Genomic DNA, 144,179 nt, shown 5'->3' with positions numbered 1-144,179 from the left:
CTATCTATTTTTTTTTCAAAACATTTAGAGGGCTATTCGTGGGATTAATTAGATGAATATTTCTGTTTGCATGTGCAAATTTCTCTCCCTTTATTATACTAAAAATATGATAATATTTTGATTTTAGTGCATCAGATTTAAAAATAAATGTTAAGTAGGGATTTTAGTCAGTTCTTAAGTAGATTAGACAATGAATATTTCTTATACTAATAATACAAAGTAGGATACCAGAGTTAGGTTTCTGAAAATGAACAATTTCAGGCTGCACACAGCAGTTATGGGATAAAAAGATAAGCAAGCAGAAATAAAGAAACAGGTACAAAATATACTAAGAAAACTGCCCAAAATACAGAAGAATCAGTTCCAAAGCCCAACAGTGTGGGAAATGCCATTACATAAGCAGAGGCTCCAGATTACAAGATAGGAAAGAAACACCAGTTACAAAAATTCTGGTGAGGCAGTAAGTTAAAGACATAGAAGTGAGGAGGGGAAGAAGACATGGTCATCCGGGGGCTGGAAGGTAATACTGCAGGTTTCCAGCTCATTAGCTGGTGTCTTCTTTAGGTAAATAACAAGCTTAGTACCTGAATTCCAAGAAATTGTTACAGCAGCGGAGCAGTTGGGTAAATCATGTGCTGTCCTAATCCTCTATTTAACCCCCAGGGCATACTTAGCAAGATGCCTACCCTGTAGGTAGTGCTTTATAGGCACCTGTTGAATAAGCCACAAGCCATAGACTTCCTGATACCAGAGTCTGTTTTTATATACAGCTGTATTATTCAAAGCTTCCAGCCCCGTGCTTGTCACAGCTCAGTGGATATTTACTGAAGTGATCAGAGTGATGGCAGTCTTCAAATATTGTCATGAAAGATTAATTCTGCAAGGTTTTCAGGGTGTCAATCTGTCCCTATTCAGCTCTGAAATTATCTGCAAGATTTTACACTCTACCTACTCTGAGAGTTTTCAATTCTTAGTCTATTTTAAAACCGATTGTCCAATATATATTTCTCATGGACCCTTTCCCACTTAAGCTTGTTAGTCATATTGTTTACCACATAATAAAATTAAAAATTAGAATAGCTGTTTTCTCCCAGAAAACTTTATTCTCTAATTCTTCTATAATTGCTAATACTTAGAGTTTTGGAGTTATATAGTTATATTGACTGCAAATTATATAATTGATTGAAAAATAATGTCACTCAGAAAATTAGACCCAGAGCCATATTCAGCACCCTAGCCCTATGGCCACAGGAGTGCTAAAAAGCTACGACTAAGAATCACATGATAATGTGTCATTTTAAGCAGTTAGACACATTCTAGTCCTCAACCTAGGCATCTATTCAACAATACACACTCTTTGTATTAGAGTATAGATGGCTTAAAATATAGAGTGTTGATGACAAGAGAAAAACCCAATCTCACTACTGGAAAAAATTTAAGTTGATTCCCTATTGATGTTAGAGCAATGACTTCATTTAAATAAATAAAGCATTTAATACATCAAATGTATTAAAAAAACACTTCATGTTTCCACTAAAAGCATCTATTTATTAATAGATCATGGTATCTTATGAAATAAAATAGGACTCTAAAGACTGACAAAATGATAAATTCAAACATTTTCTAAATAAGTAAATACTGCTACAAATGTTTTCAGTAAATAAGAAGCATACTCTTTTTATATTAAGAAACTGAAAACCCTTGAATGTTATTTGACAGAACTTTTTCTAGGCATTATTTGTTGTTATTGCCACTTTATGTTCTCTGAAACAATCTATTTGCCAGCTAAAGAATCACTTACCTGTTTTTCTCTTTTAATACTCTAATGTTCTCCTAATTTCATATTCAACTCACATGTATGATCATATCCTGCCAAAAGTCTCTAATTATGATGCTCAACATAATTCCACTTTCATTATCCATTAATTCTGAATATCATTTGATTATTTTCCCTGTCAGGACCTGTGAGAAGATCTGACAGTACGATAGTGAAGCCAAGGTGGGCTGCGTGTATGTGGGCTTGTCCATTCTGCAGCATCCTTCACCAATGAAGCATGCTTTGGTGAGCATTGGACAATCGCTTGTCAAACATTACTTTCAGTGTGCAATGAGGCACAGCTGAGCTATTTTGTAATACGAAAACAAATGATTCATTGGCAAATAAGTGCAGAAAATCAAATAAACCTAACCTGGCAGTATAGTATAAGTGCCTGAGGTAGAAAAGACAGCATGACATGTGATACTAATTGATTTTAATTAGCAGTGATTTTAACAGTGAACTGAAAAGAAACAAAAGGAGAGACCCTTTCAACTGTCATGACAAATATATTTTATAAACCAAGGTGCTGGTACAGAGATTGGTGAAGACGGGCCCAATTTTGAGGCCTATATCTAGGGTACAAAACTTAGTTTTCTTGCTTCTTTTCTCTGTTTGTGGTCCTGGGGATTGAACATAGAGCTGCACACATGCTAAGCAAGTTCTCTATAACAAGTTCCCGCCTTCCTTCTCTCTGCCTCCCCATCTCTTTAACCCTCTTTCCTTTTCTTCTTTAAATACCATTTGGCTAATTTGAGGACGGAGTGATGGGCTTGGGCATGGGGACTTGGGAGAGATGGATTGTACAGTGCATCTGATGCACAGATATTGGGTTTGAATTATGCACCCCACCTAAATTCATCCTGACCTCTGATATTTTGGAATGTGATGGCATTTGGAGATAAGGTCTTTGAAGAGGTGATCAAGTTTAAGTGAATTCATGACGTTGGCCTAATCCAATATGACCAATGTGCTTACAAAAAGGCAAAATTTGGAAGTGAACTGATACAGAGGAAAGACAATGAGAAGACAGTCATACAAGCCAAATATAAAAGGCTGCCCTCAAAAGAAATCAAGCCTGTTGATACCTTAGTTTTAGACTTTCAGTATCCATAACATGAGAAAATAAATTTCTGTTGTTTAAGTTACCCAGTCTGTGGTACCTTATTATAGTAGCCCTAGAGAATTAATAAATGGATAGTTAATTTATAAGGGGGTTATGTCCCTATAAACCCACTATAATTTAAAAATATCTAAGTTAAAAAAGGAATGTAGCATGATGTTCAGGATTTAACATGATATAATATGATGTTCACCTAATGCACATCATATTTGAGCAACACAGTGCCCTATAGAGTACTAGTTATTTACCTTCATGATCACAAGGCTGACTGGGAGCTGTGGTTTGCTTCTACTGCCCAGCATCACAAGAGAGGACTGTACCACGTATCATTAGCCAGGAAAAGAACAAAATCTGAAATTCAAAGTTATGGTTTCTACTGAATAAATTGGTTTTCACACCATCATAAATTTTAATGACTGTAAGTTGAACTGTCATGACTCATGGACCATCTTTTTTGGGTTTCCCTAGGACTGTCTTTATTCCTTGTCAGCGAGGTTCTATAGCTTTTCCAGGTGAGACAGTGTCTACTTGGTGGTCAAAGCCTGAATTTCTGTATTTACTTATTTAGAAAATGTTTTAATTTATCATTTTGTCAGTCTTTAGAGTCCTGTTTTATATCTAGTCTCAGCAGTTTTCATCAACTAAACATATTAACTACCATTAACAATGTACTTAATAATATTGCAAAAGTTAATATCAATTTAGTGAAAAGACTAAATTACTAAGACCATTCTTTCAGTAATTCTCATATTTTAAAAAGTGTTTAAAAAGTCAATATTCGATCTACCAAGATCTTCACCTTTGTGCACGGCACCTTATTGGCTATACTCACATTTCAATATCTACTTATTACTTGTTTAACTTTTTATGTGGGATTATTTCAAAGACAAGCATGCTGATTATTCTAATAATGTGGAAATTATGTCTTTGCACACTATGTAAATTTGATAAGGTACAGTACAAACCACATAGTACTCCTAGAAACACTGATTTAATGGAAATTAGTAAACTGTTAATATAAGACCCAGTTGTACCAGGTGTTATTGAATGGGGAAGAACTGCTTCATTTGTTTAAAGCTGACCTCCAGAGGCAGTCAGCCATGTGCAACCAGAGATGATGTGTACCACTGCTGCCTGGAACTCTGCCGATACATACGGTACTGTGATGTGAGGCAGTGGGGACTTCTGCACAGACAGACTAAAATTACTTCCACATTATAGTGAACACAAAGGAAGAAAACCTTATTAAACACAGATTATGTTCATTATTATATAAATCCCTCCTTGGAAATGAAGTTAATCCTATGTACCAAAATATTAAACATAACACTGATATTACAGTACAGAGAGATAATACCCTCCTCTTTATCTTGGCTCACCTCTGTCATATTAATGAGGCAAGCATGTAATAGCTGTGGTTAGTGCCTGTAAATAAGAGGGGCTGCCAGCTAGATCTGGAGTCAGATTCCACTGTGTAGTTAGCTACCCCATCTTTCCCACAAAATCTTTTCAGACTGATCTTCACTCAAAAGGCCTGCAGTGCAAGCTAATCTGGGGTTTCGCATTGCAAAGGTCTTGGATGGCAAACATTATGTTTGTGTTCTTCAGTAATTATATTTGACTGAAAACACATTTGCAACTGGCTCTGCTCTCAGAGTGGGAATCCCCAGGGCCAGAGTCAACACCCCAGTGAGGCCACTGAATTCTCACAGGGTTGGAAAGTAGTTTGGATTTATGCACATTTGCCTGTTTACAATTCAGTGCATTTTTTTTTTATGGCTACAACAGAATATTTTCTATCTTTAGAGATGTTATGCATTTGGGCTTTTATTAAATGCCTTTTTTTCCCTATTAGAGTGTTTTGTGTGAATGTTTCATATCAAGAGCTGTCCACTAAAATTTAGGACAAATTCAAACCTGGGTCAGTTCCCAGAGAAAATTTAAAATTGAAACAATATAATTCAAATACCATTTAGCCACTACTTCTATCACTTATACAGAAAAAAGCTTTTATTGATATTTTATATAACTGGAGAAGAGGAATGAGACATTAAAAACAACCAGGAGACAGAGAAAGAGAATTAAAAGAGAATTTAAAAATCAGAAGAAAATAAGGAGAGAATTGATGAGTAAGGGCTAGAAAACTAAGATGCTCTTAGAATTTAACTATGCTCATTTTCTCCTTGTCAGCTTCCTCATTACTGCCAAACATTTTCTCCATCTGATTTTCTCCATTAAGTATAATTGGTAAAAGAACACAATAGGAGGACCAGGACAGATGAGGCCAATTTTTTCCCTTACCTAAATTCATCTTCGGTGTTCTACAGAGGGGCTTATACACATCAATCAAACTAAAAATGGATTCCTAAACACTTTCATTTATTTTCAGACCTGGGATGAAAAACAGCTTGCTAGGAACCATATTGAACACAACAAATGTTGGAGCAGCACAAAGATTCCAAATGACTTTAGTAATGTTACCTCCTCATCCATAAACTGATATAGATGCAAAAGTAAAGTCTCATTACCATGATTTGTTAACTTTGTGTTGCTGTGGCCAAAGTGCCTGGCAAGCATGAGTTAGAGGAAGAAAGTTTGTTTAGGATTCACAGCTTCAGATGTTCAACCCATGGTCTGCCAACTCCACTGCTTAGGGCTCACGGTGAGGCAGACATGGCAGAAGACCATAGTAGAGGAAACCACTCAGCTCATGGAAGGCAGAAGCAGAGAGAAAGGGAAAAAGGGTCCAGGGAAAAGATACAATTTCCAAGGGCATACCCCTAGTGACATACTTCCTCCAGGCACACCGCACCTGCCTGTAGTTACCACCCAGTAGTCCGTTCAAATTAATCCATTTAATGGATAAATTCACTAATGATTTTAGGTTAAATGATGTCCTCTACTTTTGGTATCTGTTTAGAGGGAAGTTGGCTTGGGTAACAACTTCCAGCTGTCTTGCCGGTCACAAGCAAAGAATGCAGGACCTTTATTTCCCTTCATGGACTAATTACCACATGGCATTATTGCACATTTTCCTATCTGTGGGTTATAAAAACTTTAGATAAATGAGAGTGAAAAAAGTGAGCAGTAGAAGGACCTTGGGTATGTATAGTCAGTAATAATGCACACAAAAAAGTAGCCTTTCCTACCTACCTACCTTCCTCTTTTCAGCTATTCTCAGCACATAACATTTTTAAATTAACCTTCAAGAACTATCTTGAACTTCTAATTATAAAGCCAGAAATAATTTCTCCTTTTCAATTATTATAGCACAGTGTATAACTATCATTTTCAAACTTTTAAAAATTCTTAAATATTTCAAATGATATACCAAAAACAATTTAAAAGAAATTAAAATTTTAGAGAAAATGAAATCTAGAAACCAGCAATCAATAAATTTATGTGTATAAAGATAGACAACTCCTTTCTGGGAAATGTATTGCCACATATATGACACATCACTGTATATTTTTTTTAATTTAAAAATTACTAAGAAGTTGAATTAGCCAATACGTCTGCCAGACAAAAAAATTATTATAGTAAATGAAATATGTGAATATACTTATTTTTACTTATATGGAAAGGACATAACTCAAAATGATCTGTTGCTTTCACTCATTATATAGATAAAAACTAAAAGTTGATAATATGCCATAAAGTGATATGCAGTGGTGTTCCAGAGCCCAGCTCCTAGAGCTGGACTGAGTGAGCTCATACTCCAGCTCCATTATTTGTTAGCCACATGACTGAGGCTAAGGGTTGTACCACTCTTCCATGCCTTAGTTCTTTATCTATAAAATATGGGTAGTGCCAGGTGTGTTGCTATATACCTGTAATCCCAGGGGCTATGGAGGCTGAGGAAGGAGAATCACAAGTTTGAGGCCAGCCTTATCAACTTAGCGAGGTCCTAAACATGTCTCAAAATAAAAAATATAAAGGACTGGGCATGTGGTTCAGTGGTTAAGCCCTATTGGGTTCAACCCCCATTACAAATATATATATATATAATGATAAATCACTAGTTCATAGGGTCAGTATGAGGATTAAGTGAGGTAATGCATGTTAAATACAGCTCATACTAAGTGCCTGGCACAAAGTACTCTGAAAGATTAGCTATTACTGTGCACTTCAGGGGGGAAATTGGTGCAACATAGATATCAAAAAATTTAGCAATATTGTCAAAACTATAAATGCTAACACCTTTAACTCACAACTAAACATAAAAATTTACCATTTTGATTTGGTGGGACAAAAATTATATATATATATATATATATTCATACAGATAGGTAATGACAGCAGCTTTCTTAGTATACAATGTAAATCAAGTATTATAATAAACAAATGGGAAGACAAGTTTCATTAAATAAGAAATGTTAATATAAGGAAATATTTGCAGAAAAAAGTTCAAAAATGTCATGCAAGCATCAAGTGGAATAATCAGACAGGAGGTGTGCTTGGTCTCTGTGTAAATGAAAGGACATTTATAGTTAGTGAGTTGTACCTATTTTTATTCAGAAAAATAAGAGAATTAACTCTGGTTATCTCTGTAGATAAAGATTAAGGAGTTGAGAGAGATTTTCTTTTCATCCATAAAATTTACTCCTTTCTTAATTTTTTAATTTCTAACATTAGGAATGGTTTTATATGCTAATGTTGAAGTAACCAGAGATTATGTTGTAGATGAGATTGTAGGCTACTTCTCTTTTATTCGAAATTTTCTATATTAAAACTATATTTTGAAGTGAATGGAAACCCACCTAAAGAAGTAATCATAAATTTTAAAAATTTGTTCTATGAGAGTATTACATTTATTATTTTTTTATAACACACTGCAATCTTTTCAGTTTAAATTTTCATATACTAAAAGTAATTATGTGATATCATGTAAAAAGCAGTATATGAAATTCCACGTACACTCTGATTACAACTAACATATCCATTTTAGGTGATAACAGAGGAATATATGTAAAGAAAAAAATATTACATTGGTGTAGTATTATGTTTCTTAATAATTGTTACTGTGAAAATATAAAAAATGGTGTTTGAGAGATCATGTGATTTTGGGCTGGGGATGTAACTCAATTGGTAGAGTGCTTGCCTCACATGCACGAGGCCCTGGGTTCAATGTGATTTTATTAGTATATCTATATTTAAACCAATTCCCAATTAGAAATCAATGAGAAGAATGAAACTGCTTTGATGATCACAAGAATTGGAATCAGACATTATTGGATGATGGACAGGATCTCATGCTTAGCATTTATTAAATTTAAACCAAACATTTGCAGTTTAAACGATACTTTGAATTACCTTCATGGAATTCTTGTTATTTCATGAAATGAACTTTGAAAATACTTAGCTTCTGCTCTACAGAGAGACTTTGAGTCAATTGTTGGGACATCTGCATGTTCACTTCTCCTGCTGCCCCAGGAACTCCAGGAAGAAGGCCACACAGCCACTCAAGCTCTTGGGAGCCACAGTCACATCTGAATATTGCCTCTTCATTTTCTGGAAGTGATGTGACCAAGATTAGTTGTTTAACCTCTCCTAATCTTTCAGCCTCAAGGGAAAATGAGATGTCAGACATTAAACTTTTCTAACAAGGACTTTTAAAGAATTAATACAGCGGCAAAAAAGTAATTAGGCCAAAATATAGTGTATAACCAAACATATCAAAATGTTTTACTTTTAAATATGTCGACACTATCCCAAAGTCATACTCAATTTGTTAAGCATAATAGGTATTTAATTCATATTTGCCACATGATAGAATTAGGGGATTCTGGAGAACTTCTATCTCCTCTCTACTCAAGAAGCATAAAGAATTATCTGAAATCAAAGGAAAATGATAAAGTAAGTCTCCAGAAAAATCTTATTTCAATAATTGCTCACCAATTTGATAAAACTGTTGAAATTTGAATGAGAAAGAGAATATAAACTTTCAATAAACTTGAATTCCGGAAACTCTAATTCAGTGTAATAGCTGGCAATGAATTTACTCTTAATACCCAAGCTTTACCATGCATGTCATAAATCAAAAAGTGAATTTTTTTTCTTCTTGAAAGAAATTGGCTATGGATCTTGTACTGCTGTTGACAGATTTCTGAGACTCTGACAAAAGCAATGCCGAGTTGAGGGGAGGTAAAGAAGCTGTAGACGCAAGGAGTGTCAGTGGTGAGAGCCACAACTGCCTTAGCAGTAGAACTCAATTCCAGGCTTATGAAAGCTGAAGCCAAGGAGTATGTGGGGTGGGGAAGCATAGTACACATGTCACCCATGCCCTGCATACTTTTTGTATTATAATATAAAGCTGCTCCCCCCGTCCTTTCCGCTGCAGCCATTTCCCTGCCTCCCAACTTCTTGTCAGTCTCTGAACATCCTAGCTAGCTATTGGTTCATCAGTAAGCTTGCAAGTGTCCTTCTCCATTATTGGTCCCATTCACCTGTGGAATTTGACTGCTTAAGGATAGCTCTCTGCCATTTTCTCTCTCCTCTTCTCCTCACATTCATGCTTTCTCTCTCTTCTCACTTTTCACACTCTCTCTTGCACATGATCTCTCTTTTCCTCTCATTTTCTCTCTTACCCTGCAGGGACACACTCTGTCTATGTGCTTAATAAACTCCCTTATGTGAATTCCCATGTCCGGAGTAGTTTCTGGGTTTTTACATTGGTGCCATGACTCGAATGGGCTCTTCCACTGTCTCTTAAGCAAGTGGAACCCCATCTGATGCCCCAGCACCCCTGGACACGGCCTCACCTTCCATTCACCCAGATGCTCTGCTCTGTTCTGCTCTGCCGACCTGAGAAGTGACCATTGAGTGTCTGGGACCCTTGAGGCGGTTGAGGGGTGAGGATACCTCAGCCAAGACTTTTATAGTTACGGGTGGGTTCCTGATTTTATGGTGGAGATTCCCTCTCAGGGTTGAGGTCCCTCTTCACTCTCACACTCACTCTCGAAAACCATGCGGTCAGATTCTCAACTCTCTCTGCTTTTGCCTAGCCCACATTGATGCTTGTGTGATGACACCATTGATGTGCTGCCTCCTTGTCTCCAGTCGACTACTCCATTCGACTACTCTGGCCTTGGGATGCCGTGGCTACAGACTCAGCTGTATCAGTCTCCACCATGGGATCTGGGTCCTCCATTCTGGCAGATTCACCCCTGGGATGTCTATTAGACAATTTTAGAATCCTTCGCCTGACCCCTGGCTTAAAGCCATCAAAACTTAATGATATTTGGCCACAGTACCCTTTAGATCATCAATCCAAAATGGCCATGTAATGGCACACAGCTTCTGTGAGCAAGCGGGCAGATGGAAAGGGATTCCTTATCTTCAAGTTTCTTCTTTCTTGCTTTTTGGCTCTTCCTGCAAACTTGAACACCTCCTTTTGGCTTCTTCTCCCCCTCTTAATCCCTCCTCCTCCTCTGACTTTGACTCAGCTAACAAACCACTCTAATACTGGTCTGCTGTGACAGAGGCCCCTCCGGCCCCTGCTCCTCCATCTCCTTTACCCTGTTCTATTTCTGCTTCCATTTCCCTGCCCAGCCCACCTAGTCCTCCTGCCACGAGGTCCTGCATACATATTTTAGTCCCCCCTACCAGAGGTGGCCAGTGTGGAGGGAGTAACCAGCCCAACAGTCAGTTGGCATGTCCCAGTAAGGAGTATGATATAGCAGCCCCATTCCTCAAAAGTAGTGGGAGATAATGTTTCACAATTTTCTGCATCCAAACCTTAATTGATTACTAACTAGGAAAAGGGGTGAAAATGCCCTAGGCATCAAGTTTCTCCTAGAACTGTTATCTCAGCTCCTTTCAGATCTCAGTCAAGGCTTACATTGAAATATAAATGGAGGAAGCCAGAAGGTGCAGTGGGAGACCAGTCTCAAACCCAAGGGAAAAAAAAAGTGTCCATTTTAAATTTCTCCTGGGCTGCAACACAGAACACTTTATCCCTCCCACTACCTCTTCTCTCTACCCTTCTCCTTATCACTCTCTCATGCTATAATTAATGGCCATTATCATTTTTCTTTTAGGACTCTTATTTTTCTTAAATGCTGTATTTTTTGAGCTCACAATTTCGATCTTACATACCTAGGTTAATAATTTTTGATCAGTTCTTTTTATCCAACTCCAGAGTTGTTTTTGAACATCTGTTGCATTGCAATGGAGATAAACATTACTTTTTGCTTTTGTGTTAAATATAAATTTTAAGTTAACATTTAAAAAAATGAATCCAAATTCAGATTCTGCAACATTTATCTTGTACTAATCTCATTTCAGTACTCATGTCCTTTTGTTCTTCTCTCATAGAAGCACCCACCCCCAGATGCCTTTACAATCTGCTCTTCCTCAACCAGACTTCTACCATGGACCCCTTGATTGACCCAATTTCTAAAAAGGGAACTCCAAATTGCTTGCCCCACACTGCCTCCTTCCAGCTCGAAGAAGCCAGAGTGGTCGTTGCCCCCCTTCCCTACAGCAGTAAGGAGTTCCTAAAATTAGAGGGGGGATGAAGCCAGAATTGGGGACAGGCAGTTAGTGTAAAAATAGGGGATCAGTCAAATCAAGGAAATGAAGTCCATAAAAGTCATCTGCCTCTGGAAGTCTGGAAGTTGAAGACTGCTCCTGGGAGAATAGACTTTTTACATCTCACCTGCAAAACCAGGCCTAGTCACATAGGCAGGAAGGAGAGATAAGGGGGGAAAGAAATGGAGAACAAAAGATCTTATAAAAACAGAAATGGGGGAATGTAATATAATATTAAGCTGCTTTCCCGCCCTTTGTGCTGCAGTCATTTCCCCACCATCCAACGTCTTGTCAGTCTGTGAACATCCTAGCTAGCTATTGATTCATCAGTCAGCTTGCAAGTATCCTTCTCCATTATTGGTCCTGTTAGCCAGCAGAATTTGACTGCTTAAGAATAGCTCCCCACCATTTTCTCTCTCCTCTTCTCCTCACATTCAAGCTTTCTCTCTCTTCTCCTCACTTTTATGCTTCTTTCTCTCTCCTCCTCACTTTTCACACTCTCTCTTGCACACGTTCTCTCTCTTTTCCTCTCATTTTCTCTCTTACCCTGCAGGGAGATACTCTGTTTGCTTAATAAACCCTCTTATGTGAGTTCTCATGTCCGGAGTGTTTTCTGGGTTCTTATACTTTTCCTTTATTGATTATTTTCTCAAAAAATTCTCAGCTTTTGGTAGTTTTTATAGTAATGAAGGAAGTTAAAGAATGCTAATGAACTTATACCACATACACACACACACACACACACAGAAAAGGAATAGAAAAGGAAAAAAAATGTAGTTCAGAGAACAGATACATGTGATTCCAAATAGAAGAAATTCTAAAGTTATGAATGCTGGGTAATTCAAAGCCTGCTATTCTCTCCTTCTTCAATTTTGGGAACACGAGCACCATTTTTTCTGAAAGGAGCTCAGTAGGGGCCAGTCCAACTCCATAAAGATGTAAAACCAATCTCCTCCTCAGTACTCAGAAGTGTTCTTCAATAAATTTGGACAGAGCCACAGAGTTAGTTCAAATGCTTCTTTCAAGCAGAAAATTGTTAAGGAAGTTTTTAAAAGAGGGACTTTTAAGGAATATTGCAGAATTTGTTTTCATAGCTCTAAGCATGAAGGAACCAAGCAGAATCCTCACATGATATCTTTGGAGATCCTTGAAAAGAAAATGCCAAATGAATTACCATTTCTTGCCTCTAGAGTGTCACTAATTTTCTTAGTTGCTCCATTCACATAACTATGGGATGGGGATTGGCCAGTCAAAAAAAAAAAAAAAAAAAAAAGAATGGATAGTATCTGGTCAAATTATATCAATGGAAATTTTCCCAAATATTAAACAAAAAAGAACAACTAGGTAAAAGAGATAAGAAACACCAGCATCCAATTGAAGAAAATTTGGAAATGTGCTTGTTTGCTTCCATACAACATAAATATGTTTCTGGATAGATAAACTTGGAAAAACTGCAATTAAAAGGGTGCCTAAAAATATAATTTTCATTGTAAACTAGCCTGTCAATATAGAAGAGTTAGTTATCAAAATTTAATTCATGCAAGTAAAGCTTTAAAACAATAAAACAAATAGTTAAAGATATCTCCCTGGGATCCTTTGATACAAATCCTATATCAATATCTCCCTCTCATATAGTAAAAAGTGTTCTTTTTAAAAATTATTAAATAAACTTCTTTTTGTTAGGCAAAGTTGTGGCATCTGAAAGTTCCTTACTGTTTTTTTTTTTCTTGGAAGAGTTTTTTTCAAACTGGGGTTAGGATATTATGGTATATTAAGATTAACTTGCTGAGAATTTAAGAATATATGCTTGGTATTACCAAGATCCAAGTACCAGATACACAATATCTAAATTTTTGAAATTTTAGGTGGGTCCAGTGCTTTCAAGAGATTATAGTAGAGTAGCAAGTCTGACATGTAAATGACAAGGGCAGTGAACTGTCCTGTCAGAAAGGGTCCAATGAACCTTGATGTCTTCCAAGTAGAGAACAGCATAATATATCTGTTTCTTAACTTCACTCAGTTCAAATTTCCCCAATTATAAAATGAGGTCAGTCATTTTATAACTTATGTCAGTGCTGTAATCTTGGGTTACTCTATTATCTATTACTTAATGACAAAGTGTTTCCCACTTTACATAAAGTCAGCCTAAATCCAAGCTGGCTCCTTATGTAACATCAGATGTGCTCCTGTGAGGACTTGTTTTTCAACAGGATGAATCAGAAGCCTGGTATTATCCTCTTTAAAGTCAATGCTCCATATACAGCTCTATGGCTTCCTTTATTATGGCAGGCTCCCGTAGACAAGATCACAAGCATCTTCTCCATCCTGAAGATAGTCAGTTCATACCACACATAGACCTTTCATTGTCAGCTAACTGACTTAACGATGTATGCCACTGGTATACAAATGACCTCACAGGAAAGGGTAGATGGGGTAATGTCACTCTCTCATTACGGGCAAAAACATTCTAAGCCACTTCTTTGCCTCTAGGCACTCGGAAAGATCTCCCTGGATTGTTTGTTCTCCCATTGTATGCAAAAGTGGCCCAAGAAACAAACCTTTGGTGCACATAATTCTCATGACTTTGTTTACACTAGGAATTTCTGCCAGAAATTATACTAAAGAAATTCCATGTCTCTCCTATGAACACTAAAAGCAGTTTTATGAACTACAGAGAATATTCATAGTCTAGGCAAAAATCTCTTTTTATTTTTCTCTCCTGAATTGTTCATTTATTCTATATATATTTGTTGCTAAAAGCATTCATGATGCGTGTCTGGGGACACAGCAATGAGTAAAAAGTGTGTGGGCTCTCACGGAGCTTTCAGACTCATCCAGTCCTCCTGCTTCCCACCCTCAGTCTCCTACCTCTGTGTAATAAGGACTATGTTTTCTATTTCAATCTTCAAGACATGCCTGCTCTCTCAAAGTTCTCACTTATCATTATGTTCAATTACTGCCTTGGCCTGAAGGAAAATGGACCCTCCTATGGAGACGGCAGGAGAAGTTATTTGATGTTACTGTTAGAAAGATAATACATGAACTTTGTTTCAAGCAATATCAAGTTAGTAAGGATAAACTTTTCTTGGGCTACAAGCAAAAGAATAAACTCTTCTCAGGCTACAAGCAAAAGGGAAGACTAGCAAAAAATAATAAATAATAAAATAAAATAATAATAATAAAAGATAATCTGAATTTTCAGAAATTTTAGGAAATCTTCAAATGCTAAAAGAGAAGCAGAACTTCACTGCTTAGGGAAACCTGCCATTCATTCAGAAAGAGAAGAGCTCTCAATGGCACTTGTTCATGATCTGTGACTGGGACTCAGGAACACAGCCATCATTTCAGAGCTGCTTAGGCCAGAAAAGAAATTTCACAATGCAATCCCAAAGAAACATTTTCTTTCAAGAAAATCGTGTAGAATTTAGAAGATAGAACTCCAAATATTTAATATTAGAAGTTATCATTTCTTTATATGGTGGGTGTCAAACCAAGAGGCTCATTCATGCTAAATGAGCATTTTACCACTGAATTACACCCCAGCCCCAAGTTGTCATTATTAAAATCTATATATTTTTAAGAAACTCAAATGATTAACTACCCTTCTCATAGTTTTGATCTTTGTTTCATTACAAATATTGCATACATAGACAATTTCTTTTTGCCTTTTCTTTCTTCTCTTTTTTTTTTTTTTTTTTTTTTTGGCAGTTGGTCATGATTATATTTTTACATTGAGTGCAAAAGGCACATAATAGTTCATTCAAATTCTTTGGAGCTCAATCTTATACTTTTTGTTTCTATTGTTGTTAAAGTCAGTGTTTTTTTTTTTTTTTTTCAAAAAGGCAAGAAATTTCATAATGAAATCACATTAATGTGATTTTAAAAGTTTTGCATGTCTTCATGATTTTTCTCATATGTGCAACTATTTAAACATAGGTAATAGCATCATATCTACTCTCTTATAGCATTATTTTTCCTAATGTTATATTGCAAGCAATTCAGTTCTTAATGGTCTTCAAAAGAATCATTTGGAATCCATGCATTTTTGTGTTGTTTGTTTATGCATTTCTATATATTTCTTATAGATTGCTATTTGTATGCAGGTAGCTTAGATTTTTGTCTTTTGGTGAACAATTATCTTTAGATGAATTTTGAGCACACCCCTATTAGGCCAAAACCTGTGTGTGTGTGTGTGTGTGTGTGTGTGTGTGTGTGTGTGTGTATGTGTGTGTTTACTGTTTGGTTATCTTATAAAGGATTAAATTTTTATCTTCTAATGTTCTTTCTTTGTTATTTCATCCAAAATCAGGACTAAAAATATATCACTTTAGATAAAGTAAAAATACAGTGAAATATTTGGCAGATTTAAAAATATCTACCTCATAAAAAGAAAACTCCACTCTGTTGATAAATCCACATAGTATTATTAAACTTATTCAGTCTCAGTTTAAGAATAACAATGTTAGAATACTTGAAAATAATAATGTCAGAACACTTGAAAATCAGAAATGTAGTGAGCTCATATATCAGAAAACAGAACTGTCATTCTAAAAATTAAGCAGGAAAATATAATTTTAAAACAAAAAAATGGAAACCATCAAACATTCTTTTCTGTAAAAATCGCTCACTATATTCTGTATAAGTGCCCTGTACTGACTATGTCCCTGGTGCTCCCTGCTCCTCACATTCTAGTGAATAAAAGGAGATGAGACACCTGTGAACAAATCTTAGTTATCATAATAGCATAATTTATTTCTAAAAGTGTCATGTAAACTTACTAGAATCAATCTCAATCTAATGAAATGATTACATTTTTAGATCTTCAAAATATAAAATCTCAATATATTCCTTTCTAAAATACTCTTGAAAATGGAACACTCAAGTATATAGGTACAGGAAAAAAATCTGTTTATTCTTTCCTTTCCTATTTGGCATTTCCAGTTTGTTTTCCCCAAAGTCCTATATTTGCTGGTAACTTCCTAGCTCCTACAAATGTTATCACAGAGGACTTTATAGGCTCACCACTATATATCATTTCAAAAGAGACATATCTAGAAAAGTTTTTACATCTGGTAACACTTTCACTTTCCAATACCAGTACACGTCCTAGTTTTTATTACAGATATATGGGTAAGAGTCCTTTTCTATTATCAAATTCATGGGCATATGATTCTTATCAGGATTTCTTAGGTTTGTAAAAACTTTCTTCCATTGAATTTAATAAAAACATTTTTTGTTTACATTCTCAAATTTTGACATTAATGGTAGAATGATTTTGAAAAAAATAAACTTGAGGAATTTTTTAATATTCAACAAATAGGTAAGTTTTGAACTTCTATTGTATTTCAGGTCTGTGCTACATACATACTTAGAATGTAGAGAAAATTAAGCCATGTCTCTGGCCATTAATACATTGAGGGCAAGGGAGAAGAAATTTTACACAAATAATAACAAGGTCATGTCTTTAGTGCCACAATAGAAATCCACTGAAGGAAGAAAGAAACAATGTTTCCTGTGAGGACACACTTCCCATTATAGTCTCTCTAAATGAGTTATTATTATAAAAAGAAATAAGTGAATCAGTAAACCATTGGCTGAATTAATGAAGGGAATATAAGAAAGTACCCAAATACAAAATTAGGAATAAAAAGATGAACTATCTATAGACACTTGTAAAATTGATGTAGTGTTTTTAGCTGTTTGCTGCTAAATTTTAAAAGGAAAACATATGCACAGACACACACATACCATGAGGCACAGTGGATGATTTCTTTAGGAAAATTCTAGAGTTCCATTTAAGTGATTTAAATATTCAATAAGTAGATAAATAAATAGCTTAAGGATTGCAAAGCAGGCAACTCCATTTCATAGATGAAAATGTCTAAATCTTTGGGGACAAAGGATTAAGATACTACTTTTTATTTCTGATCATGCAGCAAAAATGTAGTTTTTATACTTATGTTCAAAACTATTCCATCATTTAGTATCAAAATCTGGTAAAGATCACAGTAAACATGCCTATGTACACACCAAAGTCACATCCACCTCTTTATCTTAAATTTGAAATAAAGTATACTGGTAATAAAAGTATAGTTTTGAGATGTATAATTCATCAAAAGAATGTCAAAATACTAACACCAACTGATTATTTTAATATATACTAAGAAGATATTGGATAAAATACATAGTGATTCCTGATTAAGGAAACAAACCCTTTAGAAAGTAGGAGAAAGGTACATTTGCCACTTTTGCTCATAAATATAGCAGATTTTGGATCTGCCCTAAATTCTGGACTTAAAAGTTAAGGTGAGGAGATGAACTCAAATATGTAGGTAAGCAAAAAGTGAGAGTGGAAATAACTACAAATGAAATAATTTTTTTTTAAATTTTTAAATGAGAAGATGCAACGGTATGCTTGACTTAATAAAAGAGAGGATCCTTAAAGTTAAGTGCCAGAGAAGGGTAGGAATGACATTAGGGTAGGTTTTTTTTTTTTTATTGTTTGTTATATTTAGTTATATATGACAGCAGAATGTATTTTGAATCATTGTACACAAATGAAGTATGACTTTTAATTTTCCTGGTTGTACATGTACATGTTTGTCTCATTTCACTATCTTTCCTTCCCCCAGCCTCCTCCCCTCCTCTCATTTCCCTCTACACAATTCAACATTTCTCCATACTCCCCTTAACCCTCCCTTCCCAGTAATGTATCAGCATCCACTTATCAGAGAAAACATTCAATCTTTGGTTTGGGGGTATTGGTTTATTTCACTTAGCATAATAGTCTCCAATTCCATCCATTTACCTGCAAATGCCATAATTTAATTCTTCTTTATGGCTGAGTAATATTCCATTGTGTATACATACCAAAGTTTCTTTATCCATTCATCTCTTGAAGGGTATCTAGGTTGGTTCCACAATCTAGTTATTGTGAATTGAGCTGTTATAAACACTGATGTGTCTGTGTCACTGTAGGATGCTGATTTTAAGTCCTTTGGATATAGGCCAAGGAATGAGATAGCTGGGTCAAGTGGTGGTTCTATTCCAAATTTTCTGAGAAAACTCCACACTGCTTTCTAAAGTGCACCAATATGCAGTTCTACCAACAATAGATTGAGTGTACCTTTTCCCCACATCCTTACCTCACAGGATTGCAGAATGCCTTACTTAGTACCACAAGGAACCCTGAAATACAGGGTTGGGATGTTTGCTAATGGAGCTCGTAGAAATCCAAGCCCCTATGTCATCCCAACCAGGCACAGACACACTATTCCTACTTTTGCAACAGAGCAAATATTTGTGTTTTATGAAAATTGGAGCAAAGATACTCTGAACTCTAGACAAAGTAAAGATGGGCTGCACATTGAAACGCTAATTCCAAAAAAGGATGCTACATGTAACAGCACAAATTTGATTATTCCATGTCTAAGGAAAACATCTAGATAATTTGTTTTGTATGAGAATTAAATGGCCCCAGAGAGAATATGCATAGATATTGACATTTGGAGTCTCCCAAGAAAAGTGGCTGCTCACTACTCATGTGCCAAATCAATAAACCCTTACTTTCCAGGAGTCTTGCCTTCACAGAGTTTCCAATCATCTTTTTGTACTTTTTGTTAGAAAAGGGCTTACAGAAAAGGTTGTTGAACATTACAAAGTTTGAAATTCTGAGATAGTGAAAAAATGAGACAGAAATGGAAACAGAGACCTGGTCATATGAGGAACAGAAAAATCCCTTAATATAACTAGTATCATCATGTGATCATTATTATAATTTGAATGTGTCCTCCAGAAAGCTTGTGTGGGAAGCTTAATTCCCAGTGCAACAGTGTGGGAGTTTGAACCTCATGACAGGTGATTAGACCAGGAGGGTCTGCCTTCATGATGTAGTTCCATTACCCTGGCAGTGCGTTTCTTGTGAAAAGACAGGTTTGGTTCCCTTTGACTTTCTTTCCTGTCCTCCCTTTGTTGTTTTATCATGAAATGATAACAGCAAGAAGGCCCTCACCTGGTGACAGTCTTGGTACTTGTTTTCCCAACTTCCAAAACCCTAATTTATACTAAATTAGAAATTGAAAGTAAAGTAGAATTGAAAGTAAATTAATAATTGAAAGTAAAGTAGAATTGAAAGTTCTCATCAAAATATAGAGTTCATTGCAGATTTTGGTGTTCTGTTATAACAGCACTACAACATGGACTAATACAATTATTCCTTATGTAACAACTTTGTAATGCAACTAGTGTTCTGTTATAACAGCACTACAACATGGACTAATACAATTATTCCTTATGTAACAACTTTGTAATGCAACTAGTGTTCTGTTATAACAGCACTACAACATGGACTAATACAATTATTCCTTATGTAACAACTTTGTAATGCAACTAGTATAGGATAAATATTTGATATTATAAAGTAAGAATAAAATGCTTTAAAACAGAAAATTTAAATAATACAGTTGGATTTTTTGAAGTTAGAAAGTATGTCAGCTGATATATTAACAAGTTTTGTAGATTAATTTAGGAAATGAAGTCTAAAATATATACAAAAAGATGTATAATAAAAAGATTAGGAAACTACAGGATAAATTCAGTAAGGTCAATGGACAACAATTAACATGTATAAATAGAATACAGAAAGTTGAGAAAGGAAATTTTCAAAATATAGGAAAAATTCCTCAAAGATACTATTTTCAGTCCGAAATAACCGATAATGTTCTGCACATGAGGTAAATAAAGCAGTACCCCAAGACATACTGATATTCTCAGGTATAAGAGTGAAAGACAGGATTCTTAGGACATTCAGAGAAAAAATAAAACCACATAAATGAAGCTTAAATATGTTAATATAAGACTTCTCAACAGAAATACTTGAAGACAACAGGAAAAAAGTTAAAATGCCCTTAAAATGATAAGAATCAATTATTTTAAACAGAATTCTTTAGTAAAATTACTGTCAGACTAGTAGTCAGAGGTATATAAGAATGAAAATGAAAATACTTGTCAGTTTACAATATTTCTCCAATATAACAAATATTTTGACAACAAAAATGTAATTATGATAGCCACATTGAAAGGATGTGTAAAAAGTAGTATTATATGATGTCAAAATATGATCTTAAGAATTCCTAAGTTGAATATAACAAGATAGACATTATTTAGTTATCTAGAGATAAATATCATAAAATACTTAAACAATTGAAATGTGTTTGATTTATGGAATGGAGGTAGGGCTAAAGTAAAATAGAGGAATGAACTTCTGTATTTTAATTAGAACCCTCAATTCTATTTTACTTTTAATTATGTGTTCTCATTTAACACAATTTATATACATATTCATGCACAGCCACCATATAATGTGAAATGATGAAAATTGAATTGGAATGATAAAGCTAGAAAATAAGAAAAGGCTTGCTATCCCATAGAAAATCACAGATGCTAATTCATTCCAAATAAGAAAAAGAAAAGAAATTGGGAAATGAAAGGTAATCCTGTGGAAATCATTTTAGGACAGATACTTACAAAAAAAAAAAAAAAAAAAAGACAGATAAGAATATCTGAGGTATACTTATAAGTTACTAGGTTTCAAGTACTATAACTTATGCTCTAAGAAGGGGAAAAACAGTTTTTTCATTGTTATTTAATATAGTTCTCAGAACACCAATGAATAAACATAAAATCAAGATTCAGGGAGTAAATAATCAGGGAAGTCTCTAAATTTCTGAAGAACTTTGTGAATTCTCACCCTACAGTCTCATTTTTACCTTGGCTCAAGAACTAACATAAACCTGTCATGCAAAAGACAGTCAAAGAGAGTGAGCAATATAATCATCACAACTTCTTACTCTCTGCTTCACAATTAACCTCCAGAATTTTATCAAAATCTCCATTAATGTTTTTCTATTAATAGATGTCTCCAGAATCAGCTTCTACTATAACTCTGGATGTATCTGTTTCTCCAGAATCTTGAGGAGATTGCCTTGAAACCTCAGCTCTTCAATGAGTTCAAGAAAACTTGAACTTTTGGGAAAACCTTTGACAAATTTTGTAAATGACATAACTTATTGTCTTTTTTAATATTGGAAATAAACCACTCTATCAATATTTAAAATGTATTAAAGAGTTGGGTATATAGCAGGCACTCTGATAGGTGACATGTTAGGAATAATTACTATTATAATTTTAGTACCACCCTTTGGAAAACACTTTGATAACCACTTTTATGTGATTATTTTGTTTATTAGTGGTATTCCATATTTTCTCTGAAAACTTTTTTGTTCCCTTTAATGTCCTACTCTAAAAGAAGAAGGTAGGATATTTCATGACATTATGAAGCCACCTTGTTAGACATGACTTATTCCATTGAACTAAGTAAGTAAATTAAAAGCCCCTGTTTGCTTGCTTAAGTCACAGTTTATCATACAACAACAAAAACATGCATTCGAATACACTCCCTAACTGATACAATAAGGATTGCATTTTTTCAGTCTGCTAACATTGAAGATTTTTTCTCCTCTTTATCCTGGATGGTTGTAGTTTGCCACAAGGTGTCATTTTATTTATTCCATTTGATTCTCAGAGTCATGTTTTGATAGAGTCCTCTCTTTACCTTGGCTCATGAACTAACAATTTGTCTTGTGAAAGACAGCAGAAGAAAGAAGACAAAAGGAGCAACAGCAAAAAAAATCACTCAAACCTTCTTTAAATCCTTATCAAAACAAACAGAATGTAAAGAAGTATTTTTAAAGTGAGAAAAATTTAATGTCATCTACTATTAGTTTGTACCAATAAATTATTTTTAATTTTATGAGACAAATAATAGCAGTGCAAGTCATAATAGAAAATATTTTATCCTTTGGAAATATCTACTGGATGATATATAAATGAAATGTCAAGGTACCTGATATGTTTTTAAAAACTTCATCCCAAAAGCAGGGGACAGGCGGGGAGTTGGGGAGGGATTCACTTTTAAAAATATACGGGAAAACGAATTATTGAAAGTAGGTGTTAGTCAACTTCTTTGCCTCTGTGACTGAAAAACCTGACCAGCACAGTTGTAGAAGAGGAAAAATTTATTCAGGTACTCACAGTTTCAGAGGTTTTAGTCCATAGAAGGTCGGCTCCATTCCTTGGGGCTCAAGGTGAGACATTACATCATGGCCCAAGAGTATGGCAGAGGGAAGTAGCTCACAGGACCATCAGGAAGGAGGGAGAGGGAGAGGGAGAGGGAGAGGGAGAGGGAGAGGGAGAGGGAGAGGGAGAGGGGGAGGGGGGGAGGGGGGAGGGGGGGAGGGGGGGGAGGGGGGAGGGGGGAGGGGGGGAGGGGGGAGAGAGAGAGAGAGAGAGAGAGAGAGAGAGAGAGAGAGAGAGAGAGAGAGAGAGAGAGAGAAAGCCCTACTTGCCAGATGCAAAATATATACCCCAAATCCACGCCCTCCATTAACCACTTCCTCCAGCCACACCCCACCTTTCTCCAGCTACCACTCAGTTAATCCCAGCAGGAACTAATTAACTGATTTTAGATTAAGGCTATTACCCAATCATTTCTCCTCCAAACTTTCTTGCATTGGCTCACAATGAACTTTTGGAGACACCTCACATCCAAACCATAAATGTAGGTGAAATGTATGCAGGTACTTGTTTCGCTATTTATCTATTTTTGTGTATTTGAAATTATTCATAATGAAGTATTTTTAAAATATCACTGAAAATAAGCCCCAGATACAAATGCATAATACAGAAAGGTGTCAAGTGCTACTAATAAAGAAGGCAAGGTAAGTAAAATATTCTGAAGCCTAGAGTTGGTAGGAAAACATTAATGGTAATTATGATAAACTTCTGGAGGCCGATGGTGGAGCAGACTGAGTAAGAAGTTCTGAGGAACTTTATCTTTTGAGTTATCAACACTTCTATGGGCTTACCTCTAGAAACCTCACTGGATTCTCTTAGACTCAACATCATATGTTGTGGCTATGGCAAGGTGAGGGAATGATGAATTAATATAAGATGCACAAATAGCCTTTTTTTTTAAAAAAAACAAAGACTTACTCTCCCAAGGAAAAAGACTCTTCCAGAATCTTACCTAAGTTGAGAAAGACATTAATCTCAAGGCAGCCTTCTTGTGCTTTTCTGTATCACTTAAGGAAAAACAAAACAAAACAACAATAGAACTTAGTCAATAGGGATTAGGGCTTCCTGGAAGTGCATTAAGAATATTGCAGCCAGGGAAGAATGTAAGGCAAAAGGGAACCTAAAGTTTTAGAACACTAGGGAACACTCACGATGGAGACAGCTCCAAGACATAAGGGCCACCTAAGACAGATCCAACCAGAAGATGACAAAACACTCACCTGCCACCCGGCCTCGCTTCTTATCTTACCATCACACTCTCTGAGTTCCAATGGGTCCTAGTTGAACGCTTCCAGGCACAGGCTTTGGGTGTACTACTCTTTTGTAAACACCAAGGTAATCACTTTATGCAATAATTTGATCTATTAATGGTGCTTCCCATTTTCTGAGAAAATTCCTCTCCCTTCCATTTAAGGGCCTATTCAAGGAGAGGAGGCTGGATAGTTCATGGCATTGTGAAAAGGCTATGGTTAGACCCAAACTGGGTACTAAACTTAGGGTACTAAGACTTTGCTAGCTTATGGTAGAGAGTACCGGTTCTTGCCTACCATCCTTCTGTTGTCAGTGACTGCACTTATCCACGTGTATAGTCACCTAATACACTATTAATTCCTGGTTCAAGTAGTTATCTTTTAGACCAATTAAGAATAACACATCTTTTCAAATTTTAATTTATTCCTTCTCAGATGTTTTTCTTCATTGTAGATCTAATTTTCTAACCTATACCATTGAAAGAACTTTTCAGTATTTCTTTTTTTTTTATTATTTCTTTTTTTAATTGTCTGTTCTATTTAGTTACTAAATGCTAACAGAAGGAATTTTGATTCATCGTATACAAATGGGGTACTTTTCATTTCTCTGGTTGTACACCATGTAGATTCATACCATTTGTGTAATCATACATGTACACAGGGTAATGATGTTTGTTTCATTCCACCATCTTTCCTCCCCCCGGCCCTCACTCCTCCCCAGTAATTTTTTTCAGAGCAAAACTTTAAACATTGCACTTTACTGTTTTATTTTTGCTCACATGGTTTCTGATGAGAAGTCTGCTATAATTCTTATCCTTGTTTTTCAATGTGCATGATGTTCCCCACTTCCTCTCTGCCTTCTTTCAAGATATTCTCCTTGTCTTGAATTGTTTGCTGTTTGAGAATTATACATTTAGGTAGTATTTTGATATTTTTGTCTTGGTTTTTCTTGATTTTTAAATACCATTTGGTGTTTTCTAATCTTCTTGGATCCATGGTTTTGTGTCTGTCATTACTTGAAAGTTATGAGCCCTTATCACTGAAATATTCCTTCTGTTCTATCTTCTGGTTCTTTGCTCAGCTGTGTTGAGCCTACTGATATGTTCATCAGGGGCTCATAGTGTTTTTTGTTCTTATGGTATTTTAGCCTCTGAATTTTTTTTTATTCTTTTTTAGAGTATCCATGTTCCTAATTGCAGTGCTCATATATTTTTACATTATGCCTTCTTTTTCCATTAGTGTTCTTACCATGTAAGTCACAGTTATTTTTTATTTATTTATTTATTTATTTATTTATTTATGTATTTATTTATTTATACGTACCAAGGATTGAACCCAGGGGTACTCAACCACTGTGCACATCCTCAGCCCTGTTTTATATTTTATTTAGAGACAGGTTCTCACTGTTGCTTAGAGCTCACATCTTAGACTGGTTAGTATGTCTGCTTTGTCTTCAGGCTATATTTTCCCCTTGACTTTTGGCATGCCTTGTAATTTTTTATTGAAAACAGGACATTCTGTATCAGATAATAGAAACTGAGTTAGGTAGGACATGTCAGTCTTGTTACCAATTAAACTGTGTTTGATATTTGCTGTAGTTGTAGGTGCCAGAGACTTTAAATTAATTACTGTCTTTGTTTCTTCTTGCCCTCTGACTTATTTTACCTGCGGACTCTTTCTAATATACAGCATGTGTTTTTAAACTCTTGGCTATAATCCACAATTATTATCTGGTACCCTGTGAGTGTTCTGATTATCAATATCAGATTATGAAAGAGGTATTTTTACTACTGACTTCATCATGGTGAAATAATATCAAAGGTATACTATGAAAAACTCTATAATCATGATTTTGATAATTTAGATTAAAAGGATTAGTAACTTCAAAGACACTAGGAGAAACAGAGAACCTGAAACATTGAACATCTATTAAGTTTATAATAATTGGATAAATGATTACCAGTCTTCTAGGAAAAAAAACACCACATCCAAATTATTTCAGGAGTGAAGTCTATCAAATACTTAAGAAAGAAATTCATATACAGGTATATATACATGGGTCATTAAAGCATATATACATACAGGGCTTCATTCTATCAGCTGTTGGACATAGATATAACAACACCCTGGAAACAGTGAGCACTCTTAGCTCTCTGATCTTGTTTTTCAATTGAATTATTTAATAAAAAGCACAAGGAATTCTTGAAGAAATGCTGGTTCCAAGATGGAAAAAATCACATAAATGATGAGCCTGGAGCATCTTCTGGTACTGGAAGACTAGGAGATATTCAATATGAAGAATTTCTAATTGCCAAAACTGAATGAATCTGAGCAATGAAAGGAACAAAATAAATAAAGTAGTACAAAATATACATTCGTGAGTTCACACTGACAAAAGCAAATGATTCAATTAATAAATATATGAGGGGAAAGACATAAAACCTCCTCTAGATACCTTTGAATAGATTATGTAGAGCCTCTGCTTGCATGGAGGTGGAGCATGACTCCTTAATCAGATGCACATGGTGCCTTTCTTCCAGAGATAAAGAATGGAAACGAAAGGGGAAGCCTGATTTTACACTGGAGAACTGATAAGCATTACATCAGCCAAGAGACCAACATGAGCCTCAGCAATGACCAGTAATGTTCATGGCATGTAACTTCTCTGCAATATGACAAGAATGGCGCTTTACTTCTGTAGTTTCCTTTCCCAAAACTTAGAACCCCACTCTAATCATGAGGGAAACATTAAGTCAACCATGGCTGAGGGCCAGTCTACAAAAGGCATGACTGACATTCCTCACATTGTCAAGTTCATCAAAATCGAGGAACATCTGAAGAACTGTTGAGAGGAGCCTCAATTTCACGTGGCATTCTGACCGGCATCCTTAAGCAGAAGGACTACAGCCAAAAGCTAAGAAAACCTCACGTATGGACTTCAGTCAGTAAGGTATCAGTAACTGTTCTTTTGGAAGACATCTAAGATACTAATAATGAGGAACACTGTTCATAGGGGCTGTAGGAACTCTGCACTGTCATTGCAAACTCTTCCCACATTCAAAAGTTTATTATAAAAACACCAAGTGTACAAAATATACTTTAAGGTTATATTTAAATTATGCAATGTGTTTGAAAAGTGAAGGAAAATTATGTCTAAAACTAACAATTCTCACATGGGAATGTATTTAAATGTGAAAACATCCTAATTGACTTTTTATGCTAATAGTTACTTTCTAATTTATTGCAATTTAATGGTATTATGTCTGTATAAATGAGATTTAGCAGATAGAATACTGAATTTTTTTTATCATACAATTTAACCTGGACAGTATTGATCAGATTTCCTCAAATTATTGAAATAAAAATCTTCAGCATGAATTGGAATGCAAGTAATTGTTTCATCACTTGCGTATTTTAAGATATAAAACACAATGTCATCACTTGCTGACATTAAAGAGAATTATTTCTGTTTACTTCAAATAGAAGTGCTTTCCCTCAACCTGCTTAAAGGTCCTGTGAAGAGAGGACTGTCAGAAATAAGTCCACGTCAAGCATTGATGATTGTGACAAAATAAAATTGATTTAAATAAGCCTTTCTGGGAATACATAACTATAAAAAAAGTCTATATGATTTGCTTCACCTAGGAATGTATTGAGCCAGATAATTAAATTTCTTCAAGACTTAAACTTTAAAATTTGATATTAAACAGTGATAAATTATTATTAATTATTCTAATTTTAGGGAGTCATTACAGTTATGGAAGAATATGTAATTTTTAAAAAGAAGTTAAAACTTTACTGCAAGACTTATGCTTTAAATTTTATTTTGGAAAGATGAAGAAAAATGTTCATTATAAGCAAATGTAGACTTCTGAAAACAATTTCCAGGAATACATCTACCTACTTTCAGTGAAACATAAGGACTAAGTCAAATTATTGTATGATATTTTGAATAGATTAACTCATGAAAGTATTCACAGTATCACAGAGCCTATCAGCATCAGAAATGAGATGGGAATCCAGGTAGTCTGACTCCAGAGTCCGTGCTCCCAACTACACTGCTCTCCTTCCTCCAGGACACTAGGCAATTAAAAGTCTTATTGTTTGAATGATGGTAAACACAAGAAGGGGAGAAATACAAAGATTGTTTTTAGGGTTGCTTCTGGATGTGCCCCAGGGTTGATATTCATAATTGAGGCAATCATACATTCTTCCGTTGGAAGTCATTTTCAGCAGAAGATTTCTGAGGAAATTATGTTGCAATGTTCCTTGAAATGGTTCTTAGAATTTGAAGGAGATTAAAGGATATTCAATCAAGGTGAAAACCAGGACATTCCAGAGCCAGATAGAAAAATGAAAACACTAATGATTATGAATAATCAGAGTGAATGGTCGCACAAGACACATAAAATATACATGAAGAGTGCACCTGCTGTCATCCCCTGTGTGTTAGTCAGCTTTGCATCGCTGTGACCAAAATACCTGACAAGACCAACTTAGAGGAGAAAGATTTATTTTGACTGGTAGTTTCAGCGGATTTGGTCGATGGTCTCTGGCTCCAGGACAGAAATACCATGGCAAAAAGGGCATGTTGGAGGAAAATTCTTCAGCGCATGGTAGCTGGGAAACAGAGGAGGGGGACAGGAAGGGGCCTGAGTCAGACATAGTCCCCAAGATCAAGGGTCTACTCCCTCCAGCCTTGTCCCAATGCCCAGTAGTTTTCATCTCTTCCCAATAAGTCCATTCAAATTATTAATTCATCAAATGAATTAATCCATGGATGAGGTCAGATCCTTCATGATCCAGCCTTTTTACCTCTGAACATTATTGCCTTCATTGCCCGGCACTTAAGTTTTGGGGGACTTTCCACATCTAAACCATGACAACTTTCACTCTCATTTGCTTTGCAAAAGAAAATAATGAACCCTTTGCTAACATTAGATATACTCCTTTCTCTTTTGTTATCAAGTTGCAAGGGGAAATTTTGAGATACCTATAGTATTTATCAGCTAACTTTTTGAAAACGTGAAGAAAAATCTCAGGGCTACATTGGTTAACACTGAAATTTCCATCAATTCTAATCCTCTTATATTTCCTTGATGCTATAGATTGAATGTTAGCGTTCCCCCAAAATTAATATGTTGATATTCAAACCCAAGCTGATGGAATTAGGAAGTGGGATTTGGGGAAATGATTAAATTATGAGAATTCAGTCTTCAAGATTGAAATTAGTACCCCCACACAAAACAGACTCCTGCGAGCTAGGCAGCCCCTTACACCATATGGGAACAACCATGAAAGAACCAAGAAGTAGTTCCTCACCAGACACCAAATCTGTCAGCATTTTGAATTTGGATTTGCAAATTCCAGAACCAAAAGAAAACAATTTCTATTGTTCATAAGCCAGCCATTTAAGATATTTTACTGTAACAACTGGAATAGACTAAGAAATCTTATGTTTATGGTGACCTCTCTGCTATTTCAGTCACATGAGAGCATAAAGCTGGCTTCCTCCCCTTGCCTTGATACTGGATGAAATGGAAGTTGGAGTATTCTTTCTATAGTGAGTGAAATAAATTTTCCCAGTTCATTTGAGGCAAGGTTGAGGTTTTTCTTTTAAATAAACAATTGAACAAGAGGCAAAAAAGAAACCTAAAAACTCACAGTGACGTTACAAACTACCATTTCTTAATTACACTCAGACACTCTTCAATACACCAAACCCTGCTCCCGATTCTTATTCAAACCTTACCTGGAATGAATGCTGGGGAAACGATGCCACCTTTTCCTAATCAATTCTCTGGGTTTCTGATGAGTAGGCCCTAATGACACCCTACATATAACTCTGTCCCAACTACTGTTATTTATCCCTGCCCCTGTCCACTCTACTCCAGATTGCTCCCTAGGACTGGGGACATAAAACTCATTGCTGCATGTAGTACCAGAAACTATCATTCCTTAATTTTATTCAGTTGCCAGAGACTGCTCATTCTTCCTTCATCCTTCTCCGTGATATTCCAGAGTGCTGGTCCTCAAGAATACTTTAAGCCAGCTCCACTTCAGCCTGCTCTGTTCTGATTTTCTCAGGCATCTTTATAAGCCATTCCCTATACTTTTTAAATCTGTGGTTCTAGGATAATGTTTTAGTTTCATAGGGTTCCTATAACAAAGTATCATACCATGGCTGGCATAAATTAACGGAAATATACTTCCTCATTGTGTTGGAGTTAAAACATCCAAAAGCAATGTGTTGGTAAGTTCACGTACTCTCTGAAGTCCTTGGAGAGGATTTTTCATGGCTTAAAATCTTTGGAGTTTCATATCATGTAGCTGAATCCCTCCAAAGTCTGCCTCTGAACTTGCATGCCCTTGTTCCTTCTCTGTGTGTTTCTGTGTTCAAATTTCCCTCTTCTTGAAAAGACATTAGTCATTGGATTATGTCTACCCTAATCCAGTATGACATCATGTTAACTTGATTACTTATACAAAGAATATTTCTAAATAAGGTCACATTCTGAGGCTCAGACAGACATGAATTTTGAGGTGATATTATTGAGTTCAGTACAGGTAGTATATACAACTTGCATGGTTACCTGGTATCCTTGATCAGCTACTTTCAGGCTGGGGTTGTGGCTCCTGATAAAGTGTTTGCACCTCACATATTAGGCCCTGGGTTCAATCCTCAGCACCACATAAAAAATAAATTAGTAAAATAAAATTATTAAGAAAAAAGAAGACTGATTTCTGGCTGCCAACCAATTGTATTGTATCAGACCTCCAACAGTGGCTATCCACAGGCTCATAACCCTTTTGGTAGACTTTTCTAAATAGAAATCTCTTTATTATATTGTATCACTTCAGGTTTACACTAATCTAGATATCTGAAATTAGTGAAAATAACATGTTTTACACATAAATAACATGCACTAATCAGTTATAACATTTTACATTTTAAAGGTATAAGAACATTTCATGGATTATTTGTGAACATACAAATTTCATATAAAATACATTTTTTTCTACAGAGATAAAACTCCAGAAAAGTGAGGTTAACAAACTCTGCTTTTGCTTCAGATGGTTAGACAATAAAGCAATTTAACATGTTGTGTTGTAACCAGAAGTGAAAACTTTTAAAAGTCCTAATGATGAAACTAATGTTCCATGGAAGGTAATATTCTATTATTTTGTAGAGGAAAATTATCATTTCCCCAAAAGAAGAAATATAAAATTTCCAAAAACAAGTGAAAAAATCTGCAATTCAAAGTAATTTTAAGTAATAAAAGATAGTAATTCAGAATTCATATAAATTTACATATGGAAATTACTGCCAAGAAATGTATAAAAATAGAAAATGGTGTTAGAGTAGACACTTAGAGAACAAAAGGAAAGTAGCAACTTCTGTAGTTTTCTCAAGACATTTGAATCATTCTGACTTTCTGCCTTCTTGCATTAAAATGTGTTTTTTGTCACTAACTTATTTATCAACTAATACTACATGGGAAAAATCTTATTTTCTAACTCTGAGAATATTATGGAAGACATGGTCCCTACCATCAAAGAGAAAGTGTTATTATGGGTGACAAAGGGGGTGGACAATGTGGTTGGTGCTGAGGTAAGGGCAATATGGACCAAACAGCAGCACACATGGAACATGGGTGTCTGTTTTAGTCAGCTTTTCTTGCTGCTGTGACTAACAGGACCCAACCAGAGCAATTGTAGAGGAGGAAAAGTTTATTAGAGGGCTCATGATTTCAAAGGTCTTGGTCCATAAAAGGTCGACTGCATTCCTTGGGGTTTAAGGTGAGGCTGGACATATGGAGAAAAAGTGTGGCAGAAGGAACCAGCTCACATGATGATCAGAAAGCAGAGAGAGAGAGAGGTCTCCACTTGACAGATACAAATATATACCCTGAATCCACACCCCCAATTCCCACCTCCTCCAGCCACACTCTATCACTTCAGTTACCACTCAGTTAATCCCTCTCAGGGGATTAATTCACTGATTGGGTTAGGACTCTCACAACCCAATCATTTCTCCTCTAAACCATCTTGCATTGTCTCATATGTGAGGTTTTGGGGGATACCTCATATCCAAACCATAACAGGTATCTACAAAATACCAAGATATGGTAGATTCTAGACAAAGGAGTAAATGGAGCAATGTTTACAAAGTCCCAGAAACAGAAGAACATGGTACTTGCCAGTGGGTGATGCAGACAGCAATGGAAAATGAGAAAAGATGAATCTGCAAAAGAAAATAATGATTATATCTGATATGAACATATAAAACAGATTAAATTTAAACTTATTATCAGGGAAAATATCACTACAATTTTGAGGAATTTTTAAAAGGAAAAATGCATATTGACTTGCATAATTAAGTCAATTTCACAGTATAGATTTGTTCAGAAAAATATTGTACCAGATATGACATATATCCTATGTATAGCATGTATATCCTTATGTATGTGTGTATGTATATATGTGTGTGGGTGGATTACATATATATATATATATATATATATACCATATATCTCTAAATGAAACACCTGTAAGAGTCCAGTACAAAAAAAATAAATAACTTGAACGATAAATGTGTTTCTCTTCACTCACATAACAAAGTAATTAACATTGATACACAGTCCCCTCTTGATTATTTTATCAGTTATTAAGTAGGGCCTTATGTCATTTGGCATTTCTTGTATGCATAATGTCCTATGACATGTGTAACTAATATAAAGGAAGAATTGATGAGCAGAAAGTTCATCTCTGTAAGGCAGTTAGAATGTTATGCAAAGTTTTTGCTTTGCTTTTCCTTTCTGACCTCATTCCCCATGCATTCTCATGTTCCGCAGTCAGGGCCAGTCTTCTGATGATGAGGCATACTGTGCACTGGGATCCAAGCTGAGTACCAGAGACAAAACAAGAAATGCGACTTACTTCACACCTTCCAGTCTAACTAAGTAAAATATAAACTAGTTCGTTTTTGCTAATTTTTACAAGCAGGATTAAGGGAGACAAAAGAAGTTTAAAATAGAGTGACTAATTCAAGGTCTGAGGATTTTCTGTGGACTTCAGTTTTCCAATTTGCCTCCGTTCTCTCACATGAGAACTGGCTGCACCAAAATACAATTAAGAATTCTTCCATTATTCAGATCTGTACAGAGTCATTCCCTTTGTGTCTGAAGGAGATTCACAGCTGGAATATAAGATATCACTTGTCAACAAGGATTTTTTTGTATTTCCTAGAAAGTTCAGCTCAGTGATTGGCACATAAGTAGATCTTAACAAAAGTCTGTCTATCAATAAAATGAAGTAAACTCTAAAATGACGTTTTATCATTCCTGAGATTATACCCAAATAGCTATTAAAAATGAATTACTAAAAAGTAACACATAGAATAAGACAAACAATTCTTTGGTTTGCATGAAAAGACATTCTAGCTGGATTTTCTTTAAACCAAGTTCTTATTCTGGTGTTGAGATTATAAGTAAATATTGATTATCACCACCACAATTGCATTCTGGACTTAGCTAGTATCCATTTGACAGTTCATCTCCCCAGCATTCTGATAAAGAGTTAAATAGCCAAAAGAGTTAATCCTGACAGTTATAGCCAAAGCACATCAGTATCTGTGCCTGACAGAAAGGCACACTACCAAACTAGATCACAAACAAACCAAAAGACTTTGGCTCCTATACTTTCCACAAATTTACTCTTAATCTTATTAGCAGTTTAATAATTTTTCTCTGCCAAAATGGCTTAGATAATTACCCATGATTCTGCTGTTAGTCCCATTTCTACAAATGTCATTCTCATTTGCCATTTGTTTATCTTTTCTTTGATGGAAAGAATTTAAATTCCCTTTGGGAAGGGTATAACATTGTCAGCAAGGATAACAATATTGAAAAATAATTATTACAACTGAAAACACATAAATACTAAGAATATGGGTAAAAAATATATTGAAATAAAACAATAACATTTTAGCATAATCTAATCAATGCAGGTCTTTCTATGAACCTTGGAAAGTAATGACTGTTTCCAAGAGTAAATACGTAGTCAGGCAACAGGAGGGAACACGATGACATGTACTTAGATGGAAACCAGCTGACAAACTCCATAGAGGAGACGTGAAAGGCCCTTCTACCTAAATCAACCCTCCATTCAACACTTGTCTTGGGACCTATTAACTGCTTCCTCAGTGCTATGGAGACTTCCCCTCATAGTCAACAAGACAGTGGAAATGTCTTCGACAGTTCACTGGTTAGTGAATAATAACACTGCTCCCAGGGGCACCAGTAACAAAACACAGGTAAGGGAACTCCAGATGATGGACTATTGGGACTGTCCAACAGAAACACAATGCAAGCCTCACATATAATTTTGAGTTTTCTAGTAGTCATATTAAAGATGTACACACAAGTAAAATCAATATTTAATTAATTACTTTTTTGTGGTCCTGGGGATTAAATCCAGGGATGCTTTACCATTGAGCTACATTCCCAGCACTTTTTATTTTTTATTATGAAAGAGGGACTTGCTAAATTGCTGAGGTTCATGTCCAACATGGGATTTGCCCACCTTAGCTTCTAAAGCCATGGAGATTTAGAAATGTGTGCTACTGTACATGGCAGTTAAATTAATTTTAAAAATAAAAAAATCCAAAATATTCAAGAGATTATTTTATCAACATGTTATTAATACAAAAATTATTGATAAGATACTATCCTTCTTTTTTCCATAGAGTGTTCGAAATTGTGTTTCTGTTCCAATTAGCCCTGCATTCCTACTCAAGTTAATCACATTTCAAGTATTTGTCATTCTCATATGTCCACATTAGAAAGTGCAAATCTAACTTGCATTTGTCCAAGTTACTATTAGCTTGTTGAACTTGTGTAAATTGTTTAAAGTTATACTTCATTTCCAGGGAAGTAAAATGGAAATGATTTCTGAATGAGGGGCTGGGAGAGCAGTTCCATGATTGAATACTTAACATGTCAGAGACACTGGGTTCAATTCCCAGTACCAATGCTACTACTGCTAATAATAACAATCTCAGTGGACAATTTATTTTTAAATAATATTTCCTTTAGACTAATAGCTAATATCAGAGGGGGAAAAGATTGAAAAAGTGAATGATATAATATACCTAAAAAAACAGTAAATTTTGAAAGTGTGAAATCATGCAAACAACATTTAAAATACAAACAACATAAAATGATTTTGTAATATTTTGAACTAACCAATAAAAGTATATGACTCACTTAGTATAAACAAATAATACATTTTTACTCTTAATAAATATTAACACATAAGACAAAATTAAGGAAAGCTAAAGTTCCTTAAATTCTTGCAACTTCTGCATGTTGGGGCATACATTATTATTGCTGAATTATGTTTACTATCAGGAGATACTTCATCTAGCTCCTCTCTACAAAGTTTCAATATATTACTGAAAGGAAAGCACAACCTTATTTACCACAGGAAAAAAATGGTTATGCCCTTATACCCCATTGTAAAGATGGCTTTTGTTTGTCATAGCTACTTTTCATAACTTGGTGTCAATAGTCTATGTGTCAATAGACAGATGCCTATGTACAGAAATGGAATTTACACGTGAATACATACTTAGTGTCATTTTTTAAAGCCTTTTAGTTTAGTTGTTTCAGAAAGTGTTTGCTTTGGGTTCAATGTTGTAGGTCACAGACAATAGATGTCTATAGCTGAATTTACAGATTAGAAGTCTGCAATTATATCTATGAAGAGAGTCTCTAGATTTTACCACTTACAAACTTCATTGATATTGATATTGATATTCCATTTATATTTCCATTAATGTAACACAGAACACAGAACGGCAAATGAACAGATTTTTTTTTTGTAAGGCATAACTTGGAAAAATTTTGAGATCCCCTTAATAAAAACAATTAATAACAAAGAAAAGGGTCATTATTTGGAGTAACTTGTTAATAAACTGCAGAAAATAATTTTTTGACAAAGAAGGCAAAATATACCATTATAGATGAAATATTTGATTGACATCATTATAGTTGAACTTATTAAATGTCACAACAATGTATAACCAAAGTACTTATGTATGTGTATAAAGAAATTTCTTAAAATTAATATAGTTATGAATTGATGCCCAATTTTTGGACAGTAGAAATAATAATTTATCCTCTTCAATTAATAAATGGTTCTATAAATATTTATGGATATTAATCTGTATTAACTCATTAATAAATTGTATCTTTAATTAACTCATTAATTAAATTGTATCTTTGTTTTCTTGCACTTATGCACATCAGTTACATTTATAATTTAATTAGCGTTAAGTCTACTGTTCCAGTGATTAATATGTGACAACTCAAAAATGAGATCCTCTGGAGAATAGGGTGGTGGGTACTGGGGATTGAACTCGGGGACACTCAAACACTAAGCAACATTCCCAGTCCTAGTTTGTATTTTATTTAAAGATAGTGTCTCACTGAGTTCCTTAGCACCTTGCTTTTGTTGAGGCTAGGTTCAAACTCGCAATCCTCTTGCTTCAGCCTCCTGAGCCTCTGGGATTAAAGGTGTGCACCACTGTGCCCAGCCACTGAAGGATATTTTGCTCTATATGATAGTTTCTACATGGCATGAACATGGGTGTGAGGGAGCACCTTTCATCACAGTGCTATTATCAGGGTCAGAAACTGAACTCACCTCAAATTTTATGAATTCCATAGAACTACAGTTTCCTAGGGCTTATCTTCAAAATAGCAAAAGAAATAGTCATTGATAGTGTAAACATGTCTTCTAGACTAAACCGTTCTAGGTAGATATGAGAGAAAAGACACTTTGTCTTGCCTAGGAAAATTCAGCCTCACTGTCTTCAGACATAGGTTCTAGAGTGTTCCTTCTATAAAGAAGAAAATCTGACCTGTTAGAGGAAGTTGGCGATGGAATGCTGAAAATAAGATAAACCATTTCAGGAAATAGAACCATGCATGGAATTTCCTGCTTCCTCCTTATCAGCACCCAAGGAAAGAATAGGGATATGTGAGCAAAGTCTTGTACATTCTTTAAGTACTTGTGGGAGGAAAGTAAATGTTAATATAAGGGCTGCAACACATTTAATAATTACTATAATTATATTCACTCATGTATCTCAGCTGTAAAAATACTAAAATAAAATGAAAACTACTCAGAAGTTGAAGGTTTCCCATTGAATTTATTATAGTGAAATTTCAGCAATAACAGTAAGAGTTCCTTGCCATAGCAAAGAATTTGACTTATACATACTTGGATCATCACACTTTATTTTCCTTGGCTCTTATTGGAAAATTTTACTAATATTTGCAAACACCAATTTCCTACAGATATATGCAAATAAAATACAACCACCTAAAAGTCTACAGTTATTTAGGAAACTATCATAAAATGAAGCTATATTTACTTACTCATCTGAGAGTTGAAAGGTGTTTCTCAAGAAAGACTATGTAATTTATTGCAATAGGGCAAGAAAAGAATTATTTTCCCAAGTGTATTTACCAACTTCAGCTGTACCTTAGTACGTCGTAAGTTGAAGATTCAATCAGTGTTTATCACAATAGAATGGGGTCAAATCGAAGACTAGTATGGTCAACTTTTCTTTTCAGTATCCACTCAACTGCCATATTTTTAGTTACATTGATAAACAATGTTCCTCCATTCTTCTCTCACTCCCCACCCTCCAGCCCCCATTATGTATCATCTTGCACTTATCAGGGAAAACATTAGGCCTTTGGGTTTGGGGGATTGGCTTATTTCACTTAGCATGATATTCTCTAATTCCATTCATTTATCTGCAAATATCATAATATTATTATTTTTTATGGCTGAATAATATTCCATTGTGTATACACACCACAGTTTCCTCATTCATTCATCTGTTGAAGTGTATCTAGGTTGGTTCCATAATCTAGTTATTGTGAATTGAGCTGCTATAAACATTGATGTAGCAATTTATCCATAAAAAAGAACAAAAATTTGACATTCACAACAACAAATAGATGGAATATATGTCATTATGTTCAGCAAAAAAAAACTAGGGACAGAAAGTTTGTGTATTAGTTAGATTTTGCATCACTGTCATGAGAATACCTGACAAGAACAACTCAGAGAAGGAAAAGTTTATTTGGGGCTTATGGTTTCAGTCCATAGATGTCCAATACATTGTTCTGGGTCCAAGATAAAGTAGCATAGCATGGAGGAAAACCCCAGCAGAAGTAAAATGCTCAGTTCATGGTGGGGTTAGGAAGCAGAAAGCAAGAGAGAGTGAAGAGGCAAAAGGGAAGATTTGTCCTTCTAAGTTACATCCTTAGTGACCCACCTCCTCCAGTCATGCCCCACCTGCCTACAGTTAACACACAGTCAGTTAATTCAAATAGGATAGATAGATTAGGTTACAACTCTCATAATCTACTCTTTTTACCTCTGAATATTCTTGCATTAATGGTAGGTTTGGGGGTGTAACTCATATTCAAAATCATAATATTCTTTCCCCGCCCCAAAAGCACATGTCCTTGTCAGAATGAAAAACAAAATGCATTTAGTTCATTTCCAAGAGTCCCATGTTTTAAACAGTTTTAGAGGTCACAGCTCTCAGCTCTCATAATTAATAATTTTCCTCTGAATATTCTTGCTTTGCTTTGCTCCTCCTCCTCCCTCCTCCTCCTCCTTCTTCTTCTTTCTTCTTCTTTTTCTCCTTCTTCTTCTTCTTTTTGGAGGACATAGTGGGGATTGAACCCAGGGGAGATTTGGGGTTACACTGCATATTCAATGTCTGGTTTCACAGACATTGAGAGTAAAATGGTGGTTACCAGAGGCTGGCAGTACTGGGGAGGAGGGTCACTAAGTCAAGGTTAGATCGGAGCAAGAAGTTCAAGTGTGCTATTCAACAGTAATATGGCTGTAGGCCATGCATTGTACATCTCAAAAAACTAGAAGATAACATAAAGAAATGAAAATGAAGGAGACAGTTTCTTCTAACCTGATTTAAATATTTCACAATATATATCAGTGTCAAAATACCAAATCTTACCCCAGAAATATGTAAAATGTTTATGTTTTTATGTATTGGTTATGCAAATATAAAAAGAGTTCAAATAAAAGTAATAACTTTTATGGGTTTAAAACATAGTTCATACATTAACAAATTTGGACAGGCAATGACTAAAGATACTGAGATTTACAGCCATAAATAAAGCATATTTATTTCATATGTTTCAAAGCTTAGAGTATTTAAAGAAATTGAAAAAACAGAAAGTAGTTCAAATTAATTTTGTTTGTTTGTTTGGTAGCAGGGATTGATCCCAGGGTGCTTAACCACTGAACCACAAGCCCAGCCCTTTCTTATATTTTATTTAGAGACAGGGTCTCACTAAGTTGCTTAGGGCCTCACTAAGTCACTGAGGCTGGCTTTGAACTCATGATCCTCCTACTTCAGTCTCCCACACTCCTGGGATTACAAGCATGTGCCATTGTGCTGGCGAGTATTTTATTTTAAAACCTTGAAAAATTAGGTCAGGGGCTAGATTTGTAGCTCAGTAGTAAAGAGCTTGCCTTGCACATGTGAGGTCCTGGATTCAATCCTCAGCACGACATAAAAAATAAATAAATAAAATAAAAGTATTGTGTCCATCTACTATATATATGTGTGTGTGTGTGTGTGTGTGTGTGTGTGTGTATTTAAAAATTAGGTCAAAGAAGGTTTCTGATGAAACTTGTCACCAGTTATAGAAACTGAATATATCCAGCCTAGATCATAGGTATATGAGTACTCAATGCATAAACCATTAAACTTCTGAATGATTGCGAATTATCATGGTAAAATGCTGAGTAAAAAACAAACAAGTCCACATTTTATTTTATTTACCATTACTTGTCATGTCCAATGTGACCGAATTCTTGGTCTGGTGAGGGGCAAAGGGGGATTGGAAAATAAAGATTCATAGATACAGATTTTGAAGATTAAGCTGGGATCAGGTGGAGCTCTGCTCTCTGATGGAGATGCAGATCTAAAGAGTTACGCCAACAATCTTTATTTATATATGTCTTATTATCAGGTTAAAGACTATATAGCTATTATTCTTTGTATTTAGGAAAGTTACAATAACTAGGGCATCCTATTTATCTTTTCCACAGTTGGAATCCACAGTTGCAAAGTGCAGTGTTAGGAGATTTGTGTTGCTCTCAGGAAAGTCCATTGTTAAAAGTTACTATGAGGCAGGTAATGTTATGGGGCGCAAATTAAGAACAGACTGATCACCAACGAGAAGTCCAAATTTGAGAGTCTTTATTAAGTCGGCCGGCTGACTATCTCACACAATGCCCCAAAAAATGGCTATTGGGAGAACAGCCCCAACCATAGGGTTATAGGTGTTCTTATACCAAAAATCACATCAGTCATAAGTGTCTGTTGCTATGATTCAAAATCACAAACTAACATCATGAGATCATCAACAGAGGGAGAAGTGGGTCAAAATGACCCTAACCTAGGTACAAACTAAGGAATGGTTACTAACATCCACACAATCACTGTTCACATGGTACATTGTTTAGGAGCAATAGGAATCAAAAGAGAGCAATTTTTCTTTATATAGGACTTGTCATTCTGTATTGTTAAACATATCACACTAAGTAACTAATGATGGGCACAGAGGTGGAGTGTTCCCATGGGAGAAGCTTATTTCCTACATAACATGGAGTCTCAGAGCAAAATGGAGTCTGTTTAGTCATTTCCCTTAGAGTCTGGCCTATAACATTCTCATGGAGTCAGATCTGTCAGCCCATCACAGTAGGAACTGGAGAAGCAGAGCTGGTGAAACATTGTGGTTGTCTATCACAAGAATTCCTTCCTTCTAGGGAGCTGTGTGCCTGAGATCAAGGTCAGAGCTGATAGGACTCTTGCACAGAGCCTCCTCATGCAGGGCATTTCCATAGCAGCTAGGCATCCTGTGCCCTTGAACAGAAACATTCCCAGGCATGGGCATGCCATAGCCATGAGGTCATCAGAGACCCCAATCTCAGTCACTGCTCTCCCATTCTTTGTCACCATTCTCCACAATTACTGATCAACACAAAGCTAAGGACAGGGAAGCACTGAGGGTTGACATGAAGAAAATTATGCAATATGCATTTATATATGTCAAAATGAATCCCACTATTAAATAACTACAATGTACTAAAGAGGAAAGGAAAGAATAAAGGAAGGAAGGAAGCATGCAAGTTCTGGTCAGGACCTTGCATCTGGGCATATTTGTTACCTGGGCTCCCTGAAGTTGCAGGTCCATAGGCTGTGTTCTGTAGTTAGTTGGGGTTACTGGGTAAACCCCCTGCCTGAGCAGGGTGAAGGGTTATGCTCCATGACTTTCTGGACCACTAGCTGGGGAGTCTAGCTAGGTAGACTGCTGGCTATTCTCCCTAGTGAGACCAGGCTACTGGGTCAACCCCAGGGTGGGCAGAGCCACTGGCTGTGCTTACAGGAATGTGATGCCTCTGCCAAAATCTGTGTACTTTTTACCGAGAACTCTGCCTCATCTCTTGGTTACTAGATGACCCCAAGTGGCCTAGCTCTGTTAATTTCCCCAGTGTTCAATGTGAGATAGACAGAAATGAACCCTCTTGGACATACTCCAGAACACTGGGGAAACTGGATGTCTTCCTTGGGGTTCTCTTTTCCACACTAGAGAATGGAAACCCTCTTGGCATGGTACTTTTGGGGGAAAGGACATGTGGTCAAAGTGAAATCATGTCTCTTAACCTTCTAATGTGGCTTTTTAGGTCTTTACTGACTCTCCTGGATTCTTTAGGCTTACCCTGGGATTTCGGAATTTTCACAGAAGCATTCTTGCCTGTGGATAGCTGCCAGCTGGTGTTTCTGTGAAGGGATGTATAGGCAGGACCACTACCATACTGTCTTGCTGATATTACTCTTCAGTGGTTGCTTCTTAAAAAAGTGACTGTTTAAGCATTTGATAGAATAATAATCCAAGGACATTTTGAGGATATATTAATCACATGCTTCTATTTTTAAAAATAAATCCACATAAACATTTAAATTGCACTTAATTTTTAAATATGACAAATTGAGAACAATTAGTGCAGAATTATTGGCAGAATTATGCCATGTGAATATTAAGTAAGACAAAGTGTACTGACCAGATCCTGCTCACAGAGAAATGGAAATAATTATGAGCCATTCAGTCTTTAGCCCTGACTCAAGCTTGAAATTGGGCAAGATGAGATTCAGTACCAGGGATGGAACACCAAATATTATTACCAGAATTATCTTGTGAGTAGGGCTAATGCCTTTAATATAGTTTTTTCTGAGTCTTAAATGGCCATCTGGTGGGATTTATTAATCCATACTTTGCATCTGACAATAATTAAAAATCACCAAGAGATATAAGTAGAAATTCAACTCTTATAAAGAGGAATAAGAGAAAGAGGAAGGAAATTGAAGTTATTTAAAGAAAGAAAAAAAAAACATTTTAAAAGTCTAATTCTTCCAGAAGAATTTTAAATCTCAGAATTTGACTTTTTTTTTTTTCTTTAATGCAGAAGTGAAAGTATAGTCCCAAGTAATTGAAGGAGTTTAAGAACACAAGCTGCCCAACCCAGGCTATTGGTTAGGTGGGTCAGTAACTTGTACTGTAAATTAGAAAACCTCATGCATTTTGGAAATTGGAATTATAATGTCTAGAGAGAAAAAAATTCTGATGAGTAAAATGGGACCTCTACTAAGAAGAGAGAGAGAAAAAGAGAGAGAGAGAGAGAGTAAGCACAGACACAGGAAAGGAAAGGAAAGGAAAGGAAAGGAAAGGAAAGGAAAGGAAAGGAAGAGAGAAAGAGGTTACATAATTGATTTTTTACACTTCATTTGGTATTTTAGTTTTTCAGCAATATTGAAAGTTATGTATTTAGCTTCTTTTACTGGGAAGAAAACAGAAACTCAAAAAGTTAAGTTACCTTCCCAAAGCTACAGTCTCTCTTCCCAATGCTAAATTCAATGCTGTTATGTGAATGTATTATACAGTAAAAATATAAAGGCTTATTCCAGACAGAAAGGAAAGCATTACATTTATAGAGGTTGGAATAAGGAAGAACTGTCTTAGATTCAATAAGTGAAAAGAATTAATATCAAGCTTCTGCCATTTTCCATTACTGCTCAAAAAATATAACTATTCAGCAGAGCACCTTCATTGGTTTGGAACAATAGAAAAATAAATTCTGAGCTACACATGGATGAGATGAGGAAGTATATGACAACTCTTGAAAGAAAGTGAAAGAAAGAAGCAAAGGAAATGAGATTCAAGAGCTTAGAAGAGGGATTTCTGGAGAGAACATAAAGTATCTGAAGAAAATGGAAGTAAAAGTCAGAGCCTGAAGCATTTGAGAGTAGTAACATTTAATATTTTGTTTTTTATTGTTGCTAAAAGTCCCTTCTGTTACTCCAAACTCACCTCCAGTAAAAGTCCATAGAAAATGCTTTTGTGATAGTGAAACTTTGTGGGAAATGAAAGAATGTGAAGAGTATTCAGGCAGATTTGACAAAAGTCACTGAACAATCAGCATCTTAAAGGAAAGAAGTGAAAGGAAGTGGGGAGCAGGTGGAACTAGATGTACGGGCTGACATGATTGCGTGGAATCTCCTGAAATGTTAGACGGACTTCCCATATTAGGCAGCAAGAGCATCTGAGACAACATCGGAAAACTCTAAAGCAAAGAATGCATCAGAAACCTGGAGGATATTGATTTGTGAGCCACACAAGAAAAAGATACATCCTAAGATCATTCTCAAACAGTGCTGGAAGTGAATTTTTGAAACATAGGATTGATTTTGCCTCATTTGGGACAGCAGTCCTGTTTCTGATGGAGCCTCACTTACTAGTTGGCAGAAGCAAGATCAATCTTGAAAGAGTACTTCTACTGCAAATATCACATCTCATACAGTTAAATATTTTCAGTCCGAAATCCATAAATATTCCATAAAGTTTTCACAACTCATCATTTCAGAATGGATGCAGAAGTGGCAACACAGATATGAAGTTGTATTTCTCCTTTGGCCAGAAAAACAAATTCTTAAAAATTCTATCTATGAATACTTCTCAGTATTACTCATGGAAACCTGGAGGAAAATGAATCTGGGTCTAGAAATTAGAAATTCTTCAGTAATATTTTTTCCAAAAGTTATGACTGTTAAATAAACAGGACAAAATATATAAAAATAAAAAGATTATTGAGCAAGACAGTGGGTGTTTTTTACTGATGAAATCTGTCATTTTGGAACACACCCAGGGCAAATAAACTTCTGATTATATTAATGATTCATCCAATAAAATTAATATACTCCTGTAAGACACATGAAACATGGAGCCAAAGAACAGATGGTGGAGTATAACTGTGTAACCACTCTGACAAAATACAGATAAAGACCTAACGAAAACTGTTAAAAAAATTCACATATGAGTCAAACATCTGCTTTTATATAACTAGTACAATAAGTACCAGAACAGAAATGGAATTAATTTGTTCCCAAAATAGTCATTGCACTATTTAAATTTGTACATTTCCCAGATACGTAAAGAACATCTCATATTTTTAAAGACTATTCTTTATTTAGAAATATTAAATAAATTAATAAGAACAAAAAGTGGCATGTAATTTTTCTCCTATGTGTATTTCCCAGGTATTCACAATACTATATTCTATTCACATTACCCACAGAATTAGAATTTCGTCTTAATATCACCTTAAAAGATTTCACCTCTCAGAATGGATGTTACCATTTTTCATGTCATCAATTTAAAGGCATCTCTGTCTTTTTGTGAATATCAAGTTTGGTTCATTTGATCAAAAATAAGCAACATATTGTTTAAAAGTTCTAAATGAATTCAAGAGAAAAGAGATTTGTTTTCAAGAGAAAGATAGAAATTTAGAAAGATCATGTTTACTCAATCTTACCTCTTCTCCCAAATTTTTTAAATGCTTGTTAATTTATTTATATGAATTTATAAGTATGAAAATAAATTCTCATTAAAATCATTGTTTACCATTGTTTACCATTTGCAAATCAAATATGGAATTTGTATCCAAAAGTACTACCATTTTCTTTGATAAGTCACAAATTTAGGAAGAAAGAAATCAGAGTATATTAGGGATATTTGTGACATAGTTCGTTATTTTGTTTGTTACATTAGGTACATTAATCTGGCCCTGTGACACACAGAATCACTAATCTATCAAAATTTGAGGGTCAGATATTAAATAACATTAGGGGCTGGGGGTGTGTCTCTGTGGTAAAGCACTTGCCTAACATGCTCAAGGGCCTGGGTTAGATCCCCAGCATCCCACACACAAAAAGAAAGAAACTCTTTCAAGGCTGCACACCTATAATCCCAGTGACTTGAGATGCTGAGACAGAAGGATCCCAATTTTGAGTCCCTAAGCAATTTAAGGAGACCCTGTCTCAAAAAAAAAAAAAAGAAAAAAAAAAAAAAAGGGCTGGGGATGTAGTCCAGTGGCAGAGCTCTCCTGGGTTGGTTCAATGCCAGACCAAAGTGGGGAAAAAGATATTAAACTACAATTCAACATCTTCTAGTACAGTTCAAGTCAGTTAGGATAATCCTTTGAGCTTATCAAATGTTTTTACATTTTACTAATGACTAAAATTTAGCTTTTCTCCACATTGGTAATAATTGAAAATAACAATAAATATATTTACCTATTAACCCAATTAAATACAATGTTTATATTAAAAACACTTGTTTCCCAATGTGTTCAGTTCTGTTCAATATTTTTCTTTAACCTATCTCCAATTAACTAGGGTTAATTTTATACATAATATTTTGGAAATAGAACATTGAGAGAGGTATAAATAATTTAAAAATCACAGCTAATGACCTGGATTGTATAGGCAATTGTTTCTTTAAATTTGTGTGCCTTAGTATACTCGGAATCACAAATTTTAAGGAGTAACTTTGATGAGGAACTATCTATCTCATTCTATTGGTTGACTTTTTAAATTTCATACTACAAATTTTGCACAAATACTATGAGGACCACATCATAATAAATAAATCAAGGGAACAGGAAGAGTGACTTTCTTATCCCACTCCATTCAAACATATTTTCCTCAGAAATGGGAGGAGGAAAACCAAACAGTTTGTTTCTGTGTAAACTGAATGCTTAAATAATTTAAAAATTCAATTATTTGTATTCTGTTAATAATTTTTTAAAGGTGCTTTAGTTTTTTTTCTGGATTTTTAAAGAGAGAATAAAATATGTTTAGAATAACTATAGTTATATTACTATATTCCTTTTTAATTCAAATTAGGGATCTTAGTATGATGAGGCTAATTTTGAAAAGCAATCATTTGATTAAAAAATTACCATATTCTCTAAAATTTGGGGGGCAAATATGGATTTTGTATTTAACAACAACTTCCAAAATATGTTTTCCATAGATTACTTAATATGGAAATGTTAAATAATTTAACATTAATACTATTAAAATACTATTCCAAACTGCAGAGACTTTGAAAATGGCTTGCATTTAAATATCCAATCACTATAATAATCTGGAGAAATCTAATAAATATAAAGAATATATATTTAAATAATACTAATTCTAAACAGAAGGCACACTTTTGGTGATTCAGTCATTTATAAAAAGGAAGCCCAGGTGTTCAGAACTGTAAATAATGCTTCAGTTTCTCATTGCTAATGTGTCTGACTAATCAATATGCCAGTCATGAATAAAGCAAAGCATTAGTAAGTGAATGCACTGAGGTATTGTGAGGTACTTATGAGGTAATGCAGGTGGAAGTACTTAGGAAACTGAAGCAGTGTAAGGTGTTAATCATTATCATGAGCTTCTACCTGTGCCAGAAGAATGGCATCCAATCCCATTGTAAGGCAACAGAAGACAAGGAGCATAATACCCTAAAGCTTACTCTAACTCTTTTGTATTTTAAACAATGAGCAAAATAAGCAATGGAGAACACACACACACACACACACACACACACACACACACACTAATAGTTCTAAAAAGAAATCTCAAACATCTCAGAACATTTCTCATTGAAAAGAACATATGCCTTCATTTTGTCCTAGTATAATGGAAAATTTTTTGTTTGTAAAAATAAAAGAAAAAATTTTTTAAACATTTAGATATTTTCATAAAGTTAAAAAAAAGAATCCAAGCTAAGAAGTCGGAAATATGAATTCTCACCCTGATTTTACTTCTGGTTTACCACATGAATTTAAGGATGTCACCTCTCCAACCTGTCTTTGCATCATAAATGTGTCTAAACTTTATTTCAAAAGGTTTGACATAATAAAACATTTGACACAATAAACCATTAATCCTGGTATGAAATATGTTTAAATATTCATATTAATTAAACGTATTCTTTAAAAATAAAAAATATTTTAAGTTGCCCTTATTCTTATCTTAGGAATCAATGATACCTGAGCAATCACTCCCCAATTTTGTTGGCTTATCATCTTCCGATTTGCTCACACAGGACATGACCCCTACAGTGCCTCTCCTGCTTCTGGAGCTCCTCCTGGGCATCTTGATTAGCAGTATTGTGGGCAGATCTGAAACACTACAAGCTCCCAGTAACCAGGCATTTTTCTTATTCTGGTCAGGGTACTCTTCTGTACTTACAGCTTTTTTTCCAAGCTTTTAATGATTCCCTTAGGTCCTTCAATATTTGTAGTTTTACAAACATTAATCTTTTTCCTTGATTTTTGTCAACATTTTCTTTTTAATTAACATATAGTAATTATACATATATGTGGGGTACAGTGTGATATTTCAATACACTCATATCAGGGTAAAAAGCAGTTCCATCTCCTTGATCTTCAAGTTCTTCTCTTCTAGCTCTTCATAAAATATATAATAGCTTATTATGAATTATAGTGACTCCACTTTACTGTAGAATACTTGAACATGTTCCCCCTATTTGTGTTTGGCACCCTAATCCAAACTCTCTTTATCCTTCCTCTCATACACAACACCTAGGCTCTAGTAATTTGTATCCTATTTTCTACTTTGAGATCAATTTTTTAGCTTCCACATATAAGAACAAATGTAATATTTGTCCTTCTGTAACTGGCATATTCGACTTAATATAATGTTCACTAGTTCCATTCATTTTGCTACAAATGATAGAATTTTCTTCCTTTGATGGATGAATAATACTCCATTTTTTTGTCCATTCATTCTTTCATGGACACTTAAGTTGATTTTGTACCTTGACTAATGTGAATAATGCTGCAATAAACATGTGAGCATATGGATGTCTTTGATATAATGGTTTCCACTTCCTTTAGATAAACACACAGTAGTGAAATAACTGGATCATGGGGTAGATTTATATTTGTAATTTTTTTGAGGACCTTCATGCTGTTCTGCATTAGTCAGTGTATAAGAGTTTCCTTTTCCTAACATCGCTGGGATTTGTTATTGTTTGTTTTTTATAATGACTCTTAACTTAGCTAAAAATGACATTATATTTTTTATTTGTTTCTCTGATGCAAGTGATGTTGAGAATGTTTTTATATACTTGTTGGCCATTCATGTTTCTTATTTTTGCATAGAGTGAGATATAGGGGTCAAGTCTCATTCCTCTGCATATGCATATACAGTTTCCCAACACCAGTTATTAAAGAGACCATCCTTTTACTCCAATATTTATTTGTTAATTTATTTTGTCTGGATGATCTTTCCATTGGTGAAAGTGGGGTGTAGAATCTCCTGTATTATTGTATTAGCTGCTATCTCTCCCTTTAGGTCTAATAATGTTTGATTCATAAAAATCAGGTATTTCAGTGTTAGGTGCATAAATACTAAAATTATTGTATCTTCTTGTTGAATTGATCTTTGATAATTACACCAGTGACATTCTTGGTCTCTTTTTACAGTTTTGACTTGAAGTTTATTTCACCTGAAATAAGCATAGCTTCTCCTTCTCACTTTGGGTTCTATCTGCATGCAACGTCCTTTTTTTCATATATTGTGTTTTTACAGACAAGTAAGTTTCTGAAGGCAGCATATTTTGGGGTGTTGTTTTGTTTATTTCCTTCAGCTAGTCTGTAGCTTTTTAATTGGCAAATTTAATCTGTTTGTATCTAATCAGTTTACTATTGACATATAAAGGCTTACATCATTATGTTAATTTTCTTCTTATGGTTTTGAATATTGTTTGTTCTCTTCTCTGTGGTTTGATGATTTTATCTATTCATAAGGTTTGATTCTTCTCTTTTTTCTCTTTTGTATATCTGCTTTTCTAGTGGGTTTATATTTTCATGATAGTTGTTACCCTTTTCATTTCTAGATGTATTTTTCTCTTGAGCATTTTTTGGTAAAGTCATTCTTGTGGCAATGAATTCTCTCAGTCTTCACTTGTCTTGGAAAGTCTTTATTTTTCTTCATTTCTGAAGAATATCTTTTCTGAGTGTAGTATTCTTAGTTGATACCTTTTTTCTTTCAGAACTTTGAATATATCATCCTATTCCCTTCTAGCCTGTAAGGTTTCTGCTGAGAAATCTGCTGTCAGTCTAATGGAGGATTTCTTAAATGAATTGGTACTTTATGCTTTCTATTTTTAGAATTTTCTCTTTGTCTTGACTTTTAACAGTGTGACTATAATACACTATGTAGATTGCATTTTTTGTTAAATTTATTTGGGTTCATTTGGCCTAAGGGGCCTTGGGTATCCATGGTTTTTTTTTTTTCCCCAAGGAAGGTAAGAGAATTTTCAGTTATTATTTCATTGAAAAGATTTTCTAAAACTTTTCCCTTCTTTTTGCCTTCTAGAACTTTAAATTAGAAAATGTGTTCAATTAATGGTGCCCCTAATTCTTAAAGGATTTCTTCATAATTTTTTCGTATTTATTTTTTTTCTGATGGGATCATATCAAAAGACATATCTTCAAGTTCAGAAAGTTTTTTTTTTTTCTGCTTAACATAATCTGTTGTGAGTCTTTCTATTATATTTATTTATATGTTTATTAGTAATTCTGGGAATCGGACTCAGTGCCTAAGGCATGCTAGACATGTGCTCCTCCACTGAGCTTTGTCCCTAGCCCTCCACTAGTGGAGGGCTATTATTTTTATTTACTTATTAGCCTTTGTAGTTCCAAGATTTCTGTTTGAGTATTTGTCAGATCTTTATCTCTTTACTGAATTTATCATTTATATCTGGATTGATTTCCTAATTACATAGAATTATCTATATATTTTTATATCTCTTTGAGTTTCCTTAGGACCATCCTCTGGAACTCATTCCCTTTTGTTGGAGTTTCTTGCTTGTTATTGTCCTTCTTTGGAGGCATCATGCTACTTTGCTTCTTCATGCTTCTTGTAGCCTCATGTTGATATTTGTCCATCAGTTTTTCTCCACCAATTCAATAGGGCGACATTTGTAGTAAAGGCTTTATTCTAAAATTGCATCAGTTTGGTAGGCAATATTGGCTTTGGTGCCTGTTGGGATAATCTCCCAATAGCTTCTTCAGCTATAACCATGCCTTTGGGGTACAGTGCAAGCAGCAAGCACCAATGAAGTCATAGAGCTCATTTATCAATCAGAGATCAGTTAGGGGTGGAGACATTCAAATGGTCTAGGTTTGTATGGTGCACACACTGGCGGATTTGGGATGCTCACTGTGTGACCACTCCAGGCTAGTGCAGTACAGTGAACATGTTCAGCAGTAGGAGTACACATGCCAGTCCTGTGGGCTGCACAAGGGTGGGACCACTCTAAACATATTGAGGCACATATGGTAAAGTACATGTGTCAGCAGCATCAGGGAAATAGTTAGTCTCTGTGGACGTGACAAGGGTGAGACTACTAAAGCAGACCCAGTGTAGTTATTGTTCACCTTCATGCAGTGGGTTCAGGGCACATCTGCAGCATGGGACACACATGCAAGTCTCTATGGACTGTGTGGGGCTGGTGCCACTCTAGCATGACTAGGCCATGTGACACAGCTTGGGCAATGCACACCTGTCAGTTTCTGCCAAGTCATACAAAGTGGAGCCACTCCAGAAACCCAGCAGACTGAGTTTCATGGCAGTGGGACAAGGAATGATTGGTTTGATCTCAAATTATACCTTGAAGCAGTTGCTTAGGTGAGCACAGGTACTGTGTGACTGGGCTTTCCCTCTGGAGCTGTGCAGTGGTGTGCACTGCTCAACAACTCTCTAGCTGGCTTCCACGGCCCATCAGGGCTGCAGGATTTAACAGAAGCCAAAACCTCAGATGTTCACAGTGTTAGTGTGGGTCATCGGGGATTCCCACTTACCTTTTCTTCATCATGGGAGGGCTTTCCCAGGTTCAAACTGGAATGGCGAGGGGTGATGGGGCACGTGATGTGAAGTACTTTTGTTCTCCTCCTTTAACCAGACCACCCAGTCTCCATTGTTCCAGTGTCTTCATTTCACTTCCACCTACTTCAGCACTCTCCCACAAATATTCTAACCGAATAGTAAATAGCCATTCTGCTTTTTTGGTCCTTCTTTGTAGGTGGGAATTGTGTTCAATGCTTGATTTCTTCTTGTTTGCTTTTCCTTTAGATTTGTTATGGTTTCCTATTTGTTATTATATTACTAAAGTTTTGGCATGTATGTTACATTAAAATATCATTAACGTTTAGGCTCAGGAACAGAAGACAAACATTATTTTTGACTCTTTTTTTTTCACTCCTTTCTTGTAACTTATCAAAATGAACTGCCTAGTCAAACTTCAAAGTGCACCCCAAGTTTTACAACTTTTTGCTACTTCCACTATCCAATGCACTGTATCTCATCTGAATTACCAAAATGATCTCCTTATTTTCATTAATGCTTTCCTCAATCTACTCTCAGTCCAGTAGCCAGAAAGTTCTTTTTAAACATTCATTCCTGTGTTAAAAGCTTTCAGTGGTTTCTCATATCACTTTAAATAAAATTAAATTTTTTGCAAGTAGTCTTCAATCCCCTGCTCTGCCCCACTCATACGCACACAAACACAAACCTTATGATGTCCACATTGCTGTGAACATATATAATACTTTATGTAAGTCCACATGTAATAACCACTCTGCCCTCCTTCCCCCAAGACACATGCACTCTGCTCTAAACACCTTATCCTTTTTGCTTTTCTGCAAACAAGTCAAGTTCCTGCCTGCCTTTCTATTTATTATTTGCTCTGTCTGGAGCTCCCCATTCACAGGTTCATATAGGGATCCTCTTTGCTTTGTTCAGTCTTCTCTCCATCACATGTAAACGTATTATTCTCATGTCATTCTTCCAAACTCTTACTTCATTTTATTTCCCCAGAAGTATTTGTTGTTATCTGAAAATAATAACAAAATACATTATTTCTCCCTTGTGTATCATCTGTATTTTTTAATATTGCAAGATTCTTCGGGTGGATACATTTTCTGTCTCTCTCTTTATCCGTGGCACCCAAGCACAACTTATATGTGTTATTTTGAATGGGTGCTAAGTAAATCTACCTAAAGTATTATGTGAGATAGGATGTTGTCATTGTTCTCATTATATAACCATAGAATCCAAACTGAGAAAGAAACATGCCTGGTGTTAGGTTTCTAGTTAATGGTGAGAGGAAGAGTAGAATCTGGCACTTTGGCTATAGAGATGGTTCTGTTCCTCAGAGTGGAATACTCCCTTCCAGTCCCTGACAAACATTGTAAAAGTTTGTTTTTTTTTTTCTCTCTTTTTTTTTTTTTTTTTTTTTGGTGGCATGGAGTTCATTTCCATCTGTATTATTAAAATTAAAGGACTTATTTCTAACCCCTATGACAGCCCATTAAGATACTGTGCATGATGAATATAGTCTCTTTCTTAGTCTCAATATTGTACTGAACATTTTTTCAATATACTTGTCTCTAAAGAATTACAGAATGTGTTCTAGATATGATTAACTCATTAATCTTCACAAAACCTAGGCAAGGTTAGTAAAATTAAGTGTCTTTGCTTTATACCCAAAGAACTCAGAACCACAGAGATGATTAGCATGATCAAGGTCATGCAGCATGTTTGAATAAGAACTCACAGAGTTCTGTTTCCTCTTCCTGCAAGATAGTCCTACATTTTTATTAATGGATTTTTCATTCTACTTGATCACAACAATTTAAACCAGTGACAACTATTTCATTTATAAATAAATACCATGGATGGTATTAAAAATCAAATTCAAGCTTAAGTCACATTATCCATTCATTTGATTCATCTTACAAAAGAGCTATGAAGGTGGGACCTGATATTTTCTAGTTTCTTTAATTTTTTTCCCCAGGATTAGTATAAGTACTTTACTAGTTATTAGTATTTTAGTGATAGTTGAGTGATTTCTTTATTTTTATTTCTAAATGTAGTTTCAATAAAATAATAGAAGGATATTGATGTGAAGTCTTATGACAGCACAATGCCATTGGTGAGGTAATAGAGTATGGGATTTGCAGTCACACAATCCTAGGTTGATATTCCAGCTCTATCACTTATTAGCTTTGTGTCCCTTCATGAGTTTTTAAAATCTAATGTTTTTTCTAAAATCTGAAAAATATATGAAATAATAGTGTCTATCAAAAATTTTCCTATTATTGAATTGTGTATTTCAGGACCTGGCATTCAGTCAACTCCTAGTAATATAATGACGCTTACTATGATACTTTAATTAAATCATTTTTATTGTGGTTATTAGAGTAAAAAGCTGTGGTTATTTGACACACTGAATATAAATTTTCATTTCACCATTTGCTGAAAATGTTTGGAAAGTAATGATTACAATACGGGGTAAATATGTGGAAAATAAGGATTCTGGTTCCCAGTGAGCAAACTGCTTTTGATGATTTTATATTAAGTGGAGTATCCACTCACTTTCAATTGCATGTGTGTATAAGACTTGAATCTCTTAATGTTGCCAGACAGGATTTACTATTGATAACAATAGTCAGCAATTTGCTTCATAAACCACACTCCTACCAAAGTGCAAAACTAATTTTTATTATAATATAATTATTTTTTAATTATAAGGGAATTTTTCCATTCAGTTTTGAACTTATAGAGTTTGCACCTTGGGATCAAATTTGGTCTTAGGAATATTTCAATAGATACAACCCAAGTCAGATTTGAATAAGAGTGGGGAAATCTCAAGGGACTCCTCAGAAGGTCATATGAGATCTCTCAGGAATGAGGAACTGCAGGAGCTACTTTCTCACAACACCTGGCAGCTTGTGCCTACCTTCCATGTACATGGATGTGCACACTTGTATCTGGTGGGTCCCATCATCTTTGTAAATCCAGCATTTCAGAAAGCCCTCAGTTTTGTGTCTCCCCATCACTGTACTTCTTGAGTGGAATTCTGCTCCCAGGTCATCTAATCTGACCTGACCTCACCGTGATTTTATCCCCAGTACCAAATACCATGTAACTTGGAAAACTTTGGAGGTTACTTTCAAATTTCTTGGATACTACTGTCACCTGAATGCTTATGTTTCCCCAGAATTCATTACTGGAGCCTTAATGCCAAGTGTGATGGTATTAGAAGGTGATACTTTTGGATTTAGATACTTTGGCATTTAGTTATGCTTGGATGATGTCCATGCAGGCACAGCCCCCTGTGATTACAGAGTGTCCTTATAAGGACTTGGAAGAGACCAGAGCATGCTCATTTTTTCCTCGGCAATCCATGTGAGAATAATGAGAATGCAACTGCCTGGGAACTGAGAAGAGAACCCCTCACAAGAAACTAACCACATTGGTAGCCTAATCTAGAATTTTAGCCTCTGAAACCATGAGAAATAAATGTTTAATCCACCCAGTCTATGGTATTCTGTTATAGCAACCTAACTAAGACATAGACATAATCTCATTGCATAAATGCTTGGTTTGTCTCCATGGTGTGACTCAGCATTCAGAATGTGGCATCACCTCCTAAATGGATCTTTATCCCGAATGTGTTACAATCTCTAAAACGAGTGGTGAAGCAGTGAACAGATAATGATTAGCACTACTAGTAGTGTACAAAATAAGTGTCACAAATGAACTTGAGTTTTTATTTACCTGGTTGGTTTGTACCTATGACTTACAAGACTACTATTTACTTCTTTCATAAATGTCTGGTCTCTCCAGTTTTCTGCAGTTCTATTAAAAAAAAAAAAGATTTATTTGATAGCTTGGTATCAAGAGCAAAACCATGAGGGTCAATAGGGACATCGTCATGCAATTTCATCACATTCTGCATGGTATATTCCAGAATGGGTATACAAAATAGTACTAATAATCTAGTCTGCATAGAAAACTAGAGCCATATGAAATATAAATAAATGATTTATAAGTCAGATTTTTTTTTAACCATGGAGTTACTGTTTTCATTGAATCACTGAAAAAGTCAAGATTACTCAAATAATTAATGAAAGTTAGTTGTCTTAAATGAAAACCACCAAATGCAATAGATATTTTGCAGAAGATTGAAACTGTGCCCCCAAAAAGACATGTTCAAGTCCTAATCCTAACTTATTGAAATACATTTTTTTTTGACGAATGTAATTAAGATCTTGATCTAAAATCTTTCTGACGTAGGTAGACCTTAAATTCAGTGTCTGTATTTAATTTTTTTAATTAGAGAAAGGAGAGAGAAAGTTTGAGACCCTGAGTGACACATAGGGAGAAGAAGAAGTATAAAGGACTAAGGCAGAATTGGAATTATGTAGCCACAAAGCAAATAACCACCAGAAACCACCAGAAGTTGGTAGACACAAAGAAAGATTCCCTCCCAAACACATTGGGGGTGGTGATGTGTGTCTCTGTTGGTTGATGCCTTGATATTGAGCTTATGACCTCCAGAACCATGAGAGATGAATTTCTACTACATTAAGGCAACAGTTTTATAATAATTTGTTAAGACTGCTACAGGAATCTAACATAATGCTCCACTGATCCACACTCATAATATTCCCCTATTGTGGTAAGAAAATACTCAGTATGTAATGGCTAATTTGAATCATCACTTGATTGGATTAAGGGATGCTGATTATTACAGGGCTTCTGAGTGTGTCAATAAGGGTGTGTCTAGGAATGATTGCAATGTGGGATAGTGAACTGAAGTGGAGCCATCCCTAAGTGTGGGCAGAACCATCCAATAGGATAGAATAAAAATTAGAAGAATGAGGAAGCAGATGGAACAAGAAATCTTGACTCTTCTTGAATAGGTTCCTGATTGCTACTTCAATCATCTGAGGATATCAGACTCTTGCTTCTTCACTCTTCCAAAGCAGAATTGCCAGTGAGTCTCCAGGTAGTTTCTAGAAGCTGTGGTCTCAGACTAGGGTAACACTGTTGATCTGTCTTATTCTGGGGTTTCTACCTCTTGGACTGTGCCAGCTACTGCTTCTTCCAGCTCACTCTGCACTGCAGATGGTCATTGTGGACTATCCAGTTTCTGGCATGTAAGCCAATTTAATAAATTCCTTTTTTATAGTCATACTTCCTATTGATTCTATTCCTTTAGAGAACCTAATTCAGAAATTGGTACCAAGAGTGAGGTGGCTCTGGAGATACGAATTGTAAGGACGAATCTCCTTAGTTGGTTTTATGGGTTTTGTAGTTGGCTATCTAAAGTGGTTAGACCTAAAGATATTAAAGTCTTTCCTACTGGTACTACTATGGAGAGTACTATGGAGTAAACTGTTTAAAGAGAATCGTAAAGTAAATGCATTTGATGTTCCCAATTTATCAATTATAAAAAGCAAGGCATTTAGTTACTCTATACATGCTGTTCTGGAAAAAATAAGAAATATGATGATGTTGGTTGTTGCTTCTGACTCATAGAACAAAGTAACAAAGCAGAATGATGAGCTCAGAAATCTAGTTTCTCAGCTGCAGATGTGCATAATTGATCTGAAAGCTGCTAAGTGTGTTCTGAAGGAGACTCTTCTCTCTTGTAGACATAGGGCTGAGGTTGCTGAAAACCAAACACAAACCCTCATCTTGCAACTGGGTGAATTAAGACAAAGTTAACTCTCAGCCTTGGAAGGTATCTGCCATTAAAGTGACGAGAACTGCTTGGGAAAGAATGGGATCTTTCACGTTGGGATGGTGATGTATGGGAGGAGCCTAAGGGGCTGGGGACTTTGAACACCCATATTTTAATGAGTTTATTTTGCTACAAGTTGTTAAGTCCCCACCCTAGCCATGGACTGAGGCATCCCTATCCATACCCTCTGTGGCATTGTTTTCTCACACCCTCCCTGGAAGGAACTAATCCTACTTTGCTTATGGAAACAGTAAAAACTTCTGTGATTCAAGCTACCTCAGCATTTAATGTTGATACTCCTCAGGACCCCACTCTCACTACCCACTTTTACCTACAGGTCTATAAACTAGATCCAAATCTAAGCAGGTCCCTAGAGATGAGGTGGCAGAGTGTGACCCACAAGGAGATACGCTACACTCTGAAGGAACTTCTTGAGTTTTCTAATTCATATAAGCAGAGGGTCTGGGGAACATGTTGAGGAAATGGATTTTAAGGGTGGTGGGATAATGGTGGAAGGAACATAAACTTAGATTTGGTTGAATTTATTGATATTGGCCCATTAAGCAGAAATTCTAGATTTGATGTAATAGCTCACAGTATTAAAAAAAAGGTACTAATAGTTTGACTGGTTGACCAAAGTATGGGTCCAAAGATGGCCTATTATAAATGAACTGGAAATGCCTTGACATCCCTTGGTTTACTATTGATGAGGGATTTCAGAGGCTCAGAGAGACTGGAATGCTGGAGTGGGTTTGTCAGTATGACTTTCTCCTCCATACTTGGGGGGTTCAAGAAGATGTAGGCTTCAACAAAACTATAAGAAACGAATTTGTGAGGGGAGCACCAGCATCCTTGAAGAGTTTCTGTTATTGCTCCTCTTCATATTCCAGACCTTCCCGTGGGAGCTGTGGTCAATCAATTGGAAGACAAATGCAATGAGAATGATTGATCTTGGGGAGGAAGAGGCCAAGTGACAGCCCTCAATTGCCAAAGACAGGGTGGCCATAGTCACCATAATGTACATCAAAGGGGAAGAAATGGACACAATGTTCTGACTCATGTAGATCTCTGGTGTTGGCTAATTAATCATGGTGTTTCTAGAAGCCAAATAGATGGGAAACCCATCAAATTCTTATTTGACTTATATAAGCAAAAATATTCCAGGGTAAATGTACAGAAGTTAGCCTGAGATCATAGAGCAGAAATTCATAGACCCCTCAACCACTTTACAGATTTTAGTCAATTTACCAATCCAGACAACCTCAAATGAAGGGGAGGCTAGGTCCTCTTGAGGAAGGACCCTGATATAGTACCCAAAATCTTTACTGTCAATCTTTTCCCCATTTTTCCTCAAAGGGGACCTGGGGTCTTTTACCAGGGTGACTGTGCATTGGGGAAAAGGCAATGATCAGAACTTTTGGGGACTACTAGACACAGACTCTGAATTGACATTGATTCTGGGACACCCAAAACATCATTGTGGCCCTTCCAGTAAAAGTAGGGACTTATGGAGGTCAGGTGATCAATGGAGTTTTGGCCAAGGTCAGACTTATAGGTGGGTCCAGGGGGTCCCTGAATTATATCCCCAGTCCCCAGAATTATAATCAGGACAGATTTTTTTAGCACTTGAAAAAACTCCCCACATTGGTTCCCTAATCTGTGGAGTGAGGGATATCATGGTGGGGAAAGGCAAAATGGAAGCCTCTGGAGTTACCTATACCTGGGAAAACAGTGAATCAAAAGCAATACTGTATTCTTGGAGGGATTGCAGAGATTAGTGGTACCTAAATAACTTGAAGGATGCAGGAGTAGTGATTCCCACAACATCCACATTTAACTCTCCTATTTGGCCTGTGCAGAAGACAGATGTGTCTTGGAGAATGATAGTTGATATCATAAGCTTAATCAGGTGGTGACTCCAATTGTAGCTGCCTGTACCATTTGTGGTTTCTTTGCTTGAACAGATTAATACATCTCCTGGTACCTGGTATGTGGCTATTGATTTGGCAAATGCTTTCTTTCTCCATCCTGGTTCATAAGGACCACCAGAAAACAATTTTCCTTCAGCTGGCAAGGCCAGCAGTATACCTTCACTGTCCTTCCTCAGCTTTATGTCAACTCTCCAGCACTGTGTCACAGCTTACTTCATAGAAATATTGATTGTCTTTCTCTCCCATGAGGTTTTATACTGGTCCTTTATATTGATGACATTATGTTGATTGGGCTAACTGAGCAGGAGGTAGCAACCACTTTGAACTTGCTAGTGGAGCATTTGTGTGTCAGAGGATGGAAAATAAATCCTAATAAAATTCAGGAAACCTCAATATCAGTAAAGTTTTTAGGAGTCCAGTGGTGTGGCACCTTAGATATCCTTCTAAGGTAAGAATAAATTGTTGCATCTGGCCCCTCCTACAAATAAGAAAGAAGCACAATGGGTGGTAGGCCTATGGATTTTGGAGGCAGCACATTCCTCACTTGGATGTGTTACTTCAGCCCATCTACTGAGTGACTAGAAAAGCTTCTTGTTTTGAATGGGGTCCAGAAGAGGAGAAGGCTCTGCAACAGGTTCAGGCTGCTGTGCAGGCTGCTCTGCCACTTGGGTATATGACCTAGCAGACCCAATCGTACTTGCAGCATCTGGAAGATAGGGATGCTGTCTGGAGTCTTGGCAGGCCCCCATAGGTGAATTCACACAGGAAGTCATTGGGATTTTTGGAGCAAGGCCCTGCCATCATCTTCAGAAAACTACTCTCCCTTTGCGAAACAGCTCCTGTCCTGTTACTGAGCCTTAGTGGAATATGAATGCTTGACCATGGGTCACAAGGTTACTATGTGACCTGAGCTGTCCATCATGAACTGGGTGTTATCTTACCCATTAAGCCATAAAGTTGGATGTGCCCAACAGAACTCCATCATTAAGAGGAAGTGGCACATACCTGATTAGGCATGAGTGGGACCCAAATGCACAAGTAGGTTGCATGAAGAAGTGGCCCAATGTGCATGGTTCCTACTCCAGCTGCTAGTACCTTCTGTCCCTTCTGAACCTATGGTTTCATGGGGTGTACCTTATGGTCAATTAACAGAGGAAGAAAAAAACTAGGGCCTGTTTCATGAATGGTTCTGCACGATATGCAGGTACTACCTGGAAGTGGACAGCTGCAGCTCTGCCGCCCCTTTCTGGAATGACCCTGAAGGACAGTGGTGAAGGGAAATCTTCACAATGGGTAGAACTTCAGGCAGTGCATCTGTTGTACATTTGCCTGGAAGGAAAATGGCCAGATGTGCAACTGTACACCTACTCATGGGCCATAGTCAATGGTTTTGGCTAGCTGGTCAGGGAACTGGAAAGAACATCATTGGAAAATTGATAACAAGGACATTTGGGGAAGAGGTATGTGGATAGACCTCTCTGAATGGGCAAGGATTGTGAAGATATTTGTGTCTCATTTAAATACCACCAAAAGGTGACCTCAGCAGAGGAGGATTTTAATAATCAGGTAGATAGGATGACTTGATCTATGGATAGTAGTCAGCTTCTTTTCCCAGCTACCCCTGTCATTACCCAAATGGGCTCATGAACAAAGTGGCCATGGTGACAGGGATGCATGTACTCACCAAGGCTGAGTTTGACTACAGCCATTGCTGAGTGCCCAATTTGCCAGCAACAGGACTGACACTAAGCCCCCTGATATGGAATCATTTCCCAGGGAACTCAGCCAGCAACCTTGTGGCAGGTTGATTATATTGAACTGCTTCCATCATGGAAGGGGCAGCAGTTTGTCCTTACTGGAATAGACACTTTTTTCTGGGTATGGATTTACCATCCCCTGCATTGTAGTTCTTCAGCCAAATGACCTCCTTGGTCATTAAAGAATGCCGTATCCATCATCACATTATTCCACACAGCATTGCTTCAGACCAAGGAACTCACTTCACAGCCAAAGAAGTGAGGCAATGGGCCCATGCTCATGGAAATTCACTGGCCTTACCTTGTTCCCCACCATCCTGAAGCAGTGGTTTGATAGAACAATGGAACCGAATCTTGAAGAAACAGTTACAACACCAGTTAGGTGGCCAAAACCTTGCAGGGCTGGGGCAAGGTTCTTCAGATGGCTGTTTATACTCTGAATCAGCGTACACTTTGTGGTACTGTCCTCCTATTGCTAGAATTCATGGGTTCAGAAATCAAGGGGGTGGAACAGGAATGGTGCCACTCACCATTACCCCTAGTAACCCACTATGAAAGTTTTTGCTTCCTGTTCCTGCAATCTTATGCTCTGCCAGGCGTAGAAGTCTTAGTTCCAGAAGGAAGAATGTTTCAGCTGGAGATTTAACAATGATTTAATTAAACTGGAAGTTAAGACTCCCCCTGGTCACTTTGGGCTCCTCATCGCCTCTGAGTCAACAGGCTATGAAGGGAGGTACAGTATTGCAGGGTTGATTTGACCCAGATTACCAAGGGGACATTGGACTGTTACTCCACAATGGAGGTAAGGAAGCATATTCCTGGAGTGCAGGAGATATCTTAGGGTTTCTCTCTTGGTATTACCTGTCCTGTTATAAGGTCAATGGGAAACTACAACAACCCAATCCTGGCAAGAGGACAAATGTCTCAGATCCCTCAGGAATGAAGGTGTGGATCAACCTCCATGTAAAGAGCTAAGACCTGCTGAGGTACTTGCTGAAGATAGAGGGAATACAGAATGGATAGTAGAAGAAGGTAGTCATAAATACCAACTATGGCCACGTGACCAATTACAGAAATGAGAATTGTAATTGCCATGAATATTTCTTCTCTATTCTGTTAATAATATGTTTATGCATACTTACGCATTAGAGGAAATGTTTATTACTCTCTTGTTATTCATAATGTAATGTAGTATTGATTGACTTAACTTCAGTAATGTTCCTGTTTTTTCTTCTATTCTGGGGAGAGAACTAGTATGTTTTCAGTTGTACGAAGAATAGTTATGTTAGGTGGAATTATGAATGCTAATGTGTTGATTTGGAGGTTAAGTATGATGTGAAGAGTCATGTTGGGATATCAAGTTGACAAGGGGTGGACTTGTAATGGTTAATTTGCATTGTCAACTTAAGTGGCTTAAGATATGCCATGATTAAGATGCTTCTGGGAGTGTCAATGAAGGTGTGTCTAGAAATGATTTGGAATGTGGGGTAGTGAATGACGTGGAGATCCTCCCTAAGCATGGGCAGCACTGCCAATAGGATGGTGGCTTGGATGTAATAAAAGTTGGAAAGAACAAACAAAGTTGGAAGAACAAGAGCAGCAGATGCAGATGCAAGCTTGACTTTTCTTGAAAGGGTTGTTGAATGCTGCTTCAATCTGAAGATGTCGGACTCTTGCTTCTTCACTCTTCCAAAGTGGACTCTGCCAATGATTCTCCAGGTAGTTCCAGAAGCCTTGGTATCAGACTAGGACAGCACTTTTATCCTTCTTGTTCTGGGCTTCTACCTGTTGGACTAAGCAGCTACTGATTCTTCAACTCTCTAGCCTGCAGAGGCCACTGTGTACTATCCAGCTTCTGGTCATGTAAGCCAACCTAATAAATCCCCTTTTTATAGTCATACTTCCTCTTGATTCTGTTCCTCTAGAGAACCCTAATACATAGTGAGATAAATACACCTGAAGTATGTGCAAAGTATTATATAATTTTAAATATTTATACATGTAGTTACAGTTACATTTAGTTACAGTTATAGTCATACAAAATTATATACATGCAGCATTCAATGACTGATAATTTTTTAATAGCTAATAAGTAAAAATGCCTGAATGTTTGGAGCATCAATATCATGTATATCGTGTCTCACAATCCCAAATAAATACAGTTGGTTACATGTCTTTCTGAAAATACAAATTCTCTGGGTCCCAGCAAGAGTCACTAAACAAGATTTTCTATGGATTGAATTTAGGCTTAGGTACTTTTATTTCCATAGATAAGAACTAAAAGCATGCTTGAGATACTATAACAAAGTTTTTAAAATGAAAGTAGCATTATTCATGTGTATTTTATAAAATGCATAAATTTTTTGAACCAAAAGATTAACTTTAATGAAAGCAATTTGCGACAATGAGTTTTCAGATAAAACCTACAGAGTGAGCTATATTTCTACATTTTATTTAATTAATTAATTAATTGATTGATTAATTTTTGAGGTACTAAGAACTAAACCCTGGGTGTTCTACCACTAATATATACCCCAATCCTTTTATTTTTTAAATTTGACACAGGTCTTCACTAAGCTATGCAAGTTCATCTCGAACCCATTATCCTCCTGCCTCCTCATCCCTAGTCACTGGTATTACAGGTATGTGCCTCCCTTTCTGGCCAGATTGGGCTGTATTTTAAAGACTTGACTTATGAAAAATACTAAATGCTTCAGATTGTGTATTATGAAGAAAAAAAAAGTCACAGAAAACCACCAACAAATAACTTGTTAAAGAACTGACTTGAATTATAGGTCAGATTATACTCTCCAGAGAAAGAAGAATTTTTTGTTTTATGTCTGCCAGATTAAATATTATCCAGAGTACCTCCCTCTATTCCTATTTAAAGAGGAGTGCCCTTCTCAAAGTAAAGTCTCTGATTCTTATCCTTTCAAACTTCTTCATCCAAGTCAACCAAATTAAAAAAAAAAAATCCCAGTGATTAAAGATCCCAGTGAATTAAAACCTTCTATAGTTAGGTCATTAAAAGTTTCCTGAAATAAAAATGTAGAAAAACTACTTTGCTGAAGATAGTCACTCTTATTATAACAGAGGAAATAAATACCAGAATAAAGTAAGATTAATGACTGAAATCTATGGACCTCCCATACAAGATGAATAATTACATATGAGATATAAAGTATATGTATGTGAGTTCTGAGATAATTCTACAAAAATTCATGGTGTTTTAAAATTTTAATTTAGCTCAAATATTGGAGTACTCAAGCATTGAAGTAGAATTACCAACATTTTTCAGGAACTTAGTTTGATCTGATTTGTTTTCTTCCTTCTGGGACATTCATATTTATTCATGTGACACCAAGACAAAAACTAAATGAACAGAAGTCTAGCTGCTCAGACTATGAAATATACAAGATTAATTGGTCTGAGCTGAACACTTCTTAATTAGACATATTTAATGTTTGCATCGTGCTTACTACATACAAAAGAAGACTAGCAAATATTTTTATTTTTTAGCAATTGCCTTACTTCAATTTCTGTTAAATTTCACCATCCTTTCGGTTTTCTATGCCTTCTACTGCTTTTCATTTTCACTGTACTCACATTGACTTGTTTTACATTTAAGACCATATATCCTTGTTCTAAAACTCTAAACATTGTTATCAGATAGAACGAAATTAATTGGGGAGATAAACAGGCAGGAAAAGTCATATGCACCTTCTCTGTCTCATTCATCTTGAAGATACGTCCGTAAGAGGACTCTGATTTTCAAGTTCTTTCTGAATCTAGTGATACCTGGAACTGTGAGAAGACACCAAAAACTAGACAGAAAAAGTGTTAGCACTAATGTGGTTAGTTAACAATCTTGCAAGCCAAAGACAGATCTGGAGAATTATGATTTAAAATGTATTTGCAGGACCATTAGAATTCAGTGTCAATTCTATTATATCACTGTTCTCTTTCCTCTCACTGTCAATATCACTTTTTTGTTGATGGTGTAAGGATGCCTTTACTTTTTGTGTAAACGATGTGAATTCTGTACCTGGAAAGTTTTATGTATTATTTTGTGCATGTATTTCAGAAAAAAAATAGAAAATTGGCATAGACTTTTTTTTTAATAAATGCCTCAATCTGACCACCATTAACTGATGCCAAAGTTTAGATTAACTAGTTACCCATAATTAAAGTACAATTGGCAACACTGTACAATTTGCATAAAGGATTTGATTAGTTGTCTTAATATAATTTTCCTTCACATCTCTGAATTGGACCCAACATCCATCTCCTCCATCAGAGTAATAAACTTAAATATGACCAAAGAAGAATAAAGTTTGCGAATGTCTGACTTTGGTTCCTTCACAAATTCATTAGAGAAAATAGATGTTGGAAATGCAATTGAATGTGAACTTTAAATCCCAGAAATACCAAATAAGATAGACATTTATTTCATTTCGAAAAGATATGTGAGTTCCATAGTAAGATTTAATTCTTGTAATTATTTCACTCCAGGTTTTCTGAAAGAATGCATAGCAAGCATCACCTTTGTGAAATTTATATCACCTATGTGAAATTTATAGAAAATAAATTTTGTGGATGGTCTTTAGCAATTTTTTACTTTTTATGGAACAAACAAGTTAGAAAAAACAGAAAAATTCAAATTCTATCATTTAAATAAATTAAACATTTTATTTTTCTAAGTTTACTTCCAGTCCCTATGAATTGACCGCAATTTCATACATAATAGTAACATCATATTTTTAAAACTCTCATTGATTACACTTTTGCATTTAATGAAATTGATACATTATTTACATAACCATTTCTTAATGTTTAGACATTTACTACTGTCTCTTGGAGACAAGACTGACATTTTCATTTTCTGACTTGTCTTACACCATAATTTTATGTTCCATGGAAAACCAACAGTAATTTTAATATGTTGTTCTTAAAATCATGATTCACAGAGAACAGTTTATTGACAATAGGACACCTATGTAACTATAGATGAGACTTCATAAGGTACTTTTTAAAAAGTCTTAAATTACCTACTGTATTAAATTATGCATTCTTTCACCATCCTAATACCAGAGACTGACAACTAAATATAGTCTTTTATTTCATGTGAACCAGACTGTGTTTCAAACACTGAAAATTACTTATGCCTAAATAGAGTTTGAAAAGTCACATCAGGATTGAAGCCTTCACTTGCTATATTGCAAGATTCTTTTATTTTGTGAAGTTATTTTTCTCTACCTATATTTCTGTCAACTTGTCATTTAATAAACATGTGCTGATCTTCTAAAATGCCTCAGGGACTAAGAGAAACCCATCTCAGGTGTCAATAGTACATTCAATGTCATTGGTTTCCTTTCCTCTGTGTGTGGTTAGGCAGTGTATGTTTCTGTTTGTTTCCAACTTATCTCAGAATTGCTTAGTCTCTTCTTTTTAGATACTTTTCTATGCTATTATTTTCTATACTATTTTCTATTTCATTCATCTGCTATTCTCTGCTATCTACCCATTCTTTTAATTCAGTGATATGGTTGTTAAAAGGTAAATTTAACATTCTTAATGTAATTAATCATATGATTTTAAGCCAAAATTATTATTTATTCTTTTTTATAAGATTAAAGAATATCTAGTAGCAAATTGGAAAATCACTGAAACTTCATTTGATACAGAAGTCTTTAATAAAAATTTTATAACCAAAATTTGTATAGTACTGAACCATAATTACACTATCTTGTTCTTAAAGTTTAAATTATCTATTTTAAAAGATAGGCTTTATAGGCTGGAGGGGAGCTAAGTAAGTGGTAGAGTACTTGTCCAGTGTGCATGAAGTCCTAGGTTCCATCACCAGCACTGGAAACAAAACAAAAAGCAGATTGGCATTACTAACATATGTGTGTATTGTTTGTGTTTAAATAATATTTCAAATTGTTTCAAATTAAGAAAATAATTTTTCTTATTATTTTTATTTAACTTTTAATTTTTTACAGAGTGCATTTTGATTCATTGTACACAAATGTGGTACATAATTTCGTTTCTATGGTTGTACACAATGCAGATTCATACCATTCGTGTAATCATATATGTACATAGGGCAATGATATCTGTCTCATTCCACCATTTTTCATACCCCTCCCTCTCATTTTCTTCTACATATTCTAAAGTTCCCCCATTATTCTCTCATTCCCCACCCCACCCCCATTATATCATCCTCCACTTATCAGGGAAAACATTTGGCCTTTGGTTTTTTGGGCTTCGCTTATTTCACTTAGCACGATATTCTCCAATTCCATCCATTTATTTGCAAATGCCATAATATTATTCTTCTCTATGGCTGAATAGTATTCTATTGTGTATATACCAGAGTTTCTTTATCCATTCATCTGTTGAGGGGCATCTAGGTTGGTTCCACAATCTAGCTATTGTGAACTGAACTGCTATAAACATTGATGTGACTGTGTTACTGTAATTTGCTGATTTTAGGTCCTTTGGGTATAAACCAAGGAGTGGGATAACTGGGTCAAAAGGTAGGTCCATTCCAAGTTTTCTTAGGATTTTCTGTACTGCTTTCCAGAGTGGCTGCACCAATTTGCAACTCCACCAGCAATTTTTTTTCAATTATAAACTATTTTCTATCCTGTTCTTTCCTTTTGTACTTACCACTATTTAATATTAGAAAGAAAGAAAATAATGGAGTAGAACAAAGTTAATGCCACAAGCATTATGGGAAGGAGAAAAATTCCCTAGAAAACAGAAGAATTTCATAGACTAAAGGAAAAGGAGAGAGAGAAAAATTGGGGTTAGTCATAAAAGTCAGAGTTAGGTAAGGGAAAGAAAAACTAAGGAATGGAAAAGATCACATGGCAGGAGAGGACACCCACCTGCCCTAGGCCCACTCCATCCATCGCCTTGGCAGGAATCTCAAGCCCCTAACGACTTCACACAGCTTCAGCCCCCACCTCTGCTGCGTTTTCTGTTGCTAGGGACCATGATCCATTCTGAGCATGTTCATCAGCCTCTGATGGTGGTATCTTACCTGTTCATGAGTGTCAGCCTGGAATGTCTCTTAAATTTTGGCTCTATTTCAATTTTTCTGGGCTCTTTGTTTTTTTCAATGGCCCAAGATGCTCACCATCCTCTTATATGGAATAGAGCTCTGACACTAAGGACAGTGGCAGATCTTACGTGGAAGAGACAGCCTCTCTGTGCCACAGGGGGACAGAATAAGCCCATTTCCCCCAGAGCCAGGACAGAGATGGAGCAGGGCTCTCACTAGTACAGAGGTATAGGTGGCACATAAGGGAGAAACAAAGAATGGGTTCTTTGGTTGTTCATTTGATTTTTATTTATTTATTTATTTTTTAATGAGGTTTTTCCATTTTTAGGATCTTAAATCTAGTTCTGTTGATTTCTCCTTACCTCTCCCTTTATACTTCTCCACATCATTAGCTGGTAGCACACTGGCAGAGTAGTTAAATCAATGTTGTTTTTCTATTCTACTATTCCAAGATATCTATATAAGGATCACCAATATCAAAATACCACTAATTTTTTTTAGATTCCTTGGGGTGAGACTTCTGGCCTATGTTACAATCAAGCAGTGCAAATATGAGTTCAGCGCAACACTGATTTTCAAGAGTGCTCTAAAATAATAGCATTTGTATTATTTAATCTTTCATTGAAAAGACTCAAATGTTTGCTAAATAATTACTATCTCCTGCTCAAATGCTCTCTGATGAAAAAAGAAAACAAGTTCCAGACAACTGATCGGTTGTTTTGTTTTGTCTGGGGAAGGAAGAAGAGCTTTACTTTTTTCCAGCTTGGAAAACTTGTTAACCATCACATAGAGCCTGGGTGGAAAGAACTCTCTGTAAGAACTTAGAACTTTTATTTCAGGACTTAAAACTTATGATGCCAAATAAAAGAATATCAATTTTATATTCAATATTACTTTTGCGCAAATCTGGAACAATCGAATAGTTATAAAAAGTTTTGTATATAGGAACTGAAACTTTTTATTCCATAATTTTAATTTGTTTTATTCAAAAAATGCAAAGAATATGTAATTATAGGGATTGATATGTTTCTCTACCTAAATGGTCACTTCTCTCTTTGTCTCACACACATACATATTCTTGCACAAATTCATTCATTGATATGGATTTATTATATGGCAAGATTAGTCTTGGCACTGGGGATACCACAAACAACCCAAACAAAATTGCTGCTACTGTGGATCTTCTATATTTTTAAGTAGGTGCTCATGAAAGCTTGTGTATAACTATATTAAATAAACAGCAGACTTTGAGAATGATAATAAGGGAGATAGTTTCTTCATTGATAAGTTTCTTTTGACCATAATTCCCTCATACACACACACGCACACACACACACACACTAGGAGAGAGAGAGAGAGAGACACCAACAGAGACAGACACTGGGTCTATAGTCTCCTGATCTTATTTCTCCTTGATACAGTGGGTATCCTGTGCTCGCTGACCGTTCCCTTTGATACATCCCTTCCATTTACTCCATAGAGGTTTTGGAAGCACTAGCTCATTCTGAGCTCCACTGCCTAGTTGTCAGATTGCATGAAGCCACCAATCATGGGGCTTCAGGTAGTTTTGGTTAGCCGCATTAGCACTATGGAGCACAATTAGGGGACAAATCGCTGGGTCCCCAACTGTGTGATATTACAACCCCAGGATAAGAAAGATTTGGATAAAAGAAAAGGAACAAGAAAGGAAGAAAATGCAGACAATGAACAGTACTAAATGCCTGTCTAACACATTCCCTCTAAAAAACCAAAAGGAATAATGGAAGCTTACCTTTGGGGGCTTTTCATATGCATGACTGAATACCAAGAGAAGTTATTTTAGTTACAAGTTTCTCCTACACCTGTTTGACAGGATGTGAAGTTCTTTCATGCATGGATGACAGATGCCAATGCCCACAGGCCCAGGAAGGAATGTAAATAAGATGCATGCAGGTTGGGAGTAAGAAAAGTTTTAGTGGTTTTTTTGTAGGTTGTAGAAAGCACCTATCTCAGTACAGGATGCAGCTGCTTCCCAGGGTCCTTCTGACCATTGCCCTTCAAATAATGAGATCACTTTCTTACTTTTTTAAGAGTAGTGCTGCAAAATGGGACTCATCCAGCTTGACTTACACAACTCAGGTTCTTCTAGACAGCAGTCTGCTAAAAGAAGTCGAGGTGATGGCTAGCCTCACCCAAACTCACTACTAGGTTATAGGGAAAGCACTTTGCAACCAACAGTCTGACACACACACACACTATGTGTTGAAAAAAAAAGGAGGCAAAGGAGAAAAATATTAATATCAGATATTTTCTATAGAAGCCTCACTCTGACCCCATTCAGGTGCGCTGACCACAACCTTCAGAAGTTTACTCAGGCATAAACTACCAGATTTTGAGAGCATTACTGCGCTGTCTTATTGGCATCATGCCTTCCTAATGACTCTCAAAAATGGCCATCCAAGAACATATTAGAGACCAACCTGGAGTGTACCCAGTTGGGTACAGAATGCTTATTCTGGTATGATTCATAATCATCTCTGCATGATTAAAACACACCTGAGCACTAATGCCACATCACCACTGAACACCTCTAATTTCACTACTGAAACCCTGTTCTATCACTCGAGTTAAGTAGAAAGACCAAGTTTCACCAATAAAATCCATTTGGTAGAGAACCATAAAGAGGAGCGTATGTGACACTTTCTTCAGATTACTAGCTTCAGTCAACCATAAGATTAAAATGAATATTAATGCAGATATGGAGCATGACTCTAATCACACTGAAGCAGTTTTTAATCACAGACATTTTACAAGAGGAAGTTCATATATTTTTAAGATGTTTAAATACTAAAAACTAAATCAAATTATTTAAAAAATTTTTCCCAATATTTTGGTCAAGGGCAAAACATGCCAATTGGGATGAATGATTCAAGACATCTATTTTAATGAAACGGGGACTACATTTCACAGTATATGTATTCTTAAAAAATGTAAGAAAATAGATTTTCAAGGGGATAGAGGTATATTTAGGGGTATAGTTCATACCTAGCATGTTCAAGACCCTGGGTTTTGGCACCAAAAATAAATAAAATAAAGGAAAAAAACAATTCTCTCTCTCTCTTCTCTCTCTCTCTCTCTCTCTCTCTCACAGACAGACAGACAGACACACACACACACACACACACACACCACTCATGTAAATAAAATTATGGAATTAGATGAGATTTTAATCTATTTTCTGTTGCTATAACAAAATACTTAAAGTGGAATAGTTTATAGAAGTTAATTTTTTTTAGTTAGAAAATGATAATGAGATTTAATATATCAGAAAAAAAATATGTTTTTTGGCCTGAATGTAAATGACTACCAGATTTTTTCTGCTACTTAAAGCAAGAATCAATAAATGGAATGGACTCAAACTAAAAAGCTATTCTCAGCAAAGAATACAATCAATAATGTGAAGAGAGAGCCTACAGAGTGGGAGAAATCTTTTCCACACACCCTTCAGATAGAGCACTTATCTCCAAAATTTATAAAGAACTTACAAAACTTTACACCAAAAATACAAAGAAACCAATCATAAATTATCAAGGGACTGACAGACACTTTACAGAAGAAGACATACAGGTGGTTAATAAACTTATGAAAAAGTGTTCAACATCTCTAATAATTAGAGAAATGCAAATTAAAACAACTCTAAGATTTCATCTTACTCCAATTAGAATGGCTATTATCAAGAAAGCAACATAATAGATGTTGGCATGGATGTTGGGAAAAGTCACACTTTTACATTGCTGGTGGAGTTGCAAATTGGTGCAGCCTCTCTGGAAAGCAGGTGTGGAGATTCTCAGAAAACTTGGAATGGACCCACCTTTTGACCCAGTTATCCCACTCATGTTTTATACCCAAAGGACTTAAAATTAGCATACCAAAGTAATGCAGCACATCAATGTTTATAGCAGCTCAATTCCACAATAGTTTAGATTGTGGGAACCAAACTAGATGCCCTTCAAGAAATGAATGGATAAAGAAAAATGTGTTATAATACACAATGGAATATTATTCAGTCATAAAGAATAATAATATTATGGCATTTGCAGATAAATGGATGGAATTGGAGAATATTATGCTAAGTGAAATTAAGCCAATCCTAAAAAAACAAAGGCCATATATGTTTTCTCTGATAAATGGTTGATGATATATAATGGGGGTGGGGGGGTTGGGAGTGAGAGAAGAATGGAGGAACTCTAGCTTATGTGGAAGGAAATGAAAGGGAGAAGGGTTATGAAAAATCGTGGATTGAGACAGACATCATTACTCTATGTACATGTACGATTACATGAGTGTATAAATCTACATCATGTACAACCATATAAATGAATGATGTACCCTGTTGTGTACAATGAATCAAAATGCAGTCTGTAAAAAATAATAAATAAAAAAATAAATAAAGAATCAGAAGAGAATGAATAAGAGGATAATCTAATATAAATGAAAAGGATTCCAGAAAGGGCATCAAAACCACAATAACTGACAGCTTTCACAATTGTACAGCGAGTTATTCCATCCATTGTCCATGTAGTTAATGTACCTTGAGTTTTCTCTGAATTAGGACTATGGGCACAACCAGCTAGTGTGATCAAAGGAGAATTAATGAGAGAAGTGGTAAAGACACCTTTGTACTATCTTACTATTTTATAGTGTGAGTTAGAAATATCACTTGTATTAAGAGAAAAATATTTTTCTTGCTGCCAACTCTTTTTAGGAGGGAAGACTACTTCTTTTAAATAGAGATTAATGGAGGCCCTTGCTAGTAGACAGTCGTCCCTTAAGGTCTCATCAGTAGAGCTATTAGATGGTCAATGGGATAATATAATTAGCACAGTTTGATAAACAAGCTTCCTCCTAGGAACTGTTTGATTAGGTGCCTTTGTCACTAGACTTAGAATGAGAGCCCTGGAAGCCTGGCAGAGACGGGGGCAGTGATTCATCAGGTCATATGGCTCTTACAGAAGTCTAATACCATAAAATTGTCATTAGTACCCTATCGTCCGCTGAGTTTTAATTATAATAGGTCATGTTAATTTAATCAGTGTTTCCAGGTCCAGCCAGATACCACGCTAAGGTTTCATCTAGAAATATTATTTCTAATCTAATTTGTGTCCATAACACTCTTATGATAAATTGCTAATGAGATTTCTTAATACTAGAATTGGTTTGTGTTGGATGTTTGGAATATTTGTTTTCATAGTGCAATGATAAAAGTCTTGTCACTTCTTTTCATTCAGTGTCAGTTAATATTATAAATCTGTAGCATTCACTTACTTCTTCTGAGCCTACATCTAATACTATGCCTCTTATTTCACGTTTACTGTCAAATGCCTCTATTTTACAATAGTAAGATATCCTTTAGAAAAAAGGAAGTGCTAATACTTCCACTGACTTAAAAAAATGATTAACACATGCAATAGTACATAATAATTGGGTTAATGTGATATTTACATACATGCTTATAGCTTGTACTGATCAATCCAACCTCTCACTTTTCACCGTTCCCTCCCTTAAGTTCCCTTCCCATCTCTAACAATCTATTTCCGTTCAAAATCCAGGATGCTTTAGTTCCACATATGAAAGAGAGTATATGATACTTGTCTTTCTGTATCTGGCTTATTTAACTAAACATATGTCTTCCAGTTCCATTCATTTTCTTACAAATGACAGGATTTCATTTTTATTTATGATCAAATAATATGTCGTTATTTATATATACCACATCTCTCTTATCTAATTATCTGTTGATGAGCACCTATACTGATTCCTTAGCAACTGTGAATAGTGCTATAATAAATAGGCACATGGGTGTCTCTTTGTGTGTTGATTTCATTTCTTTTGAATATATATTCAGGAGTATGTTAAGTGAATCAAATGGTATATCTAGTTTCAGTTTTTGGGTAACTTTATAATGACTGTACTAGTTTACATTCTCACTAACAATGGTATAGGTTCATTTCTCCCCACATCCTCAACAGCATTTGATTTGCTTGATTTTTGATTTTATAATAGTCATTTTAACTGGGGTGACATGATATCTCATTGTAGTTTAGATTTGCATTTTTCAGATGGTTAGTAATATTGAACATTTTTCATATATCTGTTGGCCATTTCATATTTCTTCTTTTAGAAAGTGTCTAGTCAGATAATTTGCCCAGTTTTGAATTAGTTACTTAGTTTTTGTTGTTCTTCCTAGTTCCTTATATATTCGGGATATTAAGCTGCTGTCAGATGAATAGTTGGCAAATATTGCTTCTCCATTCTGTTGTTGCTTGTTTACAATGTTGATGGTTTCTTTCCTGTGCAAAAACTTTTTAGTTTTAATTCATACCAATTGTCAAATTTTTCTTTTGTTTCCTATGCTTTTCGGATCTTCTTCAGAAAACCATTGCTGGTACTGATATCTTGAAGTATTTCCTCCTATGTTTTCCTCTAGCAGTTTTCAGCATTTCAGGGCTTACTTTAGGTCTTTGCTCCATCTAGCATTGATTCTTGTACAAGGTGAAAGCTAGGCATTAAGTTTTATTCTTCTGCATGTCCCACTGACTCTTGATAAAGGATGTTCATGTTTAGTTTATTTAATAATTGATAACTCTACTTGTCAGTATTTCACAGCTGGAGCTGGTCTGGTCTGAGATGACAGAAGTGTAAGAAATATGATGTTTTAGTTAGCTTTTTGTCACTGTGACCAAAATGCCTGGCAAGGACAACTTCGAAGAGGGAAAGTTTATTTGAGGCTCATGGTTTCAGAGGTCTCAATCCGCGGATGGCCAACTCCATTGCCTCTGGGCCCAAGGAAAAGGCAGCACATCATGGTGGAAGGGCTCAGTGGTGGAAAGTTGCTCAGTTTAGTGTGAGGTCAGGAAGCAGACAGCAAGAGAGGGAGGATTTACCACAGGAACGATCTACCTTCCAGGGCATGCCTCCCAGTGATCCAACCTCCTCCAGCCATGCCCCACCTGCCGACACTTACCCACAATTCATTCACACTAGATTGAACTGTTTAGTTTATACTATTGTAATCTAATCATTTCACTTCTGAGTATTCCTGCATTAGTGGTACTCTGGGGGATCCCTCATATCCAAACTATTACATATGCCTAGCCAGAGAGATGGTGACTTTATACGTTGAAAGTAAGGTGGTCCTCAGTGAATTCCAAATCCTGGGAAGACTCATTTGCCTCTCTTTATAAAGTTACTTTCACTGGTCACCTTACCTAACGTAACTTAAAGCTGAAAAACCTCTCAGCTTCTGTGCTTTCAAGACTTTCTGAAAACTTGGATATCAACATTTCAGATATTCAAAAAGCTTTTAAAATGTAAGTACTCTAAGGGAAAGAAATCAGTCATTACCACCTTAAATTGGTTTCATGAGTAGGTAGGATGGAGTGAGGAGAGAGAAATGGAATATTACTTTGCAGTACAGAATTAGTTGATTTCGATCTAGGATTTAAAGGCAAGAAGCAACCAGAAGTCCATTGTCTCTCAGTCCTTCTGACTTAGAAAAAGACTTCTTTTCTTATTGAAAGGAGGTATTTAAAAGTAGACAAGAGGTAAAAACCTGCATGCTGAGGGAAGATGGTTTGAAGATGAGAGGCCTGCAATAAAAAAACTAGGAGAACAAGTTAACCATTCAGAAACTCTTACTACATTGTGAATCCAAAAGGATGCCATTTCAGATAATTCAGGTACTATTTGGAATAAAGATTTCAAAATTGTCCATAAATTAAATAAATTAGCTTTTATGTGAAACATCACTTAACCATTTTTCTTACTTGGGATGAGGCTAGAGGAATTCCATTGCATTTTCACTAGATATGAGCTCTTTCAGTGCTCCTTTAAATGCTGTTAAGTGCTACACATAGTCTAGTAAATCTATTTTCCTCAGAAAAAATAATAAATGGGTAAATTACAGCATAATGTGTTTTTTAGATATCCACTAACAGCCATTTGCTAAGATTTCATGTTACTACTTCAGTGTCTGCTTTTAGGATGCTGTTCATGAATTAGACTAAGTCCCAGCTTGATTTCATAGTCTAGGTCATGTGATCACAGCTTTGGAGAAGAGGAGTTGACCTCTAGTCCACAGAGAGGTCCTTTACCATAATTTCCCTGTTAATTTTATTATACATTAACGGCCTCTCCTGAAAGCTCTCAGTCAGGATTTTGTTTTGTTTTGTCTTATTTCTTAAATACTTGACAGTTTCTTGCCATCTGCTTTTATTGGAAATAGCTAAATATCAGTTCCCAGCTGAAAACCAAGGAATTCTCTTTGGCCCTCTCCTATTCCTCATCTTTTACATCCTAGCAGATGCCACCTCAGTATAGAGCCTATCATTATTTTCATCTCTTAAGTTATCACTACCATGTTTAAGAAACAGGCTTTTTTCAAAATTAAGCATTTTCATGGATAAATTCTTAAAAATTATACATACACACACACATATATACGTATCTATGTATAGGTATCCATCATTCATTTTAACTACTTTGGAATTAGATCGATCACTTCATCCGGCCACAAACCCGGCACTCCGGCATACTGGAAGACTTCCTGCTACTGCTGTTGGCAACCTTCCAACTTTGACTTCTTCTTTTCCCTGAGTATGGAAATCCATCTTATCTGCTAATTGGGAGTTAAAACTTAAACCTTAAGACTCGAGACTTTTTATTAAATATTTCCCATAAACAAATGTATTTTATGTGCCTACTGCATGCACTAGGCTGAGTGCCAAGTGCTGGGTGCAAACACCCTCCCCTGTACAGTCATCTCCACATTCCCCCAGGAGAAGAGTGAGTGAGTGCTCCATGAGGAAACCAGGGATCACACACAACTCCCTTCCAGTACTTATTTCACCTCACATTTGGTTTACCTGCTTAAATAAATACTTGTCTCCTTTTTCTGTACTGACTGCAGAAGATCACAATATTCATTTACATTATATAACATTTTCAGATTTAAAAGCACTTCATGATGAATAAATTCTACCACTTGTAACATGTGAAGATTTCGTCTCTTAATTAGTAGGATCCCTTTTATCTCATGCATGTAATACAGATCAATGTGATTTTATAGACATTCAACATGTTAAGTTACAGTTTTGTTTTCAACATTTTTCTTCTCTTTCTTTTACATGGCCAAGAGGTTGCCTTCCCAAATCAAGTTCCATCTTCCATTCCAGAAGTTAATATTTTTCTCTTTCTTGATAATAACACTGGTGATCAGCATAAGTCCCTAATATTTGAAACACAACAATATAAGCTTTTTATTACTTTGACTAAAATATAAGTCAACTATAAAAATGAAAAAGGAAAAATTAAATGAAAAAATAGGACAGGGTCCAATATTATTATGGTTTCAAATCCTATTAAATGAAAGTCTTCTTTAAGTGTGTATTGTAAAATGATGGACATAATAAGATTGGAGAACAATTAGATGGGAGACTCGGAAGTATTCGAATTTTGCAACCTTCCTTCTAAAAGTTGAAAAAAATACTTTGACAGGTCTTCAGAACAGGCAGATTTGACAAAGTAGTAACCTGTATGAAAATGAGCACACTACTTTTACAAATATTGTTAAAGTTGAAGATGAAGAACGTGAGGGAGAAATAAAGATTGAACTTGGCATAAACCTTGAAATGTCCTTCCTTCCATCTGACGCAGGGGCCCCAGACTCTAGCAACAATGGAGGTTACCCACCCTCCTGGTTCTTAGTGTTTGCATCTGTGCAGAGCAGTAGGACTAGAAGATCTATCTCTAGATTCTTTTCAGTTCCATAGTTTAAGACCATCACTAAAATGCCATTTGGACTGGATTATTTCCTTTTCTTATTTCAAAGCTGTAGTCAGATTCACAGAGTGCCACTCAAGTGTACTTCATTCAACCAATAGCTATGAAATGAGCTGAGCATCTCAGAAAATCACACTGAACTACCCATATTCTCTGCAACCTCAAGTCAGACTCCAATATTACACAGAGTGCTTTTTCTTTTGGCACTTAAATCTAAGAAGCAAAGTGGTGATTCTTATTTGGAAAGAAGCATCTTTATAATCTTAAAAATCCTCTTATAGTTCTAATTAGCATATATACATAAACATAAATTCATCTCAATGTACAGCACCTAATTTATGGGTAAATACATTATATGAAAGATCCCAATATTTCCTCTTTAGTGAAATATTTTACATATTGATACATTCTATTATTTTTCAATTGCTCATTTATAATTTGGAATAGAGAATGATTTGGAAAACATCCAGCATCTTAATGGCAATAAATACCAGAGTTATGCTTACAGGGATGAGTTCATACAGAGAGAGACAGAGAAAGAGGGAGAGGAATAAAAGGGAAAACTGCAACTTCTTAAGTGGATCAACCATTATCTTTAGTCCAGCATAAATTTGAAAAGCACTAATAGTTGTGCTTTGTTATTCAAATCAATAATTTCTTTGTAATTTCATGTTAAATTTCTATTTTTACTTTCAAAGAGTGAAAATTAAAGAAACAAGGGTGGTCTTGGTGAAAATACTTCTAAATTTTTATTTTATATTATGTATATTTGAAAGAAAATAAGTAAACATGCTTATAAAATCTGTTCAGGGCACCTACATCCATCTACATGAGAACACACAAGTGAAACAGGGCTGTGATTCCAACCTGTGGTTTAGCATGCAGGATTTCATAGGGTTATTAACCGTACCGCAGTATCTATTAAGTACTGACCTTTGCCACAGAAACTTGGCATGAACTATTTTCTCCACGAAGCAGACAGAGCAAGAGAGTCTATGGTTCCTGTTAGATTTATATGGAATATTGAGCTGATCAAGCTGTGTTTGTGGTAGCTGTCCAAATATAGACTTTGGGAAACATGATAAATTATCCTTAAAAGGGAAAGGTTAAGTGATATTAATTAAGTGGCCTAAAAATGTAATTTCAATTAAACCATTCCTTATGAACTTCCTGGGGGATTTACCAGTTCTCTTTATTTACTATAGTATTCTACCAGGAAAAATATCATAAGGATATAGGAAACAGCAAACATAATAAAGAAAGGCATATACTCTGATGAGATTTTATATATTGTGCCATGTTTCTGTTTTAAGTTCTTCAGCATAAACTTGGCATCTACCTAGCATGTCCTATGCTCAACACTAGCCTATGGTAAAATAGGTACAAAATCATAAAAGTGCCAGAAAGACTGGCATTATTATTCCCAGTTTTCATACAAGGACATTGAGACCTGGAGAAGGAAATGACTTGTCACAAGTCACACTGCCTCACAGTGACTTTACCTGGAATCTATCTCTTAACACCCTTCTCTCATGTAGTCTCTGGTCCCATTGGGAGCCAGTGCCTCATTCTTCTCAAACCTAACTTATCACTCTGATAAATTATTTCAGTTCCTTGAACAAACAATACCTTCAAATGTTTTTCACTCTATTTCCCTCCCTTTTGGCCTTAGCCATCCTTGAAAATGTAGGGCAAATGTTACCTTCTCCCAGAAGATACCTTTCTTGACAATTTTTCTTGATTCCTCTTCCCATAATATACCATGGTTTTCTCTGTCACTGAACTATAAACTGAATTACAAATTGTACATTTTAAAATCTCCTCTGAGGTGAAAAGTACTATCCTCTCTGTACTAAATTCATATTTTCTCAATTATACAATACCACTGATGTACCTGAAAGCCAACCCTAGCTTTAAGGTGTACAAAGGAACATCACATAATATGTACATGCGAGTTTTAGTATGAGAACTTCAGAAACTAAAATGTGGACATGTCCATCCCACCAAAGAGGAGATATAATACCACAGCACAAATTCATAGTACTAGCTTGATGATGGTTCATGGAATGAATAAATATATAAAAATGAATTATTTTTGCCTTTAACTTATAATATTTATAATAATCTTGAATAAATCTAAGATGAAACAATACCAGATAGATTTTTCTATCTGGTTTTAATCAAAATAGTAATTACTCAATTCCCTCTTATTACTCTAAAATATGATAAAATGAGATAAATGGAACAAAACAGAAAATTTTGAAATATTTAGAAAATGCACAGATAAAAATGAACACTGCTACTTTTCTGAAGTTTTAATTGAGAGGTAAAAATTTTGCTAAATTCAAAATATGAAAGATATAATTAATATCTACCAAACATCTAGACATTAAGGAAAGATTAAATGAAGAAGAACAAAATACTAGATCTCCGGAAACAAGGTGTATCTTAGTGATACCTAGGTTAGTTTATCTCAAAGTCTTGTGTGACTTACAGAAATGTTACAGGAAATTGGTTCTTAATTGTATCAGCAAGACTATTTACAGAATCAGACATGTTTAGATGCTTCAGTATCTGTCATTAGTATCTGTCAACTTCCTAGACGCAGAAAAAATTCCAAGTTCAAAAGTATTTTTATGAAAACCCTCCATATTCTAGGGAAATATGACCAAATTGGGGGAAGCCAATACTCAGAGAAAGATAATATTCAAGAAGTGTTATGCATAATGATAAATCCTCACCAATGTGCTACATCAATTCTGTTGACATAACTGAGTCATCTTCCTCTAACTCCCCAAAACAAAGAGATATTGGCAATAACTGGAATGACTCATAACCACAACAACACATTTCACAAACATCCTCAACAGCTTGAGCCACAATTTATAAGATAATAGCTATTATCCTGTAAACTAAGAACCCTTCATAACAAAGAAGGCAGATTGTAAAAGGAAGCTAAATGATCCAACTCCTTCCTGGTCAATTCATAATTGTTTACAAATATCACTTTGGCTGTTTAATTAATCATGGCTATAGTTCCAAGATGAATCTTTGCTTTTCAATATCAAATGAGAAATCTTAACATTTTTTTTTCTGAAATACCCTTTAAAATGTCCTTCCTATTGGTTTTCCTTTATAACATTGTGTTAATTTATGTACATATTCCTTGGGTTTATATGCCTTAAGCATTTTAAGGTATTTGTCTACACCTGGTAAAAGAATTTTTCACCTCAACATGAATATATTCAAATACAAAAACAATGCTCTAGAATCCAATAATGTTATTGCAATTATCTTATATGAGAGGACTCAAAACCTCTGTTTAATGCATCAAATACATAGTCATCCAAATTATATAGATGATTATGTGTTTAAAACATTTGAAATCAGAGCACTTTGTAATGAGATAATATATTTTCCTGGTTTTCCTGGATGTAGGAAGTTTTAATTGGAGGAATAAAACTTCAGTAAATCTAATGAACTGCTAGCAGTTCTGGACAAGTAGATCATTTCTAGTTTACAAAAATTTTAAATATGTAGTTGAAGTGTGGCACATATTAGCAAAATAATCAAGTTTATAAATGAAAGGATATGTTCAGGTAGTTAAAAGGTTAGGGTAGAATTAATATACAAGTTAGTAACGATATTAATTCATTCATATGGGCTTATCTATAATTATTCCATTTGCTCTTCCAAATCCACCAAGCATTGTACCCTAGGAGTCCTGTCAATGTAGATAAATGGTTTCTTTACCTCGGGACTTCCAATTGTGTTGGGCTGGGACTAGGTGCTGGCAGAACAGAAGGTGGAGTGACAACCCAGTAGCTTGAAAAATGACCTTAAAAGATGTCTGCATTCAAACCCCTAAAACTTGTGATGTGGTGCTTTATTTTGCATATGTGATTAAATTACGGATGTTTGAGAAGGAAAGATGATTCTGTATTATCACAGTGGGCTCAATGTGGTCATAAAGTTATTTATGAGACAGAGGCAGAAGGATTACAGTCAGAAAGAATGAGAGAGAAGTTGATGTAAAGATGGAGTCAGAAAGTCAGAAAGAGATTTGAAGATGCTGCAGAGGAATATAGCCCTGCAAAGCTATGATTTTAGCCCAATGAACCCTATGTTGAATTTTTTCTCCTCCAAGATTGTGAGATAAATTTATGTTGTCGTAAGCCACTATGTGGAGATTTGTCACACCACTACCAGGAAATCCAATTAGAGAGCAGATGTTGTTTCCCTCAGCTCTTTCCCTGAAGGTTTGACATCAGCTGAATGTGTTCCTCTGCTCAAGCCACAGCTTGGCTAAATGGTTCTTTCTGCAAATCTAACTTCTCTGGGATCCAATAATCACCCCATCCCTTCATTTTTAGACCTCAATACCATTCTGCACATCCCTGTTTGTTTCTTTACATTCTACCCAAACCTCTGTAACAAAATATCTAATTTCCCAGGTTGAGAGTGTAACATGTTACCTGCTGAGCCTCTAAGACCTTGTAACCTGCAACTAGATCCTGACCATTTATTGAGATTTCATCCTGCCAACTATACCTGGTACACTTTATTTATTCCTGCATTTTTATGTGATAATTTATTCATCTGTTCAAACTCATTCATTCAGCATGCGTTTATTGATTGTTAGCTATGTGTCAACCTTAATGCAGACAATGTTGAGCAAAAATAGGCAAGGAATTGCATTGTACATCTTGCAATTTATGGGAAAATGCAGGCATAAATGAATGAATGACAAGTAAATGTACTGTAGTAACTATGTTAGGTGCAATAAAAGAGAAGTATTACAGTAACTTAAGACAGAAGGAGTTTTCCTAACCAGGGAGGCCAGAGAAGACCTAACTCAGGAAGTGAAACATAACTGAAGAGGTGAAGGAAAAAAAGGAAGAGGAGGAAAATTCACATCAAGCAAGAAGAAAACATGTATGAGAGTCTTATATCAGGAAGAGTCCTATATCAGGAGGACCTGAAGACAAACAAACAAAAATAACTAGCTGGCACAGAGAGTGTGAAGAAGCCAGATCATCAGGGTTTGTTTTAAAGTGTTTTCTTAAAAGTGGATAAAATACTACATCATGTAAATAAAACAGAGTACCATGCGCTATAATTTTAGTGACATAGACACAGATGGAGTTAGTTTCAACTGACGTTTAGAAGAAGTAGTTGCTAAGATTATAAGCTCTGCATGAGACTGGATTAAAAGAAAAGGGATGCATAGAATGATGTCATTCAGACATATTTTCAGAGATAATATTGGAAGAAGACTAGTTTTGAATGGGAAGATGCATGAAGTGATACCATTCACAAAGATAGAAAATACTGGAAGAAGGCTAGGTTTAAACAGGAAGATCATCTGTTTATTTTATAGGTGTATAATTTTCATGACCTATTTGGATAATGTGAATTTATGGCTTAGATAAGACATCAGGTTCAAAGATACCAAGTGTGTAGATTTCCTTGCATAAGTAGTAAATGAAACCAGAAGAATGAAGATTATTCAGAGGCTATATGTTGAGAGGACTTTACCTTGTGGCTGTAAAACATTTGATTTTGGAGTAAATAAGGACATTTCTCCTTAGAAGCAGTGGAAATATATGCATAGAAGTAGGACAAAAATCAAGGAGAGTGCAATGTCATGGGATTCATGGGAAGAAAGGGCTATAAATTTGCCTGTCCTTCTGGAATTGTGATTCATCAGAGATAGGTTTATGCCATTCTTGCTCCAGCTATGTACACATTGGCAGAGGGGAATGCACATAGAAAATATTAAGAATGATTTATAAATACATGTGTTGCTGTGTCTTTCTACACTAAGAGATTGGTGCTATAAAGGAATGCTTCATCCTGGTAGTATCAGTCAGGTACACATATAGTAGTTTCTCTTACTTTCTTTAGTAGTTGTTTCTCATAGAGTAAAAAAATGAAATATGTTTAAACAGTATGAAATATTTCCCCAAATTTACATCTAGCAAGTCAGTAAATCAAATAATCATTTCTATTTCTCAATAATTTTCTGCTCTCTAAAATAACTATAGCAATGGGATGAATTTTTACACCTCTCCAAAATTCACATTTTGAAATCTAATTCCCAATGTGATAGAATTAAGAGGTGGAGCTTTGGAGAGATAATTAGTTTATGAGAGTATAACTCTCATGAATGGAATTAGCTTCTTTATAAGAGAAACTGCAGAAAACTTTCTCACACTCTTTTCACCATATGAGAACATGAGAAGTCAGCATTCTGCAACCCAGAAGAGGTCCTTACCCAGAACCCAACTGTACTGACATCCTGACCTAACTTCCAACCCCAGAACTATGAAAAATAAATATCTCTTGTTTAGGAATCTGAATGGACCAATGGAGCTATACAGGGGCACTTTAATAATGCTCTAAAATCTTTTCACTATTCCAGCATTTGTAATAAGTTAAGTTGCAGGAGGGCAGTCTATCTTAATGGTTCTTAAGTGTGTGCTTTAAAATTTCTCCAAGTTCCAACTAATTAAATGAGGTCCTTCCCTGCAATGCCGATGTTTTAGCTATATTTATGAATCTACTCTCTCTCTCTACATATATACATTTCTCTGTTTATTTTCATAAATTTTTACAGTAAAAGATAAATATGTAATGGAGGCCCACAAATGACACATTTTATGCACATAGTTACAAGGACTTCAACAGGAAGGCAGCAATTCTACTTTGAGAGAGGTCAGAAAGGAGTAAATACTTGGGCAGTTATTCTCCATTGGAAAAATTGCCTAATTTATTCACTGATAAGTCAGGTAGTGTCTTCAAAGTGCAGAAAAAAATTAGGTATAAGATTCCTCTCAAGTGCATCTTTGGTCAATTTCTTCATGTTTCTGCAAATATCTTGCAATCAGCTTTCTTGTTTTAATTTTATTCTGTTGCTCAGAATAACAGATCAGATTTTACCAAGATTTCTTTTTTGAACTATTTATAGAAAGGATGAGTGAACCAAACCTTATAAACATTCTGTCAATAGACAGCCTACATTACTCCAAGGGTTGAGAAACATGAGATTCTTTATGTCCATATGGGGTACAGAATGGTACTAATCAGGGATGGTTTCATTAGTATAAAATTTAAATTGACTAGACGGGAAAAACTGGTACAATATTAAGCCAGTTCTGTGAAGTTTTAGTCTATGTATTTCAGACTGCAATAAATGAAGAGATCTTTAAGCTGGCCCTTCCGTCAAGTCAAGAGGAAAGTTGATGAGAAAAAAGCTGCAATTCATAGTATTCTAAAAACACAACTAGTACTTGTTTTGAGCAGTATAGTAAGAACAGAGACATAAACAACTGCCACGAAGAAAGAAAAGAACCAGAGACACATAAAAAACTGCCCTGAATAAAGAAGTTTTAAAATTACATTCACAGTGTCCTAGAAATAGGAAGCATGGCACACCAAGCTGGGCCATATGGGAAGCACTGAAGGGCAAGAAGCAGGCAGGTAGAGAAGGAAACTTGCAGGGGAAGGGGCAATCTTTGCATGTATTTTATTTTTGAGGGAAGGAATGAGCAAAGCAAGCCAAGAAAGCAAAGCAAACATATGGTTAGATGGTGTGAATAATTTTAGCAAGCTCTGGAATTGTTTACTGGGTGTCTACTATGGGGCCCTGGTCTGAGGACTTCTGAAAAAGGAGATGAAGTATAGGGATTCAGGATTGGTTGGTTAGTGTTTAAAAGGCATACCAATGGATAAGTTGTTATCTCTAGGACTAGTTTACCCTGAGAGGAGCAGTTCCCTGGGTCTGCAAGTCCCGCAAAGTCAGAGCTTTAAAAATTAAGAAAATGGTTGGTTGCAGTGACATATATCTCTTATCCCAGCTATTCGGGGGAGTGAGGCAGGAGGATTGCAAGTTCCAGGTCAGCCTCAGCAACTTATTAAGACTCTGACTCAAAATAAATTTTAAAAGTCTGGGAATGTATTTCGGTGAAAAAGCTCTGGCCTAGCATGTGGAAGGTCCTTTGGTTTATTTTTAAGCAGTGCGCATGCGCGCACACACACACACACACACACACACACACGCACAATAAAGAAAATGAGAATTTTTAATTAATATAGAAAAGTGACTCAAAGAAGATCCTCTTTGCTTCATACCCAAGACAATATAGTATGGCATAAAAGCCATAAATTGGGGTAAGGAATAAGGGAAAATTATAAAATCTAAAGTATGTGACAAGCATTTTCTGAATCTTCCTTTTCTTCTGGATTTTGTTCCTCAACTTCCAGCCATGCTGGTGTCTCCAAACTCTACCCTTTGCCTCCTCAGTCTAGAAAAAAGTGCACCTTCAAGTTTACACTGCTTTGCCAACTGCCCCAGAAACTATAAAATGCTATCAGAAGAAAATCTATGATAAATATTATGCTCCCCTCATGTTCCTGAATTTTGTTCAGGATTGAATCCCTGCAAAGTCCTTCCTGTTCTGGTCTCCTTCAAAATCTAAGAAGTGTTTTCTGGGGGTATTATTTTTTGCCCAATTCTTCTTGTTACTGTGAAATACAAGCTGCTTTGTTCCTATCTCTCACCTTCCTTTTTGTGGAATAGTGTCACTGGAGAAATGTCCTAGGTTACTTTCTTTCAACTCTTTGCATATATTATTCCAGTGTTTTTTGTTCATCTCTCTCTCTCTTTCTCTCTCTCTCTCTTTCTGAGTTTTTTTTTTTTTAAAGTCTTCTCATTATTTCTTCCCCAAAACTTTACTATGAAGTGTCAAGTTGTGGATGTCTTTTTATTTATTTGTTTCTAATCCTGAAAACCTCCTTGAATCTGTATCTTGAAATCTTCACTTTAGCAATTTTCAGTCATATCTTCCAAATACTGATTCTTATTATCTCCTCTCCTTCTTGAACTCCAATTATGTGCATGCTAGACCTTTTCTCTGCAAACTTTACTCTCTTTCTCTACATTTCCATTGTTTGTCTCTGTACTTTATTCTGGTAATTTCCTTCTGTTTTATCTTTTGGTAGTTTCTAATTAGCTATTAAACCTTATCAATTGAATTATTTCTTTTACTTATTTTATTTTTCAGATCTAGAACATTTAATTTCATATCACATTTTTAGTTTTCTATTGACATTCTCAATTTTGTGTTTAAATGCTTTGATCAAATTAAGATAGTTATTTTAGGGTCTATAATTGATAATTATATAAATCCTCTGTGGGACTTTACTTCTCTTTATTTTCTAGTAGATGACATGTTATCTCATGTTACTCGTTACTTTTATCAAGTGCTTAATATTGTAAATAATAAATTATAAAAGTAATTTTTGAGCTCTAGGTTACTGGTTTCTTACTTCTATGAAGATTCATATTAGCATTTGACAAATAGTCAAAGGCCTTAGTAATCTAAAATCACATGAACAATTTAAAAAATTCAGATGATTAAAGGGTGAGATTTAATGCCCATGAGAGCTGGTGCTTTTCCTGTTGTTGGAAAAGGGAAAGGCTGTTTTAAATGTTCTTCTCTCAGACTTTAATCCTGTTGCCTTGTTGGATTTCTTATTCTTCCAAACAGCTATTTTCAATATGTTTTATCAGATTCCTTATTTGTCCTCTGTGGAAGAACTGATCTTTTTGCCTAGTAGAAATGGAGTAGTGAGCCAAGTTCATCTCTCAATTAATTCAACCATTGATTATTTTCTGGTTCTCAAAGAACATTTAGAATAGACATGTTTAGAGGTTGGCAAAATTTTCACAAGGCAAAACCTTTTCCTGCAATGTAAAAGTAAAGTAAAAGCCCCTGAAATTCCCTCTCTTGCCAAGATATTAAATCAATAACACATCCTGGGGGAATGCAGGGGTAAGTGCTATTCTTAAAGACTGAAAGGAAATAGCAGTAGCAGCCCCATTTAGCTCATCAGCTTGGCCAATGTAAAATCTGAATGAATCATGGTGGATAACAATAGCCCACTGTGAACTCAATTAATTGTAGCCCAAATTGCAACTGCCATGCAGATATGGTATCTCTTTTAGAGTGAATTAACACAATTTGGTTTATATGGTATGTGATAATTGATCAGGTGAGTATTTTCTATACCCATTAAGAGGAATAATCAGAATCAAGTGAATTCATCCAGGACAGACAACTATATATAAGTTTAGTTATTTTTAGAATCTGTGTTCTCTCATTCTCTGTCATAATTTTGTGTGAAGGAATGAAAACCATCTGGACATTCAAATGAATACAATCCACTCAGTAGATAATATATCAACCCACTATATTGATGACATTATTCCTCACTCTCCCTCAGCTAAAATGCTAATGGGAAATCCTTGTGATAAGCTTACAGAAGGGAAAAGAGTTCAAGCTTATTTCACGTTTGAATTAGTTTGGTATGTAAATGCAAGCCAAAAGTGAATTGCTGCTGAACTTAAACCCCATTGTGGAGTACCCTAAAGGACCACAGTAAGAGGAAAACCCTACCAAAGTTGAGTTTGCTGTTTCTGGAGAAAGAAGTGTTCAGAGGTATACTCAGATCGATAGTAAATTCTCAGATGTTTAATCAGGAGTTTGAAAGGAACAACACGGAAAGACTGTAGAGAAACATTTAGATGGAACTGCAGGTGTGGGAACAAGTTGGAGTGTTTATCCATGAGAGAAAATCCCATGGAGAAGAATCAATAAACAAGAACATTAACAGGATGTATTTAACCCCTGTTCTCCTCCCTCACTCTTTCTTTCCTGAGAACTTACCTAATTCATGTCATCAAGATTATCCATCTCACATTCTGCTTTTAGGTGATCTGACCTCTGACAGTGGGAGATAGAACTCTCCTCCCACCATCAATGAAGACAAGAAGAAAAAAAAAACAAAAAACAAAGAAAAAAGAACAGAACAAAACAAAACAAAATTAGTCATCATGGACTAAATTTTTTTTTGAAAAATTTCTCTGAGAATTTGGACCATACACATTTTTTGTCATATGAGTTTAAAATTTGGATGTATATTATCTGTAAACATGGGGACAAAAACACAATCAACTTCCAAAGCACTACCTTTATGTAATCCAAGTTCTCATTTTCCTCATGTGCCTTGGTCCTTTCAAGTGTATGCTCAGTCAAGATCTGACCTTTTTCAACATTAAAAACTTAATAATTATTAGTTATCTACAATAACAGAATACATGACAAAATAAGAATCATATGTGAGAATCAACAGAAGCAATAACAGTATAATTAGACAAACTATAGAAAATAACATAGAATAAAATCTAGATGACCTTAGTTTGTCAATATGTTTTTAGACAGAAAACCAAAGGCATGAAATAATAAAGAAAAATTCCCAAGTTTGACTTTATTAAAATTAAAAACTTCTACTCTAGGAAGGTCACTGTAAAGAAAATGAAAAGACAAGTCACCTACTGGAAAAAAAATTTGCAAAAAACTCATTTGATAAAAGACTTATATCCAAAATATACAAAGAATCCTTAAAGTTCAACAATAAGGAAACAAACAGTCCAATTAAAAAATGGACCAAATACCTGAACAGATGTCTTATTATATAGGTGTACAGCTAGCAAGTAAGCATATGAACATGCTCAAATTGAATGTCATCAGGGAATTTCAAATTAAAACAACAATGAGTTATCACTACACAGTTATTAGAATAGCTAAAACCCAAAACACTGAAACCAAATGCTGGTGAGGATGTGGAGCAACAGGCATACTCATTCATCGCTGGTCGGGTGCAAACCAATATGGACACTGTGGAAGATAGTTAACAGTATCTTAACAAGGCTGAATATCGTCTTGCCATTCTATCCAGCAATGATGCTTCTTACTATTTACTAGAAACTTGTACAAAAACTGTCATATAAAACCTGCACTTAATTGCCAAGCTTGGAAACAATAAACAAGTGAATGAATAAATAAATTGTGATTCATTCATATAATGGAATCTTAGTTATTTAGTGACAAAAAGAGATGAACTTCAATCCATGAAAAGAGGGAATCTTAAATATATATTACAGTTTAAAAAGTCAATCAAATGTTACAGTCTGTATAATTACAACTATAAAACATTCTAGAAAAGGCAAATAAAGACAGCAGAAAGATCAATGCTTCCCTGGTCTTGGGAAGGGAAAATGAGAATTGAGAAGAATGAATAGGGGAGAAGTGATATTTAGGGCAGTGAAATTATTCTGTATGATTTTATAGCAGTGAACACATATTTTATACAATTTCCAAATTCATAGAACTATACAAAACCCTAATGTGAATTATGACTACAGTAAGTAACAATGTAATCAATTACAACAAACATACCCTAATGTACAGTAACAATGTCATCAGTTATAATAAATGTATGTACCCCAGTGAAAGATGTTAATAAGAGAGGAACTTATGAGGAGTGGGAGGGATTCTCTAGTTTCTGCTCCATTTTTTAAAAACCTGAAAGTGCTTAAAAATAAAGTCCATTAACATAAAGTTGATTAATTGAAAATAATGTTGATTAATAATTTAATACCAGGTAAGATATAGCCAAAAAGGAAATATATGAGTCACAAAATATATCTTTAAAGTTACACAGAATGCTGCATAAAGATATAAAACTATTTAAATTTTAAAAGTGAGGATTTAAGAGACAAAAAAGCTAAAATGAGAAAATCTTAAGCATAAGCAAAGAGAACAAAGGTTGTAATATTTGAAAATATTAGCTAAGATATTCACAGAATTCATTAAATATATGAATCTTAAAATACAACAAGCACAAAAACTTGAAATGGTTTACATATTTTTAAATTATTTATTTATTATTTTTACAGATTGCATTTTGATTCATTGTACACAAATGGGGTACATCATTTCTTTTCTATGGTTGTGCACAATGTAGATTTATACCATTTGTGTAATCACACAGTACATATTTTTTGAAGTACTTAGTAGAAAATTTTTGAACTTCAAAATAGTTTGGCTGAGAGAAAAGAGATGACAATTGGATGCAAAATTATTAACAATACAGAAGACCAAACAGTTTTTATTTGGTACTTTAACATTTTATATATTAACTTGATACAATATATTATCCATGTATAATTCTCTCCGTTAAAAATCAGTGTATATTTGCCTAATGGAGGATCTGATCAAGGTGAATTATTTTACCAGGTATATTGATTTAGTTTTTATACACAAAAAGAATTTCATGCAATATATATTTTCAAGTATCACTGACATATAAAAGTTTAGCTATTTACTAAAATATTTGAAAAAGCTTAATGTCTGAAATGATTATTATTTTTAATAATGAAGCATAAGGAGATTATGAAACATCATTTCCTTTTAATGTTGTTAATTAAGAAGAAAAAAATTCTACTAAAAGAGGCTGAATATTTAGGAAACTAAATAACTTTAAGAAAAAAATAAAATTAATGTCAACAGTCTAAAATACTGTTAAAATACAATAAATTCATTTTATGAAAATAAAGTCTAAAATATGTTTTAGGATGAAATAATGTGGAAAAAGAAACTATTATAAGTGTTAAAGCACAGTGAAGTTTAGGAAGATTTCATATAGAGAATTTTAGTTATCAAGTAAAACCAAATTTGAGAAAGGACTAATGACATTGATTAAAGCTTATGTTACATGTATCTATAGCTAAAGCCAAAAAAAAAAAAAAAAAAAAAACTTTGCAGTTCATTCTGTCATAAGTTCTAAAGAAAAACTGAAAATCATGACCAAAAGGAGAATAAACTTGGCAAAGAAATTGAAATGGGAGAAATGAACAAAGTGTTATGTGAAGGTAAGACTCTAAAATTCATTGTAAGATATTAAAATTCTATAGAAAACTTGAAATGTGGGAAAATAATTTTATTTAGAACTTTGAAACAAACAACCCTTGAAAAAAGTCATCATTATAGAAAACAAATGAAAACAAATACAAAAATAGATATAAGAACCCTATTTTCTATATGAAAGAGGAAATTCCAACAGATTACATTATGTTCATATATTTCTTCACATTTCATATTAATTTTCTTATTTTTTTTCAGTAAAAAACGGGGGGATTGCAAAGAAATGCAATATGTTCTATGATTCAGAAAAGTGAATCCTGGGTAGACAAGAAAGACAAATGCAATCACTCAATAATTTACATTTTTTCTGGAGATTTAAAGAAACAATAACTATAACTATGGGAAGAAAGAATGCCTGAACTCTTACCATTACTTGTATCCCAAAAGCACCAGCAGTCAACCAAATGTAAACTAAAATAAAACAAACAACATTTCAAACAGCCTTTGAAGGTTGCATTCATTAGGCATGAAATGGACAGGGCAGACTAGACACCTAAGGTTTCTATTCATCAAACCATATATCTGACTGGGAGAGTCAGAGAGTCTGCATTTTAAAGAGGGATCATGGGCCACTAGCCCCTGCTACTTGGGAGGCTGAGATGGAAAGATGCTTTCAGTTCACAAGTTTGAGACTAGCCTAGGCAAACAGCAGGATCTCACTTTAAAAATAAACAGATAAGAGAGAGAGGTGAATTTGTTAATCAATGAATTATTTTACCAGGTATATTGATTTAGTGTAAATACCAAAGTCTTTTTGAAATACATATGCAATAAGCCTTGTGTGGGTGTGCACATTTGTAATCTCAGTGATTTTGGAGCTGAGGCAGGAGGATTGTACATTCAAGTTCAGTCTCAGCAACTCCATGAGAGCCTATCTCAAGATAAGGGGATGTAGCTCAGTGGTAAATTGTTCCTGGGTTCAGACCCGGATCAAACACACACACACACACACACACACCACACACACACACACACAGCTCCCCAAATTTCAAATATGTTTCCATTAATTGTATGTAAAGTTTTAAGAATTTATCTTCATAGAATAAAGTCATTACCATTTAATATTTTCTCAAAGTTTCAATTATGTTTTAATTCACTTTGTTTCTCCAAAGTCAATTCGCATGGATTCTCAAAAGAATTTATCTACTGACTGTTTCACATTTCAGATATTTAGCATGCTTCACATTTTCAAAATAAATGTAAATATTCATTGAATCAAGTAAATGAAAATATGTATGAACTAAATATAATAAAGAAAAGATTGGATTGCAAATTATTAGAAGACAAACTGTTTTGAGACAAATGTCTTGATTGATATTCAAAACATGAAGGAGCTAAAATTAAAAAGTATGCAAGGTATTTTCATTTTTAAAAGTCAAGGATTCAAAGCACAGAAGACAAAATGAATACATCAAACTTTGCCCAGCCTCAGCAAAAAAGCAATAGGTACTATGTAAAGAAAAGAGATTTAGTGATTAATAGAAAGCAGTGATTCTCAAACTATGGTGAAGGATCAGGTTTCCTTTCAGTCTCTTTTGTTAAAATTTCCCATCCATCACAGACTGACACTTTTGCTAAAACATGTAGCAAATTTAATTACCAAAGATGAAGTTTCTGGTGCTATTGGTGTGAAGAAGGATGAAGGTTCCCTTCACATACATATGAAAACAAGTATGAAATTGTGTAACACTACTAAAATGGGCATTCAGGGCTCTGGAAAGGGAGAGAGACAAAAATCTGCAAAAATATTAGTTCTGGAAAGACTACTATACATTCAGATAAGAATGGCAAGACTCCATAGTCTTCCAGTCTGAATATGTTCAGTTTCCTACAACAAGCTCCGCTGATAAGAATAGTATTTTGCCAACTGTGAGTCCAAAGCAGAAGTTCTGGTATCACAGTAGTCATAACTGATCAAACTTTGACGTGCTTCCCAACTGACACAAAAGATTGAAAGACATAGGTTACAAATTTATAGGAAAAGATGTTCAGCATCATTATTCTTTTAAAAAGTAAAAATAAAACCACAGTATACTCATTAGAATGATCAAAGTAAAAAAGGCTGACAATGCAGGAGTTGGTAAGGATATGGAAATATCAGAACCTTATTCATTATTGCCCGAAAGTCAGGTGGTACAAGCACTTTGGAAAACAGTCTGAGAGTTTCTTAGAATGTTAAGTGTACACTTGACAGGACTCGGCAATTTAATCCTAGATGTGTACCCAAGAGAAATCAATTTTTTCATGTGAATATTTGTAGCAGCTCTAGTCATAATAGCCAACAACTAAAACAAAAATCCCAGTGTTCATCAATTAAAAGTTCACCAAATAAAAAGATATGGATAAATACAATTTGGCATACCCAAAATATCAAAGAAGATTCAATAATTAAAAAAACCAGATATGCTATAGCATGACTAAACCTCAAAATCCTTAGGTTGGGTGAAAAAAATGAGATATAAAAGATTTCTTATTAAATCATTCCATTTATAAGAAATGTCTAAAGCAGACAAAACTGCAGACAAGGAAAGCAGACCAGCACTTACCCGGATACAGCTGGGGATGGGAACACAGGACAGTTTGATGAGTGATATAAACTAGATTATAGTGACATTTAAAAAATGTATAAATTTACTAAGGAATTTAGAGCATGTGAATTGGATGAAATGCTGAATCGTATGGGTAAATCATACAAAATGAGAGTGATTTCCAGAATGTATCACAAAGTACTCATGAAGATACATGGAAAAAAGGATGAAAAGTAAAAATTTGGCAAAGTCATAGAACATAACAAAAAGAACTCCTGGGCTTTAATCTTCTAACTGAAAAGATCAAATTCAACAAATGGAGCAGTAAGAGATAAATAAAGCTGTTTATATGACTAAAAAGTCAATGAATATAGTAAAATTTAAAATTATTTTGCATCAAATAATGTTCAGTCAATATCCATATGCAAGAACACCAAGCAATAAAAGAAGAAATCATTTTTAAAAGACAATACTAAGTACTCTTTCAATACCTTAGAAATCATATGCATGAAATAAAGCAAGAAGGCAGAGCCCTAAATAGCACACTCAATGAACAAAATCTGAAAACAAAGAATAAAACTTCTTTACAGCTTGCCCAATACTAGTCATTAAACAGCTATCTATGGATTCCCCAAAAATTCTCCATAAATTTTAAAATGAAAATAGTATGGATAATATCTTCATATCTTCTGAGCATAATACAATTGAAATAAAAGTGAATATCATCCAAACAAAAATAAGAGCACAAGAAACATATTACACGTATCTTAAGCAACTCTTAAGTCAAAGAGGAAATCTAAAACGCTTATATCTATGATTGACAGATAAAAGGAAAGGATTAAGATTACCATTCTTTGTATTATCATTGAATTTCTTAAACTAAATAAAGCAACACTATTACTCCCACTACTACTAACATAGCAATAGTAATTAAAAGTAACAAAGACTTTAATAATGTGACTGATGATCTGCGGATACATAACAATCAATTAGAAAACATTACAGAAGAAAAATGTCTAAAATGACAACAAATCTAGGTTTAGGGTTAGGGATAAGGAGAGCGGTAAGAATGAAGGAAAGAAGGACTGTATAGAGGGGAAAGAGGGGTGGGTGGGGTGGGGGGAAGGGAAAAAAATATAAACATCATTGCCCTATGTAAATGTATGATTACACAAATGGTATGCCTTGACTCTATGTACAAATAGAGAAACAACATGTATCCCATTTGTATACAATTAAAGAAAAATAAATAAATATAAAAAAAAATAAAAAATAAAATGACAACAAAAAGATAAATTGAGAATAAAGTTATTTGTTTAAAAAATCTACAATAACAACTTTAAAACACTTCCTTTAAACATAAATATAAATAAAAGTAAAAGGGTTGGGACTGAAGTTCAGTGATAGAGTGCTCACCTTGTTTAGGAAAGGACCTCCCGAGTTCCATCCCCAGCACTACAAATTATATGAAATGACTTTTTCTTGGATAGAAACACCTGATATCAAAACACTGCCAATGGGTGTTAGCCAATAAATGTAATTAAACACCCCCTAAATATTGGTATCTATTATGTTATATTAATGTCTATAGCTATCTAGGATTTTTTTTTTTTACTTATAAGATTTAACTCAAAATGTCTTCTGGAAAAATATGCATACATGAAGAGCCAAAAATTCTGAAAATGTAGTAAGGGATCTAGGATTTCCAGATATTGAGTATTATTTAACCAGAATAAATAAATATGATATTGCCTAAAGGGAGGATTGAAATTTCAATGGAATAAAATAAAATCCCAGGGATAGTTCGTAATACATCTGGAAACTTAGAATACAAAAAAGTTAACACTTCAAATTTATATTAAAAACAAATTATATGATGGGACAATTTACTTTCTGGGAAAAATGAATTCCTACACCACACTTGATTAAATTTCAGATGATTAAATAACTCAAATCTAAAGCAGAAGAATGGTTTTAGAAGTTATTGGTTTGAGTGCATATGAAAATGTGACTAAGAAAAAATACATTAAAAACATATAACAATTAAAGAAATATATGCAATTATGGACACACAGAAAAAATTACCTAATATCATAATATTTCCATCAAATCAACAAAAGCCCAAAAGAAACTTGAAAACATGTAAGAAGAAAGTTCATAGAAATGAAAAAACAATTGGCTTAAAATGTGAGAAGATATTTAACCTCACTCATAAAAAAAGCAATACAAAAGAAAGTCATGATGAGATAAGATTTTTTAAACACCAAGTTGGAGAAGAAAAAAAAAATCAGACAATGTTATAAACAGTGTACTTTTGTGGTAGGAATGCAAATTTGTACAGTAAATACAGAGATAAAATGAATATTATCTATAAAACTATATTTGTATAAGCCATAGCTCCAGCAATTCAACTTCTAGTATATCCTATATGTACTCTATATGTTTTGGTGTATAGTTTTAAATATGAACTGTAGCCTTCTATACAAGAGCAGACTATGAGAAATAAACTAAGTTCCCATCAAGGGGATGAATAAATAACTTATTCTATCTCTACTATGAAATATAATGCTGCTGTAAAAAATGTGAAGGAGGTCTGTATATATGAAGAGGGAATCATCTGTATGTCAAGTTTTTTTGTTTCGAATTGTTTTGTTTTGGGTGGAGAGCTGGGGATTGAACCCAGAGGTGCTTTATCACTGAGCTATATCTCAATCCTTTTATATATATTATTTTGTGACAAGGTCTCACTAAGTTGCTGAATCTGTCCTTGAATTGTTATCCTTCTTCCTCAGCCTCCCCTTTTACTGGGATTAGAGATGTGTGCCATTGCACTCAGCTCGTTTTGTTTTGATTTTAAAGTAAGATCAGTGTGTATATTACAGAGCCTTTAACATTCATGTGTGTATCTGTTGAGACGCATGGCTATATGTGCTTATAATAATATAAGAATATATATATATTATATTATAATATATTATATATATATTATATTATAATATAATATATATATAAGAATATATATATATATATGTCACATGATTGTTGCTGATGAATAAGACTGGGAAGTTGGAGAAGAGGGAGCTAACTTCAGATTTTATAATTTTTTACAACTTCTGAATTTTATGACATTGACTCTTATTCACACACAGAAAATTAAAACAAATCTAGACAAAGAGAACAAAATATATTTCTAAGTTAGAAATGGAACCTACTCCATCGTTAATTAACTCAAGGTCCAAAACAAATGAAACTAAACAACAAAAAAGCCTAAATGTAAGCATGTTATCTGTCTGCTTAAGTCACATATATGTATAAATTTATTTGCTTGCATTTGTGTAAACCCTTTCTGAGGTGATATATTCAAAGTTTTGCTTTTGCAGTGTTGGGAGGACTGAGGGCAGTTTGGGGAAGATGATTTGCTCTTCATTTTTCTTTCATTACTGATTGTGTTCTTTACTCTGGACATATTACTTATCCAGAGAAACAAAATTAAATACTCTAATAATTCAGCATCTTATCTTTTATATATTTTAGTGGTACTAAGATGTTTTTGTATTTTTTTATATTCATTTATATTTTTTAATTATTTTTATTCTTTACAGACTGCATTTTGATTCATTGTACACAAGTGGGGTACATCATTTCTATGGTTGTGCATGATGTAGATTCATACCATTTGTTTTTTGTATTTTCTAATGAACTTTACATAAAAATAATCCAATATGCATCTCTCTCTAGTTATCCTCTTATTTCTTAATAACTTCCTAATCCATGTTTTATTAATTCCAGACATTGTGGAGATAAAGATGCTACAAGAGAACTTTTCTTTATTTGTAATTCTCTACAAAATATGAACTTTACTCTTTTAATGTTGTGTGTGTGTGTGTGTGTGTGTGTGTGTGTGTGTGTGTAAAGGACAGAAAAATGTTAATTATTGATTGGCTAGCTGGAAATGATAACTGATATCATATAATAACATACACATATTTTCATGTATATTAAAATAAGCTTGATTAAAAGTGAAATGTTTCTAAAGCAACCTTTAAAAATCACAGCTTGGGCTGGAGTTGTGGCCCAGTGGTAGAGCACTTGCCTTGCACGTATGGGGCCCTGGGTTCAATACTCAGCACCACATAAAAAAGTATATAAATAAAATAAAGATATTGTGTCCATCTACAACTAAAAATATTAAGGGAAAAAAAAAGGACCCAGCTGCCATGCCAGGCACAGTGTAAGCCTGTATTCCCTATGACTGGGGAGGCCAAGGCAGGAGGAGCACGGGTTCAAAGCCAGCCTCAGCAACTTAGTGAGGCCCTATTGCAAAATAAAAAGTAAACAGGGTTGGGATGTGGCTCAGTGTTTAAGTGACCCTGGATTCAGTTCTTGGTACCAAAAATTAAAAACTAAAAACAGAAATAAAAATCACATAGCTAGTAGTTTCTTTTGCTGAAAAGCAGTCTGTAGTCAGTTTTTCTTTTCTGTAGTAGTATTAGCTTTTTTTGTGGTACTAGAAATTGAACCTAGGGACACTTACTCCTGAGCTACACCCATAGCACTTTTTATTTTTTATTTTGAGATAGGGTCTCACTATGTTGCTCAGACTAGCCTTGACTTTGGCATCCTCTTGCCTTAGATTCCCCAGTTGCTGGAATTACAGAAGTGTGCTACCACATTCAGCTGTTTTCAATTTTTTATTAGTGTATTTTTATTATATAGAACAATGGGTTTCATTGAGGTATATTCATACAGGTAAGTAACATACTTAGATAGTTTCCATTCCCGAATTTCCTCTTCTTGCCCTCCCCTTTCCCTTCCCTTCTCCACTGATCCTCTTTTTCTTTCCTACAGTCTCCCTTTATAATCATTTTTTAAAAGACTCATCAAAGCAAATCCAAAATAGTCTTAAATTTGACTCGCATTATTGATGTACTTAAATTCACAGTCAAATTAGATGAAGAAGTATCATCATTATGATTTTAATCTTTGTTAAATAGGTGTTTTTATCACTGGCTCCTGAAAGTCAAACAGAATAGCAGTTTCTGATATTAAAAGAATTCAACTTGCAGCAGAATAGCATTCTTCCAAATGGAGTCAACTTTCTTCTTAAATTAGGATAAGGTCCACACCTGTGTGGTGCATGCACAGACATGAAGAAATTAGTCAGATTCAATCAGGGAGCAAATCACCTTTATGGTTTGTTTTAATATATTTGACAAGTTTAGGCCTTGTTATCCTTGAGATTTACTCTAATAAATGGGGTTAATCTTATTGCATATTCTAGCATTATCCATATTGTAAATTAAAAAGCAGTTGCAGACAAAAGGGAATGAAGGGAAGGGTGGGGGAGAGGAATAAGAAAGACAGTAGAATAAGTCAGACATAACTTTCCTATGCATATATATGAATATACTCTGCTGGCATGTGTATCTAAAAGAGAACAAATAAAAAAAAAAATAAAACAAAACAAAAAGCAGTTGCAGAACTTCCCTTGCCTCGCCAAACCAAGCGCAGGCAGAAAAGATACCATTAGACTCCTGACTTTATACATTTGCATGAAATACTTGCTATTGTTTTATTAGATTCTTAAACCATGTAATTACAATTTTAAGAGCTAACTCTATCATTCTTTTATGTTTAAATTCCTTGCCCAGTCTCTTTTCCTAGTTTTTACTTTTTAAATATTTTAATTAGTGCTAGTGCTCAACATTTGAAAATAAAGTACTTCTCTCATTTCAAATGTTTTCATCCTTTTTTCTAAAAGAAGAAAAAATATTTATTGACTACTATTCACAAACCAGCCATAACTATTGGTTTAAAACTAATTTATTTACAGTTCCATCAAAAATTTTTGAGTGTACATTTCCCCCTACATCCTTACCAATATTTATTACTTTTAATCTTGATAATTGCCATTCCAACTGTAGTGAGATGAAATCTTAGTGTAGTTTTGGTTTACATTTCCCTGATTGCCAGGTTGTTAAATATCTTCTTCACATATTTGTTGTCCGTTTGTTTTTCTTCTTTTGAGGAATGTCTGTTTAGGGTGGGGTTTTCTTGCCCATTTATTGATTGAGTATTTATACATTTATTTATTTATGATGTTAAATTTTATTAATCCCTGTCAGAAAAGCAGCTGGCAAAGATTCCGCAGGCTCTCTCCATGCTCTTGTTTCCTTTACTTTACAGAAACTTTTAAATTCGGTGCCATCCCACTTCCTGGTTCTTGATTTTATTTCTTGAGCTTTAGGGGTCTTGTAAAGAAAATTCGTGCCTACCCAGTATGTTGGAGAGTTGACTCCATGTTTTGTTCTTGCAGTTGTAAATTTCCTTTTCTAAGTGGTAGGTCTTTAATCCACTTCAAGTTGAGTTTTGTGTAGGGTAACAGATAGGGATTAGTTTCATTTGTCTAAATATGGATCTCCACTTTTCCCAATATCATTTGTTTAAAAAGATATGTATTCTTCAATGTATATTTTTGGCATTTTTGTCAAATATCAGACAAAAGTATGGCTGTAAGTATGTGGGTTTGTCTCTGTGACTTCTATTCTATTCCATTGGTCTTCATGTCTGTTTTGGTACCAATACCATGCTGTTTTATTACTATAGTTCTACAGTATAATTAGTATAACCACTTAAGGAAGTAGTATGGAGATTCCTGAGAAAGACCACGAGTGGAATTGCCATATGACCCAGATATCCCACTCTTTGGTATTAGTCATAAAGAACTAAAAACAGTACATTATAGTGATACAAGCATTCCAATATTTATAGCAGCAGAATTTATATTAGCCAAGTTATGGAACAAGCCCAGATGTACATTAACAGAAAAAATGGATATATATATACACACAGTGGAGTTTTACTCAATCATAAAGAAGAAGGAAATTATGACCTTTCCTGTTAAATGGAATGGAACTGGAGAACACATACTTAATGAAATAAGCCAGTCTCAAAGTCTAGGGTCAAATGTTTTCTCTAATATACAGAGGCTACAGAGAAATAAGAAAATTAATAAATGGGGTGGGGAGTGTCCCATGACAATAGAAGAGAGTTCAGCACAGTAGAAGGAGGAGACTGACGGGGAAGGATGAGTGATGGGAAAAGGGAGGCACTGTGGAATGAAGTTGACTAAATTATGCTATAATCATATAGGGATATATCATAGTGACTTCCATATTTATGTATTTATATAAACACCAATGAAAAAGTAAATAAATAAATAGAAGCAATAAAAGTAGAGGAGAGGAAAGGAAACAAGAATAGGGAGGAGGGGAGAGAAAATGGAAGTACTAGAGATTGAAATGGAGCAAATTATATCCCACGCATATATCATTATGTCAAAATGTACCCACTTTTCTATATAAAACTCTAATGCACTAATAAAAAAACATTGTAAATGGTCAGAAGTAATTATTCAAAAAATTTTTATTTGCCAGGCATGGTAGCGCACACCTGGAATCCCAGTTACTCAGGAGACTGAGGTAGTAGGATGGCCAGTTGGAGGCCAACTCGGGCAACTTAGTGAGCTCCTGCCTCAAAATAAATAACAAAAAAAAGCTAAGGATGTGGTTCAAGGTAAAGCACCCTGAATTAAATTCCCTGTACTTCTCTGCCTCCCCCAAATTTATTTAATTTTTGACCAGGAATAGTTTACTAGGGACAAATCTTGCTATTGATAGCAAAACAAACATTAAAAATGTTTCTTTTATTCACAGTAGTCTTAAGAGGAAAAGGCATATTAGGTCATTAAAAAATTTCTCCAGGTTAAAAAACTAAGTCATAACATCTTCAACAGACAACAACAACTTTAGCAAACTACTTCAGATTATTATCCAACATTCAAAGAAGTACCAAAATTTGCATCTACTGAAATCAGTAAATGATAAAAAGGATTAAATATATAATAAAAGAATGAAGAAATACATATGGAAATAAAGTGTTTGCAGATAGTATATAAACCAACAGAGGATTCAATCCTCACAAGAAAAAAGCAGTGACACGGGACTTTTTACACATCAGCTTACCAAAGTGAGGAGACCTGTGAATCACTAAAGAGTAAGTTACTCTGTGGAACAATTTTCACTGTAATTCTGCAGGATACAATTAAATAAATGGTCCAGAGACATGAAAATTGCTCATGTGTGTGTGAATACACAGAAATTTGTAAACTTATATCCCATTGCTGCCTCTTCATCATCCCTCTCAGCATCTTTACATCCACTGTAGAGTTTTCCAAGGTCCCCTTAATGTGAAAACTATTCTCTGATACCTTTGTAGACGATTATCTCTCACTTTCTTCACATATGTGCTCCAATGGTTCTTCTGAGAAGGCTCCTAATTCATCTAAGTGAAACTGAACTTTACTTTCTCTCAATCAGCTTTAATTTTCTTAGCACATACCAGAGAGAGAGAGAGAGAGAGAGAGAGAGAGAGAGAGAGATCTTTTGCACCCTTCTCCCCAATATAAGTCCCATGAAAACATGGATGCTCTTTTTACTATGATATATCCAGTGCCTAAAACAGTACCTTACAAATAAATAAAGATGCTCAAAAAAAAAAAAAAAACAAACGTTTAATGAACAAGATATTGAACAGAAATTGTTCATCAAGTAATTATTGGAAATAATTGATAAGTGATTTAAATCACTCTAAACAACTAAAAAGTTTTTCCCTGAGACTTTAAAGTCCAGGAAATATAACTCATAATGGGGACACTGATAGGCAGAAGTGGTAGGTTTATGATTTTTGACTGAGACAAAAATGCAAATTAAGTAAGCAGAACTTTATTCTATTTGACGAATGAATGCTGGCCCAGTTTCATTTAAAAACTACAAGAAAATTTTCATGGAATTGATGGGATGATGAAATCATTTTCCATTTCTATTCTTGAATTATTCTACTAAGAATTGAAAGACAGTAAACATATACAAGACTTTCCCATTCTGGAGACCTGTCTGAGGCATCAGTGAGGCAGAAGAACACAATATAATATGGTGATTAAGGGAGGAATCTGGAGTCAGAATGCCTCTTTCAAATTTTAGGTCTGCCACTTTATAACCATAGAATTAGGATCAACTTAATGAACTTTTCTAAACTAATTCCTTCATCAATCCTAATAATGTATACTTTGTAAAATATTGCAAGGACTTAATTTTAGAAACAAAGCACATAGTAGTTCTTGGCACACAGAAAGAAGTCAATAAATGTGAGCTCTTATTAATTTTTGTTTGTTTAAGACACTGGGATTGTGTTTGGATTGCATCCCTCAAGATAGGGATTATGTCTTTTGTTCATAAATATATTATTAAGTGGTTTCTAGGTCTTATTCATCACTGACTATTTCACATGTTCCTGCTTATCTTAGAAACTTTTATAGACATTAAACACTTAGTCAAATCATAAAGTACATAATTCTCTTTATTCTTAAATTGAACACTCCCAAAGAGAGGGGTTGATCTCTTGTAAATGCAGCATCTAATACAATGTCTAGCACATATGAGATACTAGGTAGTTAATTTCTGGATCAGTGAATAAATGATAAGCCTTAAAATTAACTACTAATACTTTCATAGTTAAATCTTCTATTAACTATATTCTCCTTTCTTAATGCTCTTTTTCCCTTAGATAAGTTCCAATTCTTATACAGTTCTATTTCAGTCAAGAAAATGGTGTTTCTCTCTCAAGAAAAGAGTAACTTGCCTATCACCTAAAAACCACTAAATGTGTCTTTTTTCCAGTTATTCTGTCTAAAACACACTAACCCTCTACAACACTTTTTTCAACTCCTTCATTCCTCCCTGAAAATCATGTTTTTTCCCAACAACCTAACTCTCCACAAAGATTCTACAAATACAGTTGGCATTTGGTGGGAAGGGAGGAGGACACTGACCCCTTCCTCTAATTTTCTGCATTTCCCATAACAAAAGCACTCATTACTACTGCCACAAGCAAACACCATTGGTATGATTCTTTTTTTTAATTAAAATATTTTTTATTTTTACAGACACATTTTTTGATTCATTGGTATGATTCTTTATGTGTTTTCTGAGAATTAGAACTTCTCATAAAGTGTGGTCATCAATCTGGTATCTAAAATAACCTGCAGTTTTCTAACACTTTCCTAAATGAGAGGGCTTCTGTCTTGTTTGACTTTGTATCTGCATGAACTGGCTAGTACCTGAAACAAATCTGGATCACAGTAGATGATCACTGGTTATTGAATTACTGATTCAAAATGTCAGAAAACAAAAATGTTGGAAGACAAAAATAAAAATAAGAGAAAGCTTTTCTATAAGTTTTATGAATAAAATAAAAACAGATGAAGTAGCAAATAACAAAATAAAATGTGTATAGAAGAGTATCCTTGATCCCTAAACAGAACAAACATTAAAAATCTTAAAAAAAGTTTGTTTCTTGGAAATAGGATTTATAAATAGCCTTGAATCACAGCTGAAATCAGTTTATTTTCACCTTCAAGACAAAGATAGTAACTCAAGACTAAAACTTCTTGCTAAAATGATGGTAGAATACGTGTCTTCTTTTCCATTATGATGAATAAAGCTGCATCGAAGTTTATTCTGCTTCTATTTTTGTTCTCTCCCCCTTCGTTCTCCTCCATTTCCCAAGAAAATTGTGCCTTTAACAATTCACTCCCCCAATTTGAGTGTAGCAACTTTAATGAATGAGTGGACAGTGCAAGATTAAAGGATGAGTGGACAGAGAGAAACTTGAGTAAGAGTTGTAAGAAAAATCAAGATAGGAACATTTATGAGTTGAAATTCAGGTCATTTGGTTTGAGGGAGAGGGTGAAAGATCCTGAATATATGAGTTTCTTAGAACCTGTAGATTGAGAGAGAACTATGAAAGAAAAAAAAAGAAGAAGAAGAATTTGAAAGTTTTTCTTTTTTCTCTTTTGGACAGGCTCTTACATTGCCCAGGTTGCTCTCAACTTCATTTGCCTAAGTGATCCCCTTGCCTTCCACATAGTTCCAGGTACCTGGTACTACAGGTATGTGTCACCACACCCAGCTTGGAAATATTTTTGCGAATCATCAATTGGATTTAAATGTAATGTTTTTCAGAGATATAAGTTAAATTGTTATTGCATTATAATTACCTTTTTGTCTACTCTGTGGGTATGTGTTTTAATGAGACATACTGCTAAAACTGGGCCACCTGTGTCACTCAGGATATGAATCAAAGAAAGGATTGGAAATGTAAATTGCTAGAAAGAAGATTCTTATATTTATTAAGCATCAATTGTTTTATCCCCTATCCTATTCATAACTAGGTAAGTATTGTAGCTAACTTTTATTGCCATACTGTGAATATAAATGAGTAAACTAAGATTTAAACAGATTAATTTGTCTAAACTAAAAAGCAATAGATAAAAGACTCCAACCCACATACCTTACTCTGAAGTTTGTGAGCTTTCTACTATATTCTGCATTCCTTACATAAATTATGGAAACTGACAAATCAATGAAATGAACTAAAAACTAATCCTAATTAACTATAAAAAAATTAAACAAAATTCCCTTTATTGGAATTGTATTTATTATAAATATTTCAGTTGAAAGTGACACCTTTTCTATATAAGACTGAAAATGTTCTGTTGAAGAGATATCAGTATGAAGCAAATCGTTCCAGAAAAATCTGTTTCAAGATAACTCTTAAAATTTAGATGTTTGATGCCACTACCACTATGCTGATCCATGATACAATTCATCATATTTAATATTATAAAAACAGCATCTTTTTTATTTACAGACACCTGTAATTGATCCTGAAAGCAGTTGCTGTATTTGAAATGAAGCTGGCAAGTGGAAAATGAATGAGTAAAGAGCTCTTTTCTTCATCTGCTTGCCTCTCAGCCAGCCTAATTAAATTTGTCTAGTCTGAAAATATCCAATAGTAAATGTGCTTATCATTCTGAAATACTACAAATCTTTTCACTGAAATGTTACTCAATTCATCAAAGTGGAGTCTTTGGGTGGTATCCCCCAAAATATAAACAAATTACAACATGTATTCTCAGCTCCTGATCACTATATACATTATAATATCATTTGATTTGTTTTTCTCTATTATATTCCAACATAATTATATCAATTTATACCACACAAGACATTAAATCACAATAATAAAAGGTCATGAGGTGAATTTTGTTTGGTTAAGCTTTTATATGTAATAAGTCAATTTTCCTATCAAATGTGCAAATGATTAAAGAAATAAGGCTGTATGGAGTAGAACATTCAATGTAAATAGGAAATGTTGATCTTGTATGCAATTGATCATGTCTTGAAAGGGTAAACATTTGTATAAGTTAATTCAGACAATTAATATTGGTAAGTTAATATTAAAACAATATGGTATAATGTAGCTTTTTATTGTGATTTGGGGATACATAAGGAGAAAACTGGTCTACCTAAAAAGAAATTTCTTGACAGTAGATGTAAATTCCTATGTACTATGGGAGATATTTTGAAGCAAAAAGAGTTTTCCTGCCTGAAATTATTTCGACATGGTCTGCCAACTTACAAATATATGTCATATGCCTGCTGTGCAATATGGTATAAATGTATAAGAAAAGATCAAAGGCCTAGATTGTGCCCCACAAAGCACAATCAATAAAACAAAGGATTAGGCACAAACCAAGTGAATAAATACACATAAGAATTAAAAGAAAGAAACAATTACTGGTAGGAGAGGAGGGAATGAAAATTTAAAATGGAACTTGTTTATGAGATGAACCTATGAAAGGAATCAAGAAGGAATTTGATGTAAGGATAAGATTAAGTAAATTTAGGATAACACAGAACATGAGATGGTAACATGCCTATAGTGTTAGAGTAGAGCATTAATTTATGCAAATATCTGGGGGGAAAGAAAGTAACTTGGTACTAAGTTAATGATCCCTGAACACCAGGATAAGAAGCATTGCTTTTATCCTATGGTCAGTGGGAAATTACATAAAAAATATGATATCAAACAAAAGAAGCATGACCAAAAGTGCTATACAGATTCAATGCAATTCCAATTAAAATCCCAATGATGTACCTTACTGAAATAGAGCAAGCAATTATGAAATTCATCTGGAAGAATAAAAAACCCAGAATAGCTAAAGCAATCCTTGGCAGAAAGAGTGAAGCAGGGGGTATCACAATACCAGATCTTCAACTATACTACAAAGCAATAGTAATAAAAACGGCATGGTATTGGTACCAAAATAGAAAGGTGAATCAATGGTACAGAATAGAGGACAAATAAATACAATTTTCTCATACTAGACAAAGGGGCCAAAAATATGCAATGGAGAAAAGATAGCCTCTTCAACAAATGGTGCTAGGAGAATTGGAAATCCATATGCAACAGAATGAAACTAAACCCATATCTCTCACCATGCACAAAACTAAACTCAAAATGGATTAAGGACCTCGGAATCAAACCAGAGACCTTGCATCTTACAGAAGAAAAAGTAGGTCCAGAGCTTCAACATGTCGGCTTAGGACCAGACTTCTTCAACAGGACTCCCATAGCACAAGAAATAAAAGCAAGAATCAATAACTGGGATAGATTCAAACTAAAAAGCTTTCTCTCAGCAAAGGAAACTATCAGCAATTCGAAGAAAGAACCTACAGAGTGGGAGAAAATCTTTGCCAATCATACTTCAGATAGAGCACTAATCTCCAGAATCTATAAAGAACTCAAAAAACTCTACACCAAGAATGCAAATAATCCAATCGACAAATGGGCTAAGGAAATGAATAGACACTTCACAGAAGAAGATCTATAAGCAATCAACAAACATATGAAAAAATGTTCAACATCTCTAGTAATAAGAGAAATGCAAATCAAAACCACCCTAAGATTCCATCTCACCCAATTAGAATGGCGATTATCAAGAATACAAGCAACAACAGGTGTTGGCGAGGATGTGGGGAGAAAGGTACACTCATACATTGCTGGTGGGGCTGCAAACTAGGCAACCACTCTGGAAAGCAGTGTGGAGACTCCTTAGATAACTTGGAATGGAACCACCATTTGACCCAGCTATCCCACTCCTTGGCCTATACCCAAAGGACTTAAAATCAGCATATTACAGAGATATAGCCACATCAATGTTCATAGCTGCTCAGTTCACAATAGCCAGATTGTGGAACCAACCTAGATGTCCTTCAATTGATGAATGGATAAAGAAACTGTGTTATATATATACAATGGAATATTACTCTGCCATAAAGAATGATAAAATTATGGCATTTGCGGCAAATGGATGAAATTGGAGAATATCATGCTAAGTGAGATAAGCCAATCTCAAAAAACCAAAGGATGAATGATATCGCTAATAAGTGGATGATGACACATAATGGGGGGTGGGAGGGGTTAGTGTTAGGGTTAGAGTTAGGGTTAGGGAGGGGGGCAAGAATGGAGGAAGGAAGGACTGTATGGAGGGAAAAGAGGGGTGGGAGGGGTGGGGGGAAGGGGAAAAATAACAGAATGAATCAAACAACATTACCCTATGTAAATTTATGATTACACAAATGGTATGCCTTTATGCCATGTACAGAGAAACAACATGTATCCCATTTGTTTACAATAAAAATAAATAAATAAATAAAAAGAAAATGCCAAAAAAAAAAAAAAAAGAAGCATGGGAGTGTAGGAAAAGTTAAAAAGTCAAAGAATATAAATGTGTGCCTTAGGAGATTGTGACAGATACTGTAGGTTGAGTCAGCACCTGTTTCAATCTATTTTCCTTTGCTATCCTTAACTACACAGATGATAAGCTAAAGTCATATCATCTTCTCTACAGTGGGAGCCATTAGGTGACAATGCTGACCACCTTTCAGACTAAAATGATTTTTAAAAAGCTTCTTTTGGGTTGTTTGGAAAACTCTTAGCTCTCCTCCCATAGTTGCTACCCCATCCTTCTTTTACCTTCCTGCCAGTAATGAAGACAATGGCAGCCAACTTATGAACTCATGTGAAAAGGCAAGAGAATAACAGAAATTTTAGTTTAAATGCCCTTGTGATAGTAATCCAATTGGTATATTTGCAAATAGGTACATAAAATTAACAAAATCAGAACTCACATACCTCTAGATATCTTGTTTGTGATTTACAAAACATTAGCTCCTATTTAGATAAAGCACCCTAAAGTTGCAATTAAACAAGCTGGCAAAGAAACTACTAGAAATAATCCAGGTGAAGCATGAAAAACGTCCAAAATCAATTTATAGAAGGTGACATAAAAACCCTAATGGGTTTTCCCATTCATGTGAATAAAGAATTAACATTATTTCATGGAAAATTAGATTGGGCATACACTTAAATGAGAAGTAGAGCAAAATGAATTCAACCCCTCTCCCCCCATTCAGATGACCAGAAAAATAAAAATATCGTTAATAGGAACCATATTTTCCTATCCCAAGAAAAAGCAATGAAGTAGAACAACTTCTCAGGATCTTGACAAGCCTATGATTTTATGATCAGAGAAAGCTATTAAATTCCTAAATGTAATTATATTGAATAGTATAAAAAGAAAAGATTAAGAAGACACATTTCATGCCCCCAAAGGACTTCAGATGGATTATAGGAACATATTCACTGCACATATCATTACTTCCCAGATATATTATGATTCTTTCTGTTTTTCATTCTCTCTCAGCCACCATTACTCTCCCCTCAGCTATTGTAAGAGACTTCTGACTGGTCCCATTAACTGCGTTCTATGAAATCTATTCTGCATAAGTGGCCAATGTCATTTTTATTTTTTAAATGCAAATCTGATTATTTCACCCTGTTGCTTAAAACACTTTTAGTTAGCTTTTTCACCAAAAACCTGACAAGAACAACATAGAGGAGGAAAAGTTTATTTTGGGGGTCACATAGTTTCAGAGTCCATATGTGGACAACTCCATTTCTTGGGGCCTGAGCTGAGGCAGTACATCATAGCAAAAGGATGTGTTGAAGGAAAACAGCTCAGGACATTACCAGGAAGGGGAGAGAGAGAGAGAGAGAGAGAGTAATATACCCCAAAGGCACACCCTAATAACTCATCTTTTCCAACCATAGCCTGCGTCCTTATACTTACCACCCAATTAATCCATATCAGGGAATTAATTCACTGATTATGTTAAGACTCTACACAATCATTTCACCTCTAAACTTTCTTGCATTGTCTCACATATGAGCTTTTGGGGGATACCTCAAATCAAAACCATAACACACTTCAATTGCTTCTTTAATATGGTTCTCAATACACATTGTAGTCTGACCCTCAACTACTTATACCACAGGAAGCTTCTTCATAGGTCTTTAGTATGTTCTGCACACTTTTCTTTGTAACTTTGCATACACTACTTCTTTGTCTGTGAAGTTCTTCCTGCCTGCACCGCCTGCCTCTTATACTTCTCCTTCAGTTCTTAGCTCAACAGGCAGGGATACCTCTGCCTCTTCATTAAATTAAATCCTTTTATTTTATAATCTCATGACCCCATTGCACCTTTTCCCTCACCATAACACCTGTCTCACTATAGAGTTGTAACTACATTATTTCTATGATTTGTATCTACCTCCCAAACTTGAAGGTTTAAGTTCTCATAGAGGATATTACAGATTTAGAGCTAACCTATGTTAGTAGTGTAAGGATTATTTACCCTGAATCAATTCCAGGCAAATGAAGCTCTGTGAACCCAGGAACAACGTTCATATTGACATAGTGTTTTAGCATCAGGAACAAATGAGTGAATGAATGAATGAGCAAGATAAGAAAGACAAGGTAAGAATAACATTTCTTTTAATGGCTGGTGGAAAATAAAAACATAAAAGCAGAAAAGTGGAACATTGTATAACATGATGGTGAGATAATAAGAAGGAAGGATTCAACACAAACAAAAACAAGCTCAGCCTGAGAAAGGATTAGTTTTGAAAAGGGGTACTATAACTTTTCCTAGAAGAGGTAGTATCTGAGCAGGACCTTAAGGTGTGCATGGGATTCAGTGAGGTAATGAGAAGAAGAAAAGAAATATCATTTTTGCATGGTCATAAGAACCAGTTTTAATCATTACAAAGGTATTTAAAAGGGAGCATCAAATTGCCTCAATGGCTGATGCTAAGAATTCAATTTAAGAGTTTCGGTTGGAAAAGTTATACAAATGAATCATGGGAAAGGATTACTAACCAAGCCACAAAACTACACACTTAAAGTGGCTAAAAATAATAAATGTTACATTATATTTATTTTTTCCATAGGAAACATTTTTTTAAAAAAAAACTCAGATGATCTTATTTGAGCTAGATCTGTATATCTTATGCAGGATGGTTGCATGACTGATCATTCTCTTAAAACTTGTAGATTTCTTCTTTCTTTCTTTCTTTCTTTCTTTTCTTTCTTTTCTTTTTCTTTCATTTTCTGTTTTTGTACTGGGAATTAAACCCAAGAGTGCAATCATCCTGTTTCAGGCTCCTGTGTCACTGTGATTATAGGTGTGCACCACTGCACCTGGCTGCAATGTCCACTTTTGCAAACACTGCTCTCTTTCCCCTCACAGGTGCTGATCCTAAGAGCATACCCCTTCCAGTGGTTCCCCATCTCAGTATCAATATCCAGGAATCCTAAGACTTGGCCTACCTTGGCCTCCTGAGCAACTGTGTGAGCAGAAAGTAGACATATAGGAGCTCTGGCATGTGAACACAGGCCTGAACACACAAGTTTCATGCCAACCTTACCCACCCTGTGGAGAAACTTCCTACACAAAATACCAGCACATGACCTCTCTCTTCCCCTTCCATCTACCCTGAGAAATGGAAATCTGTAGTTACTTTTCTCATTTCTAAGAATAAGAATTCACAGTAATTAAGTATGCAGAATCAGAATATAAAAAGTAGTGGGTGTTCTATGTTTATAAGGTTTGTCAGATTTTATATGTTAAGAAAATATATCAGAGATGCTTACATAGTATACTCTTTCTGCTATTGGCTTAAAGAGTTTCAACAAACCAGTATGCTAGAAAAGCACTTGTATGAATGGGTGATGATAATAAGAATGAACTAGAGGATTTAGTTTTGCTATTTCTGAAAGTAGAGCAGTATCATTTCAATTCAGTTTTCAACCAAGAGTGCCCAACTACTTGATCCAACTTTTTAGAAATATTTAGTTTTGAAAATGCAAATTAAACTGATATCTTTCAACTTTTGGCAATTATGTTGTCTCCTTTAATCTAATTCATCTTCTATATTGCCTAAAAAAGATCCTTCTCATTTAAAAATTTGAACAGCTATGTCAAGTGCTAAGCAATCAAATTTTGTCCTTAGAGTTGTGACTTTTGTTTTATCTTATTGAAGAAAGAGTAAAACCATTTTGTTCTCCATACATTTTTTTTCGTATAAATTTTCTTTATTTTTTTCAAAAATCCTTGGTCCAATTCCTCAAAGCCAGTATCTATTATTGCAGCTTTAAAATAGAGAGAAGAGCTTAACCTGGAATGCCTGGGAACTCACTTTTTACTGAACAATGAATGTCATTCTCACTGGTTGAAGACAGGAGAGGACCACAGATTGAGGGAACACAGAGTACATCTAGTTGAAGATTTTTCATGGCAGAATCAAAATGTAACAATCCATTTTGATTATATAGTATCATTCATCAGTATTAGTTTAGGTGGACTTTTATTTATTTATTTATTTGTTGTACTGGAGATTGAACCCAGGGGCATGTTGCCACTGATCCACATCTCCATCTTTTTAAATTTTTATTTTGAGACAGGTTCTCTCTAAGTTGCAGAGACTAGCCTTAAATTTGCAAGCCTCCTGCCTCATCCTCCAGAGTTGCTGGAATTTCAGGGATGTGCTAGCCCACTGTGCCTAGCATTTAGTGGGCTTTCAAGAAATGTAAAAAGGTAAGAAAGAGTACTATCACAGTCCCATTATATCATGTACAGTACCAACTAAAGACAGAAAGAATATAATTTACCTTAATTCTGTGATAATTTTTATGTATCTAAATGTATTGCCTATTCACAGGCACAGATTAATTTGTTAAGAGCTTTTTGGGTTCCACGTTCTTCTTAGTTTTTACTTCCTAGTTTTCAATCTCAAATTTAAAAACTAAAAGCAATTTAAAAATTCCAGTGTTTGCATAGCACTTTGGATTAATGGGGCAGTTAGGAGAGTGAACTAATGTGCCTTTTGAAAGAATTGTAGGCAGTGAACCCATCCATTTGAAAGCAAAGAGAAAATAAGGTCTTGATAAAAGTACTCTCCAATCATCATTTGTCCATCATTACTCTTCAGTAGTAGCATCTATAGATCAAATGTAATAGTCACTTCTCTGTTAGCAACAGTGAAATTTGCAGAAATAGTGTGAAGAAGGGAGAAGAAATATAGCAAGGGCATACACCCCCCTCAACCCTGCCTAAGCGTCTTTGTGGGCACTCCATGCTTCAGGAAACAGGTGTGTTCTCAAAGAACAAGTTTGGGGCCTCCACAGAGTCTAATCCAGGCCAAGACTGGAGAGGCAAGGTTCAGCTGGTGTAAGAGTGTGCATATGCTTACCTTATTATTTGGCAGTAGGGAATAGAGTTCAGGATTCAGAGCACATTTGATAAATATTATCAAAATGCTTTCTATACAACATGTCTGCATTGATGGTAAGCAATGTATGGAAAGGGAATGAATTCAGCTGTCTAGTAATAACAGTAACAGCAATGAATTTAAACATGAAAAGAAACTGTTTACAAGTGTGCCATGTGGTGGGTACAATGTTCAATGCTGGGAAAATACAGGGAAGAGAACCTAGTCCTGCTGCTAAGAGTTTAGGCTCAGTGACAAATGATTTAAATAGTTATATTTGAAGTACTACTGGAGAGAGAGATAGGAGGATGAGGAAGAGGAGGAGGAGGAGGAAGAAAAGGAGGAGGAGGAGGAGGAGGAATGCTGAACTCAATTTGGAAGTTCAGGGAAATCTTCCTGGAGAAGACTCCTGAACTGAGTTCCACAAGGTAAGGTCAATTTATCTGAATGAATAAATTTGAAAGAAAGGGAAATATAAAAATATGAAGTAGGTTAAATGACATAAATGAGAGTTATTATTATTAATTTTTGAGGTTTGAATTTTGAAGTGTAAGTCAAGTTAGAAATCAGGTTGCTGAAACAGACATTATTACCTTCTGTACATGTATGATTACATGAATGGTATGAAACTACATTGTGCACAACCATAGAAATGAAAAGTTGTACACCATTTGTGTACAATGAATCAAATGCAATCTGTAAAAATAAAAATAAAAAATAGCATTTATAAAATATCCCCAAGTGGAAAATATCTAGAGAGAAATTTAATAGAAGATGCGCCAGACATACATCTGGAAAACTATAACATGTTATTAAGAGTTGTTAAAAGTCACCTAAATAGCTTGAAGATAAGCTGTTTGTGAATTAGAGGACTCAGTATGTTGTTATGGAAATTCTCCCAAACCTTATCAATGTTCTAAGCAGGAAAAAAAAAAATCAGGTTACTAGGGTCTTGTGCTACCACACAAAGTAGATGGAACTTCAGACTGTAGACAAGGCAGGGTAAAATCATCCACTGTGGGTCCAAAGCATCCCTGCGGGTTCTTGGTAAGTGTACCAGACTGTAAGTCATATCCTTCTCCAGACACTAAGAACTTTCTGCAGTTAGTCACACATGCAGGTAAGTGATTGAAGGTGATTACTGTGAACTACTGGGTAACTGCCCCTATCTCAGCTGGCAAGAGGGGCTGGCTGCTTTGCTTAATTCTGCAATGTGCACTACTTACTCCAGAAACACTGAGTTCCTGGGTTCATCAAGTCCCACTGTGTTACTCTAGTGGATATGTAGGAGGAATTGAGGCAAATATACTGATGCTCACACTGCTTACTGGGCCATAGATACCAAAGCTCTTTGTCTCTGACTTCAGAGTCTTGTACCACCATTCAAAAATTTCTGGTCAGATACTTTATTAGCTTGCAAAAGGGAGTAAAATATCATATTCCTCATAATCCTTGACACTTGATTCAGCACTTAGACTACAAATAAACACAGTATTATTTATCAACATTGGAACTGTTGACACATTGAGATAGATAATATTTTGCTGTATTGTAGTGTTTTTTGACAGCATTCTTATCCTCTATCAACTAGTTGCATGTAGTACTCATCTATTGTAATAACAAAAACTGTCTCCAAACATCACCATGTTCCTCAAGGCAATACCACTAGAGTTAAGGGGCCACTACAAGAATATCACAAAACCTACATAAAAGGCTTGAAGTAGGAGAATGATAGTAGTGGTTAGATTACAGAAAAAAAAATTCAAAGACCATTCTGAGGTCTGATTAACACTATTTCATTAGTGTAGTAAGTAAACATGTTTATGGAGCGCTCAGACTACTAAAACCCCTTGGTCTATACTATGGCAGATCCCTGGGGCAACATCATGAATGCATGCAGCCATATATCCCAGGTGAAAATAAAGTACTTACAAGTTTTTTTTTTTTTTTCCTCATAGGCATTTTTTAAAAGCAATTTGTCAGATCAATAGCCACATTTCAAATTTCAGGGACTACACTGATCTGTTTCACTACAGATGCCTTTTCCACCAGAGCAAATGTAACTCAGATAACTGTTTGGATACTTGCTGTATTTCGCCATCATCAAGCATGACACATTTGTTTCGTGAAGGGGTGGAGCTTGTGAATTGATAAGATATGGTGGGTACCAAAACCCTGGTATTCTTTATCTTTGAAGGGGATATTTATCATAACTAAATCTTTTCTGACTGAAATTCAGCATTGTTTCTGATTGACTGTCTTGGTCAGAATCAGGATAAGGGTACATTTTGAAGCCTCCACTTTTATATTCCTAACAACTCTTTCTCCATAGTCCATAGAACCAACATGAATGTTGTGCTGGCTGCTGAGTACAATTATCCCATTGTACTTTCTTTGAACTTAAAGTTTAACAAAAGGATCTGAGGTTTGATCAATGACCCACTGAACATTTTTAAAAGGTGTTTGTACCAATATTTCATCATTATTATACCTCCATGTGCACTCATAATAAATGTAGGAATTCATAATGATATTTTGTGCTCCTTGACTTAATGTCAGCTTAAATTCTGTCTCCAACAATACTCAAAAAGTTGAGTATTGTCCTTTCCTCAAAGTAAAATTCTTCTGGAAAATGGCCAAAGGTTTGCTTTACAGAAGGACTAGGTAAATATTAAGACATGCAGGATTTTAGAGAGCGTTTACTCAGAAGAATGAGTCTCCCTTTTATTTCATGTATTTTGGGTTTAAGAACTGAGTTAAGTCTGCAACCTAGGTAAAGAATTGTGATATTTCATTATGGTGAATAACTTTCATGTTTTATTTAATCTTTTTTTGTTCATGTAAACATCCTAGGTTGCTGTTTAATTATCTCAACTTTAGGATCCTGGTGGTCCATTCTGTCAGTAAAGGCTCTGCCATTGCCATTCTGTCCATGCTCCTCTCTGTTGTAATTCACCTTGGCTCTGACAGTTAAATACCATTACCTGGACACTGCTATTTTCAATTTCTACCATATGTGAAACCAGGAACCCAGATGCATATCAGTCTACTACTGTCCTCTCAATAGTGTTCATGTTTCCTTTACTGACTAATTCCTATTATTTTAAGGAAGAACATATCATTTGGAATCTATTGTAGCCCAGTCAACAGTTGTATTGTCTGATCTAGCATTGGTGATCAATTACAATATGCCTAGGCTCTGAGTTTTTTTTTTTTTTTAACTTCTTCCTCAATTCTTTTCTAAGGTAGTTCAACTGCTGTACTTCTCTTACTATCAGTCATTACTGTTTCTAGATTTCCTTGACAGAAATGGAACAAGAAAGGCTCCAATTCTGCATGTTTTGAATCTTCAGTCATGGGAAGTTGCCCCCATCTCATAGACTTTACCCTGTTTTATATTCTGCTTTACCTGGGGCCCAGCCGTGTTAAAATGTATTTTCAGACATGTTTTCCCTGTTCTGTCCAGCATATGCTACTCAGGTCTATTGCTCGTTTGATAAATGGTCCCTTTCATACTGTAATGGGGACAGCACTTCTTTACTCAAACCATTACTTCCCTACTCAGCCAGTACTTTTCTGATAAGACAACTCTAGTTATTGGTTTGAAAGCAAGAAGAGAATTAAAGGGCTGGAGGAAGAAAAGCATCATTTTGTGAAAACATGGCCTCAGGTGAAGTCTGTATATGGCATCCAATATTGGGAAGGCACTTTTCTCTAGCAATGGGGTGTGGCAATATGTTGGCTCATAGGGGTTAGGAAAATCTTGGAGTTCAAATACTCTGAAGTGTATCCACCCAAATATCCTTACCCCAGGACTTAGGACTCCACTATTTCCCTGTCAAGATTCTGATTTAACTTAACAAACTTCTTAACATCTATTGCACTAGAGATGTCTTATATACCAGATAAGTTGAGGTCCATGAACACTAGAAAGGAATTCAACCTTCTTTTTTACCTGTTTCTCTTACTCTCAATTCTGGGTTTGATTTTATCACAACGGTTCTCTGGTTATATGAAATAAGTATTTATTTAGATAGTGTTATGGAAATTATTCCTCAAGTTAACAATTAGGTGAACTAAACCTTTCAGTATCTTCCTTCAAAATTTTAATAGTATTAACAACCAATAATAGTTCAATATTTATAGTTACCATCATCTCCTCATTGTTCAAGTACACCAGGCATGGCATGAATCACTGCTTCTTCTTCAACACTTATGCAATCTCAGCTACTTACAAGTGAAAGAGGAATTTCACTGTGAAAGCAAGCTAGTAATTACTATCTGGTTATCAATGATCCAATTCCAAAATTCTATCCTAGAGGCCTGTATGCTGACTACTTCTGTCACCACTTGTAAACAAGTTGGATTGCCCAGCAAGCAGACAGTGAAAATTTGATTTAATGAAATTAATTACTTTGAGGGTGATTCCATGAAGCAGTGATAAGAGATTGGAAAATGAGACAGAGAATGGAAGAAAGTCACCAAAGGATGCTGAATAGAGCAGGTAACTCAAGCTCAATCTCAGTGGAAAGCTCTGGGTAACAGTGTAACATGCACTTTGAGATTAACCTTTCTGAGAGGCTAATGTACTGGGATATTTTTCCATCAGTCATTCATTGATTAGGCACTTCTCATCAATATGAAGTAAATATGTGTCAACTACATGCTTCACAGAAGAAGGTCATGGACATCAGAAACAATTTTTAGGTAAAGTGTTGTAGGCGCTTCCACTTGGAAACTATCCGGTTATTGTTCAAGGAAATAGTGAGACTGAGGAAATATGAGCAGTCTATCTTCAGTGTCTACTATCAGTGACTTTTCAAGGCTATGGAGTAACCTTACTTCTGAATTTAAATACTAAGTTCTTTGTAATATTCAACAGTTCCAATGTGAATTAAACTTAGGCTATTTTCCCTGTGGAAGTGATCATTATTGTTTTTCTGTCGCATTTCCTTCCTCTACATTATTTTGATATCTCCAGTTTGTGACAACTCCAGGGTTGAAAAATGGAAAGGAGGAGAAATAGGGAAGACTGGAAAGTTCTGACATGTCTGGAGTTGTCACAAGCTGTTGTCAAGCATTTTCTGGATCAGGGCAATATATAAAGTCTACTCTTTATGTCATCGATACTCCTGCAGGGTCTTTGGGGCTGCCTTTCCTGCAGTATCATTAATTCATTCTTTTCTAACTCATAGATTTCTCCTCCAAGAAGTCCTTGGCTATTGTTTCTCTGTCCTGAGGCTTATGTGTCTCTTCCAGGCTTATGTATCTCTCTGGTAGACCCTATTAAGCAGGATTCAAGGTCACTCCATGCTGCTCCTTTCAATGTGTATAGACCTCATCTGCCCACAGAAAACTTTCTTGATCTTTTGACCCTGACAAACTCTGAAAATGCAGGCTACCTTGCAGACATCTGTTCATTTCCTGACCACCGAGGCAGTGAACCAGTCACCTCTTATCTTTTGTATATTCCTATATGGGAATTAGACATTAGCCCCCTGCATTTCTCCAACCACAAGAGACAAATACACAATTTATTGAATGGTGTGATTGAAGCTTCTCCTACCAGGTTTAAAGTGATAGACAGAAGTCTCTGACCTCTTTCTTGATGTTAGAGAGAGAATTTTTTACATTATATCCTCTCCACAAACTTTCCCAAACTCTTTCCTCAAATCTACATACCCTATATGCATATAAAGGATTCAAAAATTAGCTAACAAATCTTTATCCACTTACTTTTATGCAAGAAAAAAAAAAAACTTTCATGAGGGGGTCTATCTTAAAATTCACTATGGCTTCTGATATCTACTATAATCAGGCCTAAAATGAATTTGGTACAAGATCCAATCTTAGCAGCTTAGTTTTGATATTTTAAAAATCAATAATTCCTGAAAATTCAAAATGTGGTTGTAGAAATAAATGTATAACCTTATTTTCCCCATTATGGAAATGTTAGGGTGGAAAGAAAGTATAGGACAAATAGAAGAGAAAAAAGCACAACCCAGAACGCCAAAAACCACAGACAAATAATATATCATTTTGACTTATTTCTACCCAGTTGTTCTTTATTCTGTGCATATGGTTTTTTACATGCTCTGGTAATGCTCTATATACAAATTCCTTTTGGGATTTCTTTTGACTTAACTCTGACATTATCCATATGATTCTAAATACTTCACAAGCAGGATTAATAAGGATAAACTACCCCATGGTGGGAGATGTGCCACAATTTATTTTATTCTTCCCCTATTGCTAAACATTAAGATTGGCTCCAAATTTCAGCAATTAATTCCATAAACATTCCCCTGCCATTAATGTTTTACCCTGCGTTTAGGATCTAGTCACAGAGGTATGATTACCAACTTAAAAGGAAGCCCTGGAGATTTAAAAGTTTTCTTATGTCTAAACTCAGAACTCCTCACTTCTACTCTATTTTGGCTAAAAAAAACATTGAAAAGACTGAGAGGGGGTCAGTGTAGACCACAGGCCAGATCCCCCAGTCCAGTTCACAGTGCTGAGACTTTTGAAAGGTTACAGAGGGGCCCAAAGTGCAAGGATTCTCACATTTGATAGGTAACTTCAAAGGATGATTTTGCCAAAATAATTACTTCCAGTTTGTAGAAATGAAGACAGAAATATCATTAGAGACTCAGTTCTTCAAGATAATTGTAAAATTTTCAAAGACTTGCAGGTCATGTAGTCTATATAAAGAAATAAATTGGGCTAAATGGGTTTGCAAGAACCTGGAGAACTTGTGCCCCATTTAAGGTAAGAAATCACTGTTAACTCTCAGATAAACTTATCAGATTTAGCAGGATACCAAATTCAATATAAATTTTAGATAAACAAGGCATTTTTAGTATGTCCCAAGTATTGCACAGAACATTTTTAGGGGAGACTAAAACATTTTTTGTTCTTACTGAAATTCTAATTTAACTAGGCTTTCAATATTTTATCTGTTAATTCTGGCCTTACTCAACCATTGCAATCCACATTTCTTGTGAAATCTCCTTGTTTCTAAATTTGAACTACTTCGAATATTTTAAAAATACATCTGGGGTCCATATGATGGCAGTAGGCCATCAGTTAGGGAACTCTGATGTTAGAATGTGATGCAGAGTCCATACTGGTACATCTACCATTGGGAGGACAATTGAAATGCTTATTAATCAGGTCTTTTCCATGTCACTGATTTTTTTTTTTCCTACTTTTGAGACCAGGTGGAAAAGATAGAAAAAACAATGAGGCCATACTGCTTTCAAAGAAAGTTGGGAAAGGAAGGGAATGGTTGGAATAATGTTGGGGAAAAGGGACTCTGGACACAATACATGTAAACTTCCTACTTGACTACCTGTCACCCCAACCCTATAACCTAGTAAAGTCAGGGTATGTCATGGAAATTCAAATGTGCCATAAGCCATATTCAGGTCAACTATTTTAAGGTGATATGGAATCCTCCTGTATTTAAACCCTAATAAGGAAAAAACCTCCAAAGAAAACAAATGAAGTTACTTGAGTTTGCATTTCTTAGACTAAAGCTAAGTTGGTACATTTTAAACCTCTGTTTGTTCATTAAGCATGTTTACGTTTGTTTGGTACTAAAATTGAGACCATTTTATTGAAAAAATCTTCTATGTATCTACTAAACAAGAATAATTTCCTCTGAAGATACCTGAGTCCCAAGTTCCTAATTAAAATAAAATAAGGGCTTTCCAATCAGTTGTGGAAAGGATACATTTAGAGAATTACTAAGAAGCACTGCAGAAGGACCATCATTAAAAATGATGAATACAAGTAGCTAAACACTTTTCTACTGCTAAATTGAATTCAGTGGGCAGGTGAAGGGGGTTATTTATTTCATGCCAAGTCTTGATGCACCCATATAAATTGTTTGTCATGTGTGAAATTATGAGTCAAACAGCTTTGCTCCTGTAAAATAATTCTAAATGCACAGTTGCCTGGATATAATTTCCAGAGATCTATATTTTACATACAGAATTCAATTCTTACTTTTGCTGGAACAGGACTAACAATGTGTACTCTCTAAGATAAAGGAATATCATTTCTAATTATTCTTAGCTGAGCCTCAGCTTTCAGTTCAGAGCTGAAATTCAGTCTTCTTAGTGAACTATTTGATTCATTAATCAATAACCAAGTATAAATATGTATTCAGTCAGGTAAGATATTAAAAAGCTTTAATCTTCCATATGGCATAAGTACTGACCAATTCAATGGAATAAAGAATGGATGCAAACTCAATCAGAATAGATATTTACTGTTAAAAAATTTGAATTCTATACCAGTACATCATAATCGTATGCAATCCAGAGCCAGATACCTTAAGGGAGAGAAAAAACTGAGACCAGACTGCCTTTGAGAACTATATATTATTGTTTTTTATATTATAACTGCTATTAATATTAGAAGGCAACCTCACTGGTTATCATTTAATTTAATGACTCATAGAAATAAGGAGATGATCAGAAAGTAAAGCGTTACAATCATCCAGTTTTCCTTCTGCCTAGGATACCCCATAGATTGATGTGGTTTGCAAAGTAGTACAAGTATAAGCCTCTTGGTAACAATGCTTCTTTCTCATGTTATACTGAGGCTCCTCCCAGCAAGAGGGGGCTATTTCACTTCCTTATGAGTTTCAGCTATCCCTGTGATTTGCTTTGAAAACAGTGAAAACTCTGTACCAATTCTGAGCCTTATAGCTCAAGAGTCATGCACACTTTTGAGTTTTTACTTTGGAACTTGCTGTCACCATGCAAATAAACCCGAGGTAACTTCTGGATGATGACATGACCCAGTTACCCTTGTGGCCCCAACTAACTCAGATACATGAAGAAGCCCAGCCAAGATGAATTGTGGCCAAATCAGCAGAAACACCTTGCTGACACGTGGACTTTATAATACAAAAAAATGGATTGTTTCTTTAAGCCACAGATCATTGAGTTGGTTTATAATGCAGCAATAGGTAATGAATACAGTTGCACAGTTGTCCTGGCTTGTTTTGGTGGGGAAAATGTGCAAAGGAAGCAGAAGCTAGGGTTTTTATTAGTAGACAAGAATACAGATATACACTCGTCCCAATTTAGGCAAGTTGTTCGGAATTCTTTAGAAGCACAGGTCAATCTTCTCATCTTCATAGTGTTAAAGTTGACAAAAAGGTAGTCAATTGAGCAAAAAGAAATTGGGGAGGATGATAAAGACTGTGTTTGTGCCATATTACAGTAAATAATGGAGAAATAAATCTGAAATACACAGTTCCTATATTATTTTTCTCATTGATTTTGCAAATAAAGATGGGTAGAAGTCATACTTTCAAAAATATTTTCACTATAGGTCCCAATATGTTCTGTAAAAACTTCAGAAATTGAAATAAACCTAACAAAAAGATATTTTTAAAAGATATTTTTAATAAACATGCAACTATAGTGTCACTTTAAGTGCCAATTTACTAAGTGCTACTAGGGCAACTGACATTTCTCTTTATTTAAATGGAAATATTTGGGTCCATAAGAAACTTTTGATTTAAATGTCATTAACTTTCTGCAAATGATAACAGAAATATTTTAAATATATATGTTTTATGTATATAATCCTAGGAAAATACATGTTATTTCATAAAAATATATATGAAATAACATGTATTTTCCTAGAATACTAAGACTTTAAAACTTACAGAACTGAACTGATGCTGGGGAGTTGTCAATGAAGAGTAAATATTACATCAGGTTGAGGATAATAGAAGCCAGAACTTCAAAAAAGATTATACTGACTTATTTCAGAAGCATTACAAATGAGAAGGACATTACTGATTCATAATGCCCTTGAATCCTGACAAGATGGACAAATGGAATGAGCTGTTGACTATTTCCTCTAAAATCTATCATGGAGAAACTGTATAGGTAAGATAGAAACAAGGATCTGATGATTTAACATTAAAAGAATAAGGATCTCCTGGGAAACTAATATTGAAAGAATGAAACAAAAGACTATGCTCAGGTAGTTTGCTTGCCTCTGTGTGAATGCAAGAGAGAGAACAGGGTGTGCTGAGAATAGTGGAAAAATCCTGTAGCAAACTGACCTAACCCCATTGGGGAAGAAGCAGGAGAGACAGAATATTTAAATTCTGTTCTTGCTTGATATTGGCCAAATTATACTGCTATATTGTGTGCATTTAAAAATTTGTAACAACACGTACCATTATGTATAACTATAATGCACCAATAAAAATATAGAAAAATAAATATACAAATCAATTCTATTCTTGCTCATCTCCCATAACCCCTTGATAAGCCCCTTGACTCTGTGTCATCTGTAGGCATCAGTGTTAACAGTAGGGTTCACAGAGAAGCCTCAGGTAGCTGAAGAGTCCATAGATGAGGAACTAATAAAAATAGGTTCAGGCTTACCTGCCTGTCTGTCGTTCCACCACATCTTCTGCTAGTGAAGAACCAGTGAGTTTCAAGTTGTGAAGTGTGTTACTTTATCACAATCCCTAACCAGATTTGTTGCCCAAAGTCATGGTAGCAAACAGGAGTGGTTTCAGGGAGTACTGTGGTAGGAGGGGTGACTGCCTACTGGACATTTCCTCTGGAGTGCTTCATTAGGAACTTAGTCTTCATTATCTTAAAGAGTTTGTCTTCTCTTTAAAACTTACTCTTCTTTCTTTTTGCTTTTAATGGAACTATTAGCTATGCAGTCAGTCAAGCCAGAAACTTAAGAACCATATCATTTGTTTCTAAATCATGTCACTTTTTTTCTGTTAAATATCCATACTCTCCAATCCCATTACTAATGCCTTCAATACAGTGATTTTAATTTATGTAGTGTCATATGTAACTTATATAGTGTCATTTATAATTTTGCTATCAGACTATTACTGTCCCTAACCCAATTATCGCCATAGTAAGCTTTCTAAAATAAAAATCTGATCATACAGCAGGATAACACCTTAAATGTTTCCCCTATCCATCACATTTCTAGGTTTTTATGAAGATAAATCATAAACCATTCCACGAAGATAAAAATCTATAGCATTTTAAGAGACATCCTGAGAAAAGAATTGCCTATCCCAGTATGTTTTAGTCAGCTTTTTTGCTGTTGTTACTAAAGGACCCGACAAGAACAACTTGAGAGATGGAAAAGTTTATTTGAAGGCTCACAGTTTCAGAAGTATTAGCCCATAGAAGGCCAGCTCCATTTCTCTGGGCTCAAGGTAAGGCTGAACATCATGGCAGAAGAGTGCGGCAGAGGGACATAGCTTACATGGTGATCAGGAATCAGAGAGACTCCACTGTCCAGATACAAAATATATATATCTATAGCCATGCCCCCAATGACCCACTTCCTCCAGTCACACCCCATAGGGGATTTTGGAGAACACCACATCTAACCCTGTACCTCAGAATCTGGGTTCTAAAGATTTTTTTTTTTTTAAGTATGTCCTTTGTAATAGTATTTAAGGATCTCCCTACTGTCTTAAGTTATAATGTTAGTGATTTTAATGAATGATTCTGAATTATCCAAAATATGTGTTAATAATTTACCTTTTCTGATTTATAGCCTAGATAGCCACTCTCTCCCCATTTCAAAATCTAACCACAATTCCAGAAAAGAACTAAGGAAATGGTTGAGAAAGAATATTATTACTCAACTTTATTGATTCTTTTACTTTTATTATCATTGGTGACTGCTCATCCACCAAAAGCAATACCCAGTCCACTAAATAGGATGGTGCTTTCTTTGCATTGAAGGTGGTAGGATAGGGCAGAACCTCCCTTAGTGTTGCCAACTTGTCTCTTTGGTTTCCCTAGGACTATGAAGTATGTTGGCAAATGTATATCTGTATGCTAGATATATAGGGTAATATACATGGCTGCTATAAATAGAAAGGGAAATATAAAGCCCTTATTAATTTTCACTCCTCTTAGAGCCCCAAAGTGAAAGCTGTTAAGGAGTTAGAAATTCTCTTACAGGAATTCACTGGATTTTAATCTCTCCCCTTTACCCTGAGATCTGAGGATTCTTTATCTGGGAGCCTTTTTCTAAGAATCCCTATACTCATATCTTCTCTTCTGTATTTCCTCACATCTAGCCAGAAATGGGATCTTGCCCTCTGTATTTTTTTCTGCCTCCACCTCACAAATATGCCCAAGTCTATGATCCTCTGCCTGGAGGTGCACATAGGATGCTGAAGGCCAGTCAGTAATAGAAGTCCCTTAGAGGAATAGAAGCTGGGGGCTCAAGAGCACTAGGTTTTGTGGTTTAGTCTGGGATTCAAGTATTCAGCTTGAATTTGGCTTTTCATGTCTCACTAATGTGAAATAAAAGCTCATGGAGTTCTTTGGTTATTAAACTCATTAGGTTAAACACAAGACCTTCCCCAGAGGAGTTCCAATTTGGGGGTTAGTGTTATGATATTAAGATTATCTTTCTTTCTTTAACACAATTAGCTGTCTAGTACATTCTTGATATTGGACTTCTTTTATAGTCCTCTTTAACTTCAAGCAATATTAAAAGGAAATGTATTACCTATAATGGCTTATCTTCTTAGAAGTGCTCAAGATTGACCATTCTAGGAAGGCTTTAAATACGTTTTTTAGTTACCCTCAATCTTACCTTGTGAAATTTGGGGATGGAATAAAAGAAAAGTGCATAGGCAATTCTTCCTCTTCCTAATACATTTATTTTTACCTGTCTTTTCCTATGTCTAGGCTATTTGTGTCTACCTTATAAGCTCTGATTTTTCCCTTAACCATTAAAGCCTGAAATGTCATTGTGTAATTTAGTGCCTGACCCATATATCCCTAAATATATGATTACTGCATGAATATAATGCTGAATAAAAAAAAATTAAAATCTGTTTTACAATATGGAGACTATAATTAATAACAATGTATTAGATTCTTGAAAGTTACTAAGAAAATAAATTTTAAATGTTCTTACCACAAGAAAGATAAGTATGGGAGGTAATACATGTTAATTAGTTCAATGTAATCATTCACAATATGTATATCTCCAAATATCATGTTGTATATAATAAACAGCTTTCATATTTGTCAATTAAAATACTTATATATTTTTTAAAAGAAACACATCTATGGCGAATGTGCATGCTTATTGCAGAAAAAGACTTGACTCCTTAGTCACAGTGTATTTTACCTTCCATATTTGTTTTCTACACAGCTAAATGGGTAATTTTCTATTTCATGATATATAGAGTATCCAAAGTAGCATTGTGAATATTACTGTAAAATGAAATCAGGGCACTATTGTCCCCAAACAGTGCTCTAGTGAAGTGAAAGTCCAAAAGAATTTATAAAAAAAAAAAAAAAAAGAAAAGAAAAGAAAAAATGAACAACAACAACAACAAACAAAAAAAGCAAGATAGAAGACATGTCTCTAAAGAGCAGGGAGTCCTGGACTACTGTGACTACACCCTGACACTTCAGCTGGACACCGCACTCCCACCTCTAGCTCTCCTACTGCACTCTCAGCTCCTAAAGCTATAGTGACTGAAAGGTGCAATCTAGAATTTGGCAGTTAAATCTTAACTGAAATTCTGAAACATTTCTATCTTCCCAATGAAGACTATTTCACTTTCATTCATCTTCACTCCTTCCGGAGGATTGATAAGCACCCACAGTTAATTTTATCCTGAACTCTATAAATATTTCAAATAGTTTCTGATTTAGGAGAAAAATATGCAGAGTGCACAAAATTATCTAGGAAAAATATAAGAAAATATCATTAAGCAGTAGGAAGAGCCACATAGGAATCAAGAAGAGAACTAGAAAGGGACAGGAGAAATAGCAGCCTCAATAAGCACCTTGAAACATGTAGAAGAGCAGTGAACAGAGCCAGGTAGCCATGAAAATGTAGTACAAATATCCTTGTCTCTATCTCTTACCCTTCAAATTGTATCTGGGGCTCTACTTATTTTTTTTTAATTTTATTTTTCCCCTTTAATTAATTAATTAATTAATTAATTATTTTTTACAGACTTCATTTTGATTCATTGTACACAAATGGGGTCCATCATTTCGTTTCTATGATTGTGCACGATGTAGATTCATACCATTCATGTAATCATACATGTACATAGGGTCATGAGGTGGAGCTCTACTTCTTAAAAGACATACATGAAACATTGACAAAGAGCCCATAAATAAGAAATTTACTAAGAAAAGTTGCAGAAATGAAAATCATAGTATAAGACTGTTTCTTCCACACTATTGAGAGTTTTTGTTGTTTTGTTTTTGACATAGTGAAGAAGAGAACAAAGTTTGGATGAACAAAGACATGAACTGTACAATACGTTCTGATCACATAGCATAGTTAATGTACTACTAGGTACCATACTTCTGCATGTGCTGACTTAAGATAAATTCAACAGCATTTGTGCATCCGTCATAATGATATCTGGGATTAAGTACTCATGGTCAAGTAAAATGACCAAGGAGTCCAGGGAGTTTTTCATGTCACCATCCAGTGTTACTGAAGTTAGAGGAATGATGAAAACCAGAAAATTTTAAAATTTATAAAACAAAAGGGAAAACAGCTATAAAAGATGAGATCCAAATAGACAAATTTGTCTAAAAAGGAAAACAGATGTTGCTCAAATTTATTTCCTGTTTCTTCCTGTCAATGATGTAAGTCTATGAAGTTAGACATCAAGTCCAGATGGTTTGGCCAAAAGGAGACCTGTGGTGAGAGAGCTTATCTCAACAAATTTAGTAGCTTTATAAACTCCTCATAATTATATTACGGTTCTTCATTTGCATGACTTTTAATTTATAGATAGATAGATATAGATAAATAGAGATTTTAAAGCTTATCCCCAAAGCATTTATATCTGGACAAATTCAAGCAAGAAATTATTTTGAAAGATTATCAAAATCAAGTCCAAGCACTATGAACTCTTCTTGGCAGCACTTACAGGAAAATGATGTTCATAGCACATTGCTTAATCTAAAATAGGGTGCTAACACTAGTGATAGGTCAGACAAAAGAATGGTTCAAAGTAAAAATGATAATTATTCAGCTCAAGAAGTTTGAAAAAAAGAAGTAAATGATATAAATGAAAATAGCATATTTATAGAAAATTAACAAAATCAGAAGTGAGATCTTCAAAAAGATCAATAGGTAACTGACACAATCGAACAAGTAAAGCAGGAGTAATTAAATAAAGAAAAACAGGAGGGGTAAACTCATAGAAGCAGGAATAGGAAGGTGGTTTCCAGGGACTGGAGGAAAGAGGCAATGGAGCAATGTGGAGCAAAGATTATGTAAATGGTAACTATGTAGAGGTGATATATTAATTAGCTGAAATAATTTTGCAGTGTATATCAAAACCTCAAGATGTATATCTTAAATATTTACAATTTTATATGCTCAACAAATTATGCACAAAGGATATAAAAATAGAAATTTTATGTCTTTATAGCAGAAATAAAATGTAACAAAATAAAATTATGAAGTTATTTAATATTAAATTAGAAATTTAGATTAAATGGATTCAATTTGGCAAAATACAATAACAAAATTGGCTGAAGAAAAATATTTACATATGCCAAAAACATTTAGACATATTGAAATATTAATCCAGGATCTTCTCAGAAAAAAGTCTACATCTTAATCATTTTACAAGTTCTATACACACACTAGCACTCTCATAGCTAATAGGTAACTAGCTCTACTGCAGGTATTTCAAGCTGTTTGGAGTGAAGTGTATGCACTTCATCTATTTTAGTGCTTTTTTTTATCATACTTTTTATTTTGCTTATTTACTTATTTATTTTTATGTAGTGTTGAGGATCAAACCCAGTGCCTCAAGTGTGCTAGCCAAGTATGCTACCACTAAGCTATATCGAAGTCCTAAAATAGTGTTTTAATAAGTATGAAATGAACACACACAGTCCTTAATACATGGTACTGCAGTAACAGTTCTATTGAAATATGTTTAGTATTAAATATAATAAAATAAATATATTTTCTCTCACATGAATCATTAAATAAGGTGTATAAGAGTCTGATATCTCCCATATTTTCAAGAAGTCAGTGAACATCAATGTTATTTTGTAATATCTGCAAAAATTGAAGAATGATATAAAATTATATAACTTCAATTACAGAAGACTTAACATTAAGACAATGTAAATATTACTGTTTTCTGTCTTTATTCACAATTGGAAAGTGCTAAATAACTACAAATTTTTAGTGAAAATAACTACAAATTTTTTTTTCTCATCCACATTTTGGATAGCTTGAAATCTATCCACTGACTCTTTGGTTCTTAGACCCTACATGAAGAATCCCAATATGAGAATTATTTAACACTTTGTACTTCAATTTCTTTATCTGTATAATGGGAATACTATTAATATTTATCATGATAATTGTTGAAAAAATAATATGTATAAATATTAATCTATTAGAAGAGAGTTGAACAAAAATATTTGCTGTTGGTGGTGTTATGAATCATTCAGTGGACAGTTGATTCTTATGTAGTAAATATTGTTACAAAATATAGTTAAAGATGGTGCCAAGCTGATATAATAAAGCTAGTGCAATCATTCCAAATCAGATAAGGACAACATACAAAAGTCATGGCTGGCCTATTTGACTTAGAATAAAGCTGCAAGAACTCTAAAATAAATGCATTCGCAAATAATAGATTATGCTAAGAGCCTGTGTGTGAACATTAAAAAATCTATCAGTGATGTTCACCACATTAATGGACCCAAAGATAACAACAGTATCATCTCCAAAGGCCTGTGTATGTGCCTGCGTGTGTGCGTGCACACACACACACACACACACACACACACAAAATTATTTTTCAAAGTTCAGTACTTAGGACAAACGCACATAGTGAACAAGGGATAGAAGTAAAACTCCTTAATTTGGCAAAAACTGAAATTCAAATCGAGTAAAAATTACATTTGTTGGAGAATATGTACATAAAATCTCTTGAAGATCAGAAATTAGTAAAAGCATCTACTATCTCTAGTATTACTTCTCATAGTCTGGTCAGTATAATCAAAATAAATAAAAGATATAAGGAGAATTAAAAAGGGATATCCAGATAGAAAAATCAGCAGAATGAATAGAAAATCCATTGGCATCATTGGCATCAATAAGAAATTTTAACCTGTTGAAATCAGAATAAGTACCTTAAAAATACATTGTTTTTGTGCTTATACAAGTATATCAAAATAGATTCTACTGTAATGTGTAACTAAAAAGAACCAATAAAAATTGCATTTCTCATTACAAAAAATGTGAAAATATAACAAAAAATACAGATGGTATTTTTGGTAATAATAAAAACTAAGAGTCAAAATAATAACAAAAACTAAAAGTACCTAGCAATTATTTCATTAAAAATACTAAGGTCTTACTAAAAAAACATAAAGGAAGGTAAATGGAGAGAGGCTATGGTGTTGGATAGGAATAATTTGTTTTGTGAAATGGAATTCTTTACTAATTCTTTACTAATTAACAACTTCACTCCAATCATAATTCTAATTGGTTTTAAAAGGTTTAGTATCAATTACTAAAAAGGTTTATTATTTGATATATACTAAAATTTCTACAGACGTATAAAAATCCACAATGCCTAAGTTCTGAAAAAAAAAAAGAGCAAAAAGGGATCAGATGGTAAGCAAACTTTGAAATGCAAGTATAAATATAACAGCACAAGTAAAAAAATGGATCAATAAATCGACAGAACTAAGTGTAAAGCCTGGAATAGCCTTACATATGCGCAAAGATAGCCCCTAAAGCAGTAGACCAAGCAGTCTATTTCATATAATATTTGGCAAACTGAACTGAATATGAAGAAAAATAAAATTAATCTCACCCTTAACACCATTTCCAGTGGTAAGCTTTAGATAGAAGCCTTAATGAAAAATATAAAGTTCATGAAAGAAAATGCCTTTTTAAATAAACCCACCAAGTTACAATCTATAAGATGAAATGTTGATCAATCTAAGAATTTCTGTCCAATAAACAGACTGATGACACATGGGAAAGAACAGTTGCAATAAGAAAGAAATGACAAAGATTTCTGCATTCTCATAAGACAAAGAGGTCATGAGAAGTTAATATCCCTACTGAAATGAGTCAAACAAAAATGAACTTTAAAAAATACTTTGAAAAATGTCTGAGAGCTGCAGAAGTAACAAAAAAAAATGCCTTCCTTACATATTAGCTCATTTTCTTCCCGGAGCCTTTGTGAATCTAGTATATGTTGAGGATAAAACTTGACAGAACAACTTTATTTGAGAAAAGGAAAATCATTGAAGTTCTTGATATTGAAGAATAGGAAACTATTTTAAAAGACGCCATAAAATGTTTCACAGTTTCCTAATAATTATGAGACAAGATCTTATTAGAGTGGGAGCCTATTTCCAACAATGAGTCAAACTTACTATCTAGAGACTTGCAGATATTGATGCAAATGAGGTAAGAGGTTGAAGGGCTGATTTTAAAACCTCTGAAAAAGTAAATTAATGGTCCTTCTGGACTATAGAGGCAAGGTCTTATCAATCTCTTGGTCAAAACCCACGGGGCTTATTTTCTACAAGCCAGAGAGGTACTGACATTCTCAACTATTACAAAATCTAGACCTATCTGAAGTGTCTGTTTCCTTAGGAAGACTAGTTCCTTATCCTATTGGGTAAGAGAGGGAAGAAGAACTTTCTCTGGAGGATGCAGGATCATTTAAAGTTGCCAATATTACCTATGATGCTTTGTATGGAACACAAATTTATTAGAAATTCAAAGTGGCAGAAAATGTGACTTCTGCTCAAGGAAAACCTGGACAACAGAAGCAGATCCATGTGGTTCAGATTTTGGAGTATTGGAATTAGTAGTCAAGGATATATATATATACATATATATATATATATATATATGTATATATATATATGGAAACATGCTTTTCAATGGATGAAAAGATGGACAATTTCAACAGAAATATGAATTAATTTTAAGATTAATTGAATATTCTATTGCCAAAAATGAAATATCTAAAATTAAGAATTAATTTACTATTATTTGTAAATGTATTGGTTTTATATCAGGTTAATGCAGTGTAAGAGAGGATTAATAAACTCAAACCAGATGAACAGAAAATATTTAAACTGAAGCACTGAGAAGTACATAGAATGAAAAGGACAGAGCAAAGGAGGCCAGTGAGGTAAGGTGAAAACTTAACATGAGGACAGTGTAATTTAGAGGGCAAGGAGCTACTGGACTAGACCATAGACATGTGAATACAGGTAATGATTGAGAGTTTCCAAAATGATGAAAGATGTCCACATAAACATAAAAGAAACTAACAGGCTGGGTGCAGTGGTGCAGGCCTGCATTCCCAACTTCTCAGGAGACTGAGGCAGGAGGATGGCAAGTTTGAGGTGTTCAGGGGCAACTTAATGAGACCTTGCCCAAAATGAAAGAAAGAGAAAGAAAGAAAGAGAGAGAGAGAGAGAGAGAGAGAGAGAGAGAGAGGGAGGGAGGGAGGAAAAAGTAACAAATTGTTAAGTTTTATAAATACCAAAAAAAAAACATGCCTATAGGATCATAACCAAAATGTTTATTGATAAAAATAAAAATTTAAAAATTTAAAAAACTTAAAAATAAACTTAGCCAAGATAAAAACATGTACTATGCTAAAGAGTATAATATCATTGAAACAAATGAAATGTTTTAAAATATCAAAGTGAAAAAAATACAGATGTTTTCAAATAAAACTAATGTGGCACTAGAATATGAAAAATAAAAACCTCTGCAAATTAATAAGAAGAGATATAAACCCTAAGAAAATTAACAAAGAATATGAACATAAAATTGAGAAGAGATCTTAAACTCTAATGAATGAGATGCTAAGAACCATGAATAATAATAAATGCTAACTACATATAATCTACTGCCTTATACATATTAGATTGGCATAAATTAAAAAACTGGATAATTCCAGATTTTAAATGATATGTGTAAACACACTAAATTTTCTTCACTGATTTAGTGGGTATAAGCAGGGACAGGAATTTTGGAATGTTGCCAAGCAAGAGTTCATTAAAAGTAAAACCATTTCCATATTTCTTCCATCTTTCCAAGGCTATGTACTGCAGAAGTTAGCACAAAGGTCCACAAAGAGCAAATACAAATATGTTCATAAATGAAGTATTGGCTTAACTTGGAATTGGAACAAAATGCCAGGTTCTCATCTATGGCACCCTACAAGCGACTGTGATTAATAATTCCCTAAAATCTAACATAAGTTAGAAGCAGTGGGATCAAGTGCCCAGCCAGGTGTGGCCATGTGTTTCTGTCATCCCAGTGCTTGGGAGGTTTTGGCAGGAGGATCACTCACGCTTAGTAGCTGGAGACCTGTAGACCATTTCAATTAGGATAGATAATAAAAACAGAATGTTGAGTGACCAAGGAGGGCACCCCTGTACATCTGGACACAAAGCATTTAGAAAAAAAATGTTGCAGATAAAGATATTTACCTTCTATCTACCAGAAACTATGAATTAAAGAACCTGTGGAGCAAATTCTAACAAATATATGAGGAGATGCTGAAAATCATGGCATAAATGAGAAAAGGAAATAAGAAGAGTATTTGGGTATCCCTTTCCCTTATTCAGTGAAGGTAGGTGCCATGAAATAAAAAATATGAATGTTAATTCTTGCTGAGTGAAAGTCGAGTATTCAAGTAAGAAACTGATGGGAACCGGAAAGAAGGGGATAGAAGAGAGAGGCAAGCAGAAGGGAAGAGAAGCAAAGAGAAGAAAGAAAAGGGAGTGGGAGAGAAAGGCAAATGCTCAGTTTAAAAATGTATCATTAGTGGCTTTAAATATTTGTTAGAACTGTGAGCTATATTTATTTTATTGATGGTAAATATCATATTTCCCAAAATTTCTTAGTACATATTGCATTCATGAAAAAAAAATAATTTGAAATGAATGAACACTCATAAGTAGTACTTTTTGTTTTAATGCCATAATATGTCAATGTGTTACATTTTTTTGCTTTTACATGATCTCACTTTTGATTATCTTTTTTAAAAATTATTTGCTCTATTTAGTTGCACATGACAGCAGATTGCATTTTAACTCATTGTACACAAATGGAGTACAAATTTGCACTTCTCTGTACACTATGTAGAGTCACACCATTCGTGCAATCATACATGTACATGGAGTAATGATGTCAGTCTCATTCCACATCTTTCCCATCCCTGCCCCCTCCCGTCTCCTCATTTCCATTTGCACAATCCAAAGTTCATCCATTCTTCCCTTGCTCCCTCACCCCCCTGTTATGTATCAGCATCCACTTATCAGAGAAAACATTTGGCCTTTGATTTATTGGAATTGGCTTATCTAACTTATTATGATATTATTCAACTTCATCCATTTACCTGCAAATGCCATCATTTTCTTCTTCTTTATTGCTGAGTAATATTCCATTGTGTATATATACCATAGTTTCTTTATTTGTTCATCTATTGAAGGGTATCTAGGTTGGTTCCACAATCTAGCTATTGTGAATTGAGCTGTATTAAACATTGATGTGGCTGCATCACTGTAGGACGCTGATTTTAAATCCTTTGGGTATAGACCAAGGAATGTGATAGCTGGGTCAAGTGGTGGTTCCATTCCTAGTTTTCTGAGGAATCTCAGTACTACTTTCCAGAGTGACTGCACCAATTAGCAATCCCACCAGCAATGTATGAGTGTATGCTTTTCTCCACATCCTTGCCAATATCTATTGTTGCTTGTATTCTTGGTAATTGCCATTCTAATTAGAGTGAGATGAAATCTTAGGGAAGTTTTGATTTGCATTTCTCTAATTACTTGAGATGTGGAACATTTTTTCATTTTTTTTATTGTAAACAAATGGGATACATGTTGTTTCTCTGTTTGTACCTGGAGTAATAAAGGCATACCATTTGTGTAATCATAAATTTACATCGATCGGGTAATGTTGTTTGATTCATTCTGTTATTTTTTCCCTTTCTCCCCACCCCTCTTTTCCCTCTATACAGTTTCATATATTTGTTGATCGATTATATATCTTCTTCTGTGAAGTGTCTGCTCAGTTCCTTAGCCCATTTACTGATTGGGTTATTTGTATTCTTGGGGTAAAGTTTTTTGAGTTCTTTATAAATTCTGGAGATTAGTGATCTATCCGAAATGCATGTGATAAAGATGTTCTCCCACTCTGTAGGCTCTTTCTTCATGTTATTGATTGTTTCCTTTGCCGAGAAAAAGCTTTTTAGATTGAATCCATTCCATTTTTTGATTCATGCCCTTATTTCTTGCGCTTTGAGAGTCCTGAAAACAAAATCTGGTTCTTAGCCGACATGATGAAGATTTGAATCTACTTTGTCTTCTATTTGGTGCAGGGTCTCTGGTCTAATTCCTAAGTCTTTGATCCATCTTGAGTTTTGTGCAGGGTGAGAGATAGGAATTTAATTTCATTTTTGGATTTCCAGTTTTTCCAGCACCATTTGTTGAAGAGGCTATCTTTTCTCCATTGATTTTGGCACCTTTGTCTAGTAAGAGATAGCTGTATTTATGTGTGTCCTCTATTCTGTATGATTGGTCTACCTGTCTATTTTGGTGCCAATACCATGCCACTTTTATAACTATTGCTCTGTAGTGTAGTTGAAGGTCTGGTATTGTGATGTCACTTTCTTTGCTCTTTCGGCTAAGGATTTCTTTGCCTATTCTGGGTCTCTTATTCTTCCAAATGAATTTCATGATTGCTTTCTCTATTTCTATTAGGTACATCATTGGGATTTTATTTGGAATTGCATTGAATCTGCATATACTTTTGGTAGTATGGCCATTTTGACAATATTTTTTTTTGCCTATCCAAGAGCATGGAAGATCATTCCATCTTCTAAGGTTTTCTTTAATTTCTTTCTTTAGCGTTCTGTAGTTTTCATTATAGAGGTCTTTCACATCTTTTGATAGGTTGATTCCCAAGTACTTTTTTTTTGAGACTATTGTGAATGGGGTAGTTTTCCTAATTTCTCTTTCAGAGGATTCATCACTTATGAACAAAAATGCATTAGATTTATGAGTGTGGATTTTATATCCTCCTACTTTGCTGAATTCATTTATGAATTCTAGAAATTTTCTGGTGAACTTTTTTAGATCCTTTAAATATAGACTCACGTAGTCAGCAAATAGTGATAGTTTGAGTTTTTAGTTTCCTATTCACATACCTTTAATTTCTTTGGTCTGTCTAATTGCTCTGGCTAGAGTTTCAAGAAGTATGTTGAACAAAGTGGTGAAAGTGGGCATCCTTGTCTTGTTTCAGTTTTTAGAGGGAATGCTTTCAGTTTTTCTCCATTTAGAAAGATGTTGATGGTGGGCTTAGATAGCTAGTCTTTACAATGTATATTCCTACGATCCCTATTTTTTCTGGTGTTTTGAACAAGAAGGGGTGTGGTATTTTATCAAATACTTTTTCTGCATCAGTTTAAATGATCATGTGATTCTTGCCTTTAAGGTTATTGATGTGAAGAATTGCATTTATTGATTTTTAAATGTTGAGCCAACCTTGCATCCCTGGAATAAACTCCACTTGATCATGGTGCACTATCTTTTTAATATGTTTTTGTAGGTGATTTTCCAGAATTTTGTTAAGGATTTTTGGTGTATGTTCATCAAGAATATTGATCTGAAGTTTTCTTTCCTTTGTCTGATTTTGGCATCAGGGTGATACTCTCTTCATAGAATGAGTTTGGTAGGGCTCCCTCCTTTTCTACTTCATGGAATACTTTGAGGAGTACTGGTATTAGTTCTTGTTTTGAAGGTCTTATAAAACTCTTCTGAGAATCCATCTGGGTCCAGGTTTTTCTTGGTTGTAGGTTTTTGATGACATCTTCTATTTCATTGCTTGAAATTGATCTCTTTCAATTGTGTATGTCCTCCTGATTCAATTTGGGTAGATCAATTGTCTCTAGAAATTTGTCAATGACTTCAAGATTTTCTATTTTGTTGGAATATAGATTTTCAAAATGGCTTTTAATTGTGTTATGTATTTCAATAGTACCTGTCATGGTATTTGCTTTTTCATCTCATATTTTAGTAATTTGGGTTTTCTCCCTTTTTCTCTCCATTAGTGTGGCTAGGGATTTATCAATTTTTTTGATTTTTCAATGAACCAACTTTTTGTTTTGTCAATTGTTTCTTTTGTTTCAATTTCATTGATTTTAGTTCTGATTTTAATTATTTCCTGTCTTCTACTACTTTTGGTGTTGATGTGTTCTTTTTGTAGGGCTTTGAGATGTGATGTTAGGTCATTTATTTGTTGACCTTTTTATTCTTTTATTGAATGAGCTCAAAGCAATGAACTTTCCTCTTAGTAGGCTTTACAGTGTCCCAAGGATTTTGATATGTTGGATCATTGTTCTCATTTACCTCTGAGAATTTTTTATCTCCTCCCTGATGTTTTCTGCTATCCATGCATCATTCAATAGCATATTATTTAGTCTCCATGTATTGGAATCGTTTCTCTTTCTTACTTTATCATTGATTTCTAATTTCATTCCATTATGATCTGATAGAATACAAGGTAGTATCTCTACATTTTTTTTGTATTTGCTAAGAGTTGCAGCCCCAGTCACTGAGCCCACTGAGTACTCAGCAGCCTCCCCTTCGAGCCCCTTCGCTTCCCGGCGCTCTGTCCCCCTCTCCCCCCCACCGCCTTCTCCCACAGCCACCTTCCGCAGGCAGGCCATTTTCCACCAAGGTAAAGGAATCATATCATATGTCTGCTATCCAGAACCTCCACTCTTTCAACCCCTTTGCTGATGCAAGTAAGGGTGATCACCTGCTTCCTACTGGCACTGAGGATTATATCCATATAAGAATTCAACAGAGAAACGGGCAGGAAGACCCTTACCACTGTCCAAGGGATTGCTGATGATTACGATAAAAATAAACTAGTGAAGGCATTTAAGAAGAAATTTGCCTGCAATGGTACTGTAATTGAGCATCCAGAATATGGAGAAGTAATTCAGCTACAGGGTGACCAGCACAAGAACATATGCCAGTTCCTGGTAGAGATTGGACTGGCTAAGGACGATCAGCTGAAGGTTCATGGGTTTTAAGTGCTTGTGGCTCACTGAAGCTTAAGTGAGGATTTCCTTGCAATGAGTAGAATTTCCCTTCTGTCCCTTGTCATGAGTTAAAAACCTCACCGCTTGTATAATGTAACCATTTGGGGTCCACTTTTAACTTGGACTAGTGTAACTCCTTCATGCAATAAACTGAAAAGAAAAAAAAAAGAGTTGCTTGTGACATAACATATGGTCTATTTTAGAGAACGATTCATGCGCTGCCAAGAAAAAAGTATATTCGCTCAATGATGGATGGATTATTGTATATATGTCTGTTAGGTATAAATTATTGATTGTATTATTGAGTTCTATGATTTCTTTGCTCCATTTTTGTTTGGAAGATCTATCCAGTGGTGAGAAAATTTTGTTAAGGTCACCCAGTATTATTGTGTTGTTGTCTATTTTATTCCTGAAATTAAAAAGGGTTTGTTTGACACACATAGATTCCCCATTGTTTGGGGCATAAATATTTATGATTGTTACATCTTGTTGATTTATGATTCCATTAAAGGCAGTATTAAATGCCCTTCTTTATCCCTTCTGACTAACTTTGGCTCAAAGTCCACTTTGTTTCATATGAGGATGGATACCCCTGCTTCTTTACTGAGTCTTTGTGCATGGTATGTTTTTCCTTATCCTTTCACCTTTACTCTGTGGATGTCGCTTTCTATGAGATGAGTCTTATTCTGAAGGCAGCATATTATTGAGTCTTTCTTTTTAATCTAATCTGCCAATCTATGTCTTTTGATTGATGAGTTTAGGTCATTAACATTCAGGGTTATTGTTATGGTATGAGTTGTATGCCTGGTCATTTTGACTTATTTTTGTTTTTTGACTTGGTTTCTCCTTTGATTGGCTTTTTCTTTAGTGTAGTTCCTCCCTTTGTTGCCTTTCATTGTTGTTTTTCATTTCCTTCTCATGGAATATTTTGCTGAGAATATTCTGTACCAGGCTTTCTATTTTTAAATTCTTTTAACTTTTATTTATCATGAAAGTATTTTACTTTGTCATCAAATCTGAAGATTAATCTTGCTGGGTATAAGTTTCTTGGTTCACATCCATGTTCTTTCAGAGCTTGACATATTTTGCTTCAGTCCCTTCTAGCATTTAGGGTCTGAACTAAGAAATCTGCTGATATCCTATCGATTTCCCCCTACATTTAATGTGGTACTTTTCTCTCACAGCCTTTAAAATTCTATCTTTATTTTGTATGTTGGGCATTTTCATTGTAATGTGCCTTGGTGTGGATCTGTTATACTTTTGTACATTTGGTGTCCAGTAAACCTCTTGTATTTGATTCTCCATTTCATTCTTCAGGTTTGGAATATTTCCTGATATTATTTCAATGAGCAGATTTTACATTCCTTTGTTTTGTATCTCTGTGTCTTCCTCAATCCCAATAATTCTTAAATTTGGTCTCTTCATGCTATCTTATAATTCTTGGAGGCTCTTTCATGATTTCCTACCATCTTCTCTATGTGGTCTACTCTATTTTCAAGATTAAATATTTTGTCTTCATTGTCTGAGATTCTGTCTTCCAAGTAATCTAGTCCGTTGGTGATGCTTTCTACTGAGTTTTCAATTTTATTTATTGTTTCTTTCATTTCAAGGATTTCTGTTTTTTTTTTTTCCCTCAGAATCTCTATATCTTTATTGAAGTGATCTTTTGTTGCCTGCATTGCTTTTTTATATCATCCTTACTTCATGGGTCATTTTAATTATGTATATTCTGAACTCCCTTTCTGATATTTCTTCTACCATGCTGTCAATGGATTCTATTAATATAGTATGTTGGGTTTTGGGGGGTGTTTTCTTCCCTTGTTTTTTTCATGTTGTTCATGCATCTTCCCCTCTAGCAGTTTGGATCTGAGGTGTTACAATTTCCATCCTATAGATTTATAGTGTCCCTGCAAGTTTCCAATACCTCACCTTTAAGAGGGAGATCTATATTTACAGCACCTAATGCAAACAATATGCAGCCTTAAACCAAATAACCTCTATTACAATGTTAACACTATTTTCATAATAAACAGAAATGACGTGTTTGATTATTATCTACAACATAAACAACAGGTTTGCAATAAGGTCTATAATTTCTAATGGTAGAGAGAATGGGGGAGGGGTGTGAGATGTAATGTCAATGAGGTATGAAGTGAGAATACAGAGGTACTAGATCATAGGAAGAGTAAAAGCGGAATCAAAAGAAGTTGGTTGTTAGCAGGAGAAAAGGGAGAAAGAGATTCCAAGGAAACAGATAAATAATATGATAACAGAGTAATAAAAAAAAAAAAACTACAACAAAACTGTAATATACTATTCAAAACCTCCCAGTCCTCAGTTGTCTGATGGATGAAAAGAACTTGATTTCAAATATGATGGGCATGTGATTACAGGAAACAAAAGAAGAAAAAAGAGAAAAAAAAAAGGGGGAGAAAAAAATAAGAGTCTTGAAGGAAAATTGAATACTTGTTTCTGTTGGAGTTCAATATCTTCTCTGCCTCCCTTCTCTTCTGGTAGGTGGGGTTGTCTGGAGTTTGCTGGTAACTTCCACCCTCAGGATGATCAAAGTTATTGAGGTTGGAAGATTAGACTTGAAGGCAGGACTCCTGGAGGCAGTGTATAGCAGTTGAAATTCCCTTTGGAAGACTGTACACAGCAACTCTCCTTTGGGGTCCACTCCATGTGGTGCAGGAGCCTAGCTTGACCCCCTTCCCTCATTTGTGAATCCCACATTCTTGTCAATAATTTAGTCTCTAAATTATATCTCTTCTGCCCCTGCTTATTTGACTTCTCAATAAGGAACCTCTCTCCCCAGAGGTCCTGAAGGTTGAGTGATGGGACCTGTGTGCCTGTCTTGGAAAGTTGTTCTGTGTTGGGAAAATCAGAACCAGGAATTGAGAGCAATGGGCCAGCCAGGTAGCTATAGGCACTGTGCTGGCTTGGTAGCTAGGGGGTGGTTAAGAGAATGGGGATTGAGGAGAGAGAGGGCCCTGTTGATTTCCAAAGCGGCAAGACCAGGTGATCAGTGGATGCCATATTGGGTAGGGAGTTGTGGACCAGGCTGGAATATATCCCAGCAAATGCTGCCTGAGTTATCCCTGGGATCCATGTTGGTGTCCAACTGGTTGACTGAATGAGCTGGGATCACAATGACCTCACACCCTTTTCCCACCTATCAACCCCTTGCAAGAATTTCTCCTGCCTCTGCAGCAAAATGGTGGCTATTTGTACACATAGCAGGGATACCTCAGATATAAACAAGTCTGCAGGGCCCTTGGTGGTGATCTTTCAGTTCTGGCTGTTGTCCCTAGACAGAAGTGACCATGTCTCTAGTTGGTGGCAGCAGCAGCTAACCTTCAGATACTTTGATAATGAGTTTTTAGTCTCCGGCAGATGTCCTAAGATGGAAGCTGCCCCAACTAAAGATGGCAGCAGTGGCACTGGGGGTAATCCAAAATGGCAGCAGAGGTGTCCCCAGATGGAAGTTGCCACACATTGGTAGATGGGGAGCCACAGCACCATGTGTCCGTGTGGGGACATGGCACACATGGTCATGGATCCATGCAGGGCAGGCACCAGGGCTCAATCGATGTGTTACAATTTGTCCAAAGTTATGATTTAATAAGTTAATTAAGGCAAGCCTAGGCCAAAATAAGTAGTCATTTGATAACAGAAACCTATTCAAATTGGAAGAAAAAAATATTCATAAAAGACATCATTGTCAAACAAAAGATTGAAAAAATGATAAAATCTTCCATCTCTTGTTCCAAACATACATATAGGAAACTTTTCAAACATGATTTTAAACTCAAGAACAAATTGAGAAATAAAAACTTGAGAATCAGTACTTTTTTATTTGATTCCTTTTGGTTTTACATGAAAGTAGAATCCATTTTGACATAACTATACAAGCATGGAATGTATCTTATTCTTATTCAGACCCCAGTGCCTTTCCTTTCCCTACCCCTTCCCCATGCCCTGCTCCCTTCTCTCTATTGATCTTGCTGACATTTACGCATAGTTTTTCAAAACTTAATTTCTTGCAGATGTACACAAGGGTGAGATTCACTGTGCTGTATTCATATACGAACATAGGAAAGTTATGTCAGATTCATTCCACTTTCTTTCCTTTTCCTATCCCGACCTTCCCTTCATTCCCTCTTACCTAATTCACTGAACTTCTATTCTGCCCTGCTCCCCTTATGGTGAATTAGTGTTCACATAGCAGAGAAAATATTTGGTCTTTGTTTTCTTTGAGATTGGTTTATTTCACTTAACATTCAAGAACCGTTCATTTACCAGCAAATGTCATAAAGTCATTTTTCTTTATGGTTGAGTAATATTTCATTGTGTAGATGTAGTACTTTACTTTTTATTGACTAGATTGTCCAAAGCTTGAAAGTTGAGTAAAATCGTTTGGCGAAAATAAGAAGCAATTGGCACTTATGAGATTGGCTGATGGAAATGTTAATTGATACAGTCATGTTGAAGCACTGACTAAAATCGACCATTGCAAGAACCACACCCAATAGTTCCATTTAGGAACATTGTATTCTTACACAGGTGCATAAGAAGGTAAGTATGAGAGATCAATCATTACATTGTTTGTCATTATTCAGAACTAAAAAAATCCAAATGTCCATGAGGAGGAGAATGGATAAATAAAATCTTATGTGTTCACTCAAAAGTATACCAAAAATCTACAGGATGGAATTTCAACCTCAAAAACTACTTATTAAGTGATTAAACCAAAATTCAGAACATGTACAATACGCCAGTTTTATAAAATTGAAAATGCTCCTATAAAACAATATCACACATTATTTAAAGATACTCATAACTTAAAAGATTTAAAATGATGGCTGTCACTGGGAAGAAGGGAAGGGAAGTGTGACTGAAGATGTGAGTTAAGAGTGAGACAGTGTTCTGTTTTGAGCAGGAGAAAAAGCTCTAGTGGAAAAAATGACAAAATGATAATAGTGTCTGGAAAGATGGCAGCATCCAGGCTAGCAAGTCTTTCAGTCTTTCAGAATATACACATAAAAACAGGTGGAGCAACTAGACAGCAAAATAAAAACCAGTGGAAACCATTTACAACAAATGAAGGTGGGAAGGTGTGTCCAAAAGAATCCCATAATATACATGGGGTAGACATGAACAACTAACACCCAATGGTTTTCATGGTATCATAATCCTGGGCAAGAGCATATGATAGCATATAGGGTATATTTGAGGGACAAAATTATAAAAAGGAAAATCAGAAGACAGTGGGTTATCTAAGTGCTTGGACAAGGGCCACTTATGGCAGGAGGAACAGGCACTGTTACTGGAATGAGAAAATATAAATGGTCTCTTGGGTGTCAACTAAAGTTATATTTCCTGATCCGGGTAGCACTTGACTTAGAATAATTTTGTAAGCCAATAATCACTGCTGTATGTGGATAGCTGGAATGCAGCTGGCTGTCATTATTCTTTGCACTTTCCTATTGTATTAAAATTTATCAAAAATATTATAAAATATGTTAGTGGATCAACACTAAAATACTTAGAAACTGATGTAAATATTTTCCTTCAAGCCCAG

The 144,179-nt window shown here is 35.0% G+C and overlaps 1 long non-coding RNA gene and 1 pseudogene across 1 annotated transcript; both read left to right on the top strand.

Annotated features, from left to right (window-relative positions):
- The first annotated feature begins 62,203 nt into the window (after positions 1 to 62,203).
- Positions 62,204 to 106,006, top strand: LOC124986246 (uncharacterized). Its single transcript, XR_007109001.1, has 4 exons — positions 62,204 to 62,338; positions 63,185 to 63,261; positions 104,785 to 104,872; positions 105,634 to 106,006. It is a non-coding gene; the product is annotated as an uncharacterized LOC124986246 (long non-coding RNA).
- A 32,240-nt stretch (positions 106,007 to 138,246) lies between these two features.
- LOC124987286 (eukaryotic translation initiation factor 1-like) lies at positions 138,247 to 138,672 on the top strand (annotated as a pseudogene).
- Positions 138,673 to 144,179: the final 5,507 nt, after the last annotated feature.

The sequence above is a fragment of the Sciurus carolinensis genome, chromosome 6 (assembly GCF_902686445.1).
Source record: "Sciurus carolinensis chromosome 6, mSciCar1.2, whole genome shotgun sequence".
In the NCBI taxonomy this organism is placed as follows: domain Eukaryota; kingdom Metazoa; phylum Chordata; class Mammalia; order Rodentia; family Sciuridae; genus Sciurus; species Sciurus carolinensis.
Note: the sequence above shows the minus strand (reverse complement) of the source record. Positions and strands in the feature narration are given on the sequence as shown.